Below are 111,906 nucleotides of genomic sequence, written 5' to 3'. Positions count from 1 at the left end.
TTCATGGTTATCAGGGGCTGGCCTGGGCTTGGGACATTTGGGAGGGTGGCTCGTTACTGTGGCAGTACCTGACCTCCAGTCAGGATGGCAGGAAGTGATCTCCACCACTGGGCAGAGAAGATTGACAAAACTTTGGAAGGAGCTGAAGGGTTAAAAGACAAAACCTCCATTGTGTGGATGAGCACGTGGTGGGAAAAATCCTCTGCTCCCATAATATTTTTTCTATTCAGTGTTCTGTTGTATTTTTTTATAAGGTTTTAATAAAGCTTTAATTTTTCTGGAAGTGAGTAGCATTTCTCACAGTGGCACTGGTGGAGCTGCTCTGCTCTGGGCTGTGGTCCTGCACTCCCTCCCCTGCCCAGGGCTCTGCCAAGGAGGATCCTGGTGGGCTTCCTTCACCTCTGGTGTCCATTGCCTCCAGCCATCCCCTCGTGCTGCTGGAGAGAGAGCACCCCAGTGCTGTGCTGAAAGGACAGGGAAGGCAGGAAACGGGGAGAGGAACCCCCGGGGTCAGCAGGAAAGCAGCTCAGAGCCAGGAGAGGTGAAAAACGAAGCAGCCTGAGCACGGGCAGGGATGTCAGGTTCAGCAGTCTCGGTGGGAGATGTCCCTGATGCTCTGACAGTGGTGCCCCTCACCTGCCAGCTCGGTGTGGGCCCCCCAGCTCTGCACACCTGGGGCTCAGTGTTGGGTGGGACCATCCCCATGATGTCCCCCAAGCTGCCCCGGAGCAAGGATCCCTTCCCGTGCCCAGGGAGCCTCCAAATCTGCCCTCAGGTAGGGGGGAGGCAAGCAGCTGACTCGATCTCCTTCTTGACCCGAATTCCAGCCTCCTTGGAGCAGTGCTGAGCTTCCTCTGCGAGCCCACAAACACTTCCTTGGAGGCTGCTGCCTTTCCCAAGCTTTCCTGGCTGGAAAACGCTGCTGTGGGGTTTGCTGCTGCCTCCCTCCCTCCCTGCAGCAGTGCTGAGCAGTCCCTGCAGAGCATCCTCAGAGGCATCACCTCCTCCACACACCCAGCTGCCCTTCGGCTCCGTGGGACCTGCTGGGAGGCACAAAGCAGGATCACAAAGAGGGAAATGCCAGGGAGCCCCGGGCAGCCTTAGGCTTTAAAATGCCATGTTTTCTCATCCCCTGGTATCCCCTTGCTCAGAGCAAACCCTTGTGCTGCTGAGCAGCAATCCCACACAAATCCTTTGGTGTAAAGCTGCTTCCCAGAGGGGGTTTAACAAGCACTGGATGGAGTCTGGTGATGCCTGCTCTGCTCATCCCAGCACCAAAACCTGTATTTCCACCTGCCCTCGGGGAGCAGCTCTGGCAGGGGTGAGCAGAGGTCACCAGTTCAACTCGGTGCTCCCTGCCAGGCTGGTAAACAGGTTCTTGCTCCCAGTTCAACCTCCTCCTCCTTCCTACAAGTGAGAAAACAGAGAAACTCTTCCCCCTTCACCTCCAGCCCCGGCTCCCTGAGCTCTGGCTGCCAGATGGCAGCGAGCAGAGGCCTTTCTGCCCCTCTCTGCTGCCAGTGTGTCACGACTGTGCTGCTGCCAGTGGAGGGGAAGCTTTTCCCAAGCCTCTCTCCAGTGCTTTGCACCATCTGCAGCACGAGCCCAGGGGCTGGGCCAGTTGCTCAAGGCTCTGCCTGAATAAACAGCATCTTTGCTAAGTGTAAAATTGGAAGCAAAGGGGAGCTGGAGCAGAGGCAACGGGGGTGTGTGAATGTGCTGCTTCCCCTGCATGCAGCCAGGGCTCATCTCTAGAGGACTGACTCTCCATCTCCTTTGGCTTTTTCCAGTGGCTTTTGATGGATGTTAAAAGCAGCCTGGCCTCAGAAGATGCTGCACACAGATTTATGGGTGCTGTAAGTTACCTGCTGCAGGAGCCCTAGCAGGGATGTTTGCTGCCTGCAAAAGCTGTTTTACTCATTTTCTTGGAGGCTGTTGCAGCTTCACAGGGTTTTGATGGACCAGGGAAAGCTCAGCCTGGGCAGGATTGACCAGGGAAAGTTCAGCAGCTGTGAATCCTTGTGGGATGGCTGCTGGTCCCAGCATCACTGAAGGAAGGGGACACAGGGGGGTCCTGCCCATCGCCTTCCCCTTGGGGCTGAGCCCACAGCCATGGCCAGCTGTGGGGGTGTTCCTGTGTGCTGTCACCCTGAGCCACATGAGGACATCAGGTCAGGACCACCCAGAGTGGGGAAATCTGTAGGCCCCAGAAGGAAATAATCCAGTTTGCCCCACTTGTTAAAATTTGATTAATTTTTGAACAGCATTTTTCAAACTGGAAAACGGGGGAAAGCATGCTGAGCTTCCCCAGAGCAGGGGGTGCTCAGGAAATGCTCTGTGCAGTGTGGTGAGAGCTGAGAGCTGCCTTCCCTGGAGCTCAGCTCTGTGAGCAGCAGAGGGACTAGCCCCTGTGCTGCAGAGGGGATGGGGAGCCCTTCCCTGCTGTTTTCCCAGCTCTAAATGAAAGCTGGGCTGCTGCAGGAGACAGTGATGGGGCCCATGGCAGTGTGCAAAGTGCTGCTTTGGCAGCTCCCACAGGATCCACAGCTTCAGAGCTGGGACCCATCACAGGAGGAAAAACAAAATCGTGGCTATGTCAAAAGCAAGAACTGAATCTGCTCCGCTGATTTCCCAGGTGAGGTTTCTGCCAATGTTTAAAAAGGATAAATGAGACGACCTGGATAATTACAGGGCTGTCAGCTCCACTTCGATCCCGGGCAAACTGATGGAGTGGCTGATGTGGGAATTGATTAATAAGGAATTAAAAGAGAATAACATCAGTAAATGAAAGGAAAGGCCTCAGTGTCTATCAACAGGTTGAAGGCAGTAGGATTTGCAGAAGCAGCTTTTTGGGGCAGAGCTGCCTGCTTTGGAGGGAGTGGGTTTGTGTGAGGTGTTTCACTTGGAGCACAAACAGGGTGGACATCAGAGTGACCATCACAGTGACCAGCCCAGCAGGGCCACAGCTGGACATCACCATGGGCTGCCAGCTCCCTGTGCCTGTGTTTCCATCCCATCCCAGCTCAGGACAAGCTGAGCTCCTTCCAGCATTGCCACATCCTCCTGGCCAGGTGTGGACACAGCAGAGCTGCTGCGAGGTGAGCAGGGGACAGAAAACACCAGGAAAACGTGTTCCTGCCCTGCTTGTTCCTGCACTGAGCATCCCCCCAGCGTTGCCGTGCTCTCCTGGCAGCCAGGAAGGGATGTCAGCATCCAGGCAGGATCCATCCCAGTGCTGGCTGCAGTGCTTGCCTCCTTTTCCAGTTGCCATAGGAACAGACGAAGGCCTCTAAAGCATCGCAGTGGGGTGTGTGTCTAGGTCATGCTGTGGAGCAGGCAACCATTTTATAGTGATAATAAATTCAGGGAATTGGGAATTTGGCCGAAGTAGCACGCAAAGAAAGGACTTGAAAAGGCAGAATGGAGATAAATGAATGAAAATAATTTTATGACGAATGGGCACGCGCTGTGCTAGACCTGACTGAAATCCTTCTCCGGAGTTCAGGCGAGAGGAGCTGGGAACACAGATTGCAAAGAATTATTTGTCCCTGAAGCCTGGAGATAGAAAGGCAAAGGCAGCACCTGAAAGTGTTTAGGGACTATTGGATTTCAAACCCCTTGGTTATCTTCAGTCCCAGCGCTGTCTGGCTGTGAATTACTGCTGGCCAAAGATTTACCGTCCCTCCATTGGCATGACAGCCACCAGAGAGGCTCCAAATCATCGAGACGAGAGCTGGCCAAGCAGAGACGGCCCTGTGAAGGTCATCAAGAGTCTGCTGGAAGTGTCTGCACAGGGGATGGGGGCAGATGGCCTGCAGGGTGAGCTCTGCAGGTCCCTGAAAGTCTCCCCAGGCACTGCAGGGCTGGGGGGTCTGGGATGTCCCCAGGGATCCTGGGGAGCTCCTGGGGCAGCTGATGTTGGGAGCAGGTTGGATTCTGGAGCTCTCACCCACGTGCTCATACTTGGCCGATGTTCTCCTGCGTTGTGGTGTGGAGCTGCTCTCCTGCTCCAGCCTGGGACACTGTGTGGGTGCTTCCCACCATCCTGGCAAATTCCCTCCCTTTCATGCCAGATCCATGTGCTGTGCAGCCTCTTCCTGGCTTTTCTTCCCCTGCCTGGTGAGGCAGAAGCAAAAACTCTGTGCCAAAATGTTCCTTGCTGAGAGAGCCCAACCCGTGTGTGTTAACAGCAGCTTTAACACACCCCCTTCCTACTGCAGAGTGTGGCAGCAGCAGAACGTCTGGCCAGTGGGTGTGGGAGGGGGTGGCAGGTCACTGAACCATGGCAGCAGTGTTCTCGCACGCCCTAACAAGCTGGGAAGCTGAAAATGGGTGGAATCAGGCAAATCAGGCAGTCTCTGTGTTTTCCCAGCCCTCGGAGCTGTGGGTAAATGCAGATCCTCTGTTTGCCCCAGCCTGGCACTGCTGGCATGGCACAGTGAGCTCTGGGAGGCCCATGCAGATGTCCCCCTCCCCAAAACCATCTGCATCCTTCCCCTAATTGAGCTGAGATTCGAAACTCCTTTTATGTCACCGTGTCCCGTTGGCTTGGAGCAGCAGAATTTCTCACACTGGTTTAATCACCTTGTTATGTCAAACGGGTTTGGGTTATTTTGGGATGGCTAAAGGGTGCCAGTTTGTACCTCCTGGCAGCACAAGGCCCGTGCTTTGCCTTAGCACTTGTTCTTGGCAAGACAAAGAAAGCCTTGAGCTGGTGCCTCATACGGCAAACAAGGCTCGTGTGGGACCTGGGACAGCTGGTGCCGGTGCTGCTGCTTTCAGCTGATGCCCAGTTTGGTTTAACAAGGCCATGGAAGAACTTGGAAGTGACTGAGCTGGGGTTGGCCAGAGCCCAAGTCAGGCAGGCACCAAAATCTGCAGCAGCTCCTCGAGCAGAGACCCAGCTGTGGGCTCTGCTCCCTCCTGGGGAGGTGCAGAGGGGCCTCTGACCCCTCCCAAACACCGAATCTCTGCTTGGGTGCTCCAGCAGAGGGAATTAGACTCTCCTCATGCTTCCACCAACCCATCCACAGCCCTGGCTACCGGGCACCTTTCCCTGTGCTGGCTGGAGGCATCTCCTCGCTTTCCTGGGGGCAGGAGGATGATGAGGAGAAAGGATGAAGCTCAGATGCTCAGGTGTCCTTTTGGAGCCATGGCAGGGGACAGATGGAGGGGACAGGGCAGGCACAGCTCTGTGTGGTCCCACTGCAGGCACTGGATTCAAATGGGGGCTGGAGTCTGGCCCTGCCTGCCCTGGGGTGGCCCTGGGGACCAGCACAGAGCCTGGGGCACACGGTGACTGCTGTGGGCATGGGTGGCCCTGTCCCTTGGCTGTCCCCAGGCAGGAGGGTCTGGAGCAGCCCTGAGCCAGCCATGGAATCATTAAGGTTGGAAGAGACCGCAGGACCCTCGTGTTGATACCTCAGGTTTTGGCTTTTATATTTTTCACATTCTGTGCTGCTTTAGTGTGTGGGTATGAGCTTCATATTAGGGATGGTGAGCTCTCTGCACAGAGCAGGGAGACAAAACAATTCCTGCTCCAGCTGGGCATCAAGGACAAATGATCCAAACCTCAGGCCCAAGAGCACAAACAATGTGGAATGAAGAGAGCAAAGCAAGCAGGATGGGACTGCATGGGCTGGAGCTGGAATGGGACAATGAACTGCAAGGTGCAAATGGAGCAGAGCTGATCCCAGTGAGAGCCCCCGGGAGCGCTCGTGCATTTTGGGACCATTTTGGTTCATCTTGGGTGCAGCCCTGGCTGAGCTCTTGTGCTGCCCAAGGAGGATCCTTGGAGGAGATCCTTTGAATAAATCCTTACTTTATTCTTTAGCTCTGTCCTGCCTCTGCTCTAGGTCAGGCTTCACAAAGCCTCAGTGTCCCAGAGTTAACCCAGCTCAGCTCCTGGAGCCAGCCTGGCTGCTGGAATGTGGCTGCCTCTCCCAGAGGAGACAGCAGTGATTTTAGGATTTCTCTCTCTGGCCCAGGTGACTTGCTCAGAGATCGCCTCTCCCCCATGCCCAGCATCTGCCAAGGGCCTGTTGGGATGCAGCAGTCGATGCCAAGCCAGGAGGCTGTGCCCCTGTGGGTGGGGGAACTGAAGTGTCCCCACTTCCCAAGCAGGTGTGACCAGGGAGGCCCTGGGCTCTCTGAGCTGCTCCTCTGAATCCTCCTGCCTCTTCCCAGCAGCTGCTGGGAGCTATTCCCAAACAAACAAAAACATAGGGCACCTCACACCGCCCTCACCCGAGCCCTTTCCTTGGAACAGGAACAGGGAAGGGGAATGTTTGCCCTATTTCAGGATTTCTGTGCTCTGGAAAGCTTCTCCAACTGCACAGAGTGGCTGCCACTATTCTGAGGTCCCTTTCCTTCCCTGCCATCCCCAGAGGCTCCTCGCTGAGCAGTGGAATAGAAAACAACACATTATTGCTACATTTTGCTGAGCTGCTCTGTTTCATGAAAGGAAGGTGCTCTGGAAGTGAGTCAAAGCCAGAGATGCCAGGAAGGAATTGGATTTTTTCCTGAGTGTCTTCCCAGGATGCTGCCACAGCCAGTGGGGAGGTGCCCCACCTTGACCCTTCATGTCCTCTGGGCTGCCTCAGGTCCTGCTAAGATCCAAAATTCTCTCTTCAGACTTCTCTCCATCCACTCCAAAGGGACTCCTCCTCCTCAAGAGCACGGGAGCCTGGCATGGAGGGATGTGGAGCCTTCATTGCTTCACAGCTGTGGGAAACCCCCAGGTGGTGGCAAATCCAGGTGCCAGGGGGTCTTGGCATGAGTGATTCTGTGGGACTTTGGGATCCTGCATCCCTGGGCTCCCCACAGCATCCTGCCAGCGGTGGCAGCAGGAAGGTGGATCCATCTCCCAAGCAGGAGGGATGGATTTCCAGCTGGGACACACCTGCTGCCCCTTCTCGCCTCATCCTTCTGGTGGGGTGCCTCCTTGGGAGCATCCCTATTGACATTTTCCTACAAAACTTGCATATCTTACCCATAAAAAACTCAGGAAGGGGTGGATTTGGTGGCTGCAAGGAGTCAGGATCCCATCTCCCCACGCCAGGGCTCTGGGTCACCCATCAGTGCCTGAACATCATGAGATGTGCAGCAAAATGGAGCACCAACCATGAGTCTGCTGCTTTTCTGTGCCCCTGGCTCTCCCCAAATCCCAGCTTTCTCTCCTTGACTCTGGGATTCAGGAACAGCTGAGGGACAAGTGTCATTCCAAGCATGTGGTGTTTGATGGAGCTGGGATTGGGGAGGACTGAGTGACTTGGGAAGCTCTGGGCTCTTCTCATTTGGATTTTTTAATCCATTCTACGCATTTGTAATTTAGCATTTTTAATCCATGAGAGTTCAGCACTGTCTCAGGTTACAAAATGTGCTGGGGGTGTGTATTCCATTCCCATCTGTCAGAGCTGGGGCAGTTCTCTGCTGTTCATTGGCAGTTTGCTTTATCTCTCCCACACCCAACCCTCCCTCCAGGAGATCTCTTCTGTTCATGGCCACTGAGTGTCCCTGCATGGCTGAGAAAATTCCATCATCCCATGGGGAGATGCTGCGCCCAGGGGAGGAGCCAAGCATTCCTACCTGGATACAATCTGACTTTGGAACAGCACAGCAGCCTTTGCCCACTGCATTCCCAGAGGAGCAGCTTTCTGCCCCACTGCATTCCCAGAGGAGCAGCTTTCTTCCCCACTGCATTCCCAGAGGAGCAGCTTTCTGCCCCACTGCATTCCCAGAGGAGCAGCTTTCTGCCCCACTGCATTCCCAGAGGGAGCCCAGGCCCATCTCCAGCAGCCCTGGAGCTTCAGAGGAAAACTCCAGCCTTGTCCAGGATCCTGCTCCAGCAGAAGCACAGCTGGCACTGCAGGAGGGCTGAGCCCCCATGGAATGGCACTGCTGCCACCACCCTGACCCACAGCCTGCCACGGCCTGCTCTGACTCTGGCAGTGGTTTGTTTTCATTTTTGTACTATTGCATTTGTATTTTTAATTTTCCTAGTAAAGAACTGTAATTCCTATTCTTGTATCTTTGCCTGATTGCTCCTTAATTTCAAAATTACAATAATTCAGAGGGAGGGTGTTTACATTTTCCATTTCAAGGGAGGCTCCTGCCTTCCTTAGCAGACACCTGTCTGTTCAGACCAAGACAAGCACCTTGCTGAATTCCCCTTCCTGCCACTGTCCCAGCACTTCCAGCTGCATCCCTCAGCCTGTCTCACCCTTCCTAAGCTTTTCCTGGGGTGGAGGGGAAGGAGTTGAAAGCTGAAAACTCCAGAGATGATTTAGTTCAGCCACCTCTTTTAATGATGATTTGAATGAGCAAAGCCGAAAGCTTGGTTTAAATTGCCAGCTTTAAATCTTGTTTCTCATTTGTGTGTGTTTTATTTGTTCCCATAATTTGATTCTTTATTGGTAACCACCAGCCTGCAGCTTTGATTTTTTAAAACTCCTCTGTTTTGCTAAACAGAAGAAAACACTTTGTATGTGGAAGGTTACTTAAGCAATTATGTAGCTTAATGTACATTTACAGCAATTCTTTGTGTTTGGATTTTATTATGTTATAATATAGGGAATGATGCATTTCTTCTTTATGAGATGGTTATTAAGTTTGGACTCACACCATGTGCCATGGTCTATTTGGGTGGAAATTGGTTTTCAATTTAAGATGCCCAAAAACCAGAATCAAAAATGGGTTTTATTAGTTAAATAAAACCATTTAAAATGTGCTAGCCACAGATGAAGAAATTAGCTTATCTGAGCGTTCATTTAAAGCTGATTTCCTAAACAAGATAAGCACTATCCACCAGGAGGGAGCTGAGTGCTTTGTTCTCACTTTTCCTATTCCTTATGGGTTTAAAATTAATATAATACTTAAGATTTATTTGCAGCCAGGAAAAGGAAAAGGAGCTTTGCCACTTTTCCTCATCCCAAATTCCGAGGGTTTGCAATGACTAAATTACTGGGAAAAGTTAATGCAGAAGGAATTTATTTTGCCTGCAGTTTCAGAGGGTAAGGATGCTGGGAGGTGCTGGATCCACCCCTTCAGCCTCTAAAACTTCCATGGTTTTAGAGCTTCTTTATAGAGCTGACAGCACCCACGTGCTGCCTCATTTTTTTATACAAGCTACTTAAATTACAGGGGAGTACATCTCAACAACAAACTCAATTTTTAATTAAAAGGAAAAAAAAAAGTGTATTTCAGGTAAAGAGAAACCACTCTGAAACTGGAAACACTCCAAAAATAAAGGTGGAGAGCTGTGGCAGAGCAGGCAGGGAGCACTTCAGCCCCCAATCTTTCCAGGCACGGAGAATTATTATTATTTGCCTTGCCACAGCACTGAGTCCAGTCCATAACTTCTCGTTCTCCTTCCTGGGAAGGGGAATTTTTTTCCCATTTGCAGGTCAGAGCCGACAGTAATTGCCCACTATTGCCTGCTCGGGGTTCTCACTGTAACAATCCCACATAAAATAAATGGCTGTGTGCTGTTATCAGCAGTTTTCTGCCCAGCAGATCCGGGGGGGTTTTGTTATCTCAAGGAAAAGAATTCCACGGGTTGCACATAAACAGGGACAGGGCCATCCTAATAAAGATAACGGATTATGTGCATCATGCCAATAAAAACGCCCCCCGGGTGGGTGAGATCTCCTTTTTGGAGAGGCTGGAGCTGTTTCAGGGCACATCCTGTGGTGGCTGCTGCTGGAATGGCCTCTGGGTGAGGGGGAATTATTTGGCATTTCCAGGGATGCAATTCCGGTGAGCTCAGGGATGCCAGAGGACCAGCCCCGGTCCCCATCGCATCCCGGGGATGTTTTGGGAGCTTCTCGTGGGTCTGGCTGCAGAGGCACCATCTGCCTCCGTCCCTGGGCATCGCTCCCGCTGCAAAAATTTAATAATGAGAAAAGGCAAAAGAAGGAAAATACGAAAACAAGGCACTTCTGTGCTTCCAGCTCTCCAGCACTGGCAGCAGTTTCATGTGTATCTATCACTAATGCTGCTTCACGGGCTCCAGCCCTCCTGGCATCATTTTTTTAAAAACCCCTTTTCCAGAGTAATTGCTGTTTGTTTTGTCATTTCTCAGTGGACAATTACAGTTCAAAACCAAGAGTGCCTTTGAAGATTGCGAGCGGGTGGAGGCTTCATTAACACACTATTAATGCTCCATCGAAACTCACTTGAACTCCACCTGCCTGGGGCCTGGGACACAAAAATCTGGCTTTGCAAAGCGAGGATTATTTGATCTATTTAAAATACTCACAGTATGGTCTCCTGGATACATTTCAACGTCAGCAGTTTGGGAGGCTGAAATATCTCCTGTAGGTTTGTGCTGTTACTTATCATTCAAAAAAAAAAAAAAAAAAAAATTCACGGCGAAGAATAATCCTTTTTTTTTTTTTTTTTTTTTTTTTTTTTTTTTTTTTTTTTTTTTTTTTTTTCCCCGGAGAAGGGAAACAGAGAGACAAATCTGAACCTGGTTTGTCTCAGGATGGAGTTCTTCACCTGGGATTAAAGTATTAAGAACAGAACAATTTTGATTCAAACAAGCAGCTCCCCAGCCAGGAAGAGCTGGGGTCACCCCACCAAGCCTATCAGGGACTCGATCCTTTTGGGAGTGTACTGGGAGGGTTTCCAAGGCCTGATGGTGCAGTGATGTCAGGAGTGAGAAGAGCTGTTAAAAATAAAAAAGAGAGAAGATCAGGAAGTTTCCTGCTTAGCTCATTTTTATAATTTTTACTGAAAGGGAAGCTCTGGTAAATCAGGGGTTTGTGGTGCTCACCACCCACCCATCCATTCATCCATCTGAGGTTACTCTGGTGTTTCACTGCTCATCAGCAATGTTCTTCCTTAATTAATATTATCCATCATCCATGAATGAGGCTGTTTGCTGGGAGCTGGGGGCTGCTGCCAGAGATGGGCCCTGCTCCTGACTCTGCTCCCAGCAGGGCTTGGGAAGGTTCCACTACCCAGAGCTCTCAGAGCTCAATAATCACTTCTATTAAAGCTGCTAACGTGACTGTGGGCTCATGTCCCAGGGCACAGAGATTCTCCTAAAGGGAAATTCTGTTGTACTGATGCCTTAGGATTTTAGCTTTTATATTTTTCAGATCCTGCAGTGCATTAGTGCATAACTCTAAACTTCATATGAAGTGTCAGCTACTGCCTTCACATTTTGGTCAGACAGAACAATTCCTCTGGGCCTGAGATCCAAGGACACCACACAGCCTCAGGCCCAGAAGAGTGGAATTTGGTGGGGGGAGCAAACTGGGGGAATATGACTTCATTACCTGAAGCTGTAGTTGGGGGATTAACCAATGTAAATGGACCAAACTTAAAATTATCTGAAAAACTCGTGACTGTTGTCCATCTTGTCGGTCTCTGGGAGGCTTTTGACTGCTCAGAGTGTATCTATTGAAGGCCTTTAATAAACACCCACTCTATTCTCTTAATCTGTCCAGCCTCTGCTCTGGACAGCCACTCCAAGGCATCATGCAAACAGGAAGGTGGCCCTGGGCAGGGGGGTGGTTGCCCAAGGCGTTGGAGCTGGCACCCAGCACAGGGAGCAGGGCAGTGAAGGGCTGCATCCCTGGGAGGTTTGTGTCCCTCCAGGGGAGCTTGGGCACCATGGGCCAGCAGCACCAGGCTTTAATTTGTGTGTAGGCACCGGATTCTGTGCACTTTCCTGTGATTTCCAACCCACTCCTACCGCAAAGTGCAACCCTGGAGCCCACTGAGCATCGCCGGGCAGGGGATGGAAAAGGAGAAGGCAAAAGGGAGCTGCTGGAAAAGAGCTGCCATTAAGCCATTCTTTTAAACCTAGAGAAGCTTCCTCCAGTCCACCTGAGGAGGCTAAAGAGACTCTGAGCAGCAGGGAGGCGAGCAGCCCTGGAATTACGCCCTGGAATTACAGCACAGTAATTGCTTGGTACTTACAGTCCAGGTCTAGAAGATCTCCAAGTCATAAGTCATTGGAAAGATATTGAGCTCTCATCACAAAGAGGAAATATGGTCTCTAAACAGGCAGCTAATGGTGTGCAATTTATCTGATGGCAAATCACCCACGTTCATTACTCTGCAGCACAGCCAGAAAGAGAAATATAAAATTAGCTGAAGGAGAGAGGGAAGGAGGGAAGGACACATTTCCTTCCAGCATTCCTTCAAGGTGGGTTTTGGATTAGAGTGGCAGCTCTTTGTACCCAGCACAACCCGGCCAGGAAATCCCCCTTTATGTTGTCTTCCTCCCTGGAGACAGCAAAAATGTTTTCTGTTGTTATTTTCACACTATTCAGAGTTCTTACTGAGAAAAGCCTTAACATTCATCCAGGAAAACCTCGGACTGGTGGAATTTTTATTGTTCTTGCTCATCTTTGCCGGTGCTGTGGCTCCAGGGTTGAACAAACACCAAATACTCTTTTATGCCCTTCCAGCTCCTGAGTGTCCCTGTGCCGAGGTTGGGAATGCCTTCCAGCTTCCTCTGCTTTACAGCTTCCTTCCTCTCCACTTCTTTTACCCTCTTCCAGGTATTTCTGGTGGAGGAAATGGTTTGCTGACTGCACCAGGCTTTTCCTGAGGGGTGGGTAATGTTTTCTAAGCATTGGTGAGGGGACTGCTCTGCAGGAGATGCTGGGTGAGGAACAGCTCAACTGGGCACCCCCAGAAAACAACCACAGTCTCTCCATCCATCATCCCTTTTTATAAACATAAATCTAATTCATCCCTGTGTACCTTAGGAGCTGTGGTTTCCCTTTGCAGTTTCCAGTGGAGGTGTCTGAAGCAGATGGGGAGGAGGGGGAATGTGCAGGGCTTTTCAAAGCTGGCAGTGGTGCAGGACTGACAGACCACGGCCACTTCTCCTTCCTTCTGCCTCCGGGTGGAATCAATTCCTTCTGCCTCTGCTTAGGGTGGAATCACAGAATTGCTAAGGTTGGAAACGGTCTCTAAACCCATGGAGTCCAACCATTAACCCAGCACTGCCAGCCCACCACTAACCCATGTCCTAAGCATCACAGCTGCACCATTTTTGAGCTCCTGCAGGGATGGTGATTCCACCACAGCCCTGGGCAGCCTGTCCCAATGCCTGACCTTTCCATGAAGAGTTTTTTTTCCTGGTATTGAAATAAACCTTTCCTGGTGCAACTTGGAGCCTTTTCCTTTTGTCCCAGTGCTTGTCACATGGGAGAAGAGACTGACCCCGCTTGTCCACAACCTCCTTTCAGGGAGTTGTAGAGCACTTGGAGCTGAAATGTAGCAAAACTCACTGGCTGATCCTGAAAAATCCTGCTTTGTTCCATGAGCTTCTGTGGAAAGGCCTGAAGGACTGCCCCCTGCCCCACACCTGCCCAGGATCCATCCCCCAGCAGCAGCCCCTGGAATCACTGAGAATTGGTGGATTGCACACACTGAAAGGAAAAAAAAGAAGCTAATTTTAGTTAGCAGAGCAAGTGCCTTCATCAATTAATTATCCTTCATTGTGGAGTTATGGAGGAAGATTGGGAAAAAAGCTGTAGCATTTCTTAACTCTTAATTTGCCTTTTCTAGGTAATCAGAGGGACACAGTGGCTTGGGGGATGTTTGACTAAGGTTGCAGTGGATTTTGCCTCCTGTGTTTTGAGGGCCAACAGGAAGTTATAAACCCCTGAAATAACCTTGATTTCTTGGGAGGGAATGCTTTGCTTCAAAGAATTCCTTCCATTTCCTCCCAGGGTGACTATGAGAATGCTCTAGAAACAATGTGAAATCTAATTTTCTGTTAGTCATACACCAAGCACATCCAAGTCATCGCCTCATGCTTGGAAATTTGTCATTTTAATGTGACTGGAGATCCTGCTGCAGTTCTGAGCTGTCACCTGCTGGTGCCAGGGCCAAATCCTTGCTGGGACTTTTGCTGCAGTGGCTCAGCCTTGAGCCCCTCTGTAATTCATCTGATCCTGTGCCAGGAAAAGAAACCAACACCCCCAGGCATGGAAGGGAGGCACCTTTTCCTTCCTCTGCTTGGCCACCATTTGTTCTGCAAGGTGCTCTGCACCTCTCCAGAGAGGCAGCTGCTGCTTTCTGCTTTTCATCCCCTCTCCTCAGATTCCCAAACAATTCCCACCACCTTCCCCTGGGACAGGGGAATGATGGACAGATGTCCTTGGAGTCCAGAGATGGGAATTGATTTAAGATATATTTTGGTGATGGACAGGCTCCCTCAGAGTCTGGAGTTGGGAATTAATAAATGAGGTTAGATCTGGGGGCAGTTCTAACAGCCTTTTCTTGGAGATTTTCCTGGCAGGGCTGGCTGCTGGCAGGAATCCTGCCTGACTCCACATGGCACCAGCCAAACTGCCCCAAAGGCTTCCCCACCCCACAGCAATTCCGTCCCCAAATTCAAATTCCATCCCCGTCTCAAAAAATCCTGCATGACTTTTAATGCCCCAGGACTGGGGTTTAAGAGACATCAGCAAGGGGAGCAGAGGGACAGCCCGGGCCCTGGGGACTGCTGGGGAAGGCACAGAGATGCTGGCACCTGTGGTGGCTGTGTCCCTTTATCCCAGGAGAGCTGCAGTGGATTCACAACAGGAGCAATGATTTGCAGTTCCAAGCCAGGAACATTAAGAATAAATCACTCATAACTGGGAAGATGATAATAACAGAAGCCTCTGGGGAAATCTGTACTGCTGAACAGCAGCTTTTATTATTTTTTTCTTTTTTCACTTGAAGTCACTTAATGAACCCTCATGTTGAAATCTTCAGAAAGACTCACCTTAGGGGGTATTGGGAAATATTGATAAATAGTGTTTGGCACTCCTGGGGTTCTCAGCGAGAGGCACCAATATCGTCACAGCAGATGGACTGGACACCTCCAGTTCTTGTTTTCCCACCCTCTATGGCTCTTCCTACCTGCAAGGGGCAAGCAAGGTCCAGCAAGAGGTCAGCAAGCCCCATCCCAGCACTCACACAGCCTAATTCCCAGGGAAAGGGGCTGTTAGCTCAGCAGGAAGATCCATTTAATCCCAGACTTTGCCAAGAAACAATATATTAGCTGTAAAACAGCTTCCACGCTTTATTTGAAGGTAATTTACAGCCCACACTGTGAGACAGTGCAATATTTGCAAGCAATTAAAGAGAGGATGACTCAACGACAGCCACCTCGGGTCGGATTTTCAAGTGTTCATCGTTCATAATTAAGAAGGGATTTGGGAAGCAGTGGCTGCTGGCACTGCCCTGTCCTGGGAGCTCCTGCCATCGGGCCTTGGGGACTTTGGGCAGATTTGCCACTGGAGGAAAAGGAAGTGTTTATTAAAGATAAGAGGGATGGTCCCAGGGAGCTGTGGGCAGGGATGATCAGTACATGGGAAAGTTTTGGATGGGTCTGGGGTGGTGCAAGCTGAGCCTTGCCAGGTCAGGGTGTTATGAACAGTTTCCAGGTGTTCCCCAGAGACACGGGCAGGGCTTTCCTAGTTCCCATAGCAACACTAAAAGAAAACAACTAACTCTAGCTAAGTACCGATATTGAAATGCTAATTAGCTAATTGCTCTGTTTGTTTTCTCTAAACTACCTGGCCTCCCACCCCTCCACGCTGCCATTCTGGGACTAACATGCAAATAAAAACCCCTAGGATCATGGGAGTATTTTTAGGAGATAAAAATGAATATAAATCAAAAACTGAACACAATAGAGGAGTCTAGATAAATGCCCTAGCTGAGGAAGAGGGAAACACATCCCCTGACTGGCTTTTAACCGTCGCCATCACCTAAGAACAGACTATATTAGGCTCTGAGAAGCAGGGAGATAGAGACAGAGAGCCCTGGTGCTGCTACCATGGAAGGAGCGGGTACAGCTGTTGTTCTGGACTTCAGCAACAGACTCTGCACACCATGCCTCCTCATCCTCGGGCCACCGGTGTGCCACGGAAGGAGAAAGGACAGCTGCTGCTCGGGACTCCAGTGACTGACTCTGCACGCCGCCTTCCTTCTGGCTGCCTGGGAAAGCTACGACTGCGGGGGCGAGCTCTGCGTCGAGCCCCCTGCCCAGCTGATCTTTTTAATAAAGAGCTGAACATTAATAAAGGCATTAGCCCTGTTCATTTCAAGGGGGTGAAGGTTAAGGGGCTGTGCTGGCTCTGGAGTGTCAGGTGTCACAGCACATGTCACAGCTGAGATGGCCACGATACACAGGGTGTCACCATACAGTACCAGAAGGCTTCAAGCATCTGCCCATACAGAATAACATCAGGTCACTTCTGAAGGCTGCAAGCATCTGCTCTTTCTTGTGCTTTAGCCCACCCTTTTACACCCTGATGTCCATGCACTGCACCTGTGTGCCCTCTGTGCCCTGGGGTGGCGGCTCAGCACACCTGGGCACTCCATGGCTCATTGCTGTCAGTGCTGCTCACCTGCTTTTCACAGCTGGAACCACTGGGGATGAGGCTGGGCCACAGCCCCAGTGCCAGTGACACCAACTGTGTGCCACACACAGCCCCAGTGCCAGTGACACCAACTGTGTGCCACACACAGCCCCAGTGACACAAACTGTGTGCCACACACAGCCCCAGTGCCACCAACTGTGTGCCACACACAGCCCCAGTGCCAGTGACACCAACTGTGTGCCACACACAGCCCCAGTGTCACAAACTGTGTGCCACACACAGCCCCAGCCCCAGTGAACACAAACTGTGCACCTACAGCAGGGGGAATTCCCATGAAATCCGTGGGGCAGCTGCCCTCTCTCCTCCAGCAGCCTGGCACCTCAAATCACCCTTGTGGCTGCCTGCTGCCCCGGCAGGGAAGCCAGGAGGAATTGCTCAGGGTGGCTGACCAGCGAGCACAGCCCGGGCATGCAGCCCCTGGGGCTCTCCCGGCCCGGCCGCGGGGACACCGCGGTGCTCCGGCTGGGAGCGGCTCTGCCCTCCCCGCAGCTGGGCTCTGCTGCCAGAGCTCATCGCCGTCTGCTCTCCCCAGGAGACACGGAGAGCAAGTGTTTGACCTGGATTTACATCCCTCAGCAGAGATTCTCGCTGTTCTTTGGATGTGTGCGACAAGTCACCGCAGAGGCTGTGACAGTGCAGAGCAGCCGTGGGTCTAAGCTGGGAAACTGAGGCACAGCTCTGAAGTGGCACCTTGGCGTGACCCAGCAGAGCCGGTGGCTGTGCCAGCAGCACCCCAGGACGTCCAAGTCCTGGACACAGGGCAGTTTTGCTGTTGGGTGACATCCTGCTGGCTGGACTGCTCCTCTTCCATCTGAGGGATGCTGTTCCTTCCCTCCCTGTCCCTATGTCTGAAGCTGGGGTGTGTGTTCTATTGCCATCTGTCAGAGCTGGGGCAGTTCTCTGCTGTTCATTGGGCAGTTTGCTTTATCTCTCCCACACCCAACCCTCCCTCCAGGAGATCTCTTCTGTTCATGGCCACTGAGTGTCCCTGCATGGCTGAGAAAATTCCATCATGCCATGGGGAGATGCTGCGCCCAGGGGAGGAGCCAAGCATTCCTACCTGGATACAATCTGACTTTGGAACAGCACAGCAGCCTTTGCCCACTGCATTCCCAGAGGAGCAGCTTTCTTCCCCACTGCATTCCCAGAGGAGCAGCTTTCTGCCCCACTGCATTCCCAGAGGAGCAGCTTTCTGCCCCACTGCATTCCCAGAGGAAGCCCAGGCCCATCTCCAGCAGCCCTGGAGCTTCAGAGGAAAACTCCAGCCTTGTCCAGGATCCTGCTCCAGCAGAAGCACAGCTGGCACTGCAGGAGGGCTGAGCCACCATGGAATGGCACTGCTGCCGCCACCCTGACCCACAGGCTGCCACGGCCTGCTCTGACTCTGGCAGTGGTTTGTTTTTTGTTGTTGTTGTTCTATTGCATTTGTATTTTTAATTTTCCTAGTAAAGAACTGTTATTCCTATTCTTGTATCTTTGCCTGATTGCTCCTTAATTTCAAAATTACAATAATTCAGAGGGAGGGGGTTTGCATTTTTCATTTCAGGGGAGGCTCCTGCCTTCCTTAGCAGACACCTGTCTGTTCAAACCAAGTCCCCCCCACATCTCCCACAACTCCTCTGTCCTTTAAGCAGCTCTCTTTGCTCCTCTGATGCTCATTTCCAACCTTGCTCCAGAAAATGTCTCTATTTACCACCTGCTTTTCCTCAGCGCTGCCTGCAGCAGCCAAACACCACCCTGGGAAGTGATGGGGGGCCGGGAAGGGAAGAAATGGGGTGGGACCAACATGGAAACACCAGCTGGGGGAGGCAACTGGGCTACAGTGGAGGGTGTGTGGGTGGGGAAGGAGTTAATGGCCCCTCCCTGACTCAGAGAGCTGTAAAAGGGAGGGAAATGGGTGTTTTAGCTTGTAAGAAAAGCATATATTCTATTTGCCATCTGTCGGAGGTGGGGCAGGTATCTTCTGTTGGGCAGTTTTCTTATCTCTTCCAAGAACAATGTCTCTCTCCGGGGAGATATCTTCTGTTAATGGGCCATTGAATGGCTCACTGCATGACTGATAAAGTTACATCATCCCGTTGTAAGATCCTCCACCCAGAGGGAGGAGCCAAGCATCCCTACCTGCATAAAATCAGCATTTTTTTGAGACAGCAGCTCAGCCTCTTCACTGGATTCCCAGAGGAAGACCAGGCCCATCTACTCTATCACCAGACCTTCAGAGAAAACTACACCCTTCTACTGGGCCATCGCTTCAGCAGCATTTCATCTGCCACTCCAGGAGCAGCCACCATTTAACTGGACTAGCGCCAACACCCTGACTCCTCAGGGTGTCAGGTTCTGACTCTATCAGTAGTTTTGTTTGTCCTAATTACATTTTTTTTTTTAGTTTTTTTTTTTCCTAGTAAAGAACTGTTATTCCCATTCCCATATCTTTGCCTGAGAGCCTTTTTATTTTGAAATTGTGGTAATTCGGAGAGAGGGGGTTTACCTTTTCCATTTCATGGGAAGCCCTTGCCTTCCTTCACAGACTCCTGTCTTTTCAAACCAAGACAATGGGGTTTACAGCTCTTTTCTGTTTTGGGGGAGGGAGGAGGTGCCTCTGGTGAGCAGTGTAGGGTTAAGGGCTTTCCCATGGGTTTCATCTCCCCTGCCCAGGGCTTTCCCCAGCACCACGTTCCCGAGGAGCTTTGTGCTGCTGGAGGCATCCTGGTGCCTTCAGCTGGAGCCACTGGCACATGTCTGCCCTGGAAATGTGGAAACCTGTCTCTGGGAACATGGAGAGACCCCAGGGTCACACTGGTGCCTCAGGCACAGGGGACAAAGCAAACACACACACAAGTGAGCCCGCCTTGCTCTGCCTGGTGGCCCCTTCTGTGAACAAACAGCTTTTCACAGCCAGAGGTGAAGTGCTGGAATAAATCACAGCAGCCACCAGAGCAGGTACAGCTCCCTGGCCTCAGCAGGTGCCAGGGACATCGTCACTGTCAGGGCTCAGCCCAGTTGTCCCCCACTTCAGGTGGCTTTGTGCCATTCTGGGGGCCCTGCTTTCCAGCTGGTCCATGGCACCCTGCCTGGCAACTTCCAGTGACTACAGGAAATCCCAGAGCTGGTCCATACAAGAGCTGCTGATTTAACAGTTTTGCCATAAACCATTCTTTATTATCTGGGGTTTCACCAGATGACCCTGGCCCTGTTGAGGAAGTGCTATTTCTTCTGCAGTCAGCTGTATTTTAATAAGTTCCATTGTGGGTAAAATACCCCCAGAGAAAATCCATGCATTGTTCCATTCATCAGCCACAGCAAGTTCAGGATAAAAATATTCCAAGGTGAGGTAATGTACTGTGACACTGTAAGTTAATTTATAAGAGAATTAACTGTGTTTAGAAGAGAGGATGAAACTTTCTGCAGTCAGCCAGGGCTGGGAAACATACTGATAGAAAAAAAAAAAACAGTTCTTCCTTAAAAGATGGGTTGGTTTGGGCATGTTTTTTTAAAATTCAGGTGCTAAAAGTGTAAGTGGAGGGGAAGTGCAGCTCCCTGAGCTGAGCCAGCCAGGGAGCTTCTGCTGCTTTGCTGATTCCCATCAGCTGGAGCACTGCTGCCCTGCCTGGTGCCCTCCTGGCTGTCAGCTGAGTGATGCCAAGGAGAGCTCTGGGGTGGGTGAGGCTGCCAAAGCCTTTCCTGGGCTGTGGCATCCCTGTGGAGCTGCCCTGGGATGCTCAGAGCAGTCCCAGGGGCAGGAGGGCTCAGCTGCACCAGGAGCTCTTGGGCTTCAGGCTTCTCCCAGCCAAAAGTCACAGGAATTTGGCCACCAGGAGCATCTCATTGGCTTTGAGGTCCCCAGGCAGGGAGGGGACACGAGCGCTGCTGTGTGTCCTGTGTGGGCACAGGGAGCTGCAGCTGTAAGAGGCCTGGCATGCCATTATCCCAGGAGATTTCCATGCTGCTTTTTGCAGCTGCACTTCCCTGGGTGCCTTTGGGACACGGGATCTCTGCTGTGAAAGTCCTGGCACCTCCTTGGGCCCCTCTCCCCTCCTCATTAGATCTTGGTCACTGCAGCCACAGACAGGGACACATCCCAAGGTGACACCTGGCTGGGGACACACATCACACCCTGCTGGGGATGAGCCCCATGGCCTTTGGGTCTGGCTGCAGGGATTCCCTGGTCCTGCACACCTCATCTCCCACCAGCAGCAAAGGATGAAGTCAGGAAGGACCCTCCAGGTCTTTTATTCCAATGAATGTTTGCAAATTCTTCTCCCTTCTCTGGCAGCTTTCACCTCAGCTTTGCAGAAGCAGCGAGGAGTCTCTATTCTGTAGCTGTTTTTCACCATAATGATTTATAATAGATGACGAAAATGAAAGTGCTGGAGGAAGAGAGGCCCAGCCTGGGCACTCGGATGGCCCTAATGAAGTCCCATCCAAGTTCCCATTTGTTGTCAGCTATTAATTCTCTCCCCAATTCAGTCCCCAAATTACTTTCCCGAGAACTGAGTCTAAATATGAAAATCAATTAAGAAGGGAACGAGTAGCTACATCTGGGAGAGGAGGCAAATATAATGACAAATCACCTGGTTCCTTTCGAGCATGCAAATTAACATTTAGAGTGTATTTTGAGGAAGGGGAGCTTGGAAATGCTGCTTCACAGAAACTGCTAGATCAATTTTCCAAGCCTGAGTGCTGGAGATTCTTCAAAGTTACTGAGGGCTCCGTCTTGGGATAAAAATATAAAAAAGGCAAGAAATCAATGCTGATAATTAATTTAGCAGAATCTATTCGTTCTTTCTCCTTCCAGTCAATGCAAAGAAAAAATCAAGCAGGAGCTGAATTTTACATTTCCACAGAGATTGTGCCGGGACAAAATGAATAAACGCTCATAAATTAGCTCAAAAGCTCTGCCATGTTGCTGAAGTGGGGCTTTTTAATTAACTGGAGGAATTTGTCATCACGTTCCCCCTGCCCTTGCGAGGGGAAGCAAGTGCCATCCAAAGTGCCTGGGCAGCCCAGCCCTCCGGAGATCCAGCAGCTCCAGACTGAATGTGGAAGAATTTCAAGCTGTGATTTTTTTGTTTTAGGTCTGGTTTCACCTGGTGCTCAGTCTGATGTGCACCTGATGCACTGCAAAGCCCAGAATCCACACCCCAGCCAGGATCCTGCTTGTGTCCTGCAAACAGGAGCTGGCTGGGAGTTTGTGGGATTCAGACTTTTTAGTAGAGCTTGTGATGGGACAGGAAAGATGTTTTTAAACTAAAAGAGGTTTGATTCAGACTAGATATAAGGAAGAAACTTCTTTATGATGGGGATGGTGAAACACTGGCACATTTGTGTTTCTGTGATTAGTTTGGGGTTTTGTAGGGTTCCTAAAGAGTTTAGAGGAGCCTCAGTAAATATTTAAGGAGGTTGCAGGATTGGTAAATAGTTCAGGAGGGTTGCAGGGTTACCTGAGGGGCTGGGCTGGGATCCTGGAGCAGGGGCAGAGCAGCAGCACATCCTGTGCTCTGTCCAGCAGCAGGCAGAGAGGAGCCACGTTTTAATTATTCAAAACTCATCTTCCCTCCCATTAGCAACAAATGGGAAGTGGATGGATTTTGGTAATGAATCCCCAGGAGGGTACTTGAGTTTAAAGCACAACCTGTCCAGTTAAATCTATCCTGTGGAAATGGATTTAAACGCTCTGATCCTCCAAATTCGGTTCTGTGGAAGCACATTGCCAGGGAGAAGGGCTGGGCAAAAATGTGAAAAATAAGAGGGAGAAATGGTCCTGGGCAGGTTTTGCCTTTGGTGTCAGCAGTGAAGGGGGATGAGGGGAGCTGGGGACATGGGGCTGCAGCACCTGGAGGGGTTCACCTGTGCCCTGGGAAAGGGGAAGGTCTGGTTTGGTGTTTCAAACCTGTTCAGTGACCAGTGGCCTGTGGCCTTGACCACGCTGGGGCTGGAGGAGGGATGTGACCCTGCAGTGCCAGCGGGGACAAAGCCCAGGGTGCTTGTGGGACAGGGGATGTGTCAAAATCCAGGGCTGGAGAGAGGAGTTTCCGTGGTTATGGTCGGTGTTTGGCCCTTGCTCCATCTGCAAATGGTTGATGAGCTGATTCAATTCCATGGAAATATCCTGTTTATCTTGATTAATGCATGGCAGACTCAGGGTGTTTGCTGTCTGTGGGGTTTGTGGCCCATCCCAGGAGCCCCAAGAGTGACATCCCTGGGGTGCTGGCCCACACCTCCAGCAAATCCAGGTTTTGCCCAATGCTCAGGGAGTGAAAAATAAGATTCTGCACATATACAAACAAAACTTGAGGTTTTCCCTTTGCTTGTGTATTTTCCCCCTGGAGCCCAGGGATTTTCCCCCTGCAGCCCAGGGATGTGGGATGTGCTCCTGGATCCCAGCTCACTGTTATCACTTTGATAACATCCAGGAAGAATTAATACACAATATCAAAATCTAAATCCCTCAAAACATTTTATTTTCAGCCTGGATATCCCAGTGAAGAGCGGCAGCTGCTTACAGATTTCCAGCCTTTGTGAGGATCTGGTCCCTGAGATCAGATTCAGATGCTTTGCTCCAAGCTGGGAAAGAATCCTGCAGTGCCAGGCAGCTGGACCTTCTGGGTGTGGGAAAGAGAAAAAATTCACTGGTGCTTTAGAGCAAGGGATGGTTTCTGGGACAGGAAGGACAGCTGAGGAGAGGTTCATTTATTATCCTTGTCATGGATTTTATTAGCAAAGGTCTATTGTAGGCATTTTTCTCTTTCTGTTTGCTCTTTGTTTTTCCTTAGGAGTGGCTGAGCTGTTCTGCCCTGATCAGGTAATGAGGTGCAGGGAGCAAACCCCATTAATCAGAGAACGGGAACAGGGACATTGCCCATTCAGCCTCTTTTAAACCCTCACCCCCAGTCCAGCAGGAGCCTGAGCCCCCCAGGACTGGTCCCAGTGCCCCCCGGTCCCAGTTCACTCCACACAAACCCCCACGAGCTCCAGGGCCATGTCTGGCAGCAGAACTGAGCTGTTATTTTCCCTTCCTGAGTAACAAATAAATCTCCTGGTGGGTGATGTTTCTGTGAAGGGCGCTGGCCATGGTCCCAGTGGGGCAGGCAGTCATGGTCAATTATTTCATTAGCAGGATGAGGCTCACCCCGGTGACTCCGTGCACCAGCTCCAGGCTGGGGCAGCAGCTTGGTGCTCCAGGGGGGTTGGATGCTGTTTGCTCCACGTTTTCCAGCCCTGTCCACCCTCCCCAGGGCTTCTGAGCTGCCTCTTCTTCTCCACTGGCCTGGACCACAGAGCAGCTGCTTGAAATGAAGGAATTTCTATTTCCTCTTATGCTTTTTTCCCTATTTCCTCTGATGTTTTGGAAAAACACAAATGATCTCTCTGAAGAGAGGATGATCAAGGGTTAAGTTTTATTGGACAGCTCGGTTGCTGTGTCTGTGTCTGGAGCTTCCCTGAATTGTGCCCCCAGTTTGATTATCATCAAACCCCAGCACGTTTGTCATGGGGAAGGAGAACATAACTGACGTTTTTAGGCCAGGGCCAAATTCATCACCTGCCAGGCAGCTCTGCAGCCGTGCCTGCGCATCTGGGGACGTGGAGGGGATGCTCTCAATCCAAGCAGGCTCCTGTGGGGAACCGGCAGATCCCACTCTGCCTGGCGTGTTCCCTGTCCCATCTGCCACTGTCCCTTTGTCCAGTTTGTGTCCCAGCACATCTTGTCCGGACACACCCTGAGCCAGAGCCTGTGGGAGCTGTCACAGCAGTTGTTGAGCTGGATTTCTCCAGCCCGGGAGGGATCCTGTCCACGCTCTGGGCTCTGCAGGGATGAGGCTCTCGTGCCCAGATGTCCAGAGGCTCTGCCTGCTCTCCATGGCCCCTGCAGCAATGGAAATGTGTGTCTGAAGGTGGAGCCAGCTCGTACTTTGCTTTCCCTGCACACGCAGCCAAGGCAAAGACAAAACCCACTCAGGGGCTGTCACCCGGGCTGGTGAACCCTCAGGGGCAGGACCCTCCCCAGATACATTTTATCCTTTTTTTTTTCCTGCACCACCCATCCCAGAGGGTTCATACAAAGCAGTTTTGGTCTCTTTGTATAAAATTTGGCTCCTCAAAGGAGCCCAGTGAGCCCCCATGAGGGCCCTGCTGCTCCCACCCTGACCCCGACTGGCCGGAGGAGCCAACGGGGAAGGAACCCACTCAACATTGCCCTGAGGTGAGCAGCAGGAGAGGAAAGCGGGGATGCAACATCCTCTTAGCAGCCTAAGTATGACATGCCAGACAGCACAGGGCCTGGGAAGCCAGAGAATTTATTGTAAGAGACATTGTCGAGCTGAATAGCATCAGAGGGGGAGGCACCGGGGCTCAGCATCTTGGTAGCAGCAGCGAAGTCTTGCTTTGAAGGAGCTGCTGCTCCCACACTCATTTTGGCAGGTCAGTCCCACTGATTTTGGGGAGTGCTGGATGGGTGCTTTGTGCTGGGGTTTTATGCCTGGCTGGATCAGCTCCTTCTTGGGCTGCAGGAAGTGGCAGCTCTGGGGTTTGTCCCCAGGTGTGTGACACCTCCTCCCTCTGGGGTAGCCCTGGAGGGGCTGGGTGTTGTTCACACTCAAGCAAGCAGAAGTTTGGAAAATAAGAGATGTGTAAAGACGTGGTAAGAGGTCAGCACTGGGTGAATGCTCTTCTCCCTGGGGGGAATCCCTCTGTTAAAGCCCTGGGGTGATGCTCCTGCTGCAGCCAGTCAGTCCCTGCCCGCATCTAGGGTGATGCCAGCCCCAGGCTGCCAGCGGGGGAAATTTTTAACCCCATTTGAACACTTTCCTGGGTGTTATTCCCAGCAATCACAGCACTTTTTGGTGCAGCAAAGATATTCCAAGTGGGATCTGTCTGTCCCCTTTGCCCTGCCACCCTCACCCGCTCCCAGCCCCCTCCCTGGGCACACTGGGGTTGAAATTCCTGATCCCTCTTCTCATCTCCAAGCTCTGCAAGAGGAAAATGGTTTGATAGCTCAGCCCTCAGCTCAAGCAGCTCAGTGCTAACAGCAAATGGTTTTGGGCCAATGGGCCAGTGGTTCAGGTTGATTATCAGGAGGAGTTTGTTCATGGAAAAGGTGGTCAAGCATTGGAATGGGCTGCCCAGGGAGGTGATGGATTCGCCACCCCTGGAGAAGTTTAAAAAACAGCTGGACATGGCCCATGGTGGCATGGTCTGGTTGGCAGCAGATCAGGCAAAGGTTGGCCTCAATGATCTTGGAGGTCTTTTGAAACCTAAATAATTCTGTGAAAGGATTCCAGGATCAGGGCTGGGAGTGCTGACCTAAGCCCATCCTTATCTGTGCCTCATTGTGCCATGTGTGGGACCTTTCTGGAGAGAGAATCTCAGCATCTCCCTCCCTTCCTGCTTCATCTGAGCATTGCCCTTGACTCTCCCCTGTCCAAAGCCCCCTCACAGGCAGGGAAACCTTCCCCTGCCAGCTCTGAGGTGCTTTGGGGCATCCAGGCAGTGCAGAGTCCAGTCCAGACTGTGCCACAGGGTTTGACCTGCCACATGAACCTCTCCTAGAGTTTTCTCTCTGGTCCATCCAGCTCTCAGCCCACTGTCCAACTTTTTGGGGTACGAGGGGCTCTCAGGAGAGAGAGGGGGCAGAGAGAAGAGCAGGAGGGTGCCTGAGAGCACAGGCAGGGCCTGTACTGGGTGATGCACCCAGAGAAAATGCTCGGGGCTGTAAATGTTTCCCTGAGCCTTTGAAATGCGTTTGCTCCAGCTGCCTTTGGACCTCTCCTTTGGGCTGGTGCTTGGGCAAACATTCTGGGCAAACGGGGACATCAGCAGGGAGCAGCACTGGAAGTGGCTGGAATAGTTCTTTGGGAAAGGGCCTGGGGGATTTGGGATGCTGGGGGCAGCAGGATGCAGCCTGTCAGGGCCATGGGGATCCTTCACTCCTTGAGTTCCTGGTGCAGCAGGGTCCCCACACGCCCTGCAGCACCCAGAGCAGCTGGGTGAGGAGGAAAAACCTCCCAGCTGCTGAACCTTCCCTGAAAGAGCTCTGCAAACAGCAAAAGATGAGGTTTACCCAATTAATAGCTGCGTGTGGAGATGGTATTTGCTCAGCTGTGCCCCTGCTTCTTGCTGCCTCAGAGGCAGGGAGGCTCTGTGGTGTGTGGGCTCCCCGTGTGTCACAGCAGGTGTGGAACCTGCAGCTCCATCCTGCAAACCCCACCTGGTGAGCTCCCTCTGCTCTGATATAGCAGCCAGGTGGTCCCTGAGACCACCCAAAAGACCAGCCCAGACCCCAGGCCTGATAAAAGTGACAAAAGCCCACCCTGGTGTGGGTGCTGGGAGCTCCCTGAGCTCTCTCTCCACCCTTGGCAAGATCTGTCCTGCAGGGGATGGGGTTCCAGGGCATTGCTCAGCCAGGATGATTGGGCATGCTGACATTTCCCTGTCCCAAGAGCACACCTCTTCACCCCACTGCCATGGTTTAGGGTAATTTTGGGAGAAAAACATCTAAAGGGTTTTCCTCTAGAAAAGCAAATTCAAGCGGCCCCTCCCCCAACTGGTTTGGGAAAAAGATTTCCATGGAGAAAAGTGGAAAAAACTGTTTATTTAATAGGTAAAGCATTTATTAGCACAAAGAAATTAATGATATTAAACAATAAAACCTCTTGTTGCTTCAGAAGAGATGATAAACTGAGAAAAGGCCCCTTTGTGGGTTGCAGCTGGGTTTATTCAGTCTCTTCTCAGTCTCTGGTGTTGGAAATGCCAGGCCCAGGCCCGGGGGGTTATAGGTGTGAGTTGTTGGTGTTCCTCTGGGTGTCCTCTGGGCCCTTGGTTAGCCCCAGAGCCCCTTCCAGCAGCAGGGAGTGCCAGCAGGGCTGTTCTGGGTGTGGGTTTTGGCTCCCTGGTTGTCAGAGTCCAGCACATCCCCCTGGCTGCCCTGACTGTCTGAGACCCTGGCAGGGGGCTCAGAGACCTTGGCACGAAGTCAAAAACACCTGTGGCTTCCATTTTAGCCCGAGGGAAAAACTGCCAACTCTGTGTGAGGAATTACAAGCCACAAGGGTTTGAGCAGTGTGGTAGTTGAATTAACACAGGGTGGAAAAGTAGAATTTTGGGGCTTTTAGAATGGGGTTCAAGGGTACAAAATGGAGGGATTTGGGTGTGCCCTGACTTTCTCCTTCTCCTTGCCCTCCATGTCCTGCTGTGATGGTGACACTTTTCTGTTGGTTTAAGGTACAGACACTGTCCAACATAAATGACAGATATTGGCACGTTATTGTAAACACAGCACACGGAGTTTTTGGTATAAAATGTGAACACTGCCCTGAGGGCAGACAGAATGCCATGGCCGAGCTGCTGGACAGAGCTCAGCAGGGCAGAGAGAGAATGTTCTAGATAAGGGAAAATAAACAACCTTGAGAAGTCCACCCTAAGCATTCAGACTCCTTTGGTTGCACAGGCTGGGAAATGATGACTTTTCCAATCTTGGGGTCATCCCGACACCCAGACCCCAAGACCTGGTGAAGCTGGGAGGGGATGGGAGGTGGATAAACCTGATCAGCACCACGGGCTTTACCAATGCTGCTGGGGTTCCAAGCTCTGCTTAAAACCCTCTTGGGGAAACCACAAAAACCCAGCTTAAGTGGGCCCAGCTGGTGTCCTGCACACGGGGAGAGCCCAAATGAAGCATCTGCACCCAGTCCAGGTGGAGTGATGGAAAACCCTGGGGCTCACAGGATCCCGCTCGGATCCAGCACCCACTGTGGCCTGAGAGCAGTCACCTTCCTGGCTGTTTGTCCTGCCTCCTGCTTCGTTCAACTCAGGAAATGCAGCTCCAGGCTGCAATGCTGTGACCCTGTCTGAGTGTGTCAGTCCTTCATCATAGCCAGAAATTCCCATTTTGCCCACTAGAAATAGCATTTATGTGTGTGTGTGCATTTATAGATACAGAGGCAGCTTTGCAAGCTGATATCAATCCTGCAGTGCTGGCTTAACAGTTGGACTCAATTATCTTTATTTTTTTAAAGACTTTTAACTTTTAAAACTTTAACTTTTCTGTGCTTCCATAATTGCATACATTTCTATATAAATCAAACAGATTTGCAAGCTGATACCCAATCATGCAGTGCTGGGTTAACAGTTGCATTCAATGATATTAAAGGTCCTTCCCAACCTAAATGATTCTCTGTTTCCATGATTAAATCTATATCTATGTCAATATATATCTATATCTATATCTATATCTATATCTATATCTATATCACTATATCTGTCTATATATCTGTATTTGTAAAATAAGCACAGTTACAAGCTGATATCCAGTCATGCAGTGCTGGGTTAATGGTTACACTTGATTTTAAAGGTCTTTTCCAACCAAAATGATTCTGTGCATCCATGCACTGGAGGAATCAGCAGTGAGATTTTGCAGTAGGGGAAACTGAGGCCCAAGCTGGCTGTCATGTACCTGAAAAAATGAGTGCTCCTCACATTAATTCAGTATTTCAGGGCAGGGATGGATCACCCTGACTGCCTTTGTGCCAGCTCTGCTCTGGATTTCAGAGCCAACTGCTCATTAATTTCCCAAGTATTCTCCAATACATGAAAAATGAGATCTGCATTGGGCTCTTGTGGGGGTGAAAGGCACCAGTGAGAATTGGGATTAAGGTTTTGGTTTGGTTGGTTTTGCTTCTTCCTTAATTTCCATGAGGGATGACAGCAGTAGCACCGTGACTGCAAAGGCTGAGCTTGCTTGGAGAAAATCCAGCCTGCTTTGACACTCTGTTGCCCTGAATGACAAGAATGAAATTAAAAAGAGAGGAAAAAAAATAAAAAAGGTGGGGGGGGGGAATGGAAAGAAAGAAATTCCAGCAGCCACCGCTCCTGCTCTGGCATTGCTAATCCAACAGCTGAAGGTTTATTTGTACGGACTAAGCTAAAGCGAGCAACTTAATTCCTTTTTAATTCCCTTCAGAAGGCTTCAAAAAGCCTAATAGCTGTTTTCCTGCTTGCTGGGAGCTCTGAGGCAGCCCCCAGCCCGCCCAGGCTCCGTGGATTCCGGGATGGTGGCTGGATTTGTATCAGCCCTTCCCAAGAAAGGCTGGCACTGGAGCCTGGAGCGGGGCTGCTGGAGCTGCTGGGATGGAGCTCTTATTCCTGGTGTTTATGAATTATTCAGGCAGCCAGGGCAGGGCTGCTCTGGTGGCTCTGCCAGGGGTCTCAGGGCTGGCCTCGCTCTGTCCCCCTGCCACCCTGAAATGTGGCAGCCAGGATCTGGCCAAACATGTTTCTTAAAGCCTCCCCGGCCCCTGTGGCTCCAAAAGCATCTTTGGGGGGGTTTAACACACTGCAAATCCCTCTCTGGGTTTGTAACAACCCTGGGAGCACCTCCAGGCCTGGGTGTGGATGTGGCAGAGCTGCTCAGGGCTGGTTTTACCCTGGCAGAGCTGCTCAGGGTTGGTTTTACCCTGGCAGAGCTGCTCAGGGCTGGTTTTTACCCTGGCAGAGCTGCTCAGGGCTGGTTTTTACCCTGGCAGAGCTGCTCAGGGCTGGTTTTACCCTGGCAGAGCTGCTCAGGGATGGTTTTACCCTGGCAGCCCAGAGCTCAGAGCCACCAAAACCCCCATCCATGCACATGCTGCCTAAAATCCTGGGAAATGCAGCAGAACACCCCCCTGACTCTGCCCTCAGTTGGCAACAGGGGATTCCAGCCCAGCAAACCTCTCTCCATCCACCCCTCTGTGGGTGCAAGGCAACCTTTGCCTCTTCAGCCAATAAACCATGAAAAAAAAAATGGTTTATTAATAAAACAAAAATCAAACCAAACCAAAATTTAAAAAATAAGCTGAAAGAAACTGAAATCTTTTAATCAGTGTGGGCTTTCAGGAGGATTTTGGGGTGTGTGCCCTCTGAGTCTTGGAACATATTTGGAAGAACAGAAGTGGAATTGAAAATGGAACTTTTTGTATTTGAGGGATGGATGCCAGGTCTGGAAACAGGGAGGACAAAGGGAGCCCCAGACTGGCAAGAGAATGGGAGTTTTATCCTCCTGTGATATTTAATATCTGTGAACCTTCAGCCCACAACAAGAAATAGTTAAGAATTTGATGCAAAGCACTTTTTTTTTTTACTAGAAGATGGAAATTGCAGGAGATATTTGCTGGGAAAAGGTGATCTTGAAGTGTTTTGCTGGGAAAAGCTGGGGAATTACTTCAAACTCTGTCTAAATAGTCATCCACTGGTGATGTGAAACTGCATCTCATTGGGAGGTTGCCACTGATGTGTCATAATTCAATGAGCACAAAATCAAATCTCTCTGCTTGGTAACATCCCCATTCCTCGTTTTCCATGAAAATAAGGCATTTGCTGTTTTTGTTACGTGTCAATGCTGTCAGTGAGCTCAGCCTGTCTGGAGAGGGTCCCAGGTGGACGTGGCAGTGGGGGAGCAGCAAAGCTCCTGGTGCAGACCTGAGGAGAGGGAGGAGGCAGAATCAGCTTGGAGGGGTCGGGATGGGGGCTGCCCTCTGCCCTGGAGCATGCCAGCCTGGCTGGGTGCTGTGACGTGCCTCATCCTCTGGGCAGAACCAAAATAATCCTTCACCTGTGGGGCAAAACAAAGGGAAGCAAAGGGTCTGGCCGGCTCAGAGGATTTTAGGAGGGTGTTCAACAGGGGTGGGTGATTTTAGGGGGAGGTTGAAGAGGTGTGTGGGAAGGGGTGGGTGATTTTAGGGGAAGGTTGAAGAGGTGTGTGGGAAGGGGTGGGTGATTTTAGGGGATGTTAAACAGTTGGTGTAGGAAGGGGTGGGTGATTTTAGGGGAAGGTTGAAGAGGTGGTGTGGGAAGGGGTGGGTGATTTTAGGGGAAGGTTGGAGAGGTGGTGAAGGGGGAAGGGGTGGGTGATTTTAGGGGGAGGTTAAATGGCCAGTGCATTCTTGCCAGTGACAGGATTTTGAGGACAGTGGGAGCTCAGGCTGGGGGCACAGCTGACCCCACAGCTCACTCCATGCCACAGGGTGCTCCCCTTGCACACCAACGAGGAGATGTAGCACACCCTTCAAAGAAAGGCCCTGATTTCTTTCCCCTGCTGTTTCCACACCCCGTTTATTGCCTAACCAGGAGCAGCTGCCTGCTCGGATGAGGGATGCTCCCTGCTCAGTGCCAGGGATGGGGAGTTGGGACACCTGAATCTTCTCTGGACATGTAGAGGAGACCTCCAAACCAAGGCCTGGGGGTGGCAGGTCACACCAAGTGTCCCCAAGCGCTGCAGGAAGGGGTACAGAGGGATGTCCATGTGCAAGGATCCTTCCTCCCTCCCTCCCCATTCCCAGTCTCCACTGACATCTAGTGGCACTGAGGGCGCTCAGAGCTGAAGCCACAAGGAAGGCTCAGCCTTTCCTTCCCCATCCTGGCTGGGATGACATCCCGGGGGACTGCCACCCCCGGCACACACCGTGAGGGGGACAAACAGCGTCCCTGCCACCACCTGGGCTCTGCAGATGGGGACATGGAGTAGGGAGGGGTGCATGGCTTTGAGCCCTGTACCTGCCTGATTCCATCCTCTTCTCCTAAGATTAGGGGGAAATGATGGGAGGAGAATCCTCAAACTCCCTCGTGTGAAGGGTGTTTGCTAATCTGAGGCACTCAACAGGAGGCTTAAATATTCCAGGGTGAAAAGGCTTTTCAAATTTATGGTCCAGGACTAAAATGCTTGGTCCAGAGCTTAAATACCACAGCAAACCCTTCTGGCTGCAGTTCGCCTGCTGTGCTGCCTGTGACAGATGAGTAATGCCATCGTTGACTCTCACAATTAAAAGGCAAATATCATGTATTTATGTTAGGAGAAGTTTTACAGATTTATAGTTCTGTTTTACCCCTCTTGCATTGCTATCACAGGGTTGGCCTGGGTTTGGGACATTTGGGAGGGTCGATTTGTCACTATGGCAGCACCTGACCTCCAATCAAGATGTAAGGAAGTGATCTCCACCACTGGGCAGCAAAGGAGTCGATGGACAGAACTCTGGGAGGGGCCAAAGGGTTAAAGGGTTAAAAGGTGAAAAACCTCCATCGTGTAGATGAGCACATGGTGGGAAAATCCTCCGCTCCCAGCACCATAATATTTTCTCTATTCAGTCTTCTGTTGTATTTTTGATAAGGTTTTAATAAACCATTAAATTTTTGGAAGTGAGTAGCATTTCCCACACGCCCTTTCCCCAGCTCTCGGCAGTGGGAGCACGGCTGCTCTCCTGAGCGAGGCAGGGTTTGAAATGTGCTGCTGGAGGCACCAGTCATGGGGGTGTCTCACATCTTTCCCATCTAAAGGAATGAATATTTGGCACGATGGGTGAGCTTTGATCTGCTGGAATTGAGATAAAAGCTGTAAAATAGGAGGGGGGGTAAAAAAAAAACATAAAGAAGAGGTAGCAGGAAGCAGGAGAGGGACCTGTGAAGAGTGGGGATGTTGAGGGCAGAGGGGCTCCACAGAGGGGGGTTTCTCTCGATGGAGGTGGGTGACACATCCCCTGGTCTTGCCACCCCACCAAGGACAAGGGATGCACCTGCAAACCCAGTTTGTAAAACCTGAGCTGGTGCAGCCACCAGTGCAACCCACCCTCAGCACCCACACGGATGGAAGGGCTGGAGCTGGCCCTTGCTGCCTCATTTTACCACCTCCCCCTCCAAAAAAAAAAAAAAAAAAGCAACTTGATTAACACTGTTGCAGTGCAAACAGAATTTTATGCTTTGTGTAATCTCCACCATCCTGAATTTCCCTCCCAAAGTGCCAGGGAGCCCAGCACAGCCTCCCCAGTGTGAGAATCACACAGGAGCACATTATTTGATAGAGATCTCCATGGTTTCTTTTCTTCCCACCGAGCATCCTTATCTCTGCCCGGTGTGGTCTGTGCTCACAGGGAAGCAATTCCTTCCCATTCATCTGCTGGAGGCTGGGTGGATTTGCTGCCCTTGGAGGACCATCAGAGCACAATGGTCCAGCCATCCCTTTTCTGCAGAACCAGGAGAGGAATTTGCAGCTCAAGAGTTCCCAGCTCCAGGGCTGTCGGACATTACCCTTTTCCTGACCCTGAGATAGGGTAACTGAGAGGTATTTTAAAAACTTTTATTCTATTTTCAGTCTGATTTGAAGGGTGAGACAATACAGATGATATATAATTCACACCATCACAATCAGAAGCCAACTGTTTCATAATTATAATCCACTATAAGTGTTTTTTGGCCACACCATGCTGTTTTTGCCACACCATGCTTCCAAAACATTCAGCTTTTGCCACACCATGCTGTAAATGCCTTAAAGCCAATCATCTAAAATTACCCCTCATAGGTCCTACTACAATACATCTTTCATGGTTCTATTTCCCCAAAGTATCCAGTCTTTTTTGCAAGGCCATCCTTTGAAACTTGTTTCTAGCTCCATTTCTCTCTCAACAGTGTCTGTCCTATTCCATGGCATTTCCAAGTCAGCATTTCTTATCTCGAGGTTTGCATACAGATGCAGACTGTGTGAGCCTTCTGTCAGGCCCTGAGAACTCTCTACAAATCCATTTCCAGCCATCCCTTTTCTGCAGAACCAGGAGAGGAATGTGCAGCTCAAGAGCTCCGTTCCCAGCTCCACGGCAGGATGGGCAGAGCAAGGGGAGCCTGACAGGATTATAAAGGAAAGGTGAAACTCTTGGAGAGCTGGACTCCCATCCCCGCTCAGGACTCCTGATCTACAGAGGTACCTAATCTAATTTGTTGGTTTTCAAGTAAATTAACTCCTGGGCAGGTCTGTAGCCGAGTGGCTCTGTTAAATTATTGCTGCCCCGGGAGGAAATGGTTTGCCAAGGAGGCAGGAGCAGCTGGCAGGCGCTGATCTCCCTTCCTCTCCACAGCCAGAGCTCGGCTCCTGTGGCTCGAGGTGTGCAAAGCTCAAAGCTAAATGCTTTTTTAATGGGATAACATAGCCGTGGTATTTATTTGAGGATCATGCTTTGCATGCAGGATGGGTTTTTTTCCTATTTACTGTTTTTTTCTTTTTTTTCCTCTTGCCACTGGAAAGAAGAAAATAAAAGCCTGTAATCTCCAGCCAGCAGACACCGAGCAGATAAACTTCAGGTGCCTCCCGAGGCTCCTGGAGTGTTTTGCTCCCTCCTTATCTCCACCTCCAGGTGGCATCATCCCGGGGATGAGCACAGCTCCTGGGGGAGCACAGAGGCTGCTGTCCCATCCCTGCTCCGGGCTGGGCTCCCAGGGTGGGCTGCAATCCCAAACCATGCAGGCAGCAGCGTTTTTCCCGATGATAACCCTTGTCCCAGCTCAGCCACTGCCAGTGACAACACAGAGCCTGGCCCCTAAACCCATCCTGGCAGGAGCATCCCTGGAAGGGCTTGAAGAGCATGAAGAAACCAATTTTCCCCATCTCCTCAGGTATCGTAGCTTTCAGTGGTAATTACTGTCTGTTTTAATTCACCCATAACTGATATGGTCTTCAAAGCTTAAATGTCTTGCTCTAATGTTTCCAGTTTTTTATTCCCTTTTTTCCCTTGGAATTCCTGCAAGGGAGCCTCTGGGACTCCACAGCTCTTGCTTTTTGTTTGCTTTTAATCAGTTTGCTTTTCTTCCCAAAAACAAAGACAACACTGCCATGGTCTCTCCTTGGAAATTTCTCTACATTTAAGAGAAGAGAGAGGAAAAGTGTGACTTGTTATAGGCTGAGTTTCCTATGTCTTTCCGTGTTTTTATCTGGCAGGCTGCAAGAAAAACAACTCTCTTAATTTAGCTAGGAAATTGAAGGGCACATGTATAATTTGGGAGCGATCCAGCCTGTAGGACCGTGGTGAGCAAGTGTGCTTGTCTTGGTTTGAACAGACAGGTGTCTGCCAAGGAAGGCAGGAGCCTTCCTTGAAATGGAAAATGCAAACCCCCTCCATCTGAATTATTGTAATTTTGAAATTATAAGGCTCTCAGGCAAAGATACAAGAATAACAGTTCTTTATTAGGAAAATTAAAAATACAAATGTAATAGTACAAATAAAAAAACTACTGCCAGAGTCAGAGCAGGCCGTGGCAGCCTGTGGGTCAGGGTGGTGGCAGCAGTGCCATTCCATGGGGGCTCAGCCCTCCTGCAGTGCCAGCTGTGCTTCTGCTGGAGCAGGATCCTGGACAAGGCTGGAGTTTTCCTCTAAAGCTCCAGGGCTGCTGGAGATGGGCCTGGGCTCCCTCTGGGAATGCAGTGGGGCAGAAAGCTGCTCCTCTGGGAATGCAGTGGGCAAAGGCTGCTGTGCTGTTCCAAAGTCAGATTGTATCCAGGTAGGAATGCTTGGCTCCTCCCCTGGGTGCAGCATCTCCCCATGGGATGATGGAATTTTCTCAGCCATGCAGGGACACTCAGTGGCCATGAACAGAAGAGATCTCCTGGAGGGAGGGTTGGGTGTGGGAGAGATAAAGCAAACTGCCAATGAACAGCAGAGAACTGCCCCACCTCTGGCAGATGGGAATAGAATACACACCCAGCTACACATTTTGGCCTGAGACACTTATGGAAATGAGGGATCAGCAGGCCAAGGAGCCTGGTCCTTGTGGCAGAACTGTCATGGCAAGAGTGGCGCTGGTCCTGGTGTGAGGGGCTCTGGTTGCTGGTGCAGTGAAACACCTCTGTAGGTGCTGGGAGGTTGGGTTGTGCTGCTCTGTGTGGGTTCAGGTGGTGCTTGGAGAAAGTTCCTGTGGGTGCTGCTCCTCCTGGCAGCATCTAAGGTAGAGCGGAGTGTCCTGGGATTATTCCAGAGGATTGATTTGTTGGCCAAAAGCACAAACCCTGTGCCAGACCTGAGGACAGTGCTGTGGCCATGCCTCCCCTCCAGACAGCAATACGGAGTGGCTGCTGAGTGTGCCCCTGCCACGCCACAGACGGCTCCTGGGGCACAGCCCCCAGCCCCTCCACAGCTCTGGGGGACAAAACCTCCTCATTCTGCAGCCCAGGTGGGCTCCAGGAGGATGAGGTGCTCATGTGGGCATGGACAAAAGGTGATGGAAGGAGATGTTGGAGGTCCAGGCAGTGCCCAGAAACCACAGCACAGCCCCAGTGCCTGTTCAGGCCAGCCCACACAACCCACAGCAGGAGGGCATTCGCAGGGCCCCTTCTCTCTCCTCCTTCTAAAGGATCCAAGTACAATATTTTGGGTCTTTTTTCTGCTTTTCTCATCTTTCCTCCCTGCTGGAGCTGATTTATCCCTCTGGCTCACAGGGCTCCATCCAAGAGGGACATGTTTTGCCTTTGTAGTACATGAGATTGCTATAAATTATTGTCTGCTTTGTGTCAGCCAGAGCCCGACACAGCCCATAAAACTTTCTGGCCATGATATTGCTCTTGAACCTGGCACCAGGCCGCTGATGGTGAGCTGGCACAGACCCAAAGGAAGGGGTTGGAGCTCCAGGCATGTGTTGCTCTCCAGTGTGACACCCTCAGTTCTGCTCCTAAAGTCACCCATGGCATTTACGAGTCCGTGGAGAAGGAAGAGCTCTGTCCTTGCTGTCACTTGTGCCTCCAGATAGCCACTCCTGCTCCAGTTCTGCAGGGGATGGTGCAGGGACTGCTCCCAGTCTCTGCTCAGTGGTGCCCAGTGACAGGACGAGCAGCAGTGGCACCAACTGAAACACAACAAGTCCCACCTCAACCCGAGGAAGGGCTGTGTCCATGGAGGGGGCAGAGCCCTGGAACAGCTGCCCAGGGAGATTGTGGAGGCTCCAGCTCTGGGGACATTCCAAACCCACCTGGATGTGTTTCCATGTCCCCTGCTCCAGCAGGATTGATCTCCAGAGGGCCCTTCCAACCCTGACTATTCTGGAATTCTGATTCTGTACCACCCCTGGCCACCCCTCCACTGTGGACAAGCGGGCAAAGAATTCAACAACGTGTGTTTCTAAGGCTTGCAGGTGTAGTAGTAGTAGTAATAATAACAATAATAATAATACTAATTTAATAATAAATATTATATTATATTATATTATATTATATTATATTATATTATATTATATTATATTATATTATATTATATTATATTATATTAGTAATTGCAATTTTTCACCAAACACAGAACCAGTGAGGTTAAAACTCAGCTGACTCAAGGCCTGATTGCTGCCTGTTCACTTTATTAGCCATAAGTGATGTGTGCAGGAGGGCAGTGGGAAGCAAAGGGGGCCTCTTGAGAACCACAAAAACTGGACTTTTAATTTAAAACTGCCCTTTCCTGTTGGAGTGTCTCTCCTGCCAGTCCATTTTTTATTCCTGCTATGCAGCAGTGATCAGCAGGTAACAAGGGAGAAAGGAAACGGATGGTCTTGCAGCACTGTCTGGCCGGCTCCAGTGCTGTAAATTATAGATATATATGGTACAAAGGAGTGCTGGGATATTAATTTCTGTTGTTGAAAATCACAAACCCTCTACTTTAATTTATTGCTAAATAATAAATGACTTTGCGAGATACTCGACAAAGATAAAGACACCTCGGTAAATCAAACAGCTCATAAGCACTTCGGGCTCAGTCTGTCTTGCATGTGTACTTAAGTGGTTTATATTGTTCTCAGAAAGCAGAAATAAGCAGGCGTTTAACTGATGCTATCTGCCAAAATAAAGGATGAACCCGTGAATCAAATGGTTTCCTGCAAATCCTCATTTGCATTTGAAGAGTGGAATGAGGAGCCCTGCTGTCGTGCTGTAGGGATCTGGGAGTATTTAGGTACAAGGCTCAAACGTGTCCCGCAGGAGCCATGGCATGCAGGCCCAGAGTGGGGCCGTCAGGGAGAGCAGCAGGTGGGTTTATATGGGATTTGTACGGGGTTTATCCACAGCTCAGCAGGAGGAGGAGCTGAGTGCACGGGTAAGTCTGGAAGATGCCAGGATTTGAAGCTGTCTTTCCTCACCTTGCACCTGTGAAAACACCGTTTTGGAAAATCCACATGTTCCCGTTCTCGTGGCACTTGACACGGTGCAGAGCAAGGTGAGACAGTGGTGGCACTGCAGACCCCGATCTGCAGCGTGGATCTGCCACGGAGAGTCAGATCCCTGGCTGGTTCTGCCTCAGTTTCCCTCTTGGCATGCAGAGGAAGCCCTTCACCTCCAAAGACTGCCATCCAGCTCTGCCTCCTGGCCCAACACTTTTTTCTCCTCCCTGGGCCCACTTGTGGCAGCAGCAGAGACAGAGCCACTAAAATTGCATCTGCAGGGGAGGCAGGAGCTCTGGGGTGGCCGTAAGGACGTTGGATGTTGGGTTCTGCAGCCCAGCCCCACAGATCCAGGAAGGCAGCAGCCACAGAGAGCCAGGCTCCAGCTCTCTGCAAAGGCAAGTTAGAGTCAAAAAGATGCAATCAGAGTCTGAACTGAAAATAAGATATGGATGTGGCCGATTTTGACATTTATAGCTCATGTTTATTATGCAAATTGGCCACACTCTATAGGAATGCAGCAGAAGGAGATTGCAAAGGGCACCAACTCATCCTTGACGTCTGTGTTGGAAGCATCTCCCGCGCATCTGTGGCCCTGTTAAGCAGATTTTTGGGGTGGTGGGGAGGCAGCCGGGGCTGTGGGAGCTCTGTGAACGGTGCCAATGCCTGGCTGAGGCTCTAGGATCTTTAGGGATGTGGGTTTGGTGGAACAAGAGGGTGTCAGAGCAAACCATCTCAGAGCTGATCCCTGGGATACAATAAGGCACTTCCTTGGATAATTTCAGCAGATAATTTCAGCCAGAGCTGTGGCTGTGCCTTGGCCTGGCTCTGAAGGGTACAGGAAGCTCCCAAGTGCTTTGGAATGTTTGAGAGCGTGGCTGCCTGAGCACAGACTAAAAGAGATTGCTGTGGTCCTTTGTCGAGTCACCTCTGTGTTGTTATTGGACACGAAATGAGTGTACAGAAGTTTGGTAAGTTTAAAAGAGAAAAAGACCCAATTTTATTTCTGACCTCGCAATATATAGAATTTTAAAAGTGACAGTGGATTGGAGGATGAAATTGCCACCTCTCCAACCACACTGGTAAAACCAACAGTCCATCAGTTCTCTCCTCCCGCAAAGAAGAATGTAAAACAATCATTATTTACATGAACAGTGCGTGGGAACTCCAGTAGAAATATGTAAACATCAGAAGACATAGAAAACTTTTAAAAGAACTTTAAAACTTTCAAAAGAACTATAAAAGAAAACTTAACACTTTTAAAAATCAGGGCAACACTTCTGCAGTGCCCAGCCTTGCCCCTGTGGCTGGAAATGGATATTTCCCCGAAATCAAGGGACACTGAAGCCCTCACTGCCAGCCCAGAGCTGTCCCCATCCCACAGGGGTCACAGGAGGAGCAGCTGAGTGGCTGCTGGTGCCGAGTGCCATCCTGCAGGCATGGACAGAGCCAGGAAATGTCATCTCAGAGATCCCAGCACCCGGTGGCATGAACAGTGCCACCCTTGCAGGCGTGCTGGTCTGGGGACGAGAGGAATAGTGGATTTGTCTTTACAAACAAGCTGTGGGTTGTTGTAAAATGCAGGCGAGCCCAGTGGGAAGAATGATGATGTCTAACTCCAGTTCAGAAGGCTGAATGATTTCTTTATTGTAATTATGCTATAATACACTAATATACTATATAAAAGAGGATACTAAAAACTACATGCTACTTCCTCTAACTACCAAATCTAACACTTCACAACTTGTGACCCTGTTCTCAAGAGTCCAGCCACAGGTGGATTGGATTGGCCACCACACTCAAACAACTCTCACCAGAATCCAATCAAGCAATCACCCCAGGTAAACAATCCTCCAAACACATTCCACACGGGAAAAACAAGGAGCAGAAATAGAAATTGTTTTCTCTTTCTTTCTCTCTGTGCACCTCTATGAAAAATCCTGAGAGAGAGAGAAATGTGCTTGCCACAGTGGGTCTGCTGGTGGATTAATTTTCCTGACGGGGACTCTCCAGCCCACTCTGGGGTGTGTTCCAGCTCCGTGGAGAGGCCTGAGGATGCTGCAGTGCAGGTGTCTGACAGCAGAGAGCAGCTCAGGGTGGGCACTTTGGTCTGTTCCTGAGGATTTTGTCCAGCTCCATGACACAGTGCCTGCTCCTGGCTGTGCAGAGGACAAATCACACCTGGTACAGCTGATGTGAGGAGAGCCACAGTGGCAGTAAAGTGGAAAAACTGCAGTAAAGTGGAAAAATTATAAGAAAAAGACCTCATAAAATCAAGCCTGCTCTGTTGTATCAGTGGCTGGTCTCATCATGCCAGCACATGTGCAAGCAATCCTGGTGTGAGCAGTTAGTTAGCATAACAATCTATTCTTGGGTGAAAAACAACTAGCGCCTGTATAAACATTAAATCTGTCCCATGAGAAGCAGTGAAGAAAATATGTAAACAATTTAAGAGTATGGAGATTTGATGGACAAGTAAAATACCTTTTACTAACAAATAAAGTAATTGGCAAGAAAGCTCCTGACCAATTGGAGTCACACACTGGATAAAAAGGAGTTATGTGAATAAAGAATGGGCTTTTCCACCATGAAGAAAATGGAGTCTCGTGTGAATTATTCTGATAGAGCACAGCCACACAGAACTGGATCTGGAAGAAATTTTGCCATAATGAGTTATTATTAAAAAAAAAAAAAAAAAAAAAAAAAAAAAAGAAGCCTGTGGCAATGGGGACGTGCTGCAATCAGCAGACTCCTGGCCACAGCAGTGCTCCTCAGCAGGTCACCAGCTCTCGGATTTGTCATCTTCAGAGTGGAGGACACCAGCCCAGCTGGCCCCAGGGCTCGTGCACACAAACTCCCCAGCTGGCAGGCTGAGAGGAGAGGAGCCTCCAGCTGGGGACAGTGACAAGTGCCTGAGAGAGAAAACTCCTTTCCCTGGCACAGCTGGATTTCTCAGGGATGTTTCTCTGCAAGCTAGACAAGCAAGTGTGAATAAATGGAATAACCATTTATTAGATACACAAACCTCTTCAGCCTTCTCTGCAGCAGGGGTCTGGGGACAGAGGAGATGCTGATGGCAGTAATTCCAGATACAACTGAGCTCTGTGGAGCAGGGAATTTTCACTTTGTTTTTCAGGTGAAGGCAGAGATCTCTGAGCTTTCAGCTCTTCACTGGGGTGGGAGGGACGTGTGCTCTCCGAGTGCCTCGGGCTGAGGTGTCCAGGTGACATGACCAGCCATGGCACTCTTTCCCGAGGGGGGACACCTGCTTTTTGGTCTCTGCTGGGTGCCTTTCCAAGTGGGAGAAGGGCCAGGGTAGCTCACAGCCCATTTCTGAGGCAGCAGGAGCAGTGATGGTCCCTATGAACCAGGGCCACCACAAGATGGCCACTAGAGAAAGGACATCAAGGGCTGGAGTGTGTCCAGAAAGGGCCAGTGGAGCTGGGGAAGGGTCTGCAAGCACAAGTTTTATGAGAGGGAGCTGGGAAAGGCTCAGCCTGGAGAAAAGGAGGCTCAGGGGGGACCTTGTGGCTCTGCACAACTCCTGACAGGAGGGGACAGCCAGGGGGGTCGGGCTCTGCTCCAGGGAACAGGGACAGGAGGAGAGGGAACGGCCTCAGGCTGGGCCAGGGAAGGTTTAGATCAGCTGTTATGGAAAATTTCTTCACTGAAAGGGTTGTCAAGCCCTAGGACAGACTGCCCAGGATGGAGGGGAGTCACCATCCCCAGGGGGATTTAAAAGATGTGTGGATGTGGCACTTGAGGATATGTTTCCGTGGTGAACACAGTGGTGCTGGGTTAATGGTTGGACTCAGTGATCTTAGAGGTCTCTTCCAAGTTTGGCAATTCCATGATTCTCTCAAGTGCCTCAGTGTGAGCAGCCCCGGGAGCAGCAGGAGTTTGGGTGGTGGGAGCAGGCCAGGAGCAGGTACAGAGCCAGCTTTCACCTCAGATACACCCAGAGTAGAAACATGCACGGGCCAAGGGCTCAGCTTTATTTCAAACTCTCTGGCAAAAAAACTTTACCTGTGTTTACTTTTACCTGTGGAACTCCACACCTGAACATGTGAGACCAACTTTTGGGTACCACTCTCAGCATTTCTTGCCAAGAGGAGGACCCAGAGAGACCCAAAGGGATTTTAAGGGCTTGATGCACTGAAGTGCTTTGTCCTTTGCAGATCAGCAAAGCCCTGGTGGCAGCAAACCACTGTGCATTCTCTGTGCATCCTCCCCCAGTGGGTGAGCTGCAAACCCTCCAGCTGGTTGTGCATCCCGGGCTTTGCCCCCAAGGAGGCAGAAAGGCTCCACTCCCCACGCTCAGGCACCAGGTGCTGCTCACCCTGGAGCCCGTGTCCTCTCATCCCGTGGGATATTCCATGTGGGGGCAATGGATCAGCTGTGGAAGCAGTGACCCCACCAGGAATATCTGTGGTCTGACACATCCCACACCACAGCAGTGACCCCAAAGGCAGCAGGATCCAGCCCCAGCAGGACCAGGCTCCCAGACCCACGTGCTGTTCAGTTTTCCCAACACTGTTCAAAGCCAGGGCAGCTCCAATGTGCCCAGAGCTGCTCGGGTGTGATGTGGCACCGTGGGCAAGAACCAAACCCCACATCTCTGGCAAGCACATTTCTCTCTCTCTCAGGATTTTTCATAGAGGTGCACAGAGAGAAATGAAAGAGAAAACAATTTCTATTTCTGCTCCTTGTTTTTCCCGTGTGGAATGTGTTTGGAGAATTGTTTACCTGGGGTGATTGCTTGATTGGATCATGGTGAATTGTTTGGGCCTGATGGCCAATCCAACCCACCTGTGTCTGCACTCTCAGAGAGGGTCGCAAGTTGTGAGTTGGTTAGATATGACAGTTTGAGAAAGTAGCATGTAGTTTTTAGTATCCTCTTTTATATAGTATATTAATGTATTATATATAGCATAATTATAATAAAGAAATCATTCAGCCTTCTGAACTGGAGTTAGACATCATCATTCTCCCCATTGGGTTCACCAGCATCTACAACACACGTCTGACAGTGAAAGTGTTCTGCTGGAGCACAGGAAAGCAAATTACTGTGGAGTAAACGAGAAAATCCATCATTGGTAGGAAGAGGAGGAGGGAACTGTTGAAGGATCCACGTACAGGACTGTGACAGCGATCAAACAACAGCCCTTTAAATGTCAAGGGGTGTGAGCATGGTTTAATAGCAACCAAAACGCTGCCAAGCTGGATGATGAGGAACAAAGCAGAGGGATGGAGACATACACCCATTATCTGCTCCCTGGAGAAAGAGAGGAGGGAGATAATTCAGGTTTATGCTTGATCTGCTGTGTAAATCTCAGCGAGGTAATGTTTTCTTTTATCAAAGAGGAAAAAAAAAAAAAAACCTGTTTGTTTTCAGCAGTGTCCCTGCCGTCAGCCAGGCAGCCCGAGCTCGGCTGTACAATGAGATTCACAGCGTTTACAGCCGGCCAGAGCTGGGCAGGATTGCACCCAGGAGGGATGGAAGCCTGCGGGGTGTGGCAGCTGGGCAGCCCTGGCTCCCTCGGAGGCAAAGGACTGAGTATGAGGGGGGCACAGAGGGATCAGCAGGACGCAGGGTTTGCAGCAACGGGTGTGAAATGCTTTTACCTTCCCAAATAAAACTCGAGGAAGGGTGTGAAATGCTTTTGTTCTGCACACCCGTGCCCTGGGCCAGGGAGGGAATGGGTGGCTGTCCCTGCCCTCAGTGGGGTGTTGGGATTGTCCCTCCACCTCCCTGCCAGGCTGGTGGCAAACAAGGCTGTGAGGGCTCGGAGAGTGCCTGGGGAGCCAGCACAGCCTGGCCGGCTCATCAACCACTGCACATTTGGCTCCAGTGATGCCTCAAGGCTGCCCTAGAGCAGAGGCTGGATGCAGCCAAAGAATAAAGCAGGGATTTATTAAGAGGATCTCCTCCATGGATCCACCTTGGGCAGCACCAGAGCCCAGCCAGGGCTGCACCCAAGATGAACCAAAATGGTCCCAAAATGCACGACCGCTCCTGGGGGCTCTCACTTTTCTAAGTGCTCCATTTGCATATTGGGGTTAACTGTCCAATTCCAGCTTTAGCCCATGCAGTTCCATCCTGCTTGTTTTTCTCTCCTCAGCCCACGTTGTTTGTGCTGTTGGGCCTGAGGTTTGGATCATTTGTCCTTGGTGCCCAGCTGGAGAAGGAATTGTTTTGTCTCCCTGCTCTGTGCAGAGAGTTCAGCATCCCCTCATATGAAGCCCAGACCCACACACTAAAGCAGCACAGAATGTGAAAAATAGAAAAGCCAAAACCTGAGGCATCATCAGGGCTCTCCCACTGTGCTCTGGGTAACTGGCACCCCTAAAGGATTTCACTGCAATCACAGTTGGATTTGATGATCTTGGAGGTCTTTTCCAGCCTCAAAGATTCTACAAATCTGTAAGGAAAAAAAGAACACTGAGCATTATGACTTCAGCATTAAACCAGCAAGGCATGAAAAGCAGGGTTGTGTTGGGAGAGAGGAGATCCCTGGGCTGGTCAAGGGGCAGCAGGGAAGGGCTTTGTACTCTGAGAAGCACAAAAGCAGCTTTTGCAGAGTCAGCTCCTCAGACCTGTGTTTTCATTCATCCCACTGCATCACAATTCTTTGTGCAAAGTAGGGATCGCGCCCTCTGCTTTCACAGGGACTGGAAAAATGTTCCCGGGTATTTGTAGAACACTCCTGCTGTCTATTTACAAGTGGCATAAGGAAAAACACGAGGAAATGAAGAGTTCAGTATTCAGAGCAGGCTCTAAGCAGTAAAAGCACCCACTCCATGGGAATCTGAGTGTGGAATTACCTGCTCAGCTGGCTCAGCGTGGGGCTGGGCTGGTGGCACAAACCTGTCCCTGTGTGGATGTGCCAGCACCCAGCAGCCACACTAAGCTTTAATGGGCAAAAATGAGTTTTTATTTGCTGGTGGTGTGGTGCTTGGTTTTCCCAGCTGCTCCTCCCATCCAGGTTTTGCACAGCTTGGACCTGTATGTATATTTTATAAGAGGTCTGCTAAAATGTGTTACTGCAGAAATAAAACTAAACTCTGCTTCATTTTTAATGAGCCATCAGGGAGCAAGTTATTGCTTGTTTGTTGGAGTGGTTTTCTGCTCCCAAGCTGTTTATACCAAAATGTCTTGGAGGGAAAATTGTGATTAAATTTCTTGAGAGATACCTGTATTTGTGCTGAAAGCCTCTCTCTCAGCCAGGAGTGGGGCTGTCAGAGTCGCTGAAAGTGAAGCACAATTCAATATAAACAGGCAGCCTTGAGAACCATCAGCAGAATATTAAATTAAAATACTAATTTACTCTGTATTAACTGCCCTGTGGTTTCAGCTCTAGCCAAGAATGGCCTCTGAACCCTCTGTGTGCAGATACTTTGCCTTTGGGGGGGATTATAATATTGGAATCATGGAATTATTTGGGTTGAAAAAGATCTAAAAGCCCATCTCATTCCACCCTGCCATGGGCAGGGACACCCTTCACTGTCCCAGGTGGGACAACCTGGCCTTGGGCACTTGCAGGGATGGGGCAGCCACGGCTTCCCTGGGCAGCCTGTGCCAGCACTGTCCCAGGGAGGAACTTCTTCCTCACTTCTTTCCGTGTAAAACTATTCTGCCTTGTCCTATCGCTATCTGCCCGTATAAAAAGTCACTCTCCATCTTTTCATGAGCCGCCCTCAGGCCCCGGCAGGGGCTCTGAGCTCTCCCTGGAGCCTTCTCCTCTGCAGGCGGGCACGCCCGGCTCTCCCAGAGCAGAGGGGCTGCAGCCCTGGAGCACCAGCAGCTCAAAAGCCGAGCCCTGCCCGCTCGGGCCGTTCCGAGCTGCACGGGGTCCCGTTCTCTGCCGCTGCCGAGGCCCGCAGCGCTGCGCTCCGCTCCCGGCGGGCCCCTCCGGTTCCCCTCCCGTTCCCGGGCTCCGCTCCCGGCCGTTCCCCTCCCGTTCCCCTCCCGTTCCCGGGCTCCGCTCCCGGCCGTTCCCCTCCCGTTCCCCTCCCGTTCCCGGGCTCCGCTCCCGGCCGTTCCCCTCCCGTTCCCCTCCCGTTCTCGGGCTCTGCTCCCGGCCGTTCCCCTCCCGTTCCCCTCCCGTTCCCGGGCTCTGCTCCCGGCCGTTCCCCTCCCGTTCCCGGGCTCCGCTCCCGGCCGTTCCCGGAGGGTCCCGGCCGCCGCTGCAGTCCCAGCTCCCGCCGCACGAGGGCGCTGTCCCTGGCGGGCCGTGCCCCGCGCGGCGCTCTGGCCCGCGGCTGCTCTCGGGGCTCTTCCGGCCGCGTGGTGCTGAGGGAGGGTCGGAGACATGGTGGGCACGGAGGTGCTGAGGGGGAGTGGGGAGACATGGCGGGTACGGAGGTGCTGAGGGGGAGTGGGGGGACACGGCGGGCACGGAGGTGCTGAGGGAGAGTGGGGGGACACGGCGGGCACGGGAGTGCTGGGGGAGGGTCGGGGGCATGGCGGGCACGGAGGTGCTGAGGGAGAGTGGGGGGACACGGCGGGCACGGGGGTGCTGAGGGAGAGTGGGGGGACATGGCGGGCACGGAGGTGCTGAGGAGGGTTGGGGGCATGGCGGGCACGGGGGTGCTGGGGGTCAGTGGGGTGTTGGGTGCGGGGAGGGGGCTGGGGGAGATGGAGTAGGGGGCGTCTGGAGAGCTGAGGGTACTGAAGGCCGGGGGCAGAGTGTGGGGTGCAGGAGGGGCGGTAATGGGTGAGCAGGGGCTGGGGGCGGCGCGGGGACATGGGGGACTCGGGGTTTGGGGTGCGGAGTGCAGGATATGGAGGTTTGGGGGGAGCTGGGGGCGGCTGGATGCGGGGGTGCACAGGGGGCTTGGGGCGCAGGGTGGCGGGTATTGGGGTACGGGGGGAAGGGTGTGGGGTTGCAGGGGGTGCTGCAGTGGGGCTGGAGGACGCTGTGGGAGGCAGGGGTGAACTTGAGGAGGCCGGGGGAGAAGGCTTGGGGGGCTTCGGATGCAGTGAAGGCAGTGAGGGCCTGGGGGACAGGGTGTGGGGTTCTGTGGTGGGCTGGGGGGGGGGGTGTGGGGTAGTGAGGGCCTGGGGGCCATGTAGGGGGCTGCAGTGGGGGCTGGGGGAGGCAGGGTCTGGGGTCTCTGGGGGCTTTGGGACTGCGTAGGAGGTCGGTAGGAGGGCTGGGGTGCTGTGCAAGGACAGCCCCGGCTGGGGAGGTGTTGGGCCCACAGCAGGGTGGGGGAGCAGGGGGAGAGCTGAGTGGTGTGTAAGGAGTGAGCTGTGTGGTGGGGAGGGGGCTGCAGGGCCAGCCCCAGGGCCAGCAGCCAGAGCAGGACTTTGCTTTTGCTGTGAGTGTCCCAGAACTTTGCGTGTCACAGGGTTTCCTGCCGGGGCTCAGCCCCAGAGAAGCCACAGATGGTGACAGGGGTGGGACTCAGTGCTTCCATTCCCGAGGTGAGGGAGCAGCAGGTGAGTGCTGGGAGCCCCGTGTGCCCCTCCTGGGCAGGGGTACAGGGTCTGTGGGCTGGGGAAGGGCTGCTGGGTGGTACCAGCCAGCCTCACCCGTGCCCGAGAGCAGCTCCCAGGTGGGCTCCGTGCTGGGCTCACCTGTGCAGTAACAGGTGTGAACATTCATGAAGCATTTTGATGGTCATGTATGATACTGCATACAACAGCTGCACTCCTAATCCAAGGAAAAACAGGTTAGACTGGGGTTTTTTAATGTGTGCTGAGTCTTCTTTTGAAAATGTTTTGCAAAATCAAACTGGTGCTCTCTCAGGTATGGAAATGAGAATTTGGGTACTTGATTTATCACTAGATACTGTTTGAGTTGCAACTTTGTTCCCACGTAGCAGGGAGTAGTGATGAGGTGGTTTCTGCACTTGAGCAAATGTAAGGCTTTGTTGGAAGTTGTGTACTTTGCTCTCTTGTTTACATGTCTGGTTTCTCTCCTGCAGCGGGGGGTTCACCTGGGGACACCTCAGGGGACTGTGGGAGAGGGGAAGGCCTGGGCTGGGAACCTGGCAGTGATCCCGGCTGCTGGCAAACATCCTTGCCAAAACAACAAGTGCTTTTCCAGTTTGTTGTTGCTGTGGGATGGGTGATCTGGCCCTGGAAGTGCTTGTGGTGGAGATGCCTTTGGGAAGGATTTTAGGGAGAGCTGGGGTGGGATGATGCTTCAGTTAACACTGATCCAGAGGAGATGGGTGTGTGTAGGACAGGGGCTCTGGCTTTAGCATTCCTGCCTGGACATCTTAGTTATTTATTTTCAGGTGGCTGGACCAAGAGGTGATTCTGCAGGATGGTGAGAGCTGCTCTTGCAGTTTGGTAATACCTGTGTGGTCCTTTTGGGTTATCACAGAATCACAGAAGGGTTTGGGCTGAAAGGGACCATAGAGACCATCTCCTTCCACCCCCTGCCATGGGCAAGGACACCTTCCACCATCCCAGGCTGCCCCAAGCCCCATCCAGCCTGGCCTTGAGTATGTCCACAGCTTCTCTGGGCACCCTGTGCCAGGGCCTCCCCACCCTCCCTAATTCCCCAATACCCCATCTAACCCTTTCCTGTGCCTGTTGAAACCATTCCCCCTTGTCCTGGCACTCCATGCTCTTGTAGAAAGTCCCCCTCCAGCTTTCCTGTAGGTTGTAGAAAGCAGTTTTGCCTAATTGGATGGTGAACATGAATAAAATCAATTTTTCAGAGTTGACTTTCTTCTTGTTTAATCCTTTTGTGCCTGAATGCTGTAGGCAGGTGTTTACCTGCTGCAGGTGGCTGTGCTGAAGTGACACCTGCGCTGTCACACCCTGCAGATGTGCAGTGCCCAGCCCTGCTTGGGGAGCTGTCAGGCAGTCGGATCCTGAATTGAGCTCGGCATTGCTGTGGGATTTGGGATTGTCTCGGTGTGCCGAGCTCCCACCTCCACTAGAGGGTGTGGAGCTCCGCAGAATCCTGTGTTTTCACGGAAAAGGGAAAGCTGGGAGCCTTTCTGTTATCGGATGTGCAGGCAGCGAGGCCGTGGCAGGATTACATCCCTCGGGAGATCCCTGCTGTGTGCCCTGGCAGCAGCCCAGGCTGCATTACACAACTGCCAGCCGAGCTCGGAGCATTCCATGGGATGTCCCTGGCTAGCACCAGGAGGAGTAGCTGGAGTGTGCAGGGGAGGCAATTCTGCTGGAGGTTGGATCAGGTGGTGCCCAGCTCCTGGACGAGGTTTCCTGGAGGGACAACTTGCACATTCAAGTTCCCTCTCCTTTCTCCTGGGGAGAAAAACGTATCTAAATAGCAAGGACAAATGTTTCACTTGCACAAGAGCCTGGCTCCTAGATTTCCCTTCCTGGAGGGAATTTCTACTTGTTCTGCAACCTTCCCAAGCCAAGCCCAACACCAGTGTGCTGTGAAATTCCATAAGCCTGTGCTGCTTGCTGGGCTGTGTGTGCTCCCTGTGCTTGTAGGATGCGCTGCTCAGCTTGAGGTTGGCTCCTTGGCCAGGTATAGGATTTCTTCCTTGCTAAACTCTGCCTCCAAGTGTCTCGTTAAGAACGAAATCCTGAGCAGAAGGATCCTTGCTGCAGCACTCAGTGCCTGAGGGAGCACCCAGAGGAGAGCTGGCTGGCTGGGTGAGTAGGTGATGCTGTGGCTGGGCATGTGGAGGAACACAGGCTCCTCTCCAGCTGCTGGTGCCGTGTGGGCCTGCAGACATTTTGGGGTTGGATCCACCTGGGAGGGGAGCAGCTCCACAGGCAGGTGGGATGTGCAGCTCTGTGGTGTCAGGAGGCCTCGAGGCCTCTGCATGCTGCCAGGGATGTCCAGTCAGGGATGTCCCATGTCCCTGGGCATGGGAAGAGCTAACTGGCTTCTCCAGGGACCTTCCTGGAGGAATCCTATGGGTAAATGCCCTAGAGGGAAGAGGGGTCCCAGAGAGCTGGGATCACTTCTTCCAGACTCAGTAACATCACTATAGACAAGGAATGGAGCAAAAGGGGCAGGAGAGCTGCAGGGATGGACATGGAACTCTGTCAGGAGAGTCAGTGAGGTGGAAGATACCGGGATGGTGCCTGAGTGTGCTCTGATGTACTCATCCACGGCCAGGAGTGCTGATGGGAGGGAGGTCAGAGACTGTGTCCCGGGTGCCAGCTCCTGGTGCAGAGCCAGCTGTGGAGCAGCAGCCAGGATCATAACCCAGCCAACCAAATCCTCCATCAGCTGAGCATGAAATGGATATTTATGTGTATAATGGGGAAGGAGGCAGAGGTGTTTGCACAGGCTCCTGTGTTATGCCTCAACTGCAACCAGGCCAAATTCCAAGTGCTGGGGCTGTGCTGGGATCTGGTCGGACCCTGTGGAAGGGGAGCAGCTCCCATGTGGGCAGGGGAGATGCACAGGCTGTGGGGAACAAGCTGAGGGCAGCTGCCAAGGTGGGGCAGGTTGGTGAGCTATGGGGAAAACTCTCTGTCCTCCAGGGCACAGCCCAGAGAGGGCCTGGCTGTGCCTGTGGTGTCTCCCCTTGCACTGAGCCTGGCCCCGCTCCAGGTCTGCCTTCTGCTCTGCTCCTGGTTTGTGCTGAGGCTGGAAGAACTTTGAGCTCTGTGCCTGGCTGGATCTTAAGCTGAGGCAGCCATCAGGTCCCACTGCCTGTGTTATGTAAGGGTTTGAACTTTGCCCTGTTGGAAGCAGAAATGTCTGGCCGCCTCTGATCTCTGCAGGAATTGTGAGTGTGGAGATTGACGGCTGTGGCCACTTCTGCTGGGTAAACAGCCAGGGCACTGCCTGTTTGCCTCTCTCTCCACCACCCACTGAAGATGCTTTGACAGCTCTCTTGGAGTGTGACATCTGGGAATAGCGCTGGCAATCCGCAGTGCAGCCCAGACCCTTCCACTTGGCATCAGTCAGCCCTGGTGAGGCCTCACCTCTGCTAGGAGGCTGCTTTTAGCTGTTCCCTCGACAGCTGTTTTAGGTCTGTTTTTAGCACTGCTCTTCCTTCAGCAGCAGCTGAAGTCCTTTGGGCACAGGCTGCAGGAAGGACACGTCTGGTGTCTCACTGCCCTGACCCTGGGGAAGGATGAGGCTGGGCGCAGCCTGAGCATCCTCAGAACTCCCAGCTCCCACCAGAGCCAGCACTGCATGGCAGCAGTTGATGCCCATCACTGTGCTGTGGTGATGAAGGGAGGGGGCAAGCAAAGAAAGCTTTAAAAAAATATATATTTGTAAGCCATAGCAAGAAATCTGCCATGGCTCCACGTTGGACCTTGCAGTCAGAGGTGAGCAGGCTTAATTTGACAGCTATTTCTTAAATATTTTAAAAGCTGCCTGGAATAAACTGAATGCTTCCGAGTAGTGACCTAAATTCCACTTGCTGTAAATTTCATTAGAAAGTGGATTTGTGTGCCTGCCAGGCTGCTTTGCAGCTTCATTGATCTGCCCAAACCATGTGCTGTGCAAGTGCCTTCCTCAGCAGATTTTTAAAGAGCTCACTGCTGCCTGCTGCCAGCCCAGAATGTGACTCGTTTTCTTTCTTTTCTCTCATCTTCCTCCTTTTTTTTTTTGTTTCCTGGTGCAAATGCATGATTTGTTTACTAATCACGTTGCATCATTAGCTGCACAGAATCATCCCACCGGCTGTGTGGGTATGGATGGAGCAGCTGGGAAGGAGAATGTCACTCTCTTCAGTTCGCTTGATGTGCTTTGCTCCCAAATCCCCATCCCACGCCATGAAGGCCAAAGACTTTCACAACCCTGGCAGTTGCCAGCAGCTCTCTGTTCTCCAGCACTGTCACCTGTGGTTGTGACACCCCCTGGAAAAAGCCTCCTCCCCTCCTGCTGTCCTCAAAGTGCTGTCTATCCCTGTGCAACCACGGCTTTGGATCTTGTGGAGAGGTGTGATGGTAGCCCAGATGGCCCAGACTGAGCCTTAGCAGGGAACATAGCCTGGGGAGGTGTGGGACTGCCACACCTGTGGATGCAGGAGCAACATGCACCTCCCCAGGCCTGAGCAGGGTCACACAGGTGATGCTGAGCTCCCTTGCTGTGGCAATGTGCTTGCAGCTCACCTGCTGGGGTTAAAGGGAGTGGAGAGGGGCTCTGTACAGCACCACAGGGACACAGGGCTTGGCAGAGCCACAGCTGTCTCTGTTACATGTTTGGTTTCTCTCCTGCAGTGGGGGGGTTCAGCTCCTGTGTTGTCAGACACGGAGCAATTGCCTGGTTGGGCTGAAGTGCTGGGTGAGGGGAAGGTCTCTGTAGCCCTGAGGTTGGATACCCAGCCCTTCCTGCCCCATGGGAACCCTATTCTGGGGCTGTCCCTCTGCCCCTGGCACTTCTGCTCCTGGGGGACCCCCAGCCTAGGGAAAGGCTCCATCACAGTATGAAACCCAAGTTTTGGAAGCCCCATGGCTTTGCTGTGTTTTCGGGGGGGGGGGGTGGTTGGGCAGACAGACTGTGCTGCAAAGAGAGGCCTGACCCACAACCCCATCCTACAGCAATGAAGTGCTGGCCCCTGACAGGAGCTCTGACAGCTTTTTCCAGTTCACAGCACAAGGCAGAAGAGGCTTTTGAAGAGGAGCTTTCGTGCCCAAGGACAGTCCCAGCAGTGCCGGGCTGGAGTGGAAAACAGCCCTGGCAGCAAGCCCAGGGGTGAGTTTGGGCCAGGAGGGCACACTCATATTGAAGGGATGTCTAAGGGGATTGGTTATCACAGAAATGGTCTCCAGAGGGTGACATTACAAAACATGGGCTTCCCTCAGCTGTCTCCAGATACAGGGCCTGTGCAGCTGGCAATATGGGAGGGACTGGAAATTCTCCAAACCCACCCAGAGGGGTATCTAGTGTCAAGGATGGAGGTTGGAGAGAAATACTCCCCTCTTCTAACCACTGCCTATGACTGAACGTTGTAAAGACACATGTGGAAGGGGAGTTTGGTGCTTCTCTTGCTGTGTGGGTGATGAAAGTGGGAAGAAGTCCCTGTTTTGGAGCTGTGGAACATGGGACTGTCCTGCCTTCTGACGAGGAAGGGGCTTTCTTTGGCTGAGTTTTGGCCTCCAAGCAGCAACAGCCTTTCCACTTCCCTTCCCCTTTGACTGCCAGAACAGGGGATGCTGAGTGCCAGGATCCTGACACTCTGTTCTGGGAGATGTGCTGCTTCACCTCTGCTGTACAACTCTGATTTATTTTCATAAGTTAAACCTGAGGTCTGACAAAGACCCCACAGCTTGGGCCAGCAATATGGGCTGTCCTGGGGAGAGGGCCTCGCTGGCTGTCAGCATCCAGTCTAGGGCTAAATTAATTTCCCATAAATCTGAAATGCTCTCCCAGTTTCCCAGATTCTCAGCACCTCTGCTGGAGTTGCCTGTTATTTTTTCCCTGAGGTCTTAGATGTACAATAGATTTTGCAGAGGTGATGACCCAATCCCATCCCCTCATGCTGTCAGCACCCAGAGCCTTTCCTTATTCCAGCTCTTGATGAGGAGTTTCTCTTGTGGCCCCAGGTGACTTCAGCTGTCCCCAAGCCTCATCTGTCCCCAGCTGGAGGAAAGGCAGGGAGGAAGGAGACTTGGAGGCAAGAAGTCTCCTGGCTCTGTCCTGCTTTTGTTTGGGGCACTGTGGGTGGTTCAGCCCCTTTGAGTGGCTCTGCAGGCTCACCCTGTGCCTGGCAGAGAGGCACCAGGACTGTGCCAGCCTGGCCATGACTGGGTGCTGGGATGGCACCGGGAGCTTCCCTGGGTCATTCCCCTGTCCAGTGCAGTGAGGCTGGAGCAAGTGCAGCTGCACTTGTGAGTGCTGAGCAAAGGGCTGCTCGGGGGCAGCTGCCAGGGACAGTTGGATTGAAGTGTTGAGAGTGTCACCAAAGCAGCAGTTTCTCTCTGCAACCCATGGGGGTTTATGTGAAAAATGAAATTTCTGTCTATCTCCTTCTTTGTGCTTTCTCATCTCCGCCAACGGAGCTGAACATGGGAGAGGATTTTTTCCCTATATTTAGCTTTGGAGAAATTGCTATAACTAATCGGCTTTAGGATTCTGCGTTCTCTCTTTTATTTTATCTTTTCCTGTCACTAAGACCTTGTCATGTGGCTGTGGACTGCAGCTCGCTGGCTCTGTTTGCTGGGCTTTCATGGAGTCAATTAATAACCCGTAAAAATAACACCTCCAGCTGTTCCACTTGCAGCTGCCAGGCTGGAGTCTAATTATGGGGCCTTGGATCCCAAATCCTGCTTTGCATGTAAAAGTGCCAGTGAATAGGAAGAGGCAGAGGAGATGGCAATACAAAAAAGGAATGTGGTTTGGGGTCTATTTTTAGCCTTTTCAAGCCAAATGTAAAAAGACCCTTAGGCTGCTTGTGCCCTGCTGAATGTGATCACATGCACAATATTGTTCCCATGGCAAAGCGCAGCAGCCAGGGTGGGTTGGGGGTTATTTTTGGCAATTAACTTGCCTACATTGCAAATGTTCTGGGTTAGTTTGCACAGTGCCATGTTGTGGCTCACATCCATCTGCTAATGGGTTTATTGCAATCAGCTCCAGTTCTCTCTGTGTTCCTGAATGTGCCAGTGCAGTGGTGGGGAGGGGAGGCACACAGCTGCTCACCCAGGGCATCTCACAGAGTGGTTGCTGCTAAAGGCGTGCTCAGCCTCCCTCAAAAAGTCCTTTCCTGCTGACTGTGACACAAAATTAATTTAGCTGGAGCTCTGGTGGATAGGTGATGGTCTCCCTTTCATGTCATCCTGTCTATTGTGCACCCTCATCTGCTTTCCAAGCTGGATGTTGTCTCTGGGTGAGCTGCTGGGCAGATTTGTCCTCTGCTTCTCTGGAGCCTCTGCTGGGCTGGTTCTGCCACCACTGTCATATTCACCTGTCTCTTGTCTCCTCGTGGGTGCTTCATAACACTCTCTTTTCTTGCTCCCCACAGAAGTGGTGCAGCAAAGGCCCACAGGGGCCCAGGTGCATGGTGGGGGGGTGTTTGGGATGGGGCAGAGAGATGTCTGGGGGCATTTCAGACAATGAAAGCCTGATTGTGACCAAAGGCAAATCAAACAGCTGTTCATTAGACAACTTAAATACTTAGTGGTCACACATTAGTCTGTAGCCACCAGCTTGTAACCATGACTGCAAATAGGCATCCTGTGCTGGAGACCATCCCCTTTGTCAAAACAAGTTATTTGGAGGCTGATACTGAAACCTGCTCTCAGAAAAAGCCCTGACACCTCCCACTTGCACAGGGGTTGCAGGGCCACCCCTGTGACAATGCCACCTCTTCCCTGTCTCCCCAGGCTCCCTCTGACAATCACCAGAGCCAGGAGGTGTTAAACATTTTCTCTCTCAGCCCTCGGGGGATGGAGCCACACTCTCAGAGGGTGTCCCTTCAGTGGAGCTCTGCTGTGAGTTCTCTTAACCAGGGACAGAGGATGCTATCAATTCGTCCAGCCTTGCCTGGCAAAGAGATTGCAAACGTGGCTTTCCATCACGCGCTACATTAGCCAAATTAATTCCAGGACAGCCAGCCAGCAGTGCTCCAGGCCGAGACTGATTAATGCTGCAGCCGTGTCAGAATCAGCAGAGCTGCTGCCTGCACTGTGCCAGCTCCCCGGCTGCAGCCAGCCCTCTGCTCGGCCATGCCCTCCACCTCACACCTCTCTGGAGCTGAACTCTGCAGTCACTGACACAGACAATTCAATTGCAAGGAACATCTGTCTCGGAATTGTGCTCCCATTCAGGCTGCTGCCGCCGCGATGGGGTGACATTTTTCATGCGTCTTGCCTGCTTTCTTCAATCTCCTAAACACAGGCACGCCTGTGGAGCACAGGAAGGTTCCTCCCCCATGAGAAGGAGAAAGAAATTAGCCGGCAGATCGAGCGTGTATAGCAAATAATGAGATTGCCTTGGATACAGGACCGGAATTCATGCAAAGCATGATGCTGATCAGAGACGATAAGCGGCGTTTCTGGGGTCTGCAAACAGCGTCACGAAACTTGCATTTCTCAAGTTCTGAGACACGCGTGGACGAAGGCTGCCAGCACAGGCCTGATCCACAGACTGCAAGTTAAAAAATAAACCCTAAAATAGCAATACTGGTAGTTATTTTGGTGTGCAAATGCCTCATAATGCCTCGTTTTCCTCCAGGCACAGGAATAAGCTGTACAGACACAGGCACTGTGATGCTGGAGGAGCAGCAGTCACAAAGGCAACTTGTCCTGACAGAGCTCCACTGAAAGGTGCTGTGTTTGCCCACAGGGTGCACACCCAGCTCTAGTGGGGTCAGTGTGTCCTTTAAAAGAAGATGGATTTGTGCAATACTTTAAATAGTAAGTAATTATTTCTTATTACTCTTCTTGTATTAAAAAAATAATAATTATCAACATATTAGAGGCACATAGGGACAAAGTCTCCAGTGAGTGACCCAGCAGCCTGATTCAGTGCTTGTTGAAGCAGCTGAGAGTATTTGCACTGTCAGACTCATTAGAAGGAGGGATGGTAAACAGCCTTTGTTTTTATTTTTATAGGAAATTTACTCATCATTTCTGTGAGCCTTTGGCTGAGACTCCTATTTTTCTAAGAAATGAGTGATCAGATCATGGCAGTGCTTTAACTCATTCAAAGAGACAACTGGAAACAGGCTGTTCCCTGGAAGGCAGGTACCAGGCAGCTCCCAGACACATGGACACAAAACTCTTTGCAAAGGCAAGTAGAAAAGTTGGGCATTCTCAACAGCCCAATGAACCCTTCCTCACTCACAACTCCAGCTCCCTATATTATGAGCCTGACATCTTTATCATCAATAAAACACTTCAGCAAAGTAATTATTTTCCAAGTGGTTTTCCCCTTATTCCTTATACCTTTATTTCCTTTACTAGAAAAAAAGGTCATAGGGGTGAGTTCTCTTTAACCTGTGCCACCTCCTGATGTCTAAGGGATAAAATAACCCAGTGGGAGCCCCAGAGGGTGTCCCCTGCTCCTCACAGTCCCCCGAGAAAACAGTGCTATCAGGCTTTTAGGTGTTACAAACATCCAACACAGGTATTACAATAAATGTTGGATCTGATTCTTCACCCAGAGTATCCACTCCACCAGCTCTTCACATTTAATTATCTCTCTACGAGCAGCCCCCCCTGCACCACCTGCTCACTTTTGTTTTAGCATGGCACGGCTCCTGAGCAGCGACACAGAACTCGAAGCAGGGAGCTTGGATGGGTCCAGGCTTTGCAGGGAGAGCTTGGGAATAAGGGCTGGGACACGAGCCATGCTCATCCCGACTCATCTATTTTATGAATCAGGACTTGGTCCTATTTGCTAATGTTTGTCTACGTAACCTTTGCTGTCAATGGGGCCGGTGCTCTGATGTCAGCTGCTGGACTCTGAGCCCTGGCAGCTGGTGTCCCTGGCCAGCTCCCAGGCTACAATTCAATTTTCCTACCAGTCACTTGAGAAGACAGGAAAAAACATGTTTCTGCCTGTTTGTGGCATCAAGAAATAAAGGGCTCCAGTCTACAAGGTCATTTAAGGCTTTTTTATGGGAAAACTCAGATAAATCAAATAGTGGTATAAGGTTAATACACCTTCACTTATGGTGCAATAAACTACGGTAGACTAAGGCTGGTTTAATCCTGAATAAAAATCTCATCACGGAATGTAAAACCCTCTAGGTACCGTACATTAACATCCCCTCTTTGAACACAGGCCAGTCTGGAGATATGTAACCTAATCCCAATCTGGTGAATAGTGGAAAACTACTGCAGAGCTAAAAGGCAGGAAATAATACCTGGAAATAAGGGAACCACCCAGGAAGTGAGGAGCTCTGGTCTCCTTTCTCGTACTGACTTCCTGTGTGATTTACCCTATGGCATTTTGTGAGCCTCAATATTTATACTGCATATTGGGATTATTAGTGTCTTCCCTGCCATTATAAAGGGCTTTAAGATCTCCAGAGATACGTGGAGAAATTTTTCCTCCTGTTCACTGTTTTCTCAGTACAAGCTGTCCAGGGAGCTTACAAAAATATGTACAACTGTAGTGGATGGGCACATCCAGGTCTGTGTCTGGAGGGTCACAGTTACTTTTAAGAGAAGAGGGGTGAAGGAGTTCACACATCCTCACACCCAGCTTTACCAGTTTGTCTCTCCCTAGACTGACAAGGGAAAGTAAAAATGGTGACACCTAGTGAAATACCTGTGATGCATTAAATAAAAACTGTGCAAACCAGAATCACTGTCCCCAGGGCACAACTCTGTTCCATTAACTGTTTGTCACTCATCATGCTTATTATTATTTCCATCATGCTGGCAGTGTTATCATTTGGGACCATTTCCATGGCTTTGAAAGTTTAGGAAGCAGATATTTATTTCAATGCAGCCAGCAGTACATAAAAAATTCCACTGACTCAGACAGGACTGATTTGTGAGGGAATAGCTCTTGAAGCACTTCAGTGTGTCTGAACCCAAACTCTCATCCCTTTTCCACATACTTTAATAAATATACAGCTTAGCAGCAAGACCTTGAGTAAACACATTCTCTCTTGTCATAAACTGCTGACAATTTTCTCTCTTTAGTACAACATCTCTGAAGATGAGACTTTATGGACAGTAAGAAGTCAGGATCACTTCACTTTTCTTCACTGCCTGGGATGCAAAGGAAAGAAACCAGAGCAAGTTCCTGCATGTTAAAATTCCAGGAGTTTGAGCTGCATTCCAGCACGGCTGAGAGGCATTTTGAATCTTTTCTCATATGCATCAGCCCTGCACTGCTCCCGAGAAACTGCACTTACAGTGAGTTATTATTAATTGTAAAGGATGGACTACCAATAGTTGTCATTAATTTCCATGGCAATATTGCCTGAATCAAGATAACAGTTGCTTCGAGTTGTGTAACTGAAGTTCATAACGTGAAGGAATGCAATCCAGGGAAAGTGCTCCGATGGAGGGAAGAGACCGACCTTGCGTAACCTCCCTAAGGCCAAACTTCCCTTCGTATCTTGCAGGCTGTGTTCCTGATTTTCCAAAAATATGCAACGGTTTGCACTTTCAGCCTGTGTCCTCTGGGCTTCAGTCTCCAGCATGCCTCACAGCTTTCCTGAAACATTTCACCCACACATTTATTCATTACATTCCACCTAACTGGAACTTCCATAAGAGAAGATGTATCAGGAAAATAAACAACAGCAGAAAAATTTAAACCTATATTACTTTCCTCTTCTTTGTCTATCTTGCTAAGATTGTTATTTCTGCAGAAAACAGCTGAGACTAAGATTGATTGTGACATTAAATTATGGATTTTCACTCTATCAATAAACTCCAAATACCTTTAAAAGCTTTTCTGGTTACCTGGCCATTTGGTGAAGTAGAATAAAGGCAGTCAGTAAGAATTAAAACATTGCCCAGAATCTAAAGAGGGAAATGTTATGAACAAAATGGAATCTGAGTGGGCGTAAATTCCTTGCCCTGCTACACCAGTAGGATTATATCTCAGGCTTTCAGAGCAGGAAAAGGATGTTGCAGGCATAATGGCATGGAATATCAATCAGATAACTAAATCTAATTACAGTTAACTAGTTAATTCCAGCTACATGAAGGCAACTGGCCAAGTGCCACAACAGAAATGAGATTCAGAGGAGCAATTTCTCAACATTAAACAACTTCTTGTAAGGACTAGTTCAGATCAGACAAGAGGCTATGCTTGACTAACTTAAAAAGACACAAGATCTGTATAAGAAAGAATGGCAGCTTAATCCTTCATTAGTGGTAACCACAAATTCAGCTTTCCTAGGGAAAGAATTGCATCAAAATGTCAGGACACGACTCTGAATTTTAGTAGATTTATATTCTGAGGGAATGAGTCATTAATAAAAGATATTGTGGGTAAACAAAATGCCTCAATAGTGCTGCTGAAGGGAGCAGAGACATGGGTTCCTAACTTTCCAGTCCTTATTTAACACTGTTTGTGATACTCTGGTACTGTAAAAACCACAATTGTACTTCTTGCTTTTAGTACATCACATTTAAACCACACATGGTGTGAGACAGAGCTCTTTGAGGCGTCCCAGACTGCAAACACCCTGAGCTGGGTGAGTTCAGAGACAGAGGAGAGGTGGAAAGATGCTCCAGCAGTGACCGAGGTGGGTCCCTGTGCTCCCGCTGCCCCATGGCCCTGGAGCACCGTGCTGTGCCATCGCCCTAAGCTGACCTTGCCCCTGATGGTGCCTGAAACCCACCCAGAACTCCCCAGAGCCCCGCGCCGAGGGGGCCACGAGGGGTGTGGGATCACAGGACGCTCAGGGGAGGCTGAGAGCAGGGGAGGCACCTGCAGGAGGTGCCATGTCCCACTGTCCATGCCCTCCTGCACCCGCGGTGTGTGTCTGTGACTCTGTGTGTTTGAGGGGCACTCTGCCCCTCTGCTCCACTCAGGTGAGTATACCTGGAATACTCTGGGGCTCCTGCACAGGACCTGTGATGATCGGACCAAGATGATTGGAGGGTTGGAGCAGTTCCGATATGAGGACAGGCTGGGAGAATTGGGATTGTTCCGCCTGGAGAAGCCTTCAGGATGAGCTAATTGCAGCCTTCCAGTATAGAATCACAGAATCACAGAATCGGCTGAGTTGGAAGGGACCCACCAGGACCATCGAGTCCAGCTCCTGGCCCTGCACAGGACACCCCAAGAATCTCACCATGTGAGAACATTGTCGAAATGCTCCTTGAGCTCAGACAGGCTCAGTGCTGTGACCACCTCCCTGAGGAGCCTGTCCCAGTGCTCAGCCACCCTCTGGGTGAAAAACTGCTCCTCACATCCAACCTAAACCTGCCCTGACTCAGCTCCAGCTGCTCCTGAAGGGAGCCTGCAAGAAACATGGGGAGAAGAGAATGTATCAGGGCAGGTAGTGACTGGACAAGGGGGAATGGCTTCACACCGACAGAGAGGAGGTTTGGATTTGGGTGGTTTGTTTAGTCATCATTCCTGGAGGTGTTTAGGAAAAGACTGGAAGTGGCATTTAGCGCCATGGTCTAATTGGCAAGGTGGTGTTAGGTCATAGGTTGGACTCGGTGATCTCAAAGGTCTTTTCCATCCTAACTGATCCCGTGATTCTGTGATTAGAGATTTGGAAGAAATTATTCTTTGTGAGGGCGGTGAGGCGGTGGAACGGAGCAGCTGTGGCTCTGCAAGCGTCCAAGGCCAAGCTGGACAGTACTCGAAGCAACCTGCTCCGGTGTAAGCTGTCCCTGCCCACGCAGGCGGTGAAACTCGACGACTTTTAGGATCCCTTCCCACCCAAACCATTCCGCCCTCACGGCCGCCGGCCGCCGGCCGCCCACCGCGCATGCGCCCCGCGCGTCCCTGCCCCCGGCAGCGCGCAGGCGCCGGGCCCGCCCCCGCCCGGCCCCGCGAGCGACGGGCGGCGGCGCGCGCGCCCCTCCCGCGCAGGACGGCGCTGCCCCGGCGGCATGAGGGGAGAGCGCGGCCGGCTCCGGGCGGTAAGGACGGCGCCGAGCCTCCCGGGGCCCCCGCCCGCGCCCCGCGTCCCCCAGCCCCGCCGCCCTGCCCCGCGGCAACTTTCCCATTGTCCGCCCGCTCCCCGCCGGCTCCTCTCAGCGCTGGCTGCGGGGAGCCCCGAGGAGAGGTCGGCGCTGCCCGTGGTGGACGGGGGGTGGTGGTGGTGATGGCGATGGCGATGGTGGTGGTGATGGTGGTGGTGGTGGTGGTGGTACGGGTGGTGGTGGTGATGGTGGGGCGGGGGTCGCGGTCCTCGTGTGGGTCACGGCGGCGCCGCTGCGCTCCGGCCGGCCCGGACAGGCGGCTCTAGCCGGATCCCTCCGGGGCAGCGCGGAGCTGCCACCGGTGTCCCTCCGTCCCGTCCCCTCCCGGGCTGTCCTGGGTCCCTCCGGAGCAGGGCGGAGCTGCCACCGGTGTCCCTCCGTCCCGTCCCCTCCCGGGCTGTCCTGGGTCCCTCCGGAGCAGCGCGGAGCTGTCACCGGTGTCCCGGTCGCTGCGGGGCTGTCACAGGTGTCCCTTCACCTCCGGATCCCTCCGGGAGAGCTCAGGGCTGTCACAGGTGTCCCCCATCCCGTCCCCTCCCGGGGTGTCCCGGTTCCGCCGCGGCGGGAGGAACGCGGAGTTTCTTTGTTGTGTAACTCTTTTTGTCCGGGGATTAGAGACTGTTTGCGGCTGTTTGTGCTGATTCAGGTGGTTTTTTTTTTTTTGTTGGTTTTTTTTGTTTTTTTTTTAAGGAAAATTGCGGGGTAGTCATGGGTAAATTCTTCTCGGGGCTGGGATGCCGGAGAACTTTCCTGTGGCTCGGGGGGTTGTTCTTGGCTCCGGCCGGGGCCGGGGAGCCGCTGAGCCGCGCTGCCCCAGCCCCGGGGCCGGGAGCGCTCCCGCAGCGCCTTCCGGACAGAAAAGCGAAGCGAACTTGCTGTAGTAAACCCATTTCTCGCTAAAATGAGGCTGGCGCGCAGCCCGCGATTCATATGCGAGTGTTACTGCCAGGATTTTTCAATAAACGTAATTGCAGTCGAGAGAGTTCGGGTCAAGCACTTTGCTGGGTAGAGAGGCACGAAGCCTTTGGAGTAATTCCTCTCCGTGTTGCCAGTGAATCATTTCTGGCCGCATAGTGGAATTTTTCTCGAAGTTTTTTCCCCCAGCTATCTTGTAAGTTTCTCTCTCAAAAGTTTCAGTTTTTCTAGAGATGATCAAGGAATGCCCTTGATTCATCAGTGTGCTTTTGTAATCCATTTTTTTCCTTCTTTCTGCAAACAAGCACTTTTAATACTTTTTTTTTTAACCTCTTTTTGTGCTTTCTGTATTTCTTTGGGTTTTTTTTTTTTTCCCCAGTCCCTGCTCTGAGCAGGGCAACCCACATACCATGCTGGGGGACTGGGAAATGCTTCTCTGCCTGTCGCTGGGATGTGTCAGTGTTTGGTTCTCAGCAACAGCACAGGAAGTGTCACCATCCTGACAAAGAGTCATAAAATATGTTGAAGATATGTTACTAAAAGTGGACTAAAAATGTGCTAATTTTATCTTGTCTTTGGAAGAAATAAGTCATTTCTGACAGAAAAAAAAAAAATATACATATATATATAGCTTTTCAGGGCCCCTGTTGGGTCTTAAAAAAGGTTGTCAGGGAATTGTGAAGGATTTCCTGTGGAATTGCTAGCGTGGTACCACGCACAGACTAATTGTAAGAGAGAATTGAAAATGGCTTCCTACGTCTGACAGATGGTTTTAAAAATTTCTTTTTCAGGTTTGAGTTGATCTCACTAAACTGCAGCCATGGTGCAGAAGTACCAGTCCCCCGTACGGGTGTATAAACACCCTTTTGAGCTAATTATGGCTGTAAGTATTAATTTTTGCTCAATTTCCTTCTTGACAGTTCCTTGTGTTGCTGAGTGCTTGCTGGGCTTTGTTTGATAGGTACTGTAGAACATACAAAGCTGAAAGCAAAATGCAAAATATGAGAGCTGTGTGTTTCAATGGTTTCTTCTGTGCCCAGAATATTTTCTTAGCAGAATGTGCTCTCCTTTTCTGCCAAAGTTTAGATAGTGTTTGTAGATGTATTTGGAAGTTAGAGCAAAAGTAGGATTGAAGTGTACTGGGAGTTGGTTACTGGGGCCAGACTCTTCTAGAACAGGAGGAAATGTCATGTACACTGATTGAAACATTGTTATGGTTGTGTCTTCAGCAGTTAGAGTTTATAGGATTAGAGAGCACAGAGAAGCCATGAAAGCAAGGATATGCCGGAATGAAAAGGGAGAAAGGACTCTGGGAACATTCTGAGGGAAGGGAAGGAAAACCTTGGTAGGGAGGCCAGAGAGATGAACAAAAGGCCTTTTGGTGCATGTTGCTATTTGGTGTGATAGTGGTACAAATAGTAATGAAAAAAAAGAAATTTAATTAGGTTCTCTTTTTTTTTCGCTCTCTCCTCCTCTCCCTCCCTTTTTTTTCCTTTTAGAAAACAGAGTGGAAGTAGGTCTTTGACATTTTAAAGTATATTTGGTTGAAACCACAGCTGTGGGGCTCTTATGAGTTACAGAGAGCAATTAAGGCGCTTTTCTCTGATAAAAACAGTTAAAAGTGAACTGCAATCTAAATAATAATTGTTTGATTTCACTTGCTGAAAATACTATGTTTAATGGCTTCAGAGGAGAGTTTTAATAGTGCTCATAGTGTAAATATTTGGATAGATCATGTGGTTTGGAGTGCAGGGTTCCTTACAGAAGTGATCCTTTGCAGTCACAGGGCAAAAAAAGGATAAGATCACTCTACAGGGAATACTTGCATATCTTTTTATCTTATTCCTAAGGCTGCCTCCAGTGTTACACATGTAAGTCCTGCTCTTGCAGACACTTCAAGGCAGAGTTGTTATTTTGCTGAGCAGTGAAGAAGCCAACTGTGATATGTGTAAGGTCTTTTATGACTTCAGTAGCTCTGACAGCTGGGCTTCAGGTGGTCCCTCAGTGGAATTTGATGGTGTCTGTAACTTAAGCCTTCAGTGAAGTTATACTGCTTCTTAGATCAAGCAGCCAAAATTAGTTTCTTAAATTCCCTGGCTGTTTGCTAAACTGATGAGTCTTTACCTTGCTACTGAATTGAAGGCAAAAATTCTTCCTGAGTTATTTCTTTAAGGATATTTTGAGTCAAAATGCTGATATCAGAATTGTCCACAATGCTTTGCTGGGTGTAATTAGAAACACTTCTGACTATTAGTATTAACTGAGAGTTCTCAAACTGTTCTGTGTCTTGGGGATAATAGCTGAAGAATAATATTTAATAAATATAAAGTCTTCCCTTACATTAAAGCTTCTCTTTAGAAAGCAAGAGGCTACAGTAGGTATGCAACCAGGATGAAATAATAGTTAAAAATTAAAAGTGAATTAAGAGGTGAAGAATGCTTATAAAAAGAATCAGCCAAACAGGATCCTTTCAGAGACTGGAAGTTTAGCTGAGCAATCATACATCTGATTCATTTAGTCTGTGTCAGAACAGTGGGTTATCACTTGTACTTGTTCAGAATGTGAGTGCTGGATGAACATCCTCCCCCTGCCATGTTGCTGCTGTTACTGATTTTTAAAACTCGTAAAATTCCTGCTGGTGGTCCATCAGAATTTTCTGGAGCGTGTGGAGGAGTCCATGAGTCAAATTCTGTGAGGAGTATAAACAGTATATACAAGCTTGATGCTTTTTGTTACTGTTTTGTTACTGTTTCCTCTTGGTTGAACAGTGATTGCATAAGTTCATGAAGTGTTTCTGGGAGGAATACTTGTGTCAAATTCTGTGCTCGCTAAAGTGGAAGCACTACCTTGCATATTCTCAACAAAAAAAAAAAAAAAAGTGCTGTAATGTTATTTTAACAGTGCCAGCAGCTCTTCTGAAACGAGGAACAGTCTGGCATACACCAGGCTTGGATTTAAAGCACCCAAGAAATGACTTAACATTATGTATTGTGTTTGATTTTCCTTTGCCCCTCTCTTTTATTTGCACCCAGCCCTTGAGAGAATGTGTCCTCAAGCAGAGGTTTAAACCCACACCGAGAGATACTCGTCTGTCAGTAAAATATCTCTGGAGAAAACTTTGGTCAGTGTGGCAGCTGAATTGTCTTAACAAAAATCACTGTTTTAGCCTGTCTCTTGTGTGAGATCTCATCTTTGTGTTCAGGTGATGAGTACTTCTAAAAAATTTATTTGGCCAGTTGTCCTCCCTTCCCTGGGCATTCTGTGGAACTCCAGAGGTAATTCTGTCTCTGGAGCAGTAATGAAGTTCACCAGTGTCAATGAAGCCCATGTGCACTGGGAAGATTCCCTGGATGATACATGCAATTGCAAATTGGAACTCATTAAGCCAAACTAATATCTAGCTTTCAGACAGAGAAATCAGCATTAATTCTTCTGTTCTGGAAGCCACTGAGAGAATGCCACTTGCAGAGTGGGTCATTTATAGTGCAAATTTCCGATTTGCCCACTTTCCCCTTCCTGGGTTTCCAAGAGGTACTTGAGGGAGAATGGAGCACAATCAGCATTCCATTCATGCAGCTCTAGTGTGTTCCCAGGGAACTTTGTTCTCTGCTAAGGGTGACTTCAGCTCTATATTAAGATAAAAAACTGAATTTAATTCCACTTTGATCTAAGCCATGATTGTCAAAACAAAAGTGTTTTGCAGGCAATTATGATATAAAGACTTCTAAAACAGACAAGAGTCAAAATTCTTTTCCTGAGTTAAATTGATGTTGAAAATAAGTTTCTCTGATATGCTTCCTCCACTGAAATCTAAAACTCATGTGTTGAGCCCTAATATATCTCTATGACAATATCCTTAAGGCATGATCCCAGCTGGGGACTGGTGAGGAGCTGAGGCTCTGAGAGAGTTGGGACATCCATTGCTTCAAAGCTTCCTACCTTCCCTCATCATTAAAGTCCAGCTGTGTAAAATCTAATATAAGCTACTTCCCTTGAAGATTTCCTTCTGCTGGCAGGTTGTGTGGCTCCAGATAATGCTTAAGATGCAAATCTTTTAATGAAACTGTTTCCTGAACTTGAAAAGATTCTAGAATCATAGGCTAGAAATTACCACACTTTAGTCTGACACGCCTAACCCAGGCCAGATGATTTCACCAAATAGTTTCCAAAGCTGAAATAATGATTTCTCTGTGGAATATCTGTCATAATTAACTTATTGGAATCTCTGTGTGTTAGTGGATATGTATTTAAAAAAGCACCCAGAGCAGCAGCTTGCACAGCTGTTCAGGAGACTGAATAGAATTTTGCTTCTCCTCCTGTTCAGAGTTTACGTAATGCTGGAAGCAGCTGAAATGTGGAAAAATGGCTGTTTACTTAGACTCACTTGTCAAGTTACCAAGGTTAAATATACTGGAGAAAAACTGAGAAGCTGCTTTTATAAAACTTCTAAAGATTACAGATTCAATTTTTTATATATTAGCTTAAAGAGGTTTACATTTAAAGTAATATAGGGACTTTGCTGAATAAGTAGTTCTTAATATTAAAAGGCAGTTAAGAACTTGAATCTTCCTTAACACACATGAGGCTAAAATTAACTTTGGAGATTTGCAGCTCATTTTCAGTCTGACATACTTTAGATAATTCCCCTTGAGTTTAATTTCCAAAGTAAATTTAAATAACGAATAATCACTTGCAATGGCATTTCAAGGGTGGAATTTATGCAAATGGAAAATAAATAAGATGTTTGAAAAAGCACAGATTGGATTGAACCATTGACCAGCGGGATTTTTCTTTTTAAGTTTCTGAAAGCTCTGTGGAAAATGTATTGCTCTTCAGCCCATTTAGAAAATGTCCTATTTACAGTCAAAATTACTTAGTTTCAGAAATAATGCGAATTTTTAAAAATCGATCTCTCATTTTTCCACTGTTCTGATGGAATATCTGAACTATCTCAAGCATGAATCTTTCCTATTAAGTATAATGTGTAGTGCCTCTGATTATATTATCATTTTAATGGTTCACATTAGCTGCTTTTGGACATCAGGGTGACTCTCTTTGGCTTTATAGATCTAAAAAATAGTTCTTAAGGTGTATCTCATGAGTTAAAGTATCCCTAAATTACAGGTAAGTAGTAAGATTGTAAATGGGATAAATACACTTCAGTGATAAGAGTAGATTAGAAAAAAATTATCTGTTTTTCCAGGTTGACAAATCAACGTATAATCTCTTGATCTAGGTAATAATGAGCTTCCTGATCAGCAGTACATTATTATTTCACTATAAAAGTTATTACTTTAAAAAGTCATTAAAAAAAAATTCAAACTGTATCACGCTAAGTGCCACACCTGCCCATAAATACTTGCCATTTTTATTCCTTCCAATCTCATTCTGTTTTCCCGGAAAAAATGCATTTCACACATCATGTGAAGAGGGGTTGAGAGGCTGGTGAGGAAAAGGAAGCTCTTCTGCAAGTGCTTTTGAAAGCACAAAGTAGGCTTTAAATACATAGAGGAGTATTTTATCCCCCTGGTGCAGTGTACTTCGCTGAGAATTTGTCCTGGATACTTAAATCCTGGGGAAGGGAATAAACTTGAGTGTTTGCTCCCAAAACCTGTGAGCTGTTTTCCCTTCTGCTGTAGAACTCCCTGAGTCTCATCTGCTTTGCTTCCTGTCTTTGTTGAAAACTCAGCCTTATTTGCTGTTGGAAATCTGTTGGTAAAGCTGTGGTGGAGCAGAGCCTTGTGTAGAATTTCTAAATCTATGTTAAATGCCTGCAGTTGCACTGCTGGCTGATGATGGTGGTGATTCCTGTGTTAGACACGGTGTAAGGAGAAATGATTTTTTGGCCACTTGTTTGGAATGAGCTGTGGGTAACAAATGGGAGAGTTCACTTAAGCACTATGGAAAAATATTGACTTAGCAGCCTGCTAACAGTGCAATTTATGTGTTATTCTGTGTTATTTTGTGACCTGCTTAGCTACTTCCATGCTTGGTTTCCTGGTTTTTTTTTGTTTTGTTTTTGGGGTTTTTTTTGGGGGTGTTTTTGGGCAAACACATGACCTGACTGTAGCTGACAGCTGCAGTTCTCTTGTTCACCAAATGCTTTGAGTCAGTTTTTAACAAGTCCTTTACACTTTAAAAGCTAAGCCACGGCTACTGTCACACTCTGAAAGGTGTTAGAGGAAGGAAAATATGTATCAAAACAGTTCTTGTGTTTTGTTCTGACAGCACTCCAAGCTTTTCACCCTTGCAGGTAGGTGTTTTAGCTCTGCTGTGAAGTGCTGCTCCAGGATCTGTTGATCCAGCCAAGTGATGTTGCCTTTGAGTTCAAACTCTTAAATATGTGGGAATCTGGCAGAAAAGAACTGGTTACACATCCTGCAGAGTCCTGGACACTCGGGGTTCTACAGTTACAGTCTGGAGAAGGTATAATAACTTCATGCTCATGGTCTAATGTGTGGTTAGGCAGTAAGAAGCACGTGTAAAAGCCTTCAAAACCTTGTGGGAAAGAGATAAGGTGATTTTTTATGGGATTGATTAAGAAAACATATCCAGTGAGAAGCCAGAGGTTGCTTAGACATCAGAATGAAGTGCTTTCATATTGCTTGGGCAGTCTGTGCTGCCCAAGGAAATCCCATAAATCACTGTCAGTCAGAGTCCAGAATCTGGAACCCAGAATTGAGGGGGTATTTGCTGTAACCAGGATTGCTTTTGCTTTGAACTTCATTTGGAGTCAGTATGTTCCTGGAGGGAGGCCAGTGATGGAATTTTTAAGCTGTTGCATTCTGAATGTAAAATGAATCTTCCGAGAATATGCAAGGAAAGTTGTTAATTAGCTCAAGTTGAAATTAATTACAGGTTGGTCTTAAATGGTTTATTTCCTTTTCCCCCAAGTGAATTGGTCTTCCAGTTTTTTCATGTAGTTTAAAAATACTGTGCATGTATTCTAAATGAAGAACTAGCATGCTAAGCTAAATTATTTAACACTTTATTTCATTTTTGTGATAGAGTTATGTTAGCAGCTCACGTAAAATGTTAAGTAAGGGCTGTTACAGGTAGTTTAATAATTTGACTTTCTCACAGTCAAACTGCAGCTGCTTTCAGCCACCAGCAGTCAGTCAGTGGGGTCTGAGATCAGAGCCCTGCCAAGGACCCACGCTGGTGGCAGCATGGCTGGGAGGACAGCCTGGCATCCTCTGGGCTCCACTGCAGCGTGGAGCAGCACTGCCAAAAGAGCACAAGCCAGCAGTGAGCCATCGCAATTTGACATCAGCTCTCAAGTTCTGGGCTTTTCTCTGCACAGCTTTTGCTCAAGTCATGCTGATTTTAGCCCAGTCCACAAAGTTTTTCAGCTTGTGGTTCATGACCTCTGTCTTCTAAGGGTCAGAGGAATATCACCAATATGTGTTTTCCCATTGTAGCTGAGCTGATGCACCAGGCTGCTGCTCTTGCTTTCTTGCAGAGTTGATCAGCAAGCCAGCCTAGGGACACAGGCTGGGCCAGAGCTGTCATGGAAGAAAGGAAGATAAATTCCTTGTCAACCCCATTTCCTCACTGGGCTCCCTTAAGGCTGCTGAGCACCCCTGTGGGAGAGCAGGTGCTCGCCCCCCTGTGCTGTGGGTGAGCTGCTGGCAGCTGGCTGCAAGAAAGAGGAGTCAGCAGGGCATCTGTCACTAGGGCTGCACTCTGGGAGCCCTCGATTCCGTTGGGAAATAATTAGGGATCTGCAGTTTGGAAAACGCAGAAGCTGCTTACTGTAACGCTAAATGAAGGGGCCATTAGAAACCTGATTCAGCAGTCTTCAGGTATTATTTAGCAGGGCAAAGTACTTGCAAATTGCAGTTAATGGTTTGGAGTTGTGGATTCTGTGAGTTGCTTTGGCATAAAGGAGGCTCTATCCTTGCTTCAGAATAATGAAAATTAAAAATTTCTATGTTGTATGCTGGAACAATTACATGTGAATGGACTGGCTGCCTGTCTTGCTTTGTATTCATGTATAAAACTTCATGTCTGAGCATTTTCTATCTTGGACTTCTCTTGGGTTTTGCTTTATTATAATAAATTTTGGAATCTATATATATGCAGATTTGAAAAGAAAAATATCACCTTTAACTCTGGCAACAGCAGACGGATTGTGGGAGGGAGCAAAGAGAAGCTACTCTTTTGCATTAAAAATGAACTTTTATTTAAACTGTTTTAATTCTTAATTATACATGTTTGGGCTCTCTTAAATTACTGTTTCAAGGTTTTGTTATGGTCAGATTGATGAATTTAAATATCTAAATCTGTGGGGTTATGGATTACTGGATAATTACAACTGTTTTCATTTTGTTGGTATTTATGCTCTCATAATTTGAGTACGGATGCTTTTTGGAATATATGCAGATCAATTTGTGCAGGAGTTGAAAGCTGCACTGCAAACCTCGCCATCTCAGCCTGTCTGATAACTTTCTGCTGTGCCTACTGCTGCTGTAGTATTAGATCATATCGTGATGTGACAATAATAGATCTCATTTTGTGAAAATGATTATTTCCCTGGTGATGGTCAGGGTGGCAATGTGCCATTTCGAGTTGTTTATGCCACAGCAGAAGGGAGCAGCTTCCTGATGAGAGCACTTCCTTTCTTGTGTGTATTGTGTCCCCTCATTTAGTGTAAAATTCAAATGTCACAGACATTCAGTCCTGTTCAGGCATACCAGGCAGCAGAAGCCTTTCCAGAGAATGTTTTTTTCAGGTTATTTCATTCAGTGTGTAAATTATACTGTATAATTTGCAAAACTCTCTTTGCTGTGCAATTCATTGGCTTGTAGATAAGTTCTTCATTACTGAATTCAAGGCACTATGAAATTACTTATTTCTACTGAAGTGTTTCATGGTGTGCATGGTGCAGCCACTGAAGTTGTAATGAACAGGATTTAAAGCAATTTCACTTGAACTTGTTTGTTCTGTGTTGACTAAACTGATTCATGCTTTTGTTTGCCTTTCTTTGCTGTAAAGGAGGGTGAAGAACAAAGAAGTGATTGTCTATAATCTCTGACTTTTAATTTCTTTTCAGAAAAAAAAAATCAAGTGACTCTTGACTGTTTTTTTATTATTATTGGTTTATCTTTTGAAGCTAGGAGGTGTTTTCTGTCTGTGTTTTATTGGGGAGCAGATGCAGGGGTGCAGAAGCTGTACCATGCCAGTGATGGATCTTGCACTGGTATTACCTGGTTATCGAGATCTGGACAATGAATTAGGATTTTTATTCTGTCTCTTAATGAGAAGCACAGAACTGGATTGCACCATGAGGCCTCTCTAGATAGTGCTGCCTTTCAGGCATGGCCAAGGGCAGTTTCTGCCTCCAGGGGAGAGGATAGGAATGAGATAAACATATGGTAACACTCTCTTAGGATACTCTCTCATCCTCCAGCAATGTGTCTTGACAGCCCTTCTGGTCCAGAATGTGCCGTTGTCAGGAATAACATCTCATGTGCTTGATTTCTTGTGCTCCCAATCCTTTCTGGAGCCCAGTGAGCTCTGTGGTGACACCCTCCAGCAGGAGCTGGTGCTTCATGACACGCTCTGTGAAGAGATGGATCCTTTCCCTCGAGCCTGGCAGAGCTTGCTCAGCTCACACCTCCTGCTCCTTGTGTCAGCAGAGGCAGCACAGCCTGGCCCAGGCTCTCTGTGCTGCCTGCCCTCCCTCAGGTCTTCAGTGACTCATTTTCATGGTGCTGCTCTTAGTTCAGTAGTTTATGATTTCACATGAGGAATTGCTGCTCTGTACTCTTGGTTTTCCATCATCAGTTTTTTACCTTTTGAGGGTCTCCTGATACATCAGACATGAATGTAAGGTATTTTTTTGTTGCACTTCCTAGCTTGAGATAAATAGTTTGCAGGCTCCAGACCCTATCATGCTGCATCTTCGTGACATTCCATTGGCATTAATGAATGGTCAAGACTTAATATGATGTACTTAAAACTTGTTAATTGGTTTGCTTAACATAATATGGCTGCTCTCTCCCTGGCAGTTGATATTTTGCTGGTCCAAAAGCCAAACCAAAGGCCTTGCTATTTATCTTGAATTTTGTGTTCTTCTGCTAAAGCTCACTGTACTGACAGTCTTGGAAGAGGGAAATTGCCTCTGGGCCAAATGAAAACCTGGTGGGTGAAGTCTGAGACAATGAAGTCAAACCTGTTCCACTGAACCTTCATGGAGGGGGGGAAAAGTCTGGAGACTTTTTCCTTGTGCTAGTACAAGTCTTTAACCTCTCAGGCAATGGTTTAATGTGGAATTCTGTGCCCACACTGTAGCAGTGCTGTAGTCATCCTGTCCTCCTCCACTCATAAATTAGATTTTTGTCTGCATAGTAATAATTTTATTTAAAATAGCTTAACATATTCCAGATGTTAAACACGTTGTAACAGACCTTCTTATTGAAAGTGTCTGTGATTCTAAGACCAAACAAGTGATGAATACTAATTATAGGACTCATAAACGTGAGGCTTAAGCGTGGTACAATAGAGCAGCAAGGAATATTTGACTGTTCTAAAAATATATCCTCAGTGGACACAGCGAAATTGCAGCTGAATTTTAAAAAACTGACTGCGGAGGAGCCAGACACGCAATTTGGTGAACTGGAAAAGGAAAGAGGAAGCCAAGCACCAAATTCTGCTTTCAGTGTGACAATACCCGTGCCTGTGAAATGCCTGTTGGCAACACAGAGTGTGCTTGTGATTGTTCAGCTGATGTAGGACAAGGAATGGTAATTAGAAGAAACGGTAGGACAAGCTTAATGATTTACAGGTTTTTTTTATGTGTGTCTCTTAAAAAATTCACAGGAAGGTATGTTCCTGTGTTATGTAAAGGGCTGCGTATTGCCAGTGTTGCAGAGAATTAGGAAGTGCTTGGGAATAGCTCACATTCCTCAGTAATCACATGTCGGTCTCCAGGCATTTAAGCTTTCCTGGCCTGTCGCCAGCCTCTGCTGTGATGCTCTTTTGGAGGTCAGCCTCTTCTCCGGAGTACTTTAACCTTGAGCCAAAGCAGTCGTGTCCTGTGCAGTTGGGGTCAGAAGCCAAGTTTCCTCTCGGAGGAACTACTGAAGTTGACTTTAATTTCAGGGCACATTCTGTCAGACAAAGTGTTGTGCCCGGAGCTACGTGGCTTCTGGGCCAGACTGATTTCCATCTGTCTTGCTTGGAACACCGGCAAGGAAGGCATTTCTCTCCGAATAGACAATAGTGTTGCAAATGCATTTGATACAAACAAGTTACAGTGACATTGCAAGTCCATCTGGGACTGCTGTTGCCCCCACAAGGCCAGGTAAGATCTGTGTATGTTGAAGAGCAACTTGAAGCAGCACGGCTGTGAAGTGTGTCCTCGGTGTTCCACCTTCAGTCTAGACCAGAGCAATGTCAGTTGTTTTCTAACCAGCAATTTGATCTTGGCCTCTCAGTCATAAGCCAGCCTAACCTGAATGGTCAGGCTTTCCCAGTTTACTCCAAAGGAAAGGAAGATTAAAATTATTTTATTTGCATTCAGTGTGGTTGTTGGGCTTTCTATCCTTAACCTTTTGTTTTCCTTGAGGAAGGAGTGGTACTTGCCTGACTTCTCAATTCCAGCTTCTCATTTTAGAGGTTTGTGTTTCAAGATTGTGCAGAGGCTGCAGTTGAAGTTTGTCTTGCTCACTCTTCAGTGGAGTGGCACTTGGGCACTTTGGGCTCTCTGGACTTCCCAAAGGGAGGAGGAGAATGAAGGATTCTCTTGTGTGTGCCTGGAAGGCAAAGCAGGTGTAACTCTAATTCCTACACAGGTCCACTTTCTCTTCTGTCCTGCCCTCATATTAAGGTGTCTTCTGAAGATGGACATGAGGTTCCCATACAAGAATCAATTATTACACAATTCCACCTGTGCAAATTTATTTAAGCAAACCACAGATGACTCAGATCTGTTTTAAAGTAATCACTCTTCAAATTAAAGTCATGTTGAGGCATGTCTGTGGTTATTGAAGATCATCTTTTACAGATAGAAGATACAGATAGAATGTTAACCCTTGTCTTCACATTCTTTTGCATCCTTTATCCCCAATTTGTTCTACGTGCTGAATTGGTGTACCTTTTGCCATCAAAACTTTGAATAAAATTGCATTAAATCATCAAAGATCTCATTTTTATCTGGAAGAAGATGGAATCTCTGTGTGTAGCAGAGTGGTTTTCAAGTAGTTATGAGCCAGTTCCCTCCCAGTGTCATTCCATGCAACATGAGGCCCCTGTAGTTTTGCTGGTAAAACTTCTCTGAGCACTTTTCTGAAATGAAAATGCCCAGATGTTGAATGGGAAGGGAGCACTGAGGGGGATAGAGTAGAAAGAGCCTGCATGGGTGGCTTTACTGGTCCCAGCCCTGATGAGAACTGAGGTTTCTGTGTCTGGCTGTTTCTTTCTGGTGCAGAAAGAGGCTCTTTGCTTGCTCTGCTAAGTTGGTGACCACAGTGGAACAACTCAACAGTGAACTACCAGTAAAATTCCACTTACCTAGAACAGAACCTGTTCTAAATCTCCTGCTTTATTTATAAGGCCTTAATGATTTTAATGAAATATTAAAGTAACTTTAGGCATGCTTGAAAACCCTGAACACCAAGGCTGAGATTCCTTAGCTCTGTAGCCAACACATTTATGCTGCCATACAAGAGGAAGTTTGCTGCAGACCTTCCTGTCCCCAGAAACTCCATTTTTTGCTCCTGCTTTTTGCCTTTGCTTCTATCCCCTCCCTTGCTTTTGGTTTTAGGCAGTCTTAAGTGAATCTATGCTTTTTATAGTATAACTCAGATTTGTCAAGAATGCTTAATGAACATATATTGTCAAGTATTTCCTTGGATTATCTGAGAGTTTTACTGATATTTAGTTACAGGTGCTGTCTAAATGGAGCATTCTTTCAATAAGCTGCCTCTGAAATCCTTTTGATTTCTGGTGTGTGTGCTGATAGAAAAACAAGCACTTCTTTGCTTCACATTTACTTTGCAGAGACTGTAATCTAAAACTCTGAAATGTGTGTAAATTTTAAAATCACTACAAGAAAACGTGCTGTTTTCCCCCTGAAATTGTTACTATCTTTTTGATAGTAGGCAGGGTTTGATGTCTGCTGTAACTTCACAGCAGTAGAAAATCAGTTCTAAATCCTGTTCCTGAAAGTGATACTAATATGCATAATCCTATCCAGTTGATTCTTAGCCTGAATTTCTCCAAAACATTCTGTGCAACAGCTACCAGAGGTGAATTTGTTGCAGTGTCCTGTGATTGACAATTGAGATAATGTCCCAAAGTCCTCGTGGTCTGGGGTCATGTTTCGTGCAGTAAGAATGTTTTGGTTTCAGTATAAGCATAACAATGTTTTGGTTTCCTGAATGCTTTCTCTGTGTGATGACCTCAAAGGAAAGAAGTTTAAACACAAGCAAGACAAACTAAAATGGGTACCAAATTTTGGGAAGATGGTGTGGATGCTGTGCTGAGTATCCTTGGAGATCTGTCCAGTTTCAGTGACATTTTGCAATGACCTGGAGCATGTAATGAGCAGTGTGGTATTTTCAGGGGTGGACTGGGCAGTGCTGGGTTAATGGTTACACTCAATGGTCTTAAAGTCTTTTCCAACCAGAATGAGTTTATGATTCCAAGTGCATTCCACCTCACGGGACTCAAAGCCAGCTTACAAGAACTGGCCTGCAGGGTTGCCTGTAAGGCTGTTTAAAATGCCAAGCTATGCATTTGGTCTGGATTTGGAATGTAATTAAAGCCAATAACTGATCAACACTGTAACCATGGAAATGCTGCCTGAACCACAGAGAGGAACAGAAATGCCTGTATTTGTGTGTTGGTGCAGTTGCTTTCACTTGGAAGTGCTTTGTAGCAGTTTAACACGTGAAAGATGCTGCTATCAGAAAGCCAAGGTGGTGTGTGATGTGTAAGCAGCACTCTGTGAGCTGCAGTTTCCTTTATAACACCATTTCAGTGGTATTTAATGATTTTTGTTATTGGCTGTGTGTATCAGCTCTGGTTATGCCTGAAATTTAACATGAAGCTGTTCCTTTTGCACTGCAGAAGACTTGGAAGAGATTAAATAGGTGTGAAGTAGCCTGGATTGTGTCTGCAGAGCTGTGCGGAGATAAAGCTCGTTCTGGCTCTGTTCTGAAAGGTTGCTTTGCTTCCCCATGCACATCCCTGGTGTTCTGGATGAGTGGTGGTAACGGCTGTTTGAAGCCAGGAACCAATAAAAAATTGTCTCTACATTTTTATGGCCTCAGAGTAAGTTAGTGGAGCCAAAGCACGAGGAGAACTTCTGTGCTGCTTCCTGTCTCCATAGAGATTTTTAATTTACTGAATCAAAGCCCTTCATACAAGATCTCAAAGCAGTTATTGAATTTGAGTTTAGTCTGTATACTGGGTTATTTTGTAGTGGTTATGGGCAATGTCCTCATTGTTTTCAGGAATTTGCAGAATGGATGTGAAGCTGAGAGATTTCTCACTGTGTTTTTCTAGGATTTGAGCAGCAAATTGCCTGCTTGGCATGTGGGTAGGGCTGTTAACCTATTTGGTAGAACAAATAGATATTGTTTGTTCAGTGGTGACATCCACTGAAGACAAGATCATTTTAACAGGTAGAGTCTATTTGAAATGTCCAAGAAACTTGGGTATTTACTTAACTTGAAAGTACTGTGGGCTTCTAGTACAGCTAAATGTAAAAATGGACAGAGCAGTCTTGCCCTCTTCTTTTTATAGGAAGTTATAAAATCTGAGGCTTTATATAGTTAAGCTAGGGGTGAATTTAAATGTGTTAGAATAAATCTGCTCATCCTTTCTTTCTCTTTCTTTATGGACATTCACAAGGCACAAGTGGGTTGTTCATAGCAGTGTAGAGCCTGAAATCCTTTCCAGTGAAACCTGACTAAATCAAGAGAACCTCTTAAACAAGTATAGACACCAAGAGAAGACGAGGACAAGTAGAGATTATGCTTTTCTGTACACTTAATAAAACCTTTTCTTCCACGCAGGACTCCTGAGTGACAGAGGAGCTGTTGAGGGCAAGAATTAATGGCTTTGGTAAATGCCAGGAAAAGAAATGTTTTCTTATTCACCTCATTTTCTTCAACTCCTGCTTTCATGGAGAATTTCTCAGGAATTTCGTTTCCATTGCACAGAAGGAGAGGTGAGCTGAGAAAGCTCAATTTGCTGGCTGCGAAGCCAGTTATGCTTTCAGATGCTTTCTTGAGACAAGGATACTGAAAAGAACCTTGTAGCACTTCATGGTTGAACAAGTCCCAGGGAAGCCCTAGCGGTGTTAATGAAAAGGTTTATGCTGTGACCTGCACTGTTTGTTGGGTGTAAGGACAGCTAAGAGCACAGGTTATTTAACATCTGTGGGTGTTGGAAGCCCAGGGAGAGCCTAGAGACTGTGCAGGGCTCTGTAACGTCTGGGAGGTCAGGACTCATTCAGTGTGGGAAGTCTCTCCTGGATCTTCTGAGAAGAGATGTAGATCTGGGCTGTAAATTTGAGCACCGCTTCAGTGCAGTATTATAAATACAGCATTTGAAGAATCTGAATATCATGCTGCAGTAAGTTTTTGAACCGCTGACAATTTCTCTTTCCAGATACTCAACCTGAAAGCTCTGATCTCTGCCTTGGAGAACATCCAAGGTTGTTTTTCAAGATTGCTTCTCTTGCTGTTTGAGAAATAATTAGCCTTCAATTACAACTCATGAACAACATCTGTGCAAAGTAGATTCTTGTTAGTACTTGTCTGATTTGTATAATAGTGCATTTGTGTGGTTTATTAAAAGAAAAAAAGACAAACCTCAGAACTTCAAAAAGAAAAAAGCCATTGTAATTGTAGTCCAAGGATTTGATGCATGATTATATAAAACTTTTACAGCCTCCTTTATGAAAATTTTAGATTAACTCCATTGTTTCTGAACCTTAAGGTGGGAGTGTACTTCTGCAAAGCAGAAGGAGCTGGGCCATTTGAGGTAATTATTTGGGAATGCTTTTCTTTGGAAGGCTCGATATGAACAATGCTGTAAACTTACACTCTTAATGCACTAAAGATCATTTAATTAGAAAGTTCTAGGTCACTTCTTACACTTTTGTAGTAAACAGGAACTCTTTAGCCTCTAAAATGGAGCAGAATGTTTGTCTTACCAATATTGACTTGTCCTATTGATTTTTCGGTGTAACTTACAGAAGGGTTATTTATTTTATCTTGGATACACTTAATAGCCATCGTTAATACTGACATGGCCAAATTTCATTGTACCAGAACAGAGGGTGAAGACAATCTATTGTGTTTTTGAATGACTCGTGCCATTCCAGGGTAAAATGCTTTTTTGGACTGTAATGGAGGGACAAAGCAAAATAAGGTCAGGATGCAGTTGTGGGAAGGTGTGATGGGGAGAAAGGGGAATTGTGCAACTTTTTTTTTCCCTGTAGCTTAGAGTAAGGGTCCACTCTCATTTGCCAGGAGAATGTCAGCTCTCATTTTGGGAATCCTTTGGAATGCACACGGAGCAGCCGTACCCTCAGAGCTGCTCGCACGGCTCTCAGATGGATCCAGCTCTCTGCTCTTCACACCCTGCCCAAGTACAGCTCTGCTTGGAAAGGCAGGATTTTCCTCTCTTCTGTGGAATTGTGCTCTGCATGGAGTGGAAGAGCTTCTTCCTGTTGCAAAATGAAAGTATTTAAACAAAGGTATATTTGAATGTGGGGCATTGTGATTTAGTTTCTCTTTTAACAAATCAAGATGGACCAGAGCCTTCCTTTTTAATGAATGCTTGCTGCCTGCTTCATCTGTCTTAATTCTTAAAATCTCTGCAGTAGCTCTCCTTCAGGTGAAGAGTTATAATTTTTAATTCAAATTGCTTCCACATGACGTATTTCCTGATGTACTTTCTAATTGCTTACTCCAGTTCAGTGATAAATTGTTAAGCAAACATTTTGTTTGTTGATTTTGCTCTGATTGCCAGCAAGTTCACCATTGGTGAATCTTTCTGGAAAAGCTATAGTGTGTTTGTTCTAGTTCTATTTGAACACTTTTAAATACTTTTTAAAAGTAGAAATTGTAATGGAAGGCTTAAACTTTTCTTTTTTTTTTCCCATTTAAATAAGTCATAGTGTTCTTTACACTCTGGCTAGTCATATCTTGATGGCATAGACTGCGCTAAGATTTACAGAGAAGTCAAAGGACTGTTAAACAACCTCAGATTTGTTGAGGACCAGAAATGGTACATAAAGGAAATTTTTGTTTAGATGATACCCAGCCATTCTCTGACAGGCCTGACCCTTCTGGGTTGTCTGTAGTCCCCACAAGTCCCAGCTGTAGCCTGTGTAACTAAAGCCTTCTCCATCTTTTCCAGAGAGAGTTCTAGAACTGAGTGCCTGCAAAGCAGCCTTTGTTTCCCAGCAATAAGAAAACAACTCCTCTCTCTGTAAATGAGAACGTTTAATGAGGTGAAAACACAACGGAGAGAAAAACCACTTAAGCCTCCTGAGCAAGAGCTGCTGTGGAGAGCTGCTCTGAGGGAAAGGTCACTGCACAAAGCCAAGGGGAGCTGTGCTGCTGGAGCAGGGCCTGCCTGGGACCCTGAACCTGTCCTTGGAGGACTTGTCCTTGCAGAGCTGGCCTTACAGAGGAGGCTCTTCCCAGAGAGCTGACTACCTGTGTGTTAAAGATGTTTGTGCTTCCCCAACGTGCAGTTTGCTTCACGTTCCCTCTTCCTGGTGCCTGGGAGTGTTACCTTACCAAAACCCTATTTCTGGAGCTCTTTGAGGTGTATCCACTGTAACCATCTGCTCTCTTGCATGCACGCCCCCGAGCTGATCACTGCCATGTGAGCTGACATCCCTCAGAGCCACTGGCACTGAGATCACACTGCTTTGTTCAAGTCTCACGATTTTTATACTGCTTTGAACAAGTGTCATGATTTTTATACATATGTATGGATTGTGAAGGGAGTGATAGAGAGCTCTGAACAGCAGAACACAGGGCATGAAAAGTTATTTGCTGATCTGTGAGAGTTCCAGAAACAATCCAGAATTGTTTCTTTTCAAGTTCAGCTGCCAAGAATTTGACACCTCTTGGTTGCCCTGCCATGGGTCACTGCTTTTCCTATTGATCTGCAGTGCTCTAATGCAAGGGGAGGAAGGGATACAGTGCTCTGCAGGAATGATCAGGCTCCTGGAATGCAGCCTGTGGAGCCAGGGCAGCATCCTGCTTGAGTGACCCTTCTTTTTTCTTGTCTTTATGAATAATTCAGAAATCCCCCACGCTGGAAATGGATAGGGGAGCACAGTGAACTTTGGTATGCACTTGCACATTGGTCCCCACCCATGGTCAGGCTCTGCAGGCAGGAATTGAAGTTAGCACTGAGTGCTGCAGATGAGATTGGACTGCCAGGATGAATCTGTTTGTGGGTTCTCTTGAGGTGCCCTTGGAGAATGTGGTGCTGCTCTTGGAATCTTATTCAGCCAGTAATTTTGGACAGAAAGCATCAAAAAGAAATAAAACATCTTAACAGCTTGATTCATGCCATTAAGCTGTTAAAACACTCAATATGCTTGATTTTCCAAATGGTAATTGAAATCCTCTGTATTTCACTGGGTTAGAATTTCTTATTTTAGATTGCTTCATTTAATACTTTTATTTGGAAGATTCACCTACCAAAACAGCATAGCATAAGATTGTTTGGAATATTTTTTTTTTTCTTTTTTAAAGTGTACTAGTTAGTTTTTAGTAATTTAATGGAAATACTAAATAATCCCTGTCCTGGAAGGCAGGAGACTGGGAATATATTAATCTGGCCAGAGAAACTGAGTAATTTATTTGCATGACTGACTGATTCTCCCTACTGAGGAACTGAGCACATGCTTATTATCAAGGTATTTTATTAGCCTTAGGCATGGTTTGAGAAGCAAAAAGGCAGAAATCTTTGAAAACTGGGCTGGGGGTTCATACCTAAGTGCTGTTTTAAAGATGGTATTTTGAAAGAAACTTGTTATTCCTGATACTAGAATTCCAAAATCTAAGGGCTGGTGCGGCAAGTACAATTCCCTTGGCTATGAACAACGACTGCAATGGGTTTAAAATAGTCTGACTTCTGAATTGCTTTCATGTCTTCATATTCAACTGAAATACTAGCAAGGATAAAAGTGGAATAAATCCTGTTATTTTGACTCTACTCTGAGCATGAGTTGCTAAGGGAAGCAGTTGGAAAGGATGCTTTATTTCAGTGCTATTTTGGTTGAAATTATGCTTGTCAGTGCTCTTGCCGTTAACATGCTTTAAGAAAGTTAAATTTGTGGTTCAAGCTGCTTCACCAGACTGTGTTTTTCTTGATGCACAATGCAGCTTCTAATGGATCAGAGTACACAAATGTTCCAGAGGCTGGTGGGAAATGTAAAAGTACATTATTGAGGAACTGCAGAATTGCAGGCTCAAAATCACTTTTTGTAAGATGTGTACACAGGTGTCTCAGCCACAGAGGTGTTGTGACTTCACATCAAGCCCAGCAGCAGCTGCAGAATTTTGGGGATGAGCACATCTGTGCTTTTGCCTTGTGCTCCATGTCAATCTCCACACACCCTGTGTGTTAAATGTGACAGTAACAGTGTCACGTCCTTGAAACACCATTCCTGGGTGCATTTAGTGCTACAGCACCAGCATTTCACTCCTGCATGGAGCCCTTCAGGATTTTCTGCAGCTGCTTCTCTTTTGAGGAACTAATTGTCTTTGATTGTACCTGCATAGTGAAATTGGAACACTGAGACAAAGGTTTGGAATATCTGATTTTATTTGTGAAGAGAGACCCATCTGTCCAGGTTTCACCACAACGCTGTCATACAAGGAAGGAGCAATATTTTATAATAAACTGCTTTATCAGCCTGCTGGAGGAATACTGCATCATGCAGTTCGGTTATTTCCTGTCTGCAAAGCTGGATTTGAGACAAAATTTCTGGTTCAAAACACTTCAATAATGCAGCAAAATCCCTTCAGTTCTCTTGGAAAATAAAAGCAGTGTTTGATCTTTCTTTAATTTTCTCATGCTCCTTGAATAGCTCCAGTCGTGGCCATGCATGTGCTGCTCTGCCTCACGTGGCTCTTGCTGTGTTGTACCACAAATTACAGGTTTTCCTCCTGTGCTGTGTTGGTTCATGGTGAAAGATGTGTCAGTGTCCTGTAGCCTTTGGCAGCTTTTTCCTGCCCACTCTGCACTGTGAAAATGCAGTTTGTCCCTCGTGGAAGACACAGCTGTGCTTGAAGCAGATTGAATATTTTGACGTGGCCATGGTTATTTTATTTATTCCAACTGGGCTGTGCTGAGGAATGGTGCATTACAAGGATGTATTAGCAGTGGGACATAAATAAAATCTGATTTAAGAACCCAGTAAAATTGACTATGAACAGTTTTCTCTGTGTATGTTCTCTACAGGGAGAAAGAATCCTGAGTCGCTGTTATTCTCTTGGAAACCCTCAAGTACTTTGCTGTGAGCATTCAGCTTGCCAGCTTTTGGCAGATAATTATTTCATTCTCTTCCAAATTGAATACATTCAATTCAATCTTGCCATTTAAAACAACACATTATTCTTGGGCATTTTTTTGTTCACAGTTCAGGAGCAGGTAATGCTCTGAATTGCAAATGTTCACAGGGCAAACATGAAGTGTTTGGAGGACTAAGATGGGAAGTGTCAATATGTGCAATGCAGGAGACTTGCAAAAGCTTTGGCATAAAGGGGGCTGTTCAGATGGGGAAAACTTGTCATCCAAAGGTAAAAAAGACTTTGAAAAAAGTGAAAAAAAAAAAATAGATACTCACTAGATACCTACCTATTAGGTATCTACTGCCCTTGCTCTCCTGTCTATAAAATAATTGTAACATAAGGTCCTCAAAATAAAAGTATTAAATGAAGCAATCTGAAAACGAGAAATGCTTCTAAATTCTGCTTCTTCTAGACATGTTTTCTTTTTCTGACTTCAACAACATTTAACTACAGTCATTGCAGTTAAAATAGGGATTAATTGATGAAGAATGCTGACACTTTTTCAGGGAGAGGGCTGAGCTACTCATGAGCAACTAAAATGTACAGCCTTCTGTCCAGAACAAGAGCCTTGTAAAAGAAATAAAGCTTCTTTGCCATACCAACAGGGCAAAAAAGCCTTCTTATTCCATGTTAATAGGAGCCATCCTGCCTTTGTCTCGGAGCTGTGAAAGATTTTCTCCCCCAGCGCTGACTATTGTGTTACAACACTAATGCTGTGTCCCTGCTGTTGTGCACACAGCTCTGAGCCCAGGAATGATTGCTGCTCTTCAGTCAAACCGAGCCAGCTGTGCACGGATGAGGTCTGGAGCAGGGAGTGTGTGTGACCCCTTCCCTGGCTGCACTTCTGCTGCCTTACAGAGCAGCTTGATGAACTCGGGACAGTCATGCTGCAAAAATGGTTTAAAAATATGCACGGGGGAAAAAAGCTGACACTGTTTTAGTGCCTTACACCACTGTCACCATAGTAACACTGCCTTCAAACTAGGTTTGAACACTGGTAATAAACTGAAGTATTTTAATTGTTCTATAGGGAGAATTAAGAGACCTTTTCTGTTCCAGCCCCACCATTGCATACTTTGTGCAGCTGCTGCTTGTTTTGTTCCCCACCCTCTCCCTCTTGGTGTTGCAGCCCAGCTGTTTTCAGAGTAGTTGAAATAATCTAAAAGGACAGAGTAGATATTTCACCTCCTTTAAACATTTCTTTCATGATGCTCTCTCAGATTTACTTTATCTAAGCTTTCTTCTGCATTGGGACATCTTGCAAAATCCTACCTCTTCACCAAAGCCAATGAGGTTCTTATAGTAGCAAAAATGAAGGAATTCACAATATGGAAAGCAGGCTAAAGAATTAGTTGCTTCACTGCTACCCCATGAGGAAAAAAAAAAAAGCCAAAGAGAAGCAGAGATACGTCAGAGACTGTGAAAAAAAAGGGAAAAAAAAAAAAAAAGAACTGCCTTGTATTCTCCAGCCACAGTGGTTTTAAAATCAAAATTCAACAAGTTTGCTAGTGGGGATAACACCCATTTTCCTCTTCCTTATTTTACTGACTTCAAATCCTTAACTCTCTTGTCTATGTCTGATTTAATACCATCTTTTCTCTGTGTCAGGTATTTAAGGGATGAAATTATTTACATGACTGTGTTTTTTAGCCAAAATCAAAGCTGTTGCTAGTTCTGCATTGTTGCAAGAAGTTTTACATTTTCAGAAGTGTGAAATGAGCTCATTGTATTAGACTGACTGTTGTTGGACAAAACTGGGAACTGATAAACTGCAGTGAAATCATTAGGAACATTCTGTGCCCAGGGAGCTTGAGAGCTCTATTAGCTTAAGAAATAGCTTTTGAAATGTTTTTATTAGACCTTGGGGAGCTGTATGAAATCCCTCTAGACAGTTTGGTGAAACACCGGTAATTAGTAAGTGGTTTTTTTTAATCCAAGACATAATTGTTTTGTCTTGTGGTATTTTAGAACTGGAGGGTCTGATTTTCCTGTTATCAAGGGGGTTGTCATGGTACAGAATGAATAACTTCCTTTTCAGAGGGAGGGGAGGAATGGGTTATTTTGTGTGGTTTAAAAACTGCCTTACTGGCAAGGAATCCATTAATAAATGGATTGTTTGGAATGCACTGTGACTCTTTCAGCTGTAACGTGGATTCAGGAAGGCTCAGCCCCTTCCATGGAAGCTCTGAAGGGCATTGAGCTTCCAAATGCTGGAGGAACTCTCCACACGCTCAGGAATTAATGGTGATGATTGTTTGCTCTCTTTCCATCGTGACAGGCATATGAAAGGAGGTTTCCTACGTGCCCTCTGATCCCCATGTTTGTAGCCAGTGACACTGTAAATGAGTACAAGAGTGAGGATGAGGCCATCCATGTGATTGAGCGGCGCTGCAAGCTGGACATCGATGCACCACGGCTGCTGAAAAAGGTGATGAGCTTTGAAGTGCCTGGTTTGTACTTCTGGATATCCCTTCACCTGAATACTGTACTGTCTGAAATGGAAAATGTAAACCCCCTCCCTCTGAATTATTATAATTTTGAAATTATAAGGCTCTCAGGCAAAGATACAGGAATAAGAATAACGGTACTTTATTAGGAAAACTAAAAATACAAATGTAATAGTACAAATAAAAAAACCACTGCCAGAGTCAGAGCAGGCCGTGGCAGCCTGTGGGTCAGGGTGGTGGCAGCAGTGCCATTCCATGGTGGCTCAGCCCTCCTGCAGTGCCAGCTGTGCTTCTGCTGGAGCAGGATCCTGGACAAGGCTGGAGTTTTCCTCTGAAACTCCAGGGCTGCTGGAGAGGGGCCTGGGCTTCCTCTGGGAATGCAGTGGGGAAGAAAGCTGCTCCTCTGGGAATGCAGTGGGGAAGAAAGCTGCTCCTCTGGGAATGCAGTGGGGAAGAAAGCTGCTCCTCTGGGAATGCAGTGGGCAAAGGCTGCTGTGGTGTTCCAAAGTCAGATTGTATCCAGGTAGGAATGCTTGGCTCCTCCCCTGGGCGCAGCATCTCCCCAAGGGATGATGGAATTTTCTCAGCCATGCAGGGACACTCAGTGGCCATGAACAGAAGAGATCTCCTGGAGGGAGGGTTGGGTGTGGGAGAGATAAAGCAAACTGCCAATGAACAGCAGAGAACTGCCCCACCTCTGACAGATGGGAATAGAATACCCCTATTTCCAACCTAAGACATGTACCTTAACAGAGTCTGTGCCCCTTCCCCAGATTGCAGGAGTGGACTACGTTTATTTTGTCCAGAAGAACTCTCTGAACAGGCGAGAAAGGACTCTGCATATAGAAGCCTACAATGAAACCTTCTCTAACAGAGTCATCATTAATGAGCACTGCTCCTACACAGTGAGTAACAACAGGCCCTTGGTGGGGCTGCAGATGGAGCCAAGGCACTGTTCAGATCTCAGGACTCAAACAGAGCTTGGGTTGTTCCTGGCTTTTGCCTTGCAAAAAAAAATAGCCAACATGTGGGAAATGAATTTGTAGAGAATTTGTAGAGAATGTATGCATCTGTATGCAAACCTTGAGATAAGAAATGCTGACTTGGAAATGCCATGGAATAGGAGAGACACTGTTGAGAGAGAAATGGAGCTAGAAACAAGTTTCAAAGGATGGCCTTACAAATAAGACTGGATATTTTGGAGAAATAGAACCATGAAAGATGTATTGTAGTAGGACCCACGAGGGGTAATTCTAGATGATTGGCTTAAGGGCATTTACAGCACGGTGTGGCAAAAGCTGATAGGCCAAGAAATGCTTATAGTGTGTTGTAATTAAGAAATAGTTGGCTTCTGATTGTGATGGTGTGAATTATAACATCTGTATTGTCTCACCCTTCAAATGAGACTAAAAATGGAATAAAAGATTTTAAAACACCTCTCAGTTACACCACCTCTGGGTCAGAAAAGAGCTTAATCCAGCACCAACACACTGCCCTGAGTGATAATTGTTCGTGTTAAATGTAATACACTTGCCTCAAAAACTGAGACATGTTTGGCACCCTCTTGCATGAGCATCTTCTCAGAGAGCAGAACACAACATAATTTGCTGTGTTTGACAGCTTTGTTTAGGCAAATCTGTGCTTTGTAGCAGCAGTGTGGGACTTGATGAGGCTGTTGACACCCTGACAGAACTGCCAGAGGAAAGTTCAGCTGATTTGCCTTCTGCTCAGCTCAGACAGGAGTTCATTGAGTCAGCTATGTGTTTTAACCTACCTTTTTTCATTGTTCTTGGTCTTCAGTGCAAATGTTGATGCAGAGGAGTCTGGTGGCAGGCCTGCTGCTCTGCTCTGGTCATGGTTTATTTCTGAATGACTCAGCTCACCCTCATGGGCTCTTACAGCATGTACTGTAGCAGTAGAGCTTCAAATTGATGTTAAAGGTCAGGTCAGAGCTAACAAATGTGACTGATTTATCTGTATTGTAGCACTCTTTCTAGGTCATAACATTTTCTGTTGTGTTTAACCTGTGGTTAAAAGATCACTGGGTGCCAAAGCCACTTGACATTATTATCTAATATTTTTATAATTATTTCTGCCATAGCTTCCAGGGTAAATTTAAGAATACTCTTCCACTTACCTGCAGTTTTTATGTGAAAACTCTGTTTAAACAGGGGAAATGCTGTACAGAAAAGTGCATGTGGTAAATATGTACAAAACACAGTACTTCTCTATGCCCATTTGCTCTACTCAGTTGAGAAATTAGGTAAATACAAACCCAGTTTTTAATGGAATAATAAATTGTTTCTAAAAGTTCACTTTTATTAAAGGTAACTTATAATTGAATCTATGAAAATACAGGAAGATTCTTAAATGATGTTATTATGAGTTGTATTTACTGAGGCTGCACAAGCTATTCCTGTACCTCCCATTCCCTAACGCAGAAACAGAAAATGAAGGCAAGAGGGTCTTTTTTTTTTTTCTGCAGTTGTCTCCTCATGAAGTGTTGATCCTGTTCTTAGTCAAATTAAGCATGTTTTGAGGGAGAAGGGAACCCTAAGGCATCAGGCCAGTTACATGCTCAGAAATCCAGCCTTTTGTGATGTTTTTATAATGATAAATTCAGAGCCCAGCCTAGGAACTGCTTGAACAAATCTATTACAGCTGAAGAGAGTTAAAAAAACAGCTTTTTTGTAACAGTATCAGCATCAATTGTAGAACTGTTTAGGTTGGAAAATCCTTTTAAAATGGAGTCCAACTAAAAGTCTGTTTCAGGATCATGTCAGTAAAGGAAGAGATAAGCTAAGAGGGAAGGTGTTAGCTGAGTGAGGAGTGTGCACTTCTTTCTGTGGCATTATCATGGGAGAACAAACTAAAACAGTTTTCATTCTACAGAATGCTAAAGTACCTGCTAGGTCAGTGTGGGATCAGTGTTTTGGCTGTCCCTTGGAAACATATTGGGAGTGCTGCCCCTGCCCTTGCTGCAGGGCTCAGCCTGGCTGAGCTGGCCCTGGGCTATCAGCCACAGCAGAGTTCCCTGTGGAGGCTTTTACCCTGTTCCACACACACCCTGCAGTCCCAGCCCTTATCTAGACTGAGAGACTGTAGAAATGTGCACTCCTCTGGCTCTTGGCTGGTGCACTTGTCTTTCTCCACCCTCCTTTTTCTTGTTAAGACCAACAAAAAAAGGAGCTGTGGGACCAAAAGCTTCTCAGCTTTTTGTCCTTTGGTGTTGCCTCTTCCCAGCTGTGAATCAAGGCAAGCAAGACACTGCAAATTCCACTTGAATGTTTTTGACTGTGTGAACCTGTAAAACAAGAAACATTGCAAATGTTGTGAGGGACAAAAAAACCCTAAATGGATAACTGAGCTGTATGATCTTTTGACTTGTAGGTTCATCCTGACAATGAAGATTGGACCTGTTTTGAACAGTCGGCCAGTCTGGATATCAAATCTTTTTTTGGTTTTGAAAGCACAGTGGAAAAGATTGCCATGAAGCAATACACCAGCAATATTAAAAAGGTGAGCCTGCAGTTGGGAAGGATGTGCCTGGCTCCAAGTTACCAAAAGACAATGAGGCTGCTGCTAAGTAACAGGCTGCTCTGCTCAGAAACCTGGGCTGCCTTGCTAAGGGCCTGGGGCAGTGTGTCTGTGTAGGGCTGTTTCAAGTGAAATCTTTAGACGTCTGATCACTTAATTTTCAGCCCAATCCTTTCTGTGTCTAAATGTGTGGGTTTTTCAGTAGTTGAAGTAAATTTTCTTTTTTTGAAGGGAAAAGAAATAATAGAGTACTACCTGAAGCAGCTGGAGGAAGAAGGAATAACCTTTGTCCCTCGCTGGACTCCTCCTGTTGCATGTAAATCAGAGAGCAGCACGTGCCACCCAAGGAGACCAGTGTCACCTGCCATTAATATCCCAGAGTCTGCCACAAAGGAGGGCTTGAGCAACAAGGAGATCCTCAACACCTCCAGCAGCCCCTCGGAGCCCACCGCAGGAACGCCTGATGGTAGGGGGGGGTCTGATGTGTTTTACTGGGAAGCTTTGTACTGGAGAGGCCCTCAGCACTGGGCAGCACTCCTGGGCAGCTGAGGAGCTCCACATTGCTCCTGAGTTGATGACATGCAGTGTTCAAGTGTGTGCTCACCAAGCAGTGACATGTGGCAGAGCTCAGGCAGCTGTTACAGGCTGAGCTCGTGAGTAGAGATCAGGTATGAGCAGAAGAACTCTGCTTTTCATTGGGTTGCAAATGAACAGTCTGCTCTTACCCTGAAATTCAGGGATGGGTGTAACTATAGGAATGATGGGGAGGAAACAGCTGAAATGTCCCTAGACAGTCTTCTGGGAATTTGGGAAAATTCTTGCACTGGGAGATTGAAACTTCTCTAAGTATTTCTAGATGCAGCAAGCCCAGGGGGTGCTGTGGATTGATGAATCTGAGTACACTGGCAAAATGCTTTTACAAATGTCTACTTTTGCTCCTTCATTAGCTGCAGAAGGAGAATTTTATCTTCTTCATGAAGATGACTGTGTTTGTTGCCTTGCTCATCTTTTCATTGATTCAGAAGAACTTTGTTCAGTTCTGATGCCAGCCAAACACAGCAGCCACTTTGAGACAGCAACAAATCAGATCACGTGGTGCTTGGTGAGGTCAGGATCACTCTGATCACCTGTCATCTCTTTTTAGATAAGTTGGATGCAGACTACATCAAGAGGTACCTGGGGGACCTGACCCCAATGCAGGAGAGCTGCCTCATCCGCCTGCGGCAGTGGCTCCAGGAGACGCACAAAGGCAAGGTGAGTTCCTGGGGGTGTCCCCTGCCTCAGAGTGTGTGACACACAAAGTGGGCCTGAGGAAACCTCCTGCCACACCCCTGGGGCTGACTCTCTCCTAACTGGCTCTCCATGATCAAAACCTGAATTTAAGCAGTGGCAATAGGAGGAGTTCATTGTGACTGTCCAGCTGACTTTGCTAATTAGTTTCAAAGCCTCTCAGACTGTCAGTTAAACTGCCACAGGGGAATAGCATCAGTTTTATAAGTCTTCCTGGTTTCTACAATGACCTTATTTTTACATTTGTTTGTTTTGGCCAAACATCATAGTCTTAAATACTGAAACACTGGTAGGAGTGGAGCACTGATAGCAAGGCTGGGGTTTTTCCAGTGCCTTGTGATTTGCATGTGCGTCTCAGCTTCCTCTAACTTAACAATAAAACACAGTTTGTGTTAAGTCCTGATTTATTTAAATTGGACTGGCTTGGTATGGTCATACAGGTGGAAATGATTACATTAGAGTTCATGAAATTTTTATATCCCTTATGAAGGTAGCTGCAGTGCCTGACAGGGCTCATGATTTTGTTTCAAACAAAGGCTGATTTTCTTGAGTAATTCCCAGTGTTACACACAATCCTCATGCATTGGTGCAGGGCTGCACATTTTTCAGCTTCTATTGTTTGGACTTCTGTTCTTGTTTCAAACCTTGAATACAAAATTTGGTTTGGTTTTGTTAATAGATCCCAAAGGATGAACACATTTTAAGGTTCCTGCGTGCCCGGGACTTCAACATCGACAAAGCAAGAGAGATCCTTTGCCAGTCACTGACTTGGCGTAAGCAGCACCAGGTGGATTATATTCTGGACACCTGGAATCCTCCCCAGGTGCTCCAGGATTACTATGCAGGAGGCTGGCATCACCATGACAAAGGTATGGTTTCAGTACAAAATATGTATTGAACAGCCTTTTTACCTTTTGAATCAAAGGTGATAGTTGTCCCTCTGTTAACTAGAGGTGGCTGGTTAGAGCTTCTCAGTTGTTATGTACTAAAGACACTTAAATTGATAGAATGTTTTGGGTCGAAAGGGAATTTAAAATAATCTTGTTCCATCTCCCTGCCACGGGCTCGGACACCTTCCACTAGACCAGGTTGCTCAGAGCCCTGTCCAACCTCACCTTAAACACTTTAACCTTAAACCCTTGCCTTTCAGGGGCATCCACAGCTTCTTTGGGCAGCCTGTTCCAGTGCATTGCCAGCCCTTAGCTGCTGGAGGCAGAGTCCTGGATCAGAGTCTTTCTCACTAATACTGACATACTTAAATCTGTTTTGCCTTAAAAAAAGTGATTAATTGCGCTTCTCTAGTGCTCTGAGGTGCTTAGAAGGGTGTTAGGCAAATGCTGAGTGTGCTCTTTCAGTGATTAAAAGGTGTTTATAAATAAGTATATCTTCATAATCAATTTATTTCTGAAGTCTGCTGATGGCATAAATGAATATTTATTTGGTGTTACAAACAGCTTAATGATGAGAAGTGGAATGTTGCAAAAACATCAAATAGAGCAGGTTTGTTTAAGAAGAGAAGAAGCTTTGGCTGAATTCCCTTTGTGCTGTGAGCCACAGCCTGACACGCTCCCCTGTCCCTCTGCTTTATCGTGCACTGATCTCTAGTTCCTAATACATACATAGAAATGAAACACGCTGGAATTTGTGACTTGAGGCAAGCTGGGCTCTTTAGATAAGGAAATGATCTCTTACTGTGAGCGATCTGTGCTCTGATTGAGTCTTTTCCCACCAGGCACCATTGTTTCTGCTCAGTTCTTCCTTTTCCAAGCAGCATATGAAACAGGGCAGGATGCTGTCAGCAGTGGTGGCCAGGAGACAGGGAGGACATAGCAGAAGTTTAATCACAGAGCTTGAATGGCTCTTCCCTGCTGCTCTGGGTTTGACAGACCTCAAACTGAGAAAATGGAAAATGAGAATGTGCTCGTAAAGATTGCAGGGAAAAAGACCTGTTAATAAGTTCTCCCTTTCAGCCCGTTCCTTGTCTGTCCTTTGCAAATACTTCCTCTGTCAATTGCACACAACTGGGTCCTGCCAGTGAGCAGAAAGGTGCAGAATGCATCAAAGGTTTGTTTAATGTTCTCCTGAGAAGTTCTGCAGTCTTGTGGTGAACTTCATGCCCCCTCCCTTCCCCTGCAGTTCCTTTGATCTCTCTTGCAGCATGCCCACAAGTAAAGCACGGCTTTGTCAATAATGGAAACACCAATTCAGAACTGAGCAGTTCTCTATAATTTAAAACTTTACAGTGGTAGGTTCTTTTTTTAAATCCTCTTTTCTAGTATTGCTCCTTTGCTAAATGTGCCACACTTAAGCTGGTTGAATGCTGTGTGGCTTCTAGTGCTACAGCAAGGGCAGCAGTGACAATGAAGCATGTTGTCTAGAATGAGCTACCAGTGCTAAAGAAAAGAAGTTATTATTTTGGCTTGCAATTAGCACAGATTTCTATACATCTGAATGGCTTTTATTTTGACAGGAATGCTTCAATCTAATGTCTTTTTAAAACCACAAAGCTCTAATGGAATATAAATTGTACAGTGATAACAAAGCACTGTCATCTGAGAGTCTCCTTCATGTGTCATTTGGGTGGACCAGGGTTACTGAGCTGTTAGTTTGGGTTTGGAGGCATCTGTGTCTGGGAGGGAGGGAGACCTGCTATGGAGCTTAATAGCAGTTTTTGTTTAGTGTTTCAAAAGCTAAACAGTACATTCCAAGATAAGTGTGTGTCGATGTTAAAATAACATTTTCTTTTAGTCCACCTGATAAAACATAAAACACTCTGAACTTCCATGGGGGCAGTGTCTTTGCCAAATAAATAACTAGCCTTGACTCTGCAGTTTGGTTGTTTGTTGTTTTTTTTTAATAGTGTGTTTTTTGCAGTTTCTCTCCTTGTGTCCCAAAGGACTTAATGATAATTTGATAACCACTCTTGCAGCTGTTGGAGGGGAATGAATCTGCACAGACAACAAGACTTGAGGGAGATTTTTATGTAGAAAGCTTCCTCTTTTTCTTCTTTTTATATTGTATGCTAACATACTCACTTTTATAAGCTGGTGATTGTTTAGCCTGTGTATTAAAATAGATGAAGCAAAACTTAACAAGTACATCACAACTTTAGAGGGAGGCTGGGAGCTGTTTTGTGCAACTAAGAGCCAGAAATGCAAACTTTGATTCTCAATTTCAGCCAACACAGTAATTCACCTTAATGCCTGAGTATCCTGCCAGTGTCAGGCTGTCCCAGTGTGCAGGCTGACTGTGGAAAGGCAGGGCTCATTAGAGCAGAAGGTCCAGCTGAAGCTGATCTCTGGGGCAGAGCCTGTTCTCACCAGGCTTAACCTGCATTAGCAGGGCTGTGTGCCAGTTCTGCACAGTGTAATGCAGAACTGTGCATTACACAGTGACAGAGCTGGAGTGTGGTTCCATCCAGCAGACTCTGCAGAGGGCAGGCTCTGGGTGAACACTTGGTTTCATTAATTCTCAGATATCAGGATGGCTATTTTTCCAGAAATGTTGCTGTAAACTCTCCAGAGCACTGTTGCATCATGTGTGACAAAAGCCTTAGAGCCTTCCTTACAGCTCTGCAGTTACAGGAAAGCTTCAGTTCAGTGGTCTACCTGAGCTGTCCTGGAAGCTAAGAATAGTCTGTGTCATTAATTGTGTATACCAAGGTCTGGAGTGTACTGATGTACTCAAAGTCCTTTGAACTTTCCATGAAGGTCAGGGAGCTATTTCTGAATCAGGATATGATAATTTTGCAGCTCATTTCCAGGTGATCTGTTGGTGTGGCTGCACAGAGTAATGTTTATGTTGTCGGCTGCTCTTGATTCTTCCTGATGCAGGGGAGGTTTAACTGTTATGGTTTGTTTCCATCTGAATTTTTTAGAAGCAGCTCTCTCAAATGTGTCCTGCTGTGTGGTTTGTGTCTGTGCAGATGGGCGCCCGCTGTACGTGCTGAGGCTGGGCCAGATGGACACCAAGGGCCTGGTGCGAGCGCTGGGGGAGGAGGCCTTGCTGCGCTACGTGAGTGATCCTAGAACAAGAGCAGGTTTTCAACAACAACAGTTAGAAACCCCCCTGCTGTCCTCATGGGCTCTTAATGCTTCCCTTGGGGCTGTTTCTCTTCTGCTCCCTTCTACTGCTGGGTATCTGCAGAGCAGTGCAGCCCAACTCCCAAATCTGTTTGAGGGGGGGAGATTTTACAGGGCATTGGTGCAGGCTGCCAAAAGATCAGGCCATGATAGTATCATGAGTAACATTTCCATCAATTTTTGGTTGGAATACCTCTGAAAGCCCCTGGTAGCTGTTCCTGGTGTGTTCTGCAGGCTGATGGAAAGGTGGAGTTCCTGGCAGCTCCCATTGTTATTGATGGGCATTTGCAGAGATTCTTCTGCACTTGTGCAGGGCTTCAGGCCCCAGTCTCTGCTCTAGTACAGAAGGGAAAACGCCACACTCAGGATTTTGTCAAGTTTGTACTCCAGGGATAAGAATCATGTATTTTTAAAGAAAGAGTGCTTGCCTGTAGTTCTGCCTTCTCTAAAGGCATCGCTCAGACTGTTCCTGTGGATCTGCTCAGCTTCCAAGCAGAAAGCTGGCAGAATTCCAGGTTTGCACTAACTTTTGGTAATGACAGGAACAGCCATAGTGACTATTAAAAGCAGGGAGTGGGTTTTATTTTTCTCTCCTAGTAGTGTTTCCAAGCAGACACTAACTTTTGTTGGCTTGCCCTAGTTCTGTTTCAAGGTTACTTTCTGTGATTTCAAAAGGCAAAAGGGGCTTTAATTTCTGAGTAATTAAGGGTATTTGTAGTGATTTCTAATGAATTCTTTGGCGGGGGGAAAAGTTTATGCTGGTTTGATCTTGTAGTTTCAATTAATCTTTGGATAAAAACATATTTTCTTTATAATACCTACTGAGTTTGAGACTGTCTTTTCTAAACCCCACTCTTCCTTGTGCAGGTTCTTTCAATAAATGAAGAAGGGCTGAGGCGATGTGAGGAGAATACAAAAGTATTTGGCAGGCCAATAAGGTAAAGTCTGCTCAGTGGGAATGAGCTGCTTTCATGGGGTGTGGGGGGGATTGTCAGGCAGTGGAACAAGCAGAGGCTAGGCTGTGTCTCACATACAGTTAATTAAGGGCCTCCCCAATTAGTGGGGCTAGAGGCAATGTGCCTGGAGAAGCCTGAGGGACACACATCGCCTGCCCCAGCAGCCTTGGTCTTGTGCTCATAATGGTTCTGTTGGGGCTGTTTCTCTTCTGTTCCTTTCTGATGCAGAGCACTGCAGCCTAACTCCCAAATCTGTTTGGGAGGGAAATTTTACAGGCACTGGGCATTGGTGCAGGTTGCCAAAAAAATCAGGCCATGCTAGTATCATGAGTAACAGTTCCAGTAGTTTAAGGTGTGGCTTCCATGTCACTTGTTCATCCATAGTCCACTCCAAGGCTCATTATGCTCAGTTCTGGTTTGCATTCTCCATTTATTATGTGTGGCTGCTCAGCTGTTGATCCAAGGTGAGGTCATGAGGCTCTTGTAAAACCTGGGATCTAGTTTTCCAGGTTCTGGCATGACTTCACGTGAAGTTCAGTCAAAAATTGTTTTCTAGCCCATCTTTTAAGTCATTGTAGGGGTCACTTGTGAAAGTGGCAACTGCAAAATGGATTTAAGGGCATGGAATGAAGGCAGAACCAGCCCTGAAAATATGCCATGTTTCTTGAACTCTCTCCAGTTTCCTTCCCCTAATCTGTAAGGTCCAGGGGTGTGGGGTGTGCCTGCTTATCATTTCCCTGTTACAGACCTTGCTGGCTGAGCTCCCTGAGGGAGGTCAAATCCAAGGGAGAGGTCTCATGTGTTTAACAGTTGAATGGTGCTGCCTACTGGATCTTCATTTGTAGCCATAATCCTACAGGGCTGTGTATTAAACATTTAAAGTGCAACAAAGAAGGGTTTGGTGTTTCATAGAAGCCTTATGCATAATGTAATGGCTGCTGGCTGGTGCAGCACAGCTGTAAATCTTGAATTCCTGCCCAGGGCAAGACCTGAACTTGGAAAGAAACTGAAACACATGCTGCAGCTCAGTGGTTAGTATTAAGAACATATCTCTTCCTATAGAAAAAGCTTCCTTCCCTCAGATCTGACAACAGAATTAGCTTTGACGTGTATTGGCACTTGTGCAGTAGAAAATCTGTTCTGTGAATGTCAAATTGCTTCAGAGCAGCATTGTGGCCACTTAAATGATCTCCCAGTAAAAGCAATGGTTTAATGTTTGGGCTGACTGTTGACAGGATCTTTTTTTGGCTTCATAAGAACTGAATTTTTATCTAGAATCTAAAATGTCTGTGGGGGAGTGTGCAGAGTGATCATTGCACACCCCTTAAGCTCCAGTGTCTACAGGCAGCACAAAGGAGGTAAAACAGACCAAACCAAAACATGCAGAAGCTCCCCACATTTCAGTGTGTTGGGCACTTGCATAAGCAAGGAGAATTTCGATGTTATTGAGATTTTTCTTTTTATCTCTCTCAAATTCAGCTCTTGGACCTGTCTAGTAGATCTGGAAGGCTTAAACATGAGGCATTTATGGAGACCTGGTGTCAAGGCCTTGCTGAGAATCATCGAGGTGGTTGAAGCTAATTACCCTGAGACCTTGGGTCGTCTGCTTATCCTAAGAGCACCTCGAGTATTCCCAGTTCTCTGGACACTGGTATGTGTGTAATCCAAGGTGTTGCTCAGTTCTCTCAGTTTGTAAAAGCACCCAGAGATCAGGCTGCATGTGCAGCAGATGTTGCCATTTGGAAGCATGTCCTTTATGTAGGATTCCTGGAGTGGATTAAAAAACACCACCTAAGAACCTGATTACACAGTTGGTTAATTTGGCTTCTTTGTGGTGTGGACTTTGCATAGCCAGGATGGTAACACTCGGTGTGATCAAAACTGATTCCTCCAAAATTGACTTGAAAACAATGTAAATTGACTTGAGAAAAAAGTGAGGGCCTGATCTGTTCTGTTTTTCTTTCTTTGTAGGTTAGTCCATTCATTGATGACAACACCAGAAAGAAATTCCTTATTTATGCTGGAAATGACTACCAGGGTCCTGGGGGACTGCTGGATTACATTGATAAAGAAATTATCCCTGATTTCCTCGGTGGAGAGTGCATGGTATGAATATAAACTATTGCATATAGCAACTTATTTGTGGCTTTTTTTAATTATTATTTTTCCTCTCCTCTAAGCAAAGAAATCTGTAAGCACAGAGTGATTCCTGGTGTAGTTTGGAGGTGGGGGCTATGATGTAGAATTCCAGGATCAGTGCTGTTTTCTGGATCCACTTTAAAAAGAACAGTACAATGCTTCTCTGGGATGAGCATCTTGATCAAATACCTTATCAAAACAGCCAAGCACAGCTAAAAGCCACAGTCTGTTCCCTGGAAAGTTCAGGCAAACATGGTAGCAGAGCTCTGAGCAAGAGCTGTCAGCACCAGCTGATCTGGAGTCTGTGTCACCTTAAAATCTGATCCTATAAGGAGCACAAGGAACATGAGGCACATCTGCTAAGAGGGCTCAGCAAACAGCCCAGTCTCCCCACACAGAGTGTGCAGTTAGCCCCAACAAAGCAGAAAAGTGGTTTTACTGCAGGATACTGTAATTTCTCAGTCCCTTGTCACATGCCTGTGACAATGCAGCTGTTTCCTGCCTGGACCTTGGGTGTCAGTTGGATCTGGCATTTTAACATCCTGCTGATAATGTAATTATTACACATTCATGTTTAATGCTTTTGACAACACAGGCTGGGTGTGTTTTCAGCCCCTGTACACTCTCTAGATTAATTTCTGTACCCTTCTTGAAAATTTATCTGTGTCAGTTCCAATAGAGTCTCAAATGATAATGAAGTACAGTTAGATGTGTTGGAGTAAAGCATGTGTTTATCTCCAGTGGGCTGGTTTTTGTTGCAGCAGTAGCTTTCAGTGTTATCTAATTTGGAACTTAAAGTTGGCAAAATCCACTGCTTAAGTAAGCAAAATGAATGTTACCAGAAAGCAAATTGCTACAATACTTCCTGCTAGTTACAGGCAGTGGCAGTCTCTCTCTTCTTTACTTCTGGGTATTTGAACAAAAATGATTTCTCTGAGATCTTTTCAATTCTCTGTTGTAATTCAGTTACCAAACACTTCTACTTCCCCAGACACTTCTGTGGAACCTGTTGTCAACTTCATTGCTACAGGCTTCTTAAAACAGAAGTTTGCTTAGGGAAGTTGTGTAATCACTTTCAGTACTGAGCTGTCAGCAGCTGTAACTTCAAAACTGTTAACTTTCCTGGCTGCAGTCTCCTTTTACCTGCTTGGATACCTTTCTGTATGTTCCCACTATCCATCCTTAAATTTAGCTACTACTGTTCTTTCAGGTCACTGTAGCTCTATTTTTCAGACTTAGTCACTGTTGCCACTTCCCTCAGGATTCTGAAGTGCCTCCCATCTTTCTTCAGTGTAAGGTGGTGTAAATGATAATTGCAGCCTTTGCACAGTCCATTGCTGGGGTGCTGGCTGTTGTGGATGTACAAGATCTGTTCCCCTGGTGTGCAGTTCTGCAAACACCTCACCCAGATAATTTGAAAAAGAATTACCTATGTCTCGTGTGTGAGCTATAAAATTGCTTTTAGACTGTTCCCTTCTCCAGAGTATTCCTGAATGTTTGTTTCTGAAGCTGGAAGGCAGAGAACATGATGGGATGGTCACAGGAGATAATTTTTAATGGTTTTTTTTGGTTTTAGTGTGAAGTACCAGAGGGTGGGCTGGTACCCAAGTCCCTCTACCGGACAGCAGAAGAGTTGGAAAATGAAGACATCAAGCTTTGGACTGAAACAATCTACCAGTCTGCAAGTGTCTTCAAAGGAGCTCCACACGAGGTACAGCTCCAGCTGCCCTTTGCTTTCATTTTCATCTCAGCCCTCTGCTCTGGGCTCGATCTCTTGGCCTGGGAATGCTTTATTGCTTGTTTATTTAGCTCCTGTGCTTCCACCTTCTGGAGCTCATGCACGGTGATGCTTTAATACCTGAAGTTTGTGATTGTTCCTCCTGTTATTTTGTTGCCTTTTAGAGAATATCACTGCTTTTCATTCTATTCAAAGCCATATTCTTCTAAGCAAAGCAAGCAAAATTCTCAGAGGCTGCTTGAAAGCTTCTGAAAGTAAGAAGGATAGACACCCCATCAGGGGGGCATTTGTATCTGCAATGCCTTTTTTTTTTTTGACTATTAAAAAGCCTTTTTAATAGTAGAAACTAAGCTCAGCAACAAAAAAGCTCTGTTCTTTGTGGTTTTTTTTTTTTCTGTAGGAGTTTGCCTTTACTGAGCAAATTGCTGTTGCCTAATGTGTCTTTCCTGCCTCAGGTTCTCATCCAGATCGTGGACGCCTCGTCGGTGATCACGTGGGATTTTGATGTGTGCAAGGGCGACATTGTTTTTAACATCTTCCATTCCAAAAGAGCCCCACAGCCTCCCAAAAAGGACTCTCTAGGAGCTCACAGTATCACATCTCCTGGTGGGAACAATGTCCAGCTGATAGACAAAGTCTGGCAGTTGGGGCGTGACTACAGCATGGTGGAGTCTCCTCTGATCTGCAAAGAAGGGGAGAGTGTGCAGGTGAGCCAGCCAGAGCCCACGTGGGGGCAGATGGAGCCCAAACTGCCTGTTCTTACTCACAGCGCTGACAACTGAGTGGTGGTGACTCAGTGCTGGGCTTGCTTTTGGCCAGCATTTCAGTTGCTCTTCCAGGCTGGGTGCTGCAGGGAGCAGGGATGGGATTTACGTGGGATCTGCTGGGGGGGGAAGTTGCATCAGGTCTGCTAGGGACTGAGATGGATCAGCAAGGAACATGGGGAGGCCACCTAAAATGCACATCCAGAAAGTAACAAAACACACTTTGGGTTGTAATTCTGACAGTTATTTACTGAAGCAAATGTTCTGTGTTTGAGGAATATCACAGTGCTTGCCCTCAGTAATAAGAGAAGGCTGGAAATCAAGTCTGAGCCCTCTAATGGGCAGTGTAAGAGCTTCTGATGGCCAAAGCTCCTGAAGGATTTTTTATGCCATTTACAACGTGTCCTTTAATTCCAAGTTTGATAGGACATGCAGCATGTTTATAGTCACACCCTGCCACTGCTGTTCCTGTTGACTTGAAATTACTCAAACAGCCTCTGAAAAAGCAGCTCCTTAAGTCACCAAGATGGAAATGTTAAACTGGAAATATGGGCAGTGACCTCTCAAACTGTGAGGCAGAAGCCTTGACTGCTCTTTTCACAGTCTCAAATGACAGCTGTGAATGAAAAAAAATGGAAAAAAATGGATATTGTTTTAAAGCAGAACTTGTCCTTTCAGCATATTAAATCCTAACCCCTCAACACTGTTGAACTGCTGGTGTTCCATCCCAGATTTGATAAGAATGTTGTGTGGGGAGTCTCCTAGGACTGCCATTTGCCTGAGGAGCTGAAATACTGGCATTGGGCAAAAATTCTGGGCATATAGGCACTTTTTCTAAGCTTGGAAAAGAAATATCAAGCCTACAAATTTCTGTTAATTTTAGATTTTTGTTAATTTTTGATTTTTGTTGTGTCTGCTTGCAGGGCTCTCATGTGACCAGGTGGCCTGGCTTCTACATTTTACAGTGGAAATTCCACAGCATGCCTGCCTGTGCTACAACCAACCTGCCTCGTGTGGATGATGTGCTGGCATCTCTACAGGTGTCCTCTCACAAATGTAAAGTGATGTACTATACAGAAGTGATAGGATCTGAAGATTTCAGGTATGTCTGGCCAAGGGCAGCCAATGTCAAACCTTTCTGACTATATTGGACAATCAGGTCAATGTCAGCTTCGCTTAAATACAAGTAATTTGTGAGGGCCTTAAAAAGTTGCACTGAGGGCAACAAAGGTATAAAAGGGGTTAATTAGTTGTCTTGTGGCAATATCACTGGTCACTTGGCTCTGCTTTGAGAGCTTGTTGGGCTTGGCAGGTTGTCCTGTAGAAGGAAGTGCAATTCAAATTCCAGTTGTTGAATTTCATTTTCTGCCAGTGGATAAACCTGACTGAAATTAAATCTCTGTCTCTTTGAACAGCATCTGGTTTTTGAAAGGGGTGCAGTGTCCTCATTGCTTTATGTGGTGAGGCAGAAAAGATTTTGAGAATCTGCACCAAAGCTGTTACTTGCTTTTTATTCAGTGTGCAAACAAATACAGTATAAATACAGAGCAGAAATCAAAATCTTTGTGTGTTCTGAAGCTTAAAACTGCTTTCTTCTTTTTTTTTTTTTTTTCCTGCAGGGGATCTATGACCAGCCTTGAATCAAGCCACAGTGGATTCTCCCAGCTCAGTGCTGCCACCACCTCCTCTAGCCAGTCCCATTCCAGCTCCATGATTTCCAGGTAGTGCCACAACAGCTGAAAAGCAAATGGATGTGATGGCTGGACCTTCGCCCGTGGCAGTTGACTGCAATACAGCATATTCAACTGGCAATTGTGCAAAAAAAACCCCACCCCAAAAAGCCTTTTATAGATAGTAAAGTAGCTGTTTGAATTTTACACTTAGTGGTTTTGATCTTTGTTAGATCCCACAGCTTGTCTCTTAACTTTAACCCTTTTCCCTAAATCAGCCATAAATATTTTTGCAAGTGTGCTTGCACAAATCCTAACTCTGAACACAAGGGCTCTTACTGAAAAGGAAAAACAACCAGTGCATCAGTTAAGAATGATTTTTTTTTTAAAACTGTGTAGATGTTAAAAAGGGAAAAAGAAAAACCCTACCAAAAATGCTCCGTAGTGCATTAGAGATCAACTGCAAGTCTCCTGTCAGGACATTCCTTGCCATCCTGAGAAATCCCCTGTGATATTCCAGTGCTGCAAACTGTTCTCCTGTTGCCACTAATGATGTCCGAGACAAAGAACAGCAGTTGCTGGATACTTGACTTTGTGAGTCCATTTTTTTCAAAGCATGCCCACAGAGCTGTGGCCAGGCTGTAACACTGAGTATACCTTTTGTATGAGCACATTTCTGGGGAATTTGAGCTCTGGGTCTTGCTGGGTTAAAGCAATTTGTTCTTTCCTTGGATTTGTGCATAGAGCACTGTGGAGAGAGAGGTGGAGAGCAGGCTCTCCCTTACTGTGTCACACTGGGCTCATCCAGAGATGCTCTGAGCTTCTGTCCCCAGCTCTGTGCTGGAGCTTCACTCTGCTTCCTTAGTGCATTCCCAGCAAATGGATTTTACTGAGATTCTCTTCTTGTCAGGAATTTATGCAGTGCTTCAGCTTGCTGCTTAAAGCAGTCTGATGGAGGTGTGGCTTCCATCCTTCCTGAGCACTTCTCCCTCCTGTCCTTCCCTGTGCCTGGCAGAAATAGAGCACCTCAGTTCTGCAGCCTTCCTGTGGGCAGGGAGCACAGGGATCTTCCCTCTGAGTCATACAGGAAAAGATACTTTTCCTAGAAAAGGATTTTCTCCACCATTTTCACTACTGCCACTGCCAGAGGTGATCTGCCATTTGGGATTCTGTCCCTGTTGGCCAGGCCCAAGTTGGACCCTCGCTGAACTCTGTTCAGGTGTTCTTCCCTCTCGAGCTCTCTCTATGCACAGCAAAAGGCTCCAAAGACTGAAGTGTCAGACAAACACAGAGCACACCTGGCAGTGGAGCAGAGAAGATTTTGGTCTGAAATGCAGCAGGATTTGCACAGTTAGACCCTTCTTGATCTTTCCTTATCCTTGGTAGAGCTAAAATGTCCATGCAGGCACAAGGAGCTTCTGTGCTGGCTGCAGTCTCTGCTAGGAAGTGGGATAGGCTCTGCCTTGGGTAAGCAGTGGAGGAGCTTTGGGAGGTATTGCACTTGGAAATCAGAAGTCACTCGAGATTCTGGATCCCCTGCCTGAGGAATGCTGGTTCTGAACTCAGTGTGAAGCTTTTTTATGCCTGCAGAGTTCTGGAGAGGCAGGTGACAGACCCCTGACAACAGCAGCTCTGCTGCAGCCTCATTCTGGCTGTGGCACGTGCCAGAGCTGACAGATATTTTAGTGACAGAGCTGTTCAGAGACCAGCCTCCTTAAACTGAATGAAATGCATCTGCTCTGGAGCTCCTTTAGGACTCAGAAGCTGAAGATGGAGGTTAGGCTGTTAGTTAGGCTGCCAGAGTGACACAGGTCACTGCTTTGGTGTCACAGCTCCCACCCGGTGTCTGCACAGCAGCCTGCACGGGCTGTGGCTCCAGGGCTGCTCCCAGGAGCTGACCCCAGGAACCAGGCTTCCCAGCACAGGGAGTGCAGCTGGAGCACAGTGAGGTTCACCTGCTGACACTCATCCTCTTCATCATCATCACTCTTCCCATTCACCAGGCTGTAAGGGCCGAGTATGGTTCCTTTCCCTCTCTCCCCCTCCCTCTCTCTCTCTCAGATGGTGATTTTGCTGACAACTGTAAAGAATCTGCTCCATTCAACACTCCACATCTGTCCAGGTGTCTGGCTTTGTAGACCTTTTTGAATTGCAGTCCCTTTTCAAGTCTGAAGATCTATATTTTTGTTTTTCACTTGAGCTGGCTCAAAAGTGGCACTTTGGGTTATTCCTGCTTTTGATCTTAACACATCATTTAGAGCTCAAAGCACATTACAGCACAAACAAGCAGGGAGATAAAATTCCAGAAAAACAATAGTTAATCTTCCTGTAAGCAAAGTGCTGTGGCAATATGACTTGATCACTGCAGTCTAACTAAATTTCCCATACCCTGGTCTTTCTTTGTGTGATACTGCTCTTCCTTCTCTCAGCCAGTGACTCTTCTGCTGGCACCTTTCCTGTTATCAGTGTCCTTCACTTCCCTGTCCCTCCTCATGAACTGCATATCAAATTCTGTAAATGTTTTGTATACATAATACCTCATTCTTGGTAATAAAATACAGATAGTCTTTAAAAGATTTTTTTATTGTTATCAATAAATGTTAACTGTTTGGAAAAAAAAAAAAAAAGGAGGGGGCAGTCTCTTTATTTCATTCATCTGCTGCAAAGCTGCTGGGTTATTTTACATGCTGGATTCAGGTCTGCCAGTGCTGGGTGAGGGAGGGGCTCCTTGGCTGCCCCCACCACTGACACCTCAGGCAGGAGGCCCAGACAGTCACACTCAGGAAATGATGGTTTTTAATTAGAAGTAGAATAAGCTTCAACTATTTTAGAAACAGGAGCCAATAAAGGTCAAACTGTGGGTTTTCTAATTTCTGGAGCTGGAGCAGAGGCTACAGCATGTTTATGGTTGGTCTTTCAAATGTGATCCAAGCTGTGAAGTTTCTCTAAATGAGAATCTTTAACCATGGTCATGGAGGTCTGTCAGCAAGACCAGATGGCTGCCTGACCTACTTCAAGCTTTAGCACGTGGTCAATATTTCTATGCCAGCACATAGCAGTGGAGAGCTCTCTGCTGCTCAGGAGCTCGCTGAGTGCAGCAGTCCTTGAGAAGGTGCTGTGCAAGGAGGTGGCTTTGCTGCTCAGCTGGGCTGTGCCTGGAGACGTGGGGGAGCTGCCTTTGTGGCCAGTGCCCCTCTCTGAAATGGCAACTAAACAAACCTGAGCCTCAGCCCCTGCTTGAGTTGGGCAGGTGAGAATGGTGCAGACCAGGACTGCATCAAACAGCTCCTCTGGGAGAGGTGTCAGTCTGAATTGTGTGGTTTGGGCATTTATTATTGGTTTTTTTTAACATGGATTTTTATGAAACAAAGCAAAACTCCTGAAAGAAATTTCACCTCTTTTTTTTTTTTTCCCCCCCCACCAGCATCCCCTGCCTCCCCACAAAGCTGAGGGCTCCCTGTTCTTTAGGTGTCTCCATTTGCAGCCTTGCCTTGCCATCGAGCCTGCAAAGTGCCAGGGAAGGATCCTGAACTGCTGTTCCCCAGTGTCCCCAGTGTGTCCCGCTGGAGCAGGAGCTGGCCCGGCTGGCCCTGCCCGAACAGCAACACCCAGGCCCTGCAGGAGCCCCCAGGCTCTCTGCTCTTCCACCCCCTCCAGGGTGAGCTGGTGCCGTGCTCGGTGTCGGCAGGCAGGTTAACACGGTGATGGGAAGAAGCATTCTGTGAGCCTGGGAAGGCCCGGGCAGTGCAGGATGCACAGAAGGTCACACGGAGCCCTCCCCTCCGTGCTCTGCTGCCCATCCTGCATCCCGCAGCTCCGGGGGAAGGTGCGAGCCCAGCACAGCATCCCAGAAGCTCTTCCCAGGGCGGGGGCTGCTTTGTGCTGCCGGGAGAGACAAACCCTCGCTGGAAGAGTTAGGTTTTGGCTGGCTTTCCAAAGTCAGCAGCAGGCAGCTCTATTATTCAGGCTCTAAAAAAAAAAAAAAAAAAAAAAAAAAAAAAATTTGCCATCTCCTGGGTCTTCTTGGAAGGGCAGGAAGGCACTTATTCTATTTCACTAACTTAAGCTGGTGTAAGGGTTTGGATGCTGAGGAATAAAAGCATGGGATTTTGCAACTTGTTTTATTCCCTTCCCTAGGAGCACTACTGAACTTCTCCCACTTTGTGCCATCAGCTTTGGTCCTCTGTGGTCCCCTGGCAGCCACAGGCCAAGGGGAGCAGGGAAGGGACCCTGGATTTGGGGCCCTTTCCCCTGTGCACAGGAGGGGATCCAGGGGCTAAGAGAGACAGAGCTGGGCCTCCCCCAACCCTCCTCCTGGCCTAACAAACCCACAAAGAAATAAATCTCAAGCTTTCCTTGCTGCTGATGGAACCTTCCCTTGTGCTGTGGGGTGACCTTAGCAGAGCACTTCTCCTGGGATGGGGGAGCCTGAGGGGAGTCCTGGATCCCAAAATCCCTCAGGTGGGACTTGGGATTTGCTGTGACCCCAGCACTGCCCCACACCTGGGGACAATTCTTTGAGCTGTTTGCAAAGAAAAGGGGAAATGAAGGAGAGGAAGAGGAGAAAGAGGAGAAGGGGAAGAAAAAGGGAAAGAAAAAAAAAGGAAAAAGGAGTTAACGTCACACAGCCTGCAACAAAAAAGGTGCAGGGCAGTCCCAGCCCCCAGCTATGCCTCGAGCCCCTGGTTTGCACACTCACACTTCTCCTAAAGGCATTTTGTGCAGGAAACATCCAGCTGGGTGTTGAAGAGCAAGTGCAGGGGGGACCCTGTGTGACCCCCCCCGAGAAGATCCATAGCCCAGCCCAGGATCAGGGTCTGGATCCACCGTGTGGGGTCAGTGCCTCACCCAGGTGTCACCCCACAGCCCAGTGTCCCCCGCCGACCCCTCAGACCCCCGTGGGGGCTCCCAGCCCTGGGGTGAGCAGGGTTAGACCAGGGCATTGCTGAGCCCATCCAGGGAGGTCCCAGCTCTGCCCCGTGCCCCCAAATCCACCGTCTGTCACCCGTGGTACCGTGGGCACCCACGGGGGATAGCGGGCACAAACCCACCCACCCAAGCCCGGCGTGTAGGATGGACGGTAAAGGGCTGGGGGAGACCCCCGAGGGGAATCCGGGGCCGTGCTGGTGCCCCAGGGACAGCGCAGGGACACGGGTCTGTCCCCGCACCAACCCCACTAGATGGTGCCAGCAGCCCGCGCACGGCCCCGGGCACCCGCGCTGCCGGGGGACACCGTCCCCACTGTCCCCACTGTCCCCAATGTCCCCACTGCCCCCACTGCCCCCACTGTCCCCACTGTCCCCATTCTCCCCACTGTCCCCACTGTCCCCAATGTCCCCACTGTCCCCACTGTCCCCCTTCTCCCCACTGTCCCCACTGTCCCCACTCACCCCATTCTCCCCACTGTCCCCACTGTCCCCACTGTCCCCACTGTCCCCACTGTCCCCAATATCCCCACTGTCCCCATTCTCCCCACTATCCCCACTGTCCCCACTGTCCCCAATCCTCGCCACTGCCCCCACTGTCCCCACTGTCCCCATTCTCCCCACTGTCCCCACTGTCCCCACTGTCCCCATTCTCCCCACTGTCCCCACTGTCCCTGCTGCCACCTGGGGCACTTCCTGCTACAAGGGAGGGACACTGTTCCTACTGTCCCCACTGTCCCCGCTGCTGGGGGGGACACTGTCCCTGCTACAAGGGCCACTGTCCCTGCTGCCGAGGGACGCTGTCCGTGCTGCCAGAGGAGGTGGGACAATGTCCTCACTGTCCCTGCTGCCGGGGCACACTGTCCCTGCTACACTGTCCCTTGTGCCACAGGCTTGGCGTGGAGCTGGGGTTGGAGCACTGCTCAATACTGGAAGCCACAAGCAGGGCAGGGGACCCCCGTGTGACACCCCCACCCCGCTCCCTGATGCCTTGAGAAGGCTGCCCTAGAGCAGAGGCTGGATGCAGCTACAGAGTAAAGCAGGGATTTATTCAAAGGATCTCCTCAGTGGATCCACCTTGGGCAGCACCAGAGCCCAGCCAGGGCTGCACCCAAGATGAACCAAAATGGTCCCAAAATGCACGAGCGCTCCCGGGGGCTCTCACTGGGATCAGCTCTGCTCCATTTGCACCTTGGAGTTCATTGTCCCATTCCAGCTTTAGGTTATCAAGTCCCATTCTTCTTGTTTTTCTCTCTTCAGCCCATGTTGTTTGTGCTCCTGGGCCTGAGGTTTGGATCATTTGTCCTTGGTCCCCAGCTGGAGAAGGAATTGTTTTGTCTCCCTGCTCTGTGCAGAGAGCTCACCATCCCATAATATGAAGCCCAGACCCACACACTAAAGCAGCACAGAATGTGAAAAATAGAAAAGCCAAAACCTGAGGCATCACCCCCAGCAAGGACAGCACATTGTTCATGGAGCAGCCGCCACTCCAGACCCACGGGGTGCTGGGCTGGGGCACTCCCAGCCCCCCCTGTGCCCTGCACATCCCAGAGGATGCTGCACTGACCCCAGGCACCATCCTGGCTGTGGCTTTGCCCTCCCGCTGCTGAGAATCTTCCTGAACAGTCACAATCTCCCAAGAGTCCTGAGAAACTTAATCACCACTGGAGAAAACCCTTGAGGATCTGCTGGGAGAAATGCTGTAGAAGTGAAAAAAAAAAAAAAAAATCCTGCTTATTTCTTGGCTCCAGTATGGATTGGCCCACAAGCTGTGGGCTGTATCCAAACATTGAATTTTAATTATGAGCAGGATTTCACCAGGGACAGGGAGATGAGAAGAGGAGCAGGCCAGTGAAAAAGATGGAAACTGAAAATGCAAGTTCTCCAAAAAAAAGAGCCTTGAAGCTCTTCTTTGAAGCCTTTGTTTGGCAAAACAAAATTTATCTCAAGCATTTTTGCCTTTGCATAGTTATTTATTATAATATTTATTGTTGTAACATGCTGCCTCTTCTTGGAGGTGCTGACACAGCAGCAAAGGGTGGGGAGGACCCCAGGTCCAAAATGTGTGTGGCAGAGCAGGGAGGGCAGGACCTGCTCCTGTCCCCAGGGCTGGCACTGGCACTGCCAGCTCCAGGGGCTTTTCCAGCCCTGGGGAGCGGTGGGCAGAGCAGTGCATCCCTCTCCTTGGAGTTTCTGCCATTCCCTCCAGCCTGGAGAGGCCACACAGCTCCAGCTGCTCCAGCCACATCCCACGGGACCTGCAGAGCCCCCATCTGTGTGCAGGAAGGGGCTGCTGGGAATGCAGCCCTGAAGGAGCTGTGCTCCCTCCCCAGGCACTGAGGGATGTTCCACAGCAGCTCCCAGAGACCTCCTCCCAACACAGTTTGTGCCAGCAGGGCACTGCCAGGCTCACCACACCCCACGGTGTGTGCAGCCCCTGCCTGGCTCCAAAGGGTGGCCCCAGGGCTGAGGCTGCCCAGGGACCTGCCAGGACGAGGTGCCCAGGCCAGGCTGTGGCCACACTTGGCCACTGGCATCAGCCCAATGCCACGTGCCCACCCCGGGCTCAGCCCCCCCAGAGCCGGCACATCTGGGGGTGGGGGTCCTGCAGGACCCCAGCTCCCATCGACACCCAGAGCAGACCCAAGCAAAGCAGCCTGAGGATTTGTCTTGCTGGAACATGAGTCACTCTGGGGATGAAGGCTCCCAGGGCAGCTCTGACCCTGCAAAGGAGCCAGCTGCAGATGGAGGCTGCCTCCACACGGTTTCCCCTAAAAACCCCTATTTCCTGAGCAAGGGAGGGGCCCATTTCTCCATCAGCCATTCCAGCAGCCCCTCTGCAGCCTTGCCTGCAGCCTTCCCCAAGAGCAGCCAGGACACAGTGGCACGGTGACACTGCTGGCCTGAGCCAGCCTTGGGCAGCCACACCCCCGGGTGTTTATGCATCCTTCAGAGAACTTAAAAAGAAAAGAAGCAGGGAAGGATCATGTGAGCTGCCCTCGAGGAGGGCTGGCACTGCCCAGCACTGCCAGGGACATCACCCAGGGCAAGGTCACTGGGCCCCTCCAGTCCACTCAGTAACTCTGCCCTGCTCACCCCAACAGAGCTGCAGCTCCTGGGGCCCCATGGAACCATCAGCATCTGAGGGGTGCAGCTGCCTGAGCAATTCTCTCTGAAGATATCTGGTGCTGTGCTGTGCCTTAGAGGGGAGGGGGCCTGTTCTCCATCTGGACCCTGGATGCTGCTGAGAGGAGCTGAAAAGAGCTGAGGAGGAGGAGGAATGGAAAATCCCTTCACTGGGACAAGGAGACCTCTCCAGATCCGAGCAGCAGCTTTGCCCACCTGGAATGAGGCAGGATCTTGGCAAGCAGGGGCTGGAGCTGCTGCCCAGGACTCAGCAGGAGGTTGGAGCTGGAGCATCCAAGGCAGGGCGCCTTGGCCTTTGCTCAGCGCTGGCCCCACGGCCTTGCCATCAGGGCTCTGTTCTGCACGAACACCCCCACGTGTGTGCAAACCCCTCACTCCCAGGTGAGCACGGCCCCCCCTTTATCCCAGCCCTTGTCTGAGGCTCACCCCGCGCCGTGCCCCCCTCCCTGGCACTGGGGCACACATTCTGTGCCATCTGGAGCGTGCCACGGCGGCAGCAAGTCCAGTTTGTGAGCCAGAGGATTGCCAAACACATCTGGCTGTGTCAGGTCACCCCGCACCGCTGGCGCTGTCACACGGATCCGGGACAAAGCCTCGCCTTTGTTTGCTGCTCTTTGGGCATCACAGCGGCCTGGGCACTGGGGGGTGGCAGCTCGGGAGCGTGAGCTCACCGTAGGCTCGGTTTGTCTTCATGCTAAACCCTTCCTGGAGATGTCAGCTGCCAGAACGTGTCATTTCTGCTTCATGGCGCTGCCCCAGCGCCGCGCGGGTGTGACAGAGTGACAAACAGCAGCATCCTCGAAGGTCTGGATGGCTCTTGTGTGAAACAAGCGGGAGCTGGGCTGGGCTGAGCCGCTCACGGTGGCTCTGGAGGTGGCCGTGGTGGGGGGGACCGGCTGTGAGCTTTCCTGACGCAGCCTCGGTCACTGGGACGTGCTCCCACATCCAAAAGCAAGGCTGGGGCTGTCACAGCTCGGTGTCACACCCGGCAAGTGCGGCTGGATCCTGCCCTGCCACCCTCCCGGGATGCTCCCTGCCCCCCTTCACATCCCGGGGTGCTCCCTGTCCTGCTCCTCATCCCGGGATGCTCCCTTCTCATCTCCACATCCCGGGGTGCTCCCTGCTCCCCTCCAGATCCCGGGGTGCTCTCTGTACTCCTCCACATCCCAGGATGCTCCCTGTCCCCCTCCAGAATCTGGGATGCTCCTTCTCACCTCCACATCCCAGGATGCTCCCTGTCCCCCTTCACATCCCGGGTGCTCCCTGTCCCTCTCCTCATCCCGGGTTCTCCCTGTCCTGCTCCTCATCCCGGGATGCTCCCTTCTCATCTCCACATCCCGGGATCCTGCCCTGCCCCTCTCCCTATCCCAGGATGCTCCCTGTCCCCCTTCACATCCCAGGATGCTCCCTTCCCATCTCCACATCCCGGGATGCTCCCTGCCCCTCTCCACATCCCGGGATGCTCCCTGTCCTGCTCCTCATCCCGGGATGCTCCCTTCTCATCTCCACATCCCGGGGTCCTCCCTGCCCTCTCCACATCCCGGGATGCTTCCTGCCCCTCTCCACATCCCGGGATGCTCCCTGTCCCCCTCCCTATCCCAGGGTACTCCCTATTCTGCTCCACATCCCGGGGTGCTCCCTGTCCCCTTTCACATCCCGGGATGCTTCCTCCCCTCTCCACATCCTGGGATGCTCCCTTCTCACCTCCTCATCCCGGGGTGCTCCCTGTCCTTCTCCTCATCCCGGGATGCTCCCTTCTCATCTCCACATCCCGGGATGCTTCCTGCCCCTCTCCACATCCCGGGATGCTCCCTTCTCATCTCCACATCCCGGGGTGCTCCCTGCCCCTCTCCACATCCCGGGGTGCTCCCTGTCCCCCTCCCGGGCTCCAGTGACTCACAGCACATCGCCCTGGGAAGC

At 48.5% G+C, this 111,906-nt stretch overlaps 1 protein-coding gene, 2 long non-coding RNA genes and 1 other non-coding gene across 5 annotated transcripts; 3 read left to right on the top strand and 1 right to left on the bottom strand.

The window, feature by feature from the left end:
* The first annotated feature begins 34,441 nt into the window (after positions 1–34,441).
* On the top strand, positions 34,442–57,087 carry LOC128816738 (uncharacterized). 2 transcript variants are annotated; one of them, XR_008440001.1, is made up of 3 exons: positions 34,442–34,811; positions 56,411–56,592; positions 56,791–57,087. It is a non-coding gene; the product is annotated as an uncharacterized LOC128816738 (long non-coding RNA). The 2 variants fall into 2 exon arrangements; XR_008440002.1 differs by lacking the exon at positions 34,442–34,811 and adding an exon at positions 52,833–52,930.
* Positions 43,226–46,190, bottom strand: LOC128816737 (uncharacterized). The gene is made up of 3 exons (XR_008440000.1): positions 45,519–46,190; positions 44,622–44,746; positions 43,226–44,503 (listed from the first exon to the last, which is right to left on the bottom strand). It is a non-coding gene; the product is annotated as an uncharacterized LOC128816737 (long non-coding RNA).
* On the top strand, positions 47,820–47,974 carry LOC128817057 (small Cajal body-specific RNA 16). Its single transcript, XR_008440093.1, has one exon. It is a non-coding gene; the product is annotated as a small Cajal body-specific RNA 16 (non-coding RNA).
* A 4,573-nt stretch (positions 57,088–61,660) lies between the features above and the next one.
* SEC14L1 (SEC14 like lipid binding 1) lies at positions 61,661–104,488 on the top strand. Its single transcript, XM_053994630.1, has 16 exons — positions 61,661–61,749; positions 63,519–63,610; positions 85,570–85,719; positions 86,512–86,643; positions 89,129–89,257; positions 89,507–89,741; positions 90,420–90,529; positions 91,245–91,434; positions 94,491–94,579; positions 95,515–95,585; positions 97,083–97,254; positions 97,575–97,709; positions 99,319–99,453; positions 99,936–100,187; positions 101,168–101,346; positions 101,864–104,488. Exons 2-16 carry the CDS (start codon positions 63,548–63,550, stop codon positions 101,967–101,969), a joined length of 2,148 nt encoding a protein of 715 aa, XP_053850605.1. The 5' UTR covers positions 61,661–61,749; positions 63,519–63,547; the 3' UTR covers positions 101,970–104,488.
* The last annotated feature ends 7,418 nt before the right edge of the window (positions 104,489–111,906 follow it).

Source organism: Vidua macroura, chromosome 19 (assembly GCF_024509145.1).
Source record: "Vidua macroura isolate BioBank_ID:100142 chromosome 19, ASM2450914v1, whole genome shotgun sequence".
Taxonomy (NCBI): Eukaryota; Metazoa; Chordata; class Aves; order Passeriformes; family Viduidae; genus Vidua; species Vidua macroura.
The sequence above is the reverse complement of the archived record's forward strand: the minus strand, read 5'-3'. Positions and strand labels throughout refer to the sequence as shown.

Bases quoted from the DNA above. Each gene is read 5' to 3' on its own strand.
- SEC14L1 (XM_053994630.1), top strand. From the start codon at position 63,548: ATGGTGCAGAAGTACCAGTCCCCCGTACGGGTGTATAAACACCCTTTT. The intron at 86,644-89,128 runs GTGAGTAACAAC...TTTGACTTGTAG, and splicing joins ATGAGCACTGCTCCTACACA to GTTCATCCTGACAATGAAGA. The intron at 89,258-89,506 runs GTGAGCCTGCAG...CTTTTTTTGAAG, and splicing joins ACACCAGCAATATTAAAAAG to GGAAAAGAAATAATAGAGTA.